The 144,179-nt window shown below is 44.4% G+C and overlaps 1 protein-coding gene and 2 long non-coding RNA genes across 4 annotated transcripts; 2 read left to right on the forward strand and 1 right to left on the reverse strand.

Moving 5' to 3' along the window:
• Positions 1-1,088: 1,088 nt before the first annotated feature.
• Positions 1,089-7,514, reverse strand: LOC103547582 (uncharacterized). The gene is made up of 3 exons (XR_011526472.1): positions 6,902-7,514; positions 4,482-4,774; positions 1,089-3,127 (listed from the first exon to the last, which is right to left on the reverse strand). It is a non-coding gene; the product is annotated as an uncharacterized lncRNA (long non-coding RNA).
• Positions 7,305-111,147, forward strand: TGFA (transforming growth factor alpha). 2 transcript variants are annotated; one of them, XM_008514835.2, is made up of 6 exons: positions 7,305-7,914; positions 42,035-42,088; positions 90,248-90,365; positions 102,270-102,419; positions 105,182-105,291; positions 107,334-111,147. In XM_008514835.2, the coding sequence occupies exons 1-6, from the start codon at positions 7,875-7,877 to the stop codon at positions 107,339-107,341; spliced, it is 480 nt and encodes a 159-aa protein (XP_008513057.1). In that variant the 5' UTR covers positions 7,305-7,874; the 3' UTR covers positions 107,342-111,147. The 2 variants fall into 2 exon arrangements, with proteins under 2 accessions (XP_008513057.1, XP_008513056.1); XM_008514834.2 differs by having other exon boundaries at positions 7,681-7,914; positions 90,245-90,365.
• LOC139075732 (uncharacterized) lies at positions 74,499-76,813 on the forward strand. The gene is made up of 2 exons (XR_011526473.1): positions 74,499-74,637; positions 75,905-76,813. It is a non-coding gene; the product is annotated as an uncharacterized lncRNA (long non-coding RNA).
• Positions 111,148-144,179: the final 33,032 nt, after the last annotated feature.

The following is a 144,179-nucleotide window of genomic DNA, read 5'->3' on the forward strand; positions in this document are numbered from 1 at the left end:
AAGAGTAATTTAGGAAAAAAACTTTTTTATGTCTAAGTGATTGCATGTTTAAATTGTCCTTTTGTTGTTTAGTTCTAACCTAATTTATTATAGTTAACAACCAAAGCTTAAAAAGTTTTTTATTCTTGGAATTTACTAAGGTTTCATTTGAAAGACAGCATATGATCTAAGGATATTCGAAAGGAACGTATTTATATTTGTAGAATAGAAAATCTTGATTTGCATATATTAAATTAATTATATTAAATAAATTATTCAAATTCATCATACCTTTACTTAATGTTTATCCTTTTGAGGTGCCACAGACACTCAGGTTTCACAAAGTGTATCCATTATGTATTGCTGCATAACAAACCACCCCAAAATTTAGTGCTTTAAAACAAAGACATTATTTCTCACAATTCTGCGAGTTGGCTGGGTTCACTCTTACAGGCAAATTCAGCTGGTGGCTGGGATCAGGGCTGGCTTCAGCAGTGGTGAGCTATCTCTGCTCCATGAACCCTGTCATCTTCTACTAGACTAGATCGGGCTTCTGCCTATGATGTTAGAAACATTCTAAGAGCGTAAGCCCTAATGCACAAAGTTTTTTAAGTCTCTGCTTGTATCACCCTTTTTGCTGAAGTCCCATTGAACTAAGCAAGACACACAGCCAAACCCAGACTCAATGTGGGAGGGGACTACCCAAGGGCATGAGGTCAGGAAGTCTTCGTTGGGGGCCATTAATATGACAATCTACCACACAAAGGGATTATAATTTGTCCTCATAGCTCTCCTTATATTTGTAGTAGTTTTGACCAAAATAATCCTGTTTATAAATTAATTTTTTGCAACAAATTTTAGTTTTCTCGTAATTACATTACCTCCCCAGATTTCTTTTGGTTTGCATTTACAGGGCAATTGTTTTTGCTTCTTATGTCACTGTTACGTGCATTTCTTAAAAGCTTCTAGTTGGATTTTGTATTTTAAAAGGGGAGTCAAAACTATTCATGTTTAATGGGAACCCAGAAGCATTTGTTCTTACTTCTACCATCTGATCATATATACACTTTCTGGCTTTCACATTTCTTGGACTTTTCCTCATTCTTCTTGCTAACTCAGTCTCTCTCTCTCTCCCCCCTCCCTTTTTTCCTCTAAAAATTTGGATGTTATATGTTCTATTTTTATTCTTTTACTAGCTATCTTTAAATTTTTAAAATTAATTTATGTGTCTATCAAAGAAAAGAATTTTACAGTAGGTATGAATGCTCTTCAATGAAAGATGACAAAATAAGCACATTTTTGCTTTCCCTTCTCCTATGCCATCCTGTCCTCTCAGTTTCTACAACAATAATCTGGTCTTTAGATTTAGATTATTATGATAATTTAATCCCAATTCCTAATCCATTTATATGTGTTTTCTTTCAAGAATTATCTTCAATAGTTTTATTAAGGTTCCAACCATACCTTCAGCTTCACATATCAGACTACCTAAAAGTGGCTCAGACATTAAGGACATTTAATTACACCATATGGAAAGGAGGGTAAAGGGAGGCATATCCAGGGTTGGTTCAGCAGCTCTTAAAGTTCTATGCGGGCATCTCTCAGATTCTCTTGGCCTTCTCCTCATGGTCACAAGATGGATACCACACTCCAGATATTTCATCCTTAGACAATCATCTTAAAGGCAGGAAGAAAGGTCAGGCTACCTCACTGCCTGTCTTTATCAAGAAACAAATTCCTCCCCAAACCTAACAGGAGACTTTCTTTAACATTTCATTGGCCAGAACTTAGTCACACGCTCAGTCCTAAGCCAATCATCAACAACGGGCAAGGAATTTTCTTGCTTCATCCTTCGGGTCAGGGCATGTTGTCAATCACACAAAATTGGGATTCTCTTAGTAGGAAGGAAAGAAAAATGTTCATCCTATTGGCATCCAACAATGATGCCACAATATATTAAAAATCAGGAGTTAGGCTCAACATTAAGTTTTACTGCTTGTATCATTCACTGCCATTTCTTTTACATTATTGAGTTTATTTGCTTGGCTTGAATATTTTCTGTGGAGTCTTTATTTCATTTGGGGTGGTACATGAATGGTTTACTTTTTTACAGCTGCTTGTCCAAAATATCAGAATTTTGTGTAAGGAACAGAATTTTGCATCAAAATCACTTTCCCTCAAAATTCCACACATATTGCTTTGTTGTCTTTGGCATTTATGTGGCAAACATCAAGATGATATTTTTTCCGGGGCTGGCCCCGTGGCCGAGTGGTTAAGTTCGTGCGCTCCGCTGCAGGCGGCCCAGTGTTTCGTTGGTTCGAATCCTGGGCGCGGACATGGCACTGCTCGTCAGACCACGCTGAGGCAGCGTCCCACATGCCACAACTAGAAGAACCCACAACGAAGAATACACAACTATGTACCGGGGGGCTTTGGGGAGAAAAAGGAAAAAATAAAATCTTTAAAAAAAAAGACGATATTTTTTCCTTCAGAGGTAACCTGATTCTTCTGCTTGAGTGGCTTCACGAAGCAGCGAACACTTTTCCTGTCCATTGTTGAACCCCTCATGCCTAACCCAGTGCCTAGAACACAGGCTCGTCATAGATGTGTGGAATGAATGGATGACAGAAAACAACGAAGAGCCAGTTGTCGGTGGAGGATCCCAAAGGAGCAGTTCCGCCTTCATGTTGAAGACTTTCTTTGCCCTGCATGTTGTAACCACATAAAGCTAGCTGGGAGCCACGTGGCTGCCCTCATTGTTGCTCCTTGGCAATGTTCTCTCTGTGCCAGGCATCAAACATGAGCCCCTCAGTGGGATCCCTGCCCTGTGTGCGCCCCAATACCTGGACACTTCCTGGATGCTCCAAGAGGATGGAGATTTGCCCCTCCCGACTTTCCCATGATTAATGTTTGTCCGTAGCCTTGTCACAACCAACCTTGGGAGTGTTGCTGGGTTCTGGTGGGGGTCCCTCCTGAGAGAGGCCTTTCTATTCTGTGAGGTGAATTGAAGGCTGTCAAACCTTTCGCTCAAACTGGTCTCATCTGCATCAAGTCGTACAGAAATTCCTTGAAATGTCTGGTATGTGGGTGGAATCCTTTTTCAGTTTTGAAGAATGACAGATTTTCCCCTATCATTATTTTCCTTTGGCTGTGTCAATGGGAGTTTGGAAGAGAGACAGGATGGGAAGTTCAATGTGAGGATTTGAATGCCTGTCACAGAATAGAAGTCTGTCCTTGTACTTTTCCTAGTCTCTTTAGACAAAGTACCCTCCACCTTATAGCCCTATGTATGTATAGCCCTATGTATGTATGTATGTATAACTGCCCCCTTCTCATCACCAAGCCCTCCCGTTTGGAGATACAAGAACAGTTTCTCTTCTATCAGCTCCCTGCTCCCTTCCTGGGCTCCCTATTAAACATATTTTGGATATCCTGGCTTTGTTTTTCTCTGTCTCATATCTTATGTCTCATAATTTTTTTTCCTTTTCCTCTGAGCTTGGGGAGAATTTCTTTCATCTCCAAGTCTTAGAGACTCTGACCAGTCTTTGTAGCTGCTTAGATCACCAGTGGAACCATCAACCTTCAAACTTTTACTGGGCTTTACACCCACCCTGTGAACTCTCTCAGGAAGGAAGGAGTCAAGCTTAATACACAATATCAACATGCATTCCCAAGGCAGACCTGAGAGCTGGGGGATGGAAGATGTTAAGCAGACGGTCAGACCGTCTTTGGACAACACTGTCCGTGAAAATTACCCAGGTAGCTGAGGACAAAGAAAATGCCTCTATGGCTTCTTGCCCCACCCATTATGCTGGTGATGAAAACCATGAAAATGGATTCAGCATAAGGTTTCCTATTTTTCTTTGGCTAGAGATAAGGAATACACTAATAGCTGAGGCCTCAGCGGGGGCGGATCCTTGGACAATACCTTACTTTGGATTAAATTTCTTTTCCTAAATCCCTTAACACATTAAAATCTCCTCACTCTGCCTAAACACAGTTCTCCAGAGCCCTTTATAAAACCTCTCTCTCTTTCTCTCTCACACACAGATGACATCTGACCTTTGCCATCCTACTGTGCCAGGCACCCTTTACTATTTTCCCTCTGGGTCCCCGTCTGCCAGTGCCACTGAGGAAGGCCCTGCAGCCACCTGAAGTCAACTCTGGTCATTGCTCTCCAAGGCCTGCCTGCAGCAATTGAAACTCCTTCAATGCTGTGGCTCATGGCTGTGCTTCCTCCATAAGAGTGTCTGGGCCATTTAGTCACTAATATCTTGGGTAATTGCCGAGCTAAACAGTGAGCTCAGCTGGCCTGAATCATTCAGGGAAGACTCTGATGCTTGTGGCCCCACAATCCCTTCCACAAATGAATCAGGAAGGAGGGGGAGGCTGATTACAGTGAAGAAGGGGACTCTTTAAACATATGCTCTATAATGAGTACGTAGAAGAAAGGAAAGGGAAAACTGACAGAGGGATTTTACTAGCCTCTGAGTAGTACATACCTAGTTCTCTTGTTTGCACAGGGAGGAGAGGCTGTGATTCGCTTGTTACAGAAGCGATTATCTTTGAGTTCAAGGCCAGCTGAAGTAAGTGTGTGCAAAGGCAGCCCAGGCGTATTCCTAGAGGGGAGGCCACATATTCATCAGGCTCCACATCACACGGAAACAGGACCTTCAGTGGCCAAGTGAACTGGCTTCTGTGCCTGTAGCTGAAGGAATGCACCCACATCTCCACATGGCTTCCAGGGCCACAGCTGGAATTTCACTCAGATTGGAGAGCAATGTCTTGCATACTCCTAAAATGCAAAAACGTCACACCACCCTTTAGGAAAAATGATCCTTGCTCTAATTTGTATCTTTTTACTGTTTTTTTCCCCCCCTCATTCCTCTTACATCACAGGCTGAGAAACAAATTCATAGCCCTGGATTACCTGTGAAATGACCCCCCCATAGAAGGTGCATACGCACACATATGCATATGCATGGGCAAAGGAACTGATATGGAAATGATAAAATAAAGATGATGGTGGGAAATTGAGAGAAGGCAAAAGTATGTCGACAGAGTTTTTCTTTAAACAATAGCTATGTTCATTGATATCAAATACTATGCTAAGCATGCAAATAAGTTCTTGCATCTTGTCCATACATCAACCCAACGAGTACAGTATTATCCTTATTAAAAATGTGGAAACTGGGGCCGGCCCGGTGGCACAGTGGTTAAGTGCTCACGTTCTGCTTCAGCGGCCTGGGGTTCACTGGTTCAGATCCTGGGTGCAGACCTACACACTGCTTGTCAAGCCATGCTGTGGTAGGCGTCCCACAGATAAAGTAGAGGAGGATGGGCACGGATGTTAGCTCAGGGCCAGTCTTCCTCAGCAAAACAAGGAGGATTGGCAGCAGATGTTAGCTCAGGGCTCATCTTCCTCCAAAAAAAAAAAAATGTGGAAACTGAGGCAGCATAGCATGGAAGCCTTGGAACGAGCTCATTTGCTTTCAAAATCAGGCTCTGCCACTTGCTGGGGAAGTTACTAAATTCTGTTAGTCCATTTGTTTTCACATAAAAGGGGGAGGGACTCTACCTCAGGAGGCTGTTGTGAGGATTAAATGAGATATATAAGATGCTAAAGGCAGAGTGTTAACATTTTAGGAGATTCATTTCCTCCTAGTTCTATAAATAAATGTTCAAAAATTAGTTCAGTCCAGTCACAAAAAATTGTAGATTTCTTTAAAAAAAAAACCCAACCCCGATTATCTGACTTGAATGATTTGGAAGGTTTATAAAACCATAGATATAGGCTAGCTCTTGAAAATGTTGAGGGAGAATTAACGGTTTCCAAGCACTAGAGTGTACTTTGATTTGGGTATTCTTTAGTTTACAAGATATCAGATTAGCCTTGATTAGAAAGATTTCACAGTTCCGAAGGGGACAAACTCATTTGCTTGATTCTGCTGTTTCTTCCCTCCACCCACAACTCTGTGTGTAGGAGTGGGGCAAAGAGGGAACTGCTGAGCCTGACTCCCACCAGCTTGGATGGCCAGCCCTCAGCCACAGTGAACTCGGTATGTGTGTCCCAGCAGGAAACACAGTGACAGGTCCATTCTCCAGTCCTAGTTGGGGGTCCTGGAGAAGAGGAGAAGGACTTGGAGAGCTCCTGATTTCTTCTCTCAGGTAGCCAAGGCAGACTAGTCTAGGAAGGAGACAGAAAGCCGCCCGAACAGGTCAAGACCAGTCTGAAGGAGGCAGACACAGGTGCTGAAGGGAGCGAGGGACAATTTACTAAGAGAGTGTGTGTACCCTGTACATGCATGCATGTGGACACAGGAAAAGAGCTATCCCCCTCCCCCTTACCATGAAACTCTCACCGTGGATCATTAAGGGTTGAAAGACCAGCAAAGTATCCTCTGACAAATGTACTGAAATGAATGGTTTCTCAAGGTAACTTTACACTGTTTTCAAAATCCCTTTCTACTCTGATGTTTCCTGCTCAAATGTTGAGGCCAATGGTCTGGTGCTTCCTTTTTGAAAGTAGGCCCCTCAGCTCATATGAAACTAACTTAAAAGTCAACCCTGAGAGTCTGAGCCTTGGGCCAAGCAAACGGCAAGTGATTCCCTCACTGTCATCCCCCACCTTCCGGAAGAGAGTGGGTCTACCCTGAGCAGCTAGCCCGGAGGGGTCAGGAGAAGAGAGTTCGTCCCTGAGCTCGAGGCATCTGAAAACTACTACTGGTTACTGCCTCTCGGGGGCATACTGTCCCCTAAGTACAGCTCCCAGGGAACCTATGGTTCTTCCATTCTCTGGCCAGACCGTCTTCCTTCCACTTCCCCGACCTCCAGCACCAGGGCCCAGCTCAAGGCCACAAATCCTGAAAGGGCCAGCCAGGTGGCTCCAGCCCATACAACCCCCTCTCGCGGCGCACGCTACCCGGTTCTTGGCCTCCGCTTGTAGCAGGGTGGACGGGGTGGACTGGGCATAGTGGTGGCTAACCAGGCGCCCCACAGACAGGAGACTCATCTTCATTACCAGCCACAGTCAAGATGTTTGTACGAAGGCCCGCTGATCTTAACAATGTGCCCGCCTGGGAACGTGGGGTGGCTGTGCTCGGGCGGCTGGCGTCCCTAGAATCGAGCGTTCTTCGCTGGGATGGGGGCGCAGGTGGGAAACCCGGTTTAACAAATTCTTCGCTTGATTCTGGGGAGCATGTTCGTGGCTCCAAATCTTGGCAGGCGGCGGCCGAAACTCGCAGGTCCCGTTCCGGGCCGCGGCCCCAGTCCCTTGGTGGGGAGAGCCCTCTGCAGCGGCGGTCGGAGCAGGTGACGGGCCGTCCGGGCGGCTCCGCTCCCCTTCCTGGAGCCTAGAAGCAGCCGCTGCGCCCCGTCTGCTCGCCCTCCGTGGTCGGCGCCGACCTGGGAGCGGGGGCCCGTGGCCACACTGCGTTGCTCGTCTGCGGGAGGCGTCTGAAGTCGGCGCTTCCTGCCTTTTCCCCGGCCTGGGCTCCCCGCTCGCGCGGCGGGTACAGAGATTCCCGGGTCGCCCCGCCCCGCCCCGCCGCCCGCGCCCTGCTCGGTGCGCGCAGCGTCCCCGCCCCCAGCCCCAAACCCCCACCCCCAGTGCCCTTAGGGGGGCACCCCCATTGGGGCGGGAGGGTGGTCCGCCGTGCCCCGGTCCCCGAGTGGCGGAGAGGTGACGGTAACCGCCTTCCCATTTCCGCCCGGTCTGCAGCGCGGCAGGGTGAGTGCCAGCGCAGAGGGCTCGGTCCTCGCTCCGCCCGCCCGCGCCGGGGGCTGGCCTTGCCTCAGCCGGCGCCTTTTTCCCCCCGCACCGCGGCGCCGCTTCGCCACTCGGGCACCGCAGGTAGGGCAGGAGGCGGGAGCGCCTGCCGCCCGCCGCCCGTAAGATGGTCCCCTCGGCTGGACAGCTCGCCCTGTTCGCGCTGGGTACGTACGCCGCCTGCTGCACGCCGGCGCCCCCTGCCCTCCGCCGCACCCCGCTTTCCCTGTCCTTCATGTCTCGTCCCCGGGCTTTTCTGCGCCCGCCTAGGAGGCTGGAGGGAGGCTAATACTTTAGGGGTTGGAAGTTGGGAGGCGAGGGGCGTCACTGGGGCTTACTAGGGGTTTGGGGAACCCGCTCCAAAGAGGGGGACCGTCGAGCGCCCAGGCTTGCCCGGGAAGTGGCCGCCTGGGCCGTGCGTGAGAAAGCCCGCCGGGGAAGGGGAAGCGGTGTGTGAACTTTAATCCGCCGCGGCTGTGTGTGTCTGTTCGTACACTTGCCCACACCTACCTGTTCACCTGGCTGCCTCCAAGCCGGTCTTCACCGGCGTTGGTGACGTGTAGACTCTGGGGGTGACCGGCGACCCACCCTCCGGCAGGACCCTGCCTGCTTCCCTTTCCTACCCCCTGCCCACCCCTGCCCACTTCTGCCCACCAGCGATGGACAGAGGGTCACGGTCAGCAGCGGCACCCTCAATCTTCTAACTTGCAGAGCTCTTGAGCTTTGGGGTAGGTTTTGGGTTTTTGTGCGGATTAATTGTTCTTTTAATTAACTTCCCCGGGAGACGTGGTTGAAGTGTCAGCCGAGGGCAGGAGTGAAACCCTAGACGGAGCGTTGCCAATTTCCTTTGAGTTTGTTCTGGGGAGGGAACAAGGGATGGGGGAAGGGAGGAGCAGACGGGTCTGCGGAGCCCGTGAGCTGCTCGGCGGTGGCGTCCGCAGGCCGGCGTGTAAGTGGCGAGGGGCGCAGCGCCGCGCGCCCTGGCCGCCTCTTGCCCTTCGCGGTCGGGTCGCTCCAGTGTTGAGATAGCAAATTAACAGCCCAGGTGCCCTGGTTATTGCTGCCGCTCCCGTGAAAGGAATTGTTCTGCCGATATCCCCTGAGTTTAACCCTGAAAAGCAAGTTGCTCGCTACAGGGTCGTGTATTAGAGTGCGAGGAAAGCTATGGAGCCCCTCCCCCGAAAAGCTCAGAGCCGCAGCCTCACCCGGTTTTGCACAGGGTTTCACGAGGCGCACGGACCCGCCTGTAATCCTGCTGATGAAACGCTCGTAAAGAACCGCGGCCCGAAGGGAGGCATCCACGGAGGGAAACACCGAGCAGGGATGGAACCGGATGCGCCAACAGTACCCTATTGAAACTCACCAACAGGTGGCACGATTATGGGCCGCTTTCCCTCCCTCCCCTTTTGCAAGATTTGATTTTTTTTTTTGTATTGACGGTTCTGATTTCAGATTTTTTTAAAGCAATGAAACATTACCAATACAGTAGCAGCTTCCTGTGTGCGGTTCCCTGTTGTAATGTGTTTTGCAAACATTAGTCGTAGTAATAATGAATGCTAATACTGTTGGAGCGCTTACTCTGTGCCAGGCACTGTTCTAAGTGCTTGACGTGTATTAACTCACTTAATTTTCACACCAACCTGGTGAAGAAGGTATCATCCCCATTTTATAACGGAGGAAAGTGAAGCGCGCAGGGCCCACCGTTAGTAAGTAGTTGGGCCAGGATTATTAAAGTGCGGAAGGAATGTGGATATGAAAAGTCGCCTAACTGGGGTCACTCTAGTCCCATCTCCCAGGTTTGGGATTTTTCCTTGAGACTAGATTCTGTGAAATACCCTGCAACTTGCTGTTAAATTGGGTTTTCTGTTGGACTCCTAGGATCTCAAGGTGGCCTGAGGTTATTCAGTGAAAATTAAAGGCAGGAAATAATGAAGGTAAGCAAATTTGAGGAAGCATTGGAAAGTTGCTCCCCATCATAGCATACTTGCCCATGAAGACTGCATTCATTCATCGTGTAGTTTTTCTCTCACCTAAGAGTTCAGCTTGATCTTTGTTTCCTTCCTTAAGAAAAAGATGTATTGGGGCCGGCTGGTGGCGCAGCAGTTAAGTTCGCAGGCTGGGCTTTGGTGGCCCAGGGTTCGCTGCTTCGGATCCCGGGTGCGGACATGGCACTGCTTGGCAAGCCATGCTGTGGTAGGCGTCCCACATATAAAGTAGAGGAAGATGGGCATGGATGTTAGCTCAGGGCCAGTCTTCCTCAGCAAAAAGAGGGAGGATTGGCAGCAGTTAGCGCAGGGCTAATCTTCCTCAAAAAAAAAAAAAAAAAAGATGTACGAACTTCAAAAGATTGGTCAATATGTAAAAGCTGGCTCCTACAATTCCAAAGTGTGAGCAGTTGAAACAAGTAGAGGAAAAACAAGACTGGAGTAATTTACACCCTGAGGAGTCCTTTTCACTTATATATCTTTAAAAAAAAAAAAAAGCCATTAGTTCTGTGCCTTGACTAGAACTTCTGCCTCCCACCTCATTTTCCATAGATTACTAAATAGTACTTGTCAGTGCCACAGGCAGCTTTCATTTGCACATTTCCTCCAGAGCTGCTTTCCTCTTTGATTTTTCTTAAATTAGCTAAAGGCAGTTCCAGGCAAATCAGCCAGTGTTCCATTGCTAATCAAGATCTAGAAAACTGGGATGTCTCCCCTTCTTCCCCACGCTGGTGGGGACAGTCTGAGAAGGAACCAGCTGTTAGGAGTCTCAGTCAACACTCCTGATTGCTTGGAACCTGAACGTTGATTGATGTTTTGGCGGAGAGGATGTGTAGGCTGTTGCTTAAATGGCAACATTGGAAAAGTAATCCAGGTTCCTGTGGTGGCTGCCCTCCCATGTAAGGTTTCCATCACTGGCAGCGCAAACCTCACAGGGGCTTGGCACCTCCAGTCCCATATCCTCCTCTGTGTCCAGGGAGCAAGATGTGTAATCTTGGGCAAGTTACATAGCTTCTCTGTGTTTTTGTGGGGGGTTTTTTTTGTCTGTAAAATGGTGATATTAATAGGGTTGTTGAATATGTTTAATAAATGCAGAATGGTGCCAGGCACATAGTAAGAGCTTAATCGATCTTAGCGCCATCATCATCATCATCATTGTTCCTTTGAACCTCATAGAATTCCAGATATCATTCACTGCAGGTTATGTTGATTCCGTATCTGGAAGAGTTTCCCTTATCTCCCAGCTCCCACCCTTCCTAAGCCAGAAAAATACCATCCCACCTGAAAACCTACCTCATTATTTTGGTGAATATCCTTTGGCAGGTGACAAATTCAAGCGAGTTTAGGGGTTCTTTTGGACATCGTGAATTCTTTCATTTTGATGCAGAACATTTGTATTTCCTCCTTAAAGTTCATTGGTCAGTTGTTCATTAAAGTCAGCACTCAGTTCCAGTTTTCTCATTGTAAAGTGGGAATAATAAAACTGTACCCACCTCACAGTTTCTTATGAGAATCAAATGAGATGGTAAATATGGAAACTATTTAAAAACAGTAAAAGTAAAGGACTACACACAAAATGAAATTGATTTCATAGTACAGAAATGAGTTTTAAAATCCAGAAGTAAACATTGTTATGACAGCTCCCAGAAGTAGAATGGATGTAGATCTACCGAAGGACGTCTTAGGATGCGAAGTGTCATCAGGGGTGGGTAGAGATGAAACAGCTCAGCTTCCCTGTGGATTCAGGACTGAGGGACCAGTAGGGGGCATGAAGTAAGATGTTTTTTTTCTCCATTACATGTAAATAATGTCTTTCAGAGTAGACAGTGGAGGTTGGCCCAGGACACATGTTTTCCTTATTGGGCAGCCATAATTAGGGAAAATTCACTTAGAACAAGGGCTGTAAAGGTGAATATGGAAGCTTTAGAGTTACCAGTATTTGCTTTTCCAAAATTTGGTTTCCTCAGGATAAAGTAATCTTTCTGTAAATACTCAATGTACCCTGGAAAGGAGACCTTTCTTATAGGAGTAAATGATGCTTCATGTTGCTGTGGTAACACATGAAAAATAGCCGCCTTTTCCATTAGCCCTACTACCTCTAAGGACCTTTTGAAAGTGTGTTTGAACATGGTGCTATTCTTTGGGCTGCCCACTAAAAGGAAGCGGCAATGGGAAGTGGGGATTGGGTCAACCAAAGTGGGACTAGCCTGACACACTGAATTGGGCATCTTGTGCTTGGTTTCACACTCAAAACCTCTGTACTGTCTTCCACAGCGGTGCCCTTAAATCAGAACCACGTGGAAGGCTTGGTAAAGCAGATAGCAGGGCAGGAGGTGGGAGAGCACGTGTCTGAGGAGTTCCCAGGTGTGGCTTATGCCCCAAAGGGGTGGGACCCTTTGAGCACCACTGCTCTATAGTCAGTTGCTGTTAGGGAAACTTTGGGCTTAACCAATTGCATTTTATCCTAAGTCCGTTCTGACGTTTATAAATGCCACTGTGGTTTTATGGGCCATTATTAAAGGCCTGTCTTGCGGACCAGGGCTGAGTTAAAACTCTTGCTGAGATCTCTTAATTGTCCTAAGTGTTCTAGTACTTTATCCATGGAAAATGTAATGGTCCCATGTTGTGACACTTACGCTGACCAATGCTAATCATGTCATATTTTCTCTTTTTGGATCACCAAAATTTGACGTTGTTTGGCTGCCATTTCAAATAGTTTTAATCACTTCATTTTAAAGTATGAACTTAATTCTATGCTAAAGGCTAATATGCTTCAGATTGCATCTGGATAGAAGATTGGGGTACTTTCATGGTGACTATTGGTTTGGTTTTTGCTTTTTTTTTTTTTCTTGTGAAATCGCAAGTATAAAAATCTTTCATAGAATCAGGAAAGCTATAAATCCAGACTACCAGAACCAACTCTTAGGAGCTGTTCATTTCAAGTACAAGGCACATTCCCTTTAGACCAGCTCTGAAATCTGGGTAAATTCTTTCAAAGCATTATGAATCGTTGTATTGAACATGACTTAAATAGTTGTTACCTGGGCTTAGAAAATGTTGGAAATTTATTGAAATGGAATTTTATGTATTTACTAGTACATTTTTGTTTTTTCTTAAGTCAGAGGAAACAATTTTGTTTCATATGGAGTCTGTCCCCTGTCAAGTTAATTCTATGTTCACTACTTTTGCCTTTAATTTTTTCTTGTCCCGTTACTTTGAAAAGCTTCCGGTTTTCCCCCACCTTACAGTTTCTGCTTCTCAAGTGTCGTAGGTGGTTAGGGCTTCCTCAAGAAGGGATGTACATGTAACTTGTGTAACAAGCTCGTATAACTTGGTGGAACTCCAGACTGCTACTGCCTTGCCTTTTTTGGTTTTCATCTTTGACAGTGTTAACTTTTCTGGCTGGGAACCTCAGCAACCGAGTCCCGGCCCCTCCATGGCTTGCCTTGCATTAATGTTGGCTGGTGCTCACCCTCTCTTCCTTCCTAGTTTGAGGGCTCCCTGAGGGCAGAGACCTTTGGTTTTCGTCTCTGCCTTTGGCACCTCTGAGGACAGGCCAAGTCTCAGAGGAAACCAATAAGCCCTTGATGACCCCTTAGGGTGCCGAGCGCTGGATACTCCAAGTGTAGACTCAGTTGGCAAACACTTGGCCATGTGGTTAACATTAATCCTGAAAAATTCTGTAGTATGATAATAAAGGGTGCTTGCATGTAAATTCTTGCAACACCAATGCAACTAGTCTTCAGAATTCTTTTATTGTTGTTTTTAAAAAATAGTTTATGATTTAATGTTTTAATGATTGCAAAAACATTTTTCCTCTATAGCACTTGGAAAATTCAGGAAAGCATAAGAGAAAAAGTATTTTAATGACCTGTAATTCCACCACCCAAAGATAACCATGATTAACAATTTGTTGTAGAGTCTGATGGATGAATGTATAGGTAGATATTCTGTAAAAGCCTGTGTGAATTCCCATGAGCTTACCCTGTTTAACTTACTTCTTTTTGTAATGTAATTTTTCATAATAGAAATTTTTTATGTCATTTAACATTCATCTGTAACATCATTCTTAGTGGCTGGAAAATAATCCCTTGCATATATTTACTATAATTTAACTAATTTTGAAACCCTTTGGGCATATATGTTCTTCTTATTTCTCACTGTTATGAATAATCTGCACGTTGTTCTTGAGAATTTAAATTGATATGTTTTTGGAAGTCAGTGTGGCAATAGTTATCAATTTTAAGTGGCATAGGGGCTGGCCCGGTGGCCAAGTGGTTAAGTTCACGAGGCCCAGGGTTTTGCCAGTTTGGGTCTGGGTGCCGACATGGCACTGCTCATCAGGGCATGCTGAGGCAGCATCCCACGTGCCACAACTAGAAGCACCTACAACTGAAATACACAACTGTGTACTGGGGGGCTTTGGGGAGAAAAAGGAAAAATAAAATCTTTAAAAAAAAATTTAAGTGGCATAATTTGAGTCATCAATTCTACATAAATACTTGCCTAAATGTGCAAAGAAAAATATAAAAGATGGTGATTATTGACTTGTTTATAATAGTAACAAGTTGCTAGTACCACAACTGTTATAATTATTTAAAGAGATTCCTTAAATAACTTACTTTTATATATCGATACAATGATTTACTACGTATCTATTTAAAAGAATAAAGGTTTTCATGATATATTAAATTTTTGAACACAGGTTCTAGAACCATATGTATAGTCCAGTGCCCTGGTTTGAATTGGTCAATTTTTTATAGTAAGCATATATTAAATTTAAAATGTCTAAAGTCAAGGAAGATAAATGATACAACAGACATTCTTGTACACAGATGTTTGGCACATCTTTGATCACTCAGGATAAAGTCCTAGTAATTGGCCTTTTTTCCCACCAGCAGTGTGCGAATGCCGGTTCTCTTGAATCTTCCATGACACCTGAAGTTAGTTTTAACATTTGCTGAGTTGATTGGAGAAAAAGAACTCAGCTCAAATTTTGTATTTAGTATTTCTTAGGGTGAGTAAACTTGTTAACCATTTGTCATCTCGTTATTTGCATCTTAACCTTTTCAAATTTTTTTCTTATTGATCATCCTTTTCTTACAGCTTTATAACAACATCTTATATATAAAGAATATTAATACTTGACAAGTATGTCCCCCACTTATTGTTTGTCTTTTACTGTTTTATAAATGGTATTTTTGGTATACCGAAGGTTTTTATTTTTATGTAGCAGAAGCTATCAGTCTTTCTCCCTAAGCTTCCTACTTTTGCTTGTATATTTAGAAAAACTTTCCCTATCCTAAGATAAGGCAAATATTTACCCATTTTTTAATTCTAATTCTGTAGTGGTTCCATATATTGTATTGAACTATTCTATCTATAATTTATTCTGGCTTGTGATGTGAGGTATAATTCATATTTCATTTTTTTAAAACAGCCTACCAGTTAGTAGACTGAACTGCCATTTGTGGAATAATCTATCCTTCCCTTTGTGGTTTGAAATTCTATTTTTATCATATGCTAAATTCTTTTAAGTACTTGACTGTGGAATTTCAGTTTGGTCCTATTATTTTGTATTTTTGCCCTTATGGTGAACTTCTTCCTTCATGTATTCTACAAATATTTATTGAGCACCTATTCTGTGCTGTGACCCCTTCTAGATTATAGGGAATCCGCCAAGAATGAACCCAAGTGCTGTTCTCATGGAGCTTGTATTCCAGCGGGTGAGACCTTTCCCCTATTCTCTATTCTAATTGCTTATCGCTGGTTTTTTAAAAACTTAAAAATATATGTTAACTTTAGTAGTCTTTCAGTTGATTCTCTTAGGGTCACAGGTAGATTATCATGTAATCTTGAATAGCGATAACTTCACCTCCTTCAGTTTAATATTTTGATCTATTACTTTTTCTAATCTTATAGTGCTGGTTAGAACTTTAAGAACAGCCTTTTTTAAAGGCAGTAGATATCCTTGTGTTTTTCTTGACTTACGCATGATGTTTGTAGCATTTAACAGTTAAGTATGAGGCTTTTTGGTTATGTATATATATGTGAATATGTATTTAGATATGTATATATACATGTAAACTTTATCATGTTAATAAAATGTATTTCTCTTCATAACTTACTAAAAGATTTGGCATTTTGCTTTATTTTTTAAAGCAAGATAAATAACATGTGTTGTTTTTTGGCTTTTTTCCCAATGTTTTGAGGACATTTATTGACTCAGTTATGTTATAGCCATCCACAGATTCCTGGAATCAATCCTTATTGGGCTTGTGGTATGTTCTCTGTATATACTGCTAGATCTGACTCATCCTGAAGTGTTTGGGGTCTTGTTTTCTTTTTTTAGTTTTGATATCAGCATTATATCAGCTTTATAAAATAAATTTTAAAACATTCCATCTGTTTTTTCGCTCTGGAATAGTTGAAATATCATGAACCAACGGTTCTGTGAAGGCTTGAAAGAAATTGCTTCTGAGGCTTCTGGGCCTGCTCCCTTTTCAGTGGTCAGTTTAAGTTTTCTACTTCTTGAGTCATTTTTGGTGATTATTTATTTTCCTCACAATCTGTTCAATTCAGATTTCTAAATTTTTAGTATGGATTTGTAAATGATCTCCTTTTAATTAAAAATTTTTCTTTTACATCTGTGGCCTCAGTTAATGTGACTTTACCAAATATGAAACAAAGTAAGCACCCAGGCCCCCAAAATAGAATATATTTGTTTGTTTTTCTTGATAAGGATATTTTGAAAAAAAGAACCTTTTTTTTTTTTTAGTTAAATCAAATTTAAGTCAAAGCTTCACATTTGATAGTGTTCCCAGAAGCCAGGTAAATAACTAGTTTACCTGCATAACTGCATGTGCCAAAGTAACAAATATTACAGTAATATACAGTTACATATTATCATTATAATTATACAATGTTACAGTATCATAGTAACAAAGTAACAAATATTACTTTGTGATAGTAATGTTTCTGAGTTGGATGCTGCATGGCATTATCATTTCTAGCAGAAGCTGCTACAGTACCTTCCTGATGGTTCCTTACACTTTAAAAGTTTAAAAACCTCCAAATACACTATTTTGCCCATTAGATGCTACTGTAGTGTTTGAAGCAAGATGACCAATGCCTGAGTGGGAGATTTCTGTGGTTTGCTTGTTTGCTTTTTGGGTTTGTTTTTGTTTTTGTTTTTTTTTAAGATCAGTACTTCTAGGTAAAAATATTGGATTCTTACAAAGAGACCGTGTCTTCCTCTTGGATTCTTTAGTGCCTTTAAGTTTGAATGAGGTCAGCAAACAATTCTCCTGGGCACTTAGAAGACAGATGTACCTTTACTGCTCTTTCGTCATCTCTGGCCAGGTCTGAGGCACTCTCTATGTAATTACTGTACTTCCAAGAGGTGCAGGAGATTAACTGGCTAAATGGTACACGTAATGTGGTGACACAAAAGCAGCCAGAGCTGATAAATGGGAGGTTTGCAATTACACACTCTGCTCCCCTCCCTCTGCCAGGCCTTGGCAACCAACAGGGAAAACACAAACTCAAGATACTTTTCTTGATTGAAAGAAACAGCATAAGACCTGTAACTTTTACTGTGAGTGGCTCTGAGGAGTTGGCGTATGGACTACGAAGGGACATAACCTGTTCACCTTGTCGCTGAGCTCAGCTGGAAACTCTGGGCTTGAGCACTTCTCACCTTGGGACAGTTTCTGGGTTATTATTTTTGCACTGGAGGAGCACATCATCTGGCCGGTTTGCATGCTGTGCACACTCCCTGCCAGCAAATTTAAACAATGACAGCTGTTTTTTGCACATAGCAGACCTTGGGTGTTATAATTAGGGTTTCAGGGGATGAATCATAGGTCCCTGAACTGGAATGAAAGCAAGCCTGGGGCCTGAGCAATTTTTACAGAGGTGAGGTAAACTCGTAGATCACATAGATGGGGAATCCTTCTGGATCTGGGCTGTCCCTAAACCTCATCAGCTACTCCCTTGCCCCCCAAAGAAAATGCCCCAAACACACAGCTTTAGTGCTGGCCACAGTGTAGGCCACCCTGTGGTTGCGACCTCCTCATGTAGGGCATTCAGGATACGTTCCTTCTCTGCTGGCCTCGGTTAAATCCTGCTCCTTCTTTGTCTAAAATGAAATAGAAAGCAGAATCTACAAACAAAAGAATCTACAAAACACCCCCAAATTCAACTCACCAGAGACATCCTCTGGTAAGGTTTAATTACCAGGTGCCTTACCAGATCTCTTTCTGTGAATGGATACAGATATTTGTATATTCACTTTTTTTCCTTCGAAAATGGCATTTGGTATTTTAAAATCTGCTTTTCACTTACAGTATATAGGGGAAATATTTCCATGGCAAAAATACAAATATATCTATCAACCTATTCTTTTTTTTAATGACTAACACATTCCATTGTCCAACTCTATCATTGTTTACCCATCCTTTATTGATAAACATGTAGGTGGTTTTACTTTTAAATATTGAAACCTGAAATGAAAATTTTTGCAGCTAAATCATTACCAGCATCTCGTAATTATCTTCTATGGGTAAATCCCCAGAAATGGATTACTAGGTCAAAAGGTACGTGTTTTTTAACCTCTTAATGTGTTTTGACAGTCTGACCTCCAGGAAAGCTATACCGATTTATACTTCTGTGACCTATGTGTGAGTACCTGTTTATCAGCAAACTTGCCTTTGATGATTAGTATCATTTTCTAGACTTGGCTAATCATGTTGGCAAAATGGTATCTCCTTGTTTCAATTTGCATTTCTTTGGTTAAAACCAACCTTTGGTACAATTGACTGCTTTCTCATGTTTGCATATTTGAACCCACTTTCTTGAGGGTTACACATTTCTGTCCTTAGCTCATGTCTTGGGTAGGTGAGTTATTTTCTTATTGATTTGTAAGCAAATTTTAAAAGATATTAAATATTTTCATCATTTTGTCATTTTGCCTTTTAAATTTATATGTGTTGTGTTTGGGTTTACAGAAGTATGGTTTTGTTTTTGTTTTTAACTTTTCAAGACTTAAAATCTGTTCACTATTCCTTTATGATATCTGCTTTGTCTCGTGGTACGAAAGGGATTTGCTATGACTCTTTCATCTCTCCTTTCCCTTTGTACTTTTATTTTGTTACTTTTTGAAGTTCAATTTCATTTCTTCGGGAATGTATTTTGGTGTAAGATGTGAGATAAGACTCTAACTGGCCTTTTTGTCAAATACTGATCCAGTTACCCTAACACCATTTGTTGAATAATTTATTCTCTACTCACTGATTTCAAATCCCACTTTTGTAACTCGATCCCTTCTCAGGAGTACGTGGGTCTGTTTGTGGCGTTTCTGCTCTGTTCCGTTAATCTGAGGCTCACCCTGTAATGAACCATTCTTTTGGGTTGGGAACGTGTCATTGCCCGGGGAAGTCGGAGCAGAAAATCTTGATAACTAGGAAGGTAGACAGTGTATTATAGGGGGTATTGCTCACTTCTCCCTTTCCTGACAAGACTTCTACTTCCCTCCCAGCTAGGGCGTGTTGGAGGAAGAAATGCATGTGGTGGTGGAGGCAAGGCACACTTACTGTGTTAGTGGGGAGGAGTACTTACCGTGTTTCAGTCACTGGGGAGAAAGGATGACTTACTCATTCCTCAGCATGGCTGAAGACTGATGGACCTTGGGTCTCACTGTCTTGAAAGGCTTGTTGAACCTGCCTGTGTACTCCTATTCTTTCTGGAAATTTGTGCTTTGCAGGAATTGGGGGTCACGAGGCAGGCCTACAATTCTCCATGTGACATTCTCGTTAACTGAGGCGGTATATTTCCATGTCCTCTTCTCAAATGGGAGTACTGAGGAGTAGGCTGTGGCATACCTGGAGCCCGAGACCAAACCTGGTGACACCTCCCTGGAACTGGGAACAATTAAAGAATCAAAAAGGAACCCAGCTGGCAAATCATAACATTGTTTTCTATATTAAAACAAACTCAGATGTATTAGTGAATAGAATGCAAGATTGAAATATCAAAATTAATTTTTAGGATGTAAGACTTTGGGTGAATTGTTATTTTTTTCCTTCAGTTGTTTCAGATTGTGCCCCCAGACTCCAGAGGAATGGGTATGAGTTCCTTCTCTTTGCCATTTCAGGAATTTTGATGGAAAAGTTTGAGAAAGTGCTGTCCCATGTGAATGACTAATTTTCAGATGTTTAAAGTAGAACAAAACAGTAACTAAAATGAATAACTTCATTGTTCTTCTGCTTACTTTGGATTTACTTTTCTTTTTCTAAGTTTTCCTAAGGTGAAGACTTAGATTATTAATCTTAGATCTTTCTTCTTTTCTAATATATTCATTCAATGCTATAAATTTCCCTCTAAGCACTGCTTTATATTTTTTGACTTCTCTTGAGATTTCTTCTTTGACCCACGTGTTATTTAGGAGTGTGTTTATTTATGTTATTGATTTCTAGTTTAACTCCTTTGTGGTCTGAGAGCAGACATTGTATGATTTCTGTTCTTTTGTATGTGTCAAGGTGTGTTTCATAGCCCAGAATGTGGTCCATCTTAGTGAATGTTTATATGAACTTGGGAAGAATGTGTATTCTGCTGTTGTTGGATGAAGTCGTCTCTAGATGTCAATTGTATCCAGTTGGTTGATGGTGCAGTTGAGTTCAACTGTGTCCTTACTGATTTGCTGCCTGCCGGATCTATCCATTTCTGAGAGAGGGATGTTGAAGTCTCCAACTATGATAGTGGATTCGTCTATTTCTCCTTGTGGTTCTGTTAATTTTTGCCTCACGTATTTTGATGTTCTTTTGTTAGGTGCATTCACATTAAGCATTGTTATGTAACTTCATCATTCTTTAATGATTCAGAAGCTCTTTCAGGGTCTCTCAATGTCTGAAGACCATCACTAGTACACTCTCATCCCCAAGTGGTACCTGTAGTTGATGCAAAAATTTTATTACTATCTGTGAATGAGAAGTTCCAATGAGTAGAGTTTTCTGCCTGACTTAGTTAAGCAAAAAATCTGCTCTATTTTAACTTTCCTTATGGAGAGATAAAAACATAAAAGGCATCACTCTGAGTTCCTCTATTAGGATCAAGAGAGTGATCTTTGATTGAGGCCATCATTTCATATAAGCTCTTATTTTGAATCCTCTGTAGGTTGTCGAAGGTTTCAGTGAATGGACTGGTTATGCCCCAGTGAACTGCTTGAAAGTTAGAGATTTACACTTAGGAAAACAACATCAACTCACTGTGTAATGTGAGCTTATTTTCTTGTGATGTGCCTTTTCCCTCTGTTATGGAAGAGAGGGAAAAATAAACAAAACAGTCCTTTCAACTAATTGGATTTTTTGGATTTCAGATAAAAGGGAGGACATTTTTCTTTTAACTGTAATAACAGAAGCATTTGGAGTATCTCAGCTGTCATCCCATGGAGAATATATCCAAATGATCAAACGGTAGTTGTGATTTTTGTGAACTGAGACTAATGTAACATTTGGTTCTTAATTCACCCAAGGTAGCTACTTTATTCACTGAATGCTATATTTTAGAGCCAAGGGGATGAATAACAAAAATAAAATCTATCAGCTCAAAGTGTGGGATGCCATTTGTGTGTTTAGGTTATTTATTTTGTACATGGTTTGTTCACTTTGGCAAACATTTAACTGTGTATCAGATTCTCTGCTGGGTTTGGTGATATTAACGCAGAGGGCAGTGACCTAGCCCTTGCCCCCAACCCCTGAATTCCTTGTAGATTGTAGCAGAAGCAGACACAGTTTTTCACAATATGACGAGATACACAGTGGGCACCTTGGGCTCAAGAGGAGGGTTCTTGGTATGACACGGCAAGGCTCTCTGAAGAGATAATGGCCATCACTTAGAGCAGTGTCTGGTACATGCTAATTTCTTTAAGTGCCTTAGGTGTTGCACAGGCTCCTTTAACCCATCTAGCAATCCTATGAGATATGGTGGTTATCCCCATTTTACAGATGAGGAAACTGAGGCACAAAAATGTTAAGTCACTTGCCCAGGCTCCCACAGGCAGCAAGTGGCAGAACAAGGATTTGAACCCAGGACCCTTGCTTGCTGGGCTAGCCATCCTGCTATTCTGCTTCTCCTTGTCCGTTACGGAAGGCTGTGGATGCTGAGGTGTCGAGAGTCATGCGTGAGAGTGCCCTTTTGTAGCTAACATGAGGCCAAATGTAATCAGACTTTCAGACAGCCACTCTCCTAAATATTTACCAAGTTGAGAGCAGTTGCCTTGCAGGTAATTGTCATGCTGGCTAAAAAGAAAGAAATTTTGCTACTTCCCAAGGCCATGAAATATCATAAAGAAGCAAGTGTGGTAGAGTTCTTTTTTTCCTCCTTCAGTCAAAAATTCAGATGTTCAGAAGACAGATAATCACAAGATGTGCTACTTAATATATTCTGTTGTGACCAGGAAACCTCTAATAATAAATTTGTTATTGGAGGCCTGCTGGCATTTCTACCATGGTTTTAAAAAGGCGTTTGTTTTAAAAGGTGATCTCTTGCATTTATGCAGGGATCCTCTCCCCCAGTGGGGTGACATACTTGAACATCACAGTGCATGTGAACTGTAACCTCTAAGGCCCCTGCTAGGGTGCTGGCTTCACTTCCTCCTCACCCCATTTCTACACCTCCCCAATTGACATTTCCCCAAATAATAGCGGAAGATGGCAGAGTCTGTAACACTTTTGCTTCAACACTTTTCTTCACAGTCCAACTAAAGATAGAATCTGTATGAGCACATTTGCTAATAGCTGGCTGACTTTCAGACTCTTCACCCCCAACTCTGGCAATGACATGTACCCACAAAAACACATGCATTTCCGTTGACTTGGTGGGACAGCAGATCAGAGCAAAAACATCATCTACTGTTTCACTGTATATAGGAATTTCCCTCATTCAGCTGGCAGCATTTTTTGATGGTCTTTGCACCTCTGAATAGATGGTTTAATATCTGGATCCCCAGGTGTTAGAGCAGGGCCACAGTGTGGACAGTCTACAGATGTTTATTAAAGGTGATTTTTGTTCCTTCAGTGAAGGTAGTGGAGTCCTATGCATTGGCAATCAGTATATTACTAACACACAAAACAGCCAGTGGGATGGACCTCTTTTGCTATGAGTGAGCTTCTGAAAAAAATGTGGGTTTTAAAAATCTAGATCTTATTTCAAGGACCTTATTTGATAATCCTTTTCTAGAACAATCTCGCCTTAATTTGTTTATAAATCCAAACCATTCCCATCTCTGGTTTGCTTAAAGTAGATTCCTTCCCCTAGGGCACCCCCCCCCCCCCCCCCCCCCCCGCCAAAAAAAAGTTGCCTATTTGGTAATTGTGTAAAAACCCATCCTGCTGGCCCAGGGAAGAGGAAAAGTTGATAGTTTAGTTTCCTGGCTCCCTAAAACATCTCCTGAGATTTTAAACACACAGATAGTAGCCCCTTATAAAAATTCTGTAGTTCTTGGAGCAGAGGGCCTGCTTGTATCTTCACAGCTTTCTCCCCACTGCGCTATATACTCCTTGGTCTTCATTTGCGTCACCTATCTCTTAGTGACCCGCCATCTGGCATTTCTTCCTCTGATTGAGGCTCTTTAGCTGTAACATTCAACAGGAGGAAAACGAAAAAGAAAGGTTTACTTTTGGAAGAGAGCAGTCCTTTTGGGTCAAAATCTCTTCATCTTTTCAGCTTGCACCTCAGAACTCAAGGAACCCAACTGCATGGAGCTGGTGAGTGATAACACGGAAAAGACGGGGGAGATAAGCCTTGCTGTTTCCCAGCAGTAAAGAAAATAACTGAGCTTAGTCGTTCTTACATGTGCTTCACCTGCTCATCAGGGAACAACACTTCCCGGCTGTTTTCTGTGCTCCTGTGGGAGGAACAGCCTGAAGCAGGAGAGGGTTCTGCTCCAGGGGGTGACCGTTCACAGGCCAACAATAGAGTGGGGCTGTCGGAGAGGCAGCTCCTGCAAGGCCACCGTGCGGATGGACAGTTTATTTGAGCTTCCAGCCTTGAGAAGTGAACAGCAGGGGTAGGTGTGGGTATTTTTTTTACCCCCAAAGATAGGATATGATGTGTGTCTTCCCTTGAATATGCTTCACTAAACAAGGCAGGTACCGACTGTCCTTGTAAATGGGGGAGACGGTCAGGCTGCAAGGTGAGTCCCCCTCCGTGTGCAAGGTCTTCATCCCTGAGGGCACCAGAGGCTGGTCCGGCTCCACCTAGAATGCCCTCTGGGGGCCTTGATGTCGTCTGACCTCCACTGTGAGCAGAGAAAAAGTGGGAGAATGGCCTCACTGTTTGGCCTTGAAAAGAACGTTATTAACTGGTGAAAAAGCATTTTTAGGCTCCCAACAAGATAATGAGAAAGCATTAAAGAAATCCGGATTGTTCTAAATTACCTTACTCTTGGCTGTTCTTGGCTTTCTCCACTTTAGCCTCTTTCATAAATGGTTCAGTCATTGTTTTCACCTGGGCTGTTTACCACCTGATGAGCTATTTTCAGAGGCTTCCCAGGCAGAAATTTTCTGAAAATCTAGGGCTTTGTTTATAGAAAAATCTTTTGCTTTGAGGAGGTGGATAAATCAGTATGAATAGCTATTGACATTCTTAGGTATTGCCTTTCTTACACTTGGGGAAAAAAAGAATCCAGTTTCATTTTGAATTTATATCAGTGGATGTCTCTGGATGACCTTTTGTTCCCTTGACAGTAATTGTGTGTGTGTGTTTCATCTAGGGGTTTCATTTCCTACTTCATGGGCTTTTTCTTTCACCTTTCCTCTTGCCCCTATTCTCAACTTCTGCAGTGCCTTGCATAATACCTAACATTTAATGGTTGACCAGTATGTTTTTATTGATGACAGATAATTTGCTGCTAGAGTCTCTCTTCACTTCTCTCTCCTTTTCCTTCCCCTTCCCACCCCTTGTTCCCAAAACATCATTGACATAGCAGCAGATATTTTTTGAGCAGAAGTGGGAAATAGTTCCATCATCTAGGCCAACTGTGATCACTGAGAAGTGGCTGTTTAGAAGGATTTAGGGGGGCCGGCCCAGTGATGCAGTGGTTAAGTTCCCATATTCTGCTTTGTGGCCCAGGGTTCGCTGGTTCGGATCCCAGGTGCAGACGTGGTACTGCTTGTCAAGCCATGCTGTGGCAGGCGCCCCACATATAAAGTAGAGGAAGATGGGCACGAATGTTAGCTCAGGGCCAGTCTTCCTCAGCAGAAAGAGGAGCATTGGCAGCAGATGTTAGCTCAGGGCTAATCTTCCTCAAAAAAAAAAACAACACACAAAACCTAGAGGGGTTAGAGGCTGCATCTGAGTTCAGTGGGAAACAGTGCTGTAATCAATTAGTAATGTCTGCTGTGGGCTCAGTATGGAGGTGATGATACATGTGCAGTGTATTTGCATTCTGGCTTGAGATGGTGGGACCTTTTTCTTAAGGCTGAGAAAAACACATGTGTTTCCAAGGAATTAGTTGAAGATGTTCCCACTTTTTCTGCCTACATTTCATGCTTTTTTTTTTTAATACAGTACTTCAGTTTTTAGAAGGTGTTCCATAAACCTGAAACCATAGCCATGTGCTATGGAGTCCTGTTAGGCACGATTAGCATCCCAGCAAGGCAGGGAACCTGTGGAACTGGTATGTCCTGTCATCATTCAGGACTCTGGGGTATTTGCCTCCCTTTGAGGTAAGAAGCGGAAAACCACAGCTAATGCTGGATCCTGGAGCTCTGCGTTCATGTTAAGTCTGCCAATCTTGGAGGCTTGTTGAGTTTGTAGCAGGAGTGTTCTGGCTGCCCTTAGCTAGAAGGAACACTGACTTCTACCTTTCTTAGAGGGAAGGACTCCTTTCCCAAGAGGATATGTGGCACGTCGTTGTGTTCCAACCACAGCAGCCATCTCAGCATCGTTATACTCGCTTCAGGGTGGGTGACTGTTTCTGTTTAATTCTCTCCCGCAGGCACTGTGGGGAGATAGGAAGCAAAGTCGAGAGCTGGGCTGTGCCCACACGGGGCATAAGAGGTCACTGAGGAGGCAGGACATTTAGAGTAGAGAAACTCAGAGCAGAGAATAGTCTCTGGGTCTGTCTGTTTGTAGCTTGCACAGGCTCTGGTCACAGGTCAGCGTGGGGCCCGTTCACTTTGCTCCTTGCGGGCCCTCCCTTTCTGGGCCTGGGATGCTCTAGTGCAGCCCACGGGCCGTAGCGGAGGGACACATGAGCGGGATTAGATTCTGCGCGTGCGTCCAGAAAGCCTTGGGTACAGCCATCAGCATCTGGAGACTAATTTATCCTGGATGTTGATCGAGTGTCACACAGGTAAGTGTGGGGTGACCCTGGACTGAGATCCCTAGGACCGGCCTGGGAAAGACCAGGGGCAGAAACTTCATTCCAGTTTGTAGCCTTCTGGAGGATCTCGGGGAGAGTGGGCAGACTTTGGAAGGGAACTGTTCGTGAAACTGTTCAGAGAACCAAGATAAGGTTGACTGGTGTGGTTTGGCTCTTGTGGGCGTTGAGCCTACTAATGGGTTTCTCTAGGCCTGTGTTCTTGTCTGTTTATTCATTTGTTTTTAATTTTTTGAGGGAGACGGGGGTCTTCCATCTGAGGTGGTCAGGAAAGGTTTTTGAAGACATTGATGTTTGAACTGGCCTTGAAGGTCAAACATGGCCTAGGAAGGTGAAGAGAAAGCAGGGACTGGTAGAATAGAGATGGGGTGAAGAGAGGAGGTCCCTGACAGAATGAGGCCAGAATGCACCTCCCACGTTCAGTGAGTCTTGTCTGCTGTGTTTCTGTTGTATTCTGCATCCAGCCACTTTTAACGTCCTCCCCTGCTCCCCCTCTCCTCTTTCGCCTGGACTTCTGCAGTAGTCTCATCCCCACTGCTCCAATTTCCAGTCTTGCCTCCTTAAGGCCTCTTCTGTTCTCAGTGCCCTGAGCAATCCTAACACACACATCAGATGCTGTGGCTCCTGCTCAGAACCTTGTAGTGGCTCCAGCTTGGAATAAAACTCAGACTCTAGCATTCCCCGTGTGAGACACCTGCCCTGGCATCTCTCCAGCCTCGTCTCCCACCACTGTCCTGCTCCAGCCACATCAGCCTTCTTGCTCTTCCCCAAACAGGCTAAGTTCACTCCCACCTCAGGACCTTTACACTTGCTCTTCCTTCAGCTTTGGATGCTCTTCCCCCAGATCTTTGCAGGACTGGTTCCCTCATTATATTCAGGTCTCCGTTAGATGTCACCAGTTCAGAAAGGACATCCATAATGACTCTGTTTACTCACACACACGCCCCTCCCCCCATGATGAAGAAAATGCTCCAGTGTCTGCATTAGTTCTTGGAGAACTGTCATCACAGGAAAGTTCTAAGGTGTTTTCTGATTCCAGGATGAAAGAACCTAGATTCCGGAGTTATTAGCAAGTGCTCCTGCACAAATAGGAGTTCAGGTGTTAACTTCTTTGGTTCACACTCCATGGACACCTCTGTGGAACTGTCTGGCAGGTTTGGCTTGGAAAGGAACTGAATTCATTCAGCAAGTATTGTTGACAGCTGTCTATGTGTCAGGCACTGTTCTGGGCACTGAGCATACAGTGAACCAAAAAACACCATCTCCCTTGCCCCTACTTGGTCCCAAGGAGACAGAAAATAAATAAATAAACATACAATAAAATGTCAGGTTGTGACAGTGCTGGGGATGGGGGGTGAGCCGCTTGTGTTGTTACCTTGCTCGTAGGTCCTCACAGAAGGATGATGTTGGACGATTAAAACACCACCACTGCTCTCTTGTTCCTTTTCTACCTGAATGTAAGAAAGGACAGGAAGAGGAGGTGGAAAAGTTCTCCATAACTGTAGCTTCATTTTGTTATGATAAAAGCTGTGCCTGACACCCACTTGGGAGCCCACTCTTGGATATAACTGGAGGGTCAAGAAGTCGGATTAGGGGCTGGCCCCGTGGCCGAGTGGTTAAGTTCGCGTGCTCCACTGCAGGCGGCCCAGTGTTTCGTTGGTTCAAATCCTGGGCGCGGACATGGCACTGTTCATCAAACCACACTGAGGCAGCGTCCCACATGCCACAACTAGAAGGACCCACAACGAAGAATATACAACTATGTACCGGGGGGCTTTGGGGAGAAAAAGGAAAAAATAAAATCTTTAAAAAAAAAACAAAAAAGAAGTTGGATTAAACTATCCTTCTAGCAACTCTTGTATTCTGCTCCCTCAGTCTCAGAGCAGATGACTGGCTGCAACAGATTGAAAACTGTATTAATAACTTGTCCTCTGGGACAGCATGTCTAGGATACGTCATCTGTTTTACATTATAAACCACAGAAGCAAGGCCAGTTGCCCTGAAAGCAGGATACTGGATTTCCTTGGTTGTTTCAAAATCTGCTCAGACTCCTGACTGTGCCTATCGCTCTCTCTATTGGAAGACCCCTCGCCCATTGTTCCTCCCCTTACTCCCCTCTGGTCCCCTCCCTTGCCTTATCCAGGGCCTATTTCCACAAGGAACCTGGCTCTCTTCTGCTTCCTCTCATCGGATATATTCCCAGTTTGAGAGTAAGGCTCTGAGTACACTGTGGCCCAGCCCAGTCTGATCAGCCACTGACCAAAGCTGGTCGTTGCTTCTCCCTGGGAGCTGTTGTCAATAATCGTTCATTGAACACAGCCCTGTAACACATTTCACAACATACGAGAACTGATTGTGCTGCTTCCCTCCCTGAGTTTTCAGCTGGCTAGAATTCACAGCGATGGCTGGGAAAGCAAGCTTTGTCGTCTGCCTGTGCACCCAGCCAAGCTGAGGGGGCAGCGATGAGGCCAAAAGCCATGGGGCTCCATGGAAGGTTGAGCAGTGTCTCCTTTGCATTTCCAGAAAAGTCCAACCCAAGCTGTTTATGCCAGCTTGGCCTTCCTAGGAGAAGGACTTTTACTTAAACTTAGGGAAGCAGTCTGACTGGACAGTTTAGGATGTGGAGTAAAGTAATTCAGCTTCATGGTGTTGTATTTGTCATCAGCTGTTTTTTTTTTTTTCAGTTGACTGTATTTTTTTTTTAAGAGCAGTTTCAGGTTTATAGAGAAATTGGATGGAAAGTACAGAGAATTCCCATATACTTCCTTACCCCATCCCACACAATTTCCCGTATTAACATCTTGCTTTAGTGTGGTACATTTGCTATAATTGATGAGCCAATATTGGTACATTATTATTAACTAAAGTTAATGTTTTTTAACTAAAGTTAAATGTAACCTAAAGTCACTAGTTTACGTTAGGGTTTCTCCTTTGTGTTATGCATTCTATAAGTTTTGACAAATGTACAATAACATGCATTATCACACAGAATAGTTTTACTGCCCTAAAAACCCCCTGTGCCTCCCCTATTCATCCCTCCCACCCTCTCTTCTCCCAAACCCCTGGTCTTGTCACTGTCTCCGTAGTTTTACCTTTCCCAGAATGTCATATAGTTGGAATTACACAGTCACAGTGTGCGGCCTTTTCTGATTGGCTTCTTCCACTTGGTAATATGCACTTAAGTTTCCTCCACGTCTTTTTGTGACTTGATAACTCACTTTTTATTGCTGCACAATATTCTGTTGTCTGGATGTACCACAATTTATCCATTCACCTACTAAAGGACATCTTGGTTATTTTCAAGTTTGGGCAGTTATGAGCAAAGCTGCTGTAAACATTTGGGTGCAGGTTTTTCTGTGGACATAAGTTTTCAACCATTTGGGTAAATACCAAGGAGCTTGATCGCTGGACCGTATGGTAAGACTGTTTAGTTTTGCAGGAAACCACCACACTGCCCTCCAAAGTGGCTGGGCCATTGCATCAGCTGGTTTTGGTTCCTACATCACTTTCAGATTTAGACGAGTCTGATTTTTCTAGGCCGTGCTTCAGAAATACATTCAATATTAATGACCTAGGACCCTTTTCCTACTGCACTCCTATCTGGGACTTAAACCTACAGGGCTGCCACCCACATTCTCCTCTCTACAGTCCTCCTATTCGTGCTAGAATTAAACCATCCTAGCAGAAAAATTCGTCTTTTTTCTGCTCCTCCTTCCCTTTTGCTTCTTATTTCCACCATTTTCCCCTAAAAAGTCAAAGAGGCAAATAGAGAAAGGGGCAGGAGACGGGTTGGTGGGGAGATCCCACTCCTCTTGTCCCATAAAAGAGCTACCTGGTCTTCCTCAGGTTTGTGACTTCCTTTAAAATGCTTTTTAGTACCACTGAAAGGTACATGATGCTCTCGACCCCGCAACTGTGGGCACAGGTGTGCCTTCTTCCTTACTGGCTTGTCTCTAGTCAGCAAATGAGACTCTTGCCCCACGATAAAGTGCTCTTGGGGCACTCACTGAGCAGCTTTTCCACATGTGGCCAGAAGAACACGCGCTGGCCAGAGGGAAATGCGTCAGAGGTCCTAAAATTGGGCAGTGGACCAAGAGACAGTCAAATCCATCACCACCCTGTCAGTTCCCTCTCTCTCGGGCTCCTGGGAGTCTCTTTGGAGCCTCACGACTATAAAACACCAGAGCAGATTTATTTGTGGCTTGTCAGTCTTGTTAACTTTATAGGTAGGATTGTATTGTGCAACCCGAATGCTTCAGGTTAGTATGGAGAGTCAGACAGATGAACATGAGGATAGAGGGAATCACTGAGAGGGGAAGCAAGGATCCAGTTAATGAGGGCGGGCGCCTCTCCACAGTCCCACTGTGAGCTTCCCAGAGACCGTATGCAAGCCTCCAATGAGTGGCCGGGTCCGTTCATGTGACGGCCAGCTTGTTCCCTTTCCCCTGAGTTTTGGTGCCTCGGCCCGTGGGCACTTGGAGGCTAAATGACCTGTGGTTGAAGGGACTCTCCCTGTTGGGGTCTAGAATTTCTCAACAGGGTACCCTATTAGCATCTTATGCAGGACAAAGTCCTGTGCGTTGCAGTAATTTAGCATCCCTGCTCTCACCCTCTATACACCCACAGTGGCCCCGAGTCATTGTGACCATCAAAAACTACCTCCACAGGTTTCCAGATGACCCCTAGGAGCACCACCAAATGTGAACCCCTGGGCTAGGGGTGTCCTGGTCAGGGTCTCCCAGTGAAAGGAGGTCAGTCTGAGCATCTCCTGCCCACTCCTCATCCTGGCCCTTTTCAGCGGCTGGTATCTGCACTCATCACCCAGGCCTTTTCTCACCAGTCTCTCCTCTTCCTCCTCCTGCCACTCACTTCCAGTGCCCAAGGAAAAGAACGTAGACATTTTCCTAGCCTGCAGTGTGATGTGGGTTGAGAAATGTGGGGTTATGAGAACCTCGGGGTGTTTTCCCCTGAACTCTTGAATATCTGTAGTTCCAGGGATTTGTGTCCTGTGTTTGAACCCTGCTTCTCAATCAGTGACCCTTATCTAGTCAAATGAGTTCTCTTAAGGGGTGTTCTGGGGCCTGTCCCAGGAACACAGGACACAGTGGAAGACTGACAGTGGTGATCAGCCTTGTGCAATGCTGTTGCCTCTGTCCACCCTGCAGGCTGGTGCTGCATTGATCTGAAGTTCTGCCAGGTATTTATCTTGGATATTTATCTTGGCCCAAACTCCAAGCCTCGCAATTTGCTGTCTGCAGGCTGGTTCCAGGGGTATCCTGAGCAGAGCGGTGGGAAGGGACGAGTTTGTCATCACCAAGCTATTCACATGGAGGAAATGGGGCAGAGTTCAAGGATTGCTTATTTTTTACTTCCTCCCCACTCATAGCCTACTTTCAAGCCCCTCGCTGTGAGTGGCGTGTACCTGTGGCCTTGACAGAGCTGAGGGATGGGCCTGGTTTGTCAGCGCTGTCGAGAGGCTAACTCTGCTGGTCTGAGGTCCTCACGAGCAGAGCCACTTCTGACTTGGGACCCAAAGGAAGGCAATTCTGGGGCCACCACAAGGCCAGGGGAAACTGAGCTGGGGCCGGTGGGCCTCCACAGAACGGAGGGTGGCTTATAACATCCCAGTGGACTCCCCCAGAACTGGCATGATTCCTGGATTTCCTGGCAGCCAGGTCTCTGCTTAGCTGGATCACAGTGCTGAGGGGCTGGGCCCTGCAGCTAGAGCTGTCACGTCTGCCACTTTATCCCAGCCTTGTCTCTAGCCCACTCCCCTACCCCTTCTTGCCTCTGGGACTCTGGGAAAGTCGAGTGTAGCTCTTCTCACAGACACCTCGATGCCTCAAATCAGTGTCACTCAGCTGGAACGAGGTTTCGGAGCGCCTCAGCTGGGCGCAGCTTCTTGCGACTTCAGAGCTCAGCTCTGGTAGAGCCTGTTGGTGATTCAGCAGCTGGGGAACTCCAGCTGGCCGGGAGGGCTCGGTGATACTCGCCTTCCTGCTGTGCAATCCCTGGATAGGGGCCCTCAGCCAGCCAGCACAGGAGCAGGCCCCGTGGAAGAGGAAGTGTGACTAGTCCCCAGCCCCTGCTCCAGGTCTTTGATAAGACTTTAACTCTGCCCGAGAGGTAACTGCTTCCTCCTAACAAAAAAGGGTGTGTTGTAAATCTGTGTGGATGGGAGTGGGCACAGGGCCTTCCTCGCTCAGTGGAGATGCTCAGTGCATCCTGGTTAACTGATTGTTTGATATTTTGTGCCTGTGTACTATTTGCTATCTCATAGGAAGGGGTCCTCTCAGACCACCAGATCGGTGGGCAGCGTTGTTCTGTAAGGCTTTGAAGTGGGTGGGGAGGGTGGAGAGGAAGATATCCGTGTAGCAGTGTGAGGCATTGCATCATGCCTGCCAGTCGTCAGAAGCAAAGGTCTCTCATGTCACCTCCTTTTACAGCTGGGTTGCTTCCCTGATGCCTGTGCCTATGGTGTCAGTCCTGGGCATTTATGAAGACCTCAACTCTAAAGAACTCAGAGCATCTTGCAAATATTCTCATTTGCCCCTTGAAGTGGGGAAAGAAAGACAGTCATCAGTTGTCCTAAATCAGAGATGGTGGAAGTGAGGTCTGGGGTAGGATGGGGAGACCAGCCCATGGGGGTGACTGGAGTGGACTCTTCACCTGACCTGGGTGCTGATGGTTGTCAGGAAGTGAAAGGAGAGAGCATCGCCTACTAGAGTGGTCAGGGGGGCATTGTGGAGGACTGGGGGTCCAGCTGCCTCCTCCTGGGGGTTCCTGTTTTCTTGTAAAGATTTCTGAAAAAGCTGACAAAATGAGTTAAGGGTATAAAAATAAAATGTTTCAGGGGTCATCTCATTGGGTAACCAAACAGCCCCGGATCAAGCTGGCATGCTGGTCCAGCAGGCCTAGTCCAGGTTCAGGAGAAAGATGGCCCTTCCCCGCCTCTGCCGTGGTCTTCTCCATATTCTAGTGAGGCTAGTTAACATCATTATTGAATTGGAAGACGCATTTCAACTCCCCACTCGCCTGAATGACGGTGCAGCCAGATGTTTATAATGGAGTTCAGCGTGACGATTTCTAAGAACTGGAAGGGTTATTTCTCATAGGAAGAGTGCGTGCAGGCATAGTGAGAGAAGGGACTTCCAGGCCTTTGCAGTCTCTGTAGCACCTAGACTGGTGTCTCCCACATCGTGCGTGCTCCGTGTTCACTGAATGAATGCCAGGTTTCGAGTGTTCTTTGTCTCCAGTGAAGTCAGAGTAAGAGCCAGGACTTAGAGCTGTAGCCGTGGGAGCCTAGGATGGACGTGAGGAAGGAATTCCCGAGGATCGGCTGCTCCTCTCATTGCCCCCCTGCACACTCTCAGTTCTCACCCCTCTAGTGCTGTTTTCAAGCTGGTGACCTCTTAGAGAAATTCAGCTCAACATACTCAGCATGAACACCCTAACCAGATGCGAAGCATTGCGCCAGGTGTAAGGGTCCAGATGAGTAAGGCCTGGTTCCTGACCGCAGTAGAGGCGGGGGAGGGGGGGCAGACAAGACTTGAAAACTTCTTAACTACGAGGCAGAATCAAATATGGACTGCTCTGAGGAAGAAATGATTCTTTCTGGCATTTGAGCGAGGCTTTAAGAGGCTAATTTGATTCCCATGGGTAGAGAAAGGGGCGCACCGACTTGAGTGATCAGCATAATATTAATGGTCACTCTCAATAAGCGTAGCTGCCGTTTGTTGCATATTTACTAAGTGGCACTCAGTATACCACATGCTCCTCACATGTCCCCTCATTTCATCTTTACAGCAACCCTGAGCAAGAGATGGTTATCTTTATCTCTTTTTATAGTGAAGGAAACCAAGACTCAGACAACTAAGCAAAGGTCACACAGCTGCAATGACTTGACTCAGGACCCGAGTGGCATGAGCCCAAGGCACCGAGCTGAGTGGCTGAGTGAGGGCAGGTTGCATGCAGGGAAAGGGGGACAGTGCCGGGCAGCTGGAGTCAGAGTGCCTGATGGGAGTGGGTGGGAGGAGCTAGATGGAAATGGGGTTTGCGACCAGGTTCTGCCCCCCTAACTCTCTGCCCAGGACTTCAGACTGGGTTCTGTGAGCGGGGGGGGGGGGGGGGAAGCCCATGGAGAGTTTAGAGGAAAGGAGGGCTGTGGTCCAGCAAGTGCTTCAAGAAGCTCACCCTGGCAGCTGGAGCAAAGGTGAAAAAGCTGTTGGCAGGAAAACTAGTTAGGCAACTATTGTGATAGCCCAGGAGAGGTTTGAGGCCTGAAGGGAGGCACTGGCAGTAGGGATGCAGGGGATGGATAAGATGGACAGCGTGGAGGCGGGACTGTGGGAGGGCTTGGCTTGGATACAGGGTAAAGGAGAGGGAAGGGTGGGCAATGGCCGGTGGTTCTTCAGCCCCACCTACAGCTGGGGAGGAGGAGGTGGAACCAGTCAGGGGATGAGATAAGTTTATTTTTAAAAATATGTGGTTTGAGGTACAGGCCTCTGGAGAGTGGTCAGGGTTCCATGGTGCTTGGGGTGTGGAAGCAGAAGAAGCGCCTGTGGGAACGTGGCGGGTGTGTGGTGCCTTTGGCAGCCCTCACTCATCTGCCTTTGCTGTGCTATGGAAGATTCCATTCTTCTCTGACTTTTATACTCCATTTCTTTTCACTTAATCCTTGCAGTATTCATGGGAGGAGGTGTATCTCCATTTATGGATGAGGACAGTGAGGCTCAGCAAGGTTAGATAACATAGCCAAGGTCTCACAGGTAAGGAGAGGCAGAGCTCGGGTTTGAATCCAGGCCTGATAGCAAGGCTCGTTTGTGCTCTGCCATGATAGACCTTGAGTCAGAATTAGAGAATGGGAGAGAGTTGCAGTGTAGGCACCCATCTCTTCATTTCTTCCACCTCTCTGATCCTAAAGGTTCATTCTGAATGCTTTGGTTTTTCCCATCCACAGATATATTGAGGTGGATGTGAAGAACACCCATGAGCGTTCAGGTCACACTGGCTTGTTTTTCATGACGTCATAATCATGAGGTATTGCCTTAGCCTCATCAAGTTGGACTTTGCTGCTTATGGCCACCCCAGAGGTCATTAGGAAGGTCAGCTGAGGGTGCTGAGTTCAGTCACCCAAGTGCACTCCCTCATGGATGGTGAGCTTGGAGTGTATTATCAAGCCAGTAAAAGTGTCTTGAGAATGTAGAAATGAAAAGTGTCCATCTGGATTTAGGATCTCTCCCATCTTCTGATATTTGATGTAAGTGCCATGCTAAATTGAAAGACAAAGTTGTCATAAACCGAACACAGTCATTGAGACAAATACATGCAGCCTTCATTTTGCCTGATCCATGTTCAAGGCAGGGATCCACTTATAAAATATTGGAATGAGGCCAGTGTGCCTTGATGGCATACTGTGTGCCAGATGGTTAAGGAAGATGGACAGCCCTGTATCTTCACAGATGCTTGCAATTTAGAGACTGGGCAGATCTTCTGGCCCAACCCCATCATTTAAAGATGAAGGACCCAAGATCAAGAGAGGTGCAGTGACTTGCTAAAGGTGACACCTTTCATAGGTGACACTAGTCTCTGGGCTCCCCATTAGCCTGCACTCCCCATATCACAGGACATATCTTGCTTATATCCAGGAGAGAAGAGGAGGAGGCCTTTTCTTTCTTTTTTTTTTTTTTTGAAAGATTGGCCCTGAGCTAACATCTGTTGCCAATCTTTTTTTTCTTCTTCTTCCCAAAGCCCCCATTACATGGTTGTACATTCTAGTTGTAGGTCCTTCCAGCTCTGCTATGTGGGACACCACCTCAGCATGGCTCGATGAGTGGTGATAGATCCACAAGCCCAGGATCCAAACCAGGGAAACCCTGGGACACCAAAGCAGATTGTACAAACTTAACTACTCGGCCATGGGGCTGGCCCCAGGAGGTCTTTTCTAACATGTCTGTGTTCTTTGGCTGTACTTCACAGGGTAACCAGAAGCGAAGTGGGGCCAATGGGCCATGTAGCATGAGCTTGCAACATCTGACACTTAGAAGCTGGGTGACCTTGGGCAGGTTACTTAATCTCCTGTACCTCCACTTTCTTACCTCTAAAATGGGAGCATAGTAGTCCCTGCTTCCTAGGACTTGCTTGGAGTATTGAATGAGATGATGCTGGGCACATGGTACGTGTTCAAGCAAATGTTGTTGCTGTTATTATTAATAACACCATCAGCCACAATAATCTGTGACTGAGCAATGTGAAGAGGTAGCTCTGGGGACCAATCAGGCTCTAGTGGTCTTCCCTCCAGCACCCCACCCCTGGCATAGAAATGTCTTCCTGGCTAACTTGTCCCATGTCACAACTGTGTTTAGGCACAGGGTCGGGACCTCACTTGCGTGGGTTTGTAACTAAAAGCTGGCCCCTCCCTGCACAGTCGGTCTCTTTGCTCTGTGCCTCAGGACCTGCCACCTGAAACACAACACTAACCTTTTCAAATAATTTCTTGATAAGACTCTCTCCTTAGGTAGCAGAGTCCAACCTGGGTTTTGAAAGCAGTGTTCCAGATGCTGGGATGGTGGAAGAAAGAGCCCTCTGTCCCATGAGCCTGGCTGGCCATGGTGATTCATTCCCATGTCACATATTTCTAAACTCTCCTTGCCATCCTCAGAGTTTTCCTAATCCCGTCTGGCCAGTTCCTCCACAAATTTCCCTGCAGCTTTGCCTGACATCCTCTGAAGCGAGCGTCACTGAAGTCTCTGTAAGCAGGGACAAATGTGAACTTTCACCTCTTGGAGAGAAACCATGGCCTCTTGGAGGGCCGGCCTCACTGGGTGATGGGGGGTGCCGTGTGGCTGCTTTCTGCCATGGCATGTATGGATATTCCTGCAGGGGGCAGGTTCCTGGTGCCACCAGCTTCCCTCCTTGCCCCTACCTACAGTGTGGTCCCTTTTTCTTTCTTCCTAATCAGCTGTTACCCTGAAGCCAGCATCTTCACCTGGCTATCAAAACCTTTTGCTTTTAAAAATACGTACTGATAAAGTCATGCAATATTTCAATTTTTGCTATGTAGTCAAAATCCTGCCATGTTTGCAGATAAAATTTAAATCTCAGGATATAATTCATAAGGGAAGAGGCCTTAGAACCTGTACCCAGCAGGCCCTGGGTTCTGTGTGACCCATTTACAGATATTTTTGTGCCCACAAGGATGCCCATGGATGTCCCTTGTGCACCTCATGATTCTCACCCTCTAGGTACCACTCACCACTTCCTGAGCTCCTGGTTCTGTCCCTCATGACGCCCAGCCCCAAGCATGGTAGAAGAGTAAGGGGGGATCCTGGCTGCCCCCGGAGCAGCCACAGTCCCTGTCCCTCTCTCTGGCCTGACTCCTGCCCCTCCCACCTGCATTACTTTACCTATAGGACCTTGCTCACCACCTCCTCTAAATCCAGGACATCCTTCATCCGAAAGGTTCTGCTGCCCCCTCCCTCTCCCCTCCCCACATCTCTCTGACACCAGAACTTCACCTTTGCCCCTTCCCTCCGGGAGCCTGGTTTAGGGGGTCGAAAAATGGATGAGATGGGGAGCTCCTGATTTTTTAGGGGGAACAACTGATCCGAACAGCGGAGTGAGCAAATACTGGCTGTCACAGATGCCAGAGAGCACACGGTCAACTCTGCTGGGATGACCGGGGGGCCTGAGGATGCTTCTTCCAGGTCCAAACACTAGAGCTGAGTGTCCACAAAGAAGGCAGTCACCAGGCTGATGGGTGGGAGAGGATGGAGGGTGTCCATGTTGAAGGCACAGCCTGGGACCCAATCCCATGCGTGAACGAGGAGCTGCACTGAGGGGCTGGAGGTGGGGGGGTGCCCTGCTCTATGGCCCAGGGCAGATGGGTGCCTGGCACCTTGCAACAGCATTTCCCATTGGCACACCAGTGGACGGGGGGTCATGATGGCTCCCTTCTGTGAACTCATGAGATAGATAGGTAGTCTCTCTTCTGACATTCTTTCTGATGGAAACTTTCATCTGCCTGCCAAACAGCTGAATTATAAGCACTGCAACCCTCGTCCTTCCTGAGGGCAGGCTTGGGTTCCCACTCCATCGCGGGGGCAGGGGCTGGGGGCCGGGGTCAGCCGTTCATAAGGCTTTTCTTCCATTGTGTGTGGTTTTCCCCTCACCGCCACCCTTTTTCTTTTCTTTTTTCCTTTTGAAGTCCACAATCCAGGGATTCCCCTCTTTGGATCTATTTAAACAGAAACGGGATGCTGGCAGGAGCAGCCTAAAAGGGATTCCTGCCCCAGCAGGAGGCTGGCTGGGTGGCCCTGTGGCAGCTGAGGTCCAGCTTTGAAACTCAGGCGAGAGGAACCTATGGCTGCGGCCAGCACACCTCCGTCTGCACGGTGTCTTGTCTCCCTGGAGCCAGTGTGTGTGGCGGCTGTCCCTGCGGCTGTGCTGTCCCCACACAGGTGTTCCAGGGGAGGATTTCCTGTGTTTCCGATGAGGCTCAGAGCCTGCCAAGGCCACGTGTTTCTGGAAGGCATTCACACAGCCAGCTTTTCCAAGACAGCCATGGGCTGGCAGCCTGGGCACCTGGGCTCACACAGATCGGCCATCTGGGAGTCTGGACGTTCACCCCGTACCCCTCAGCAGACCTTGCTCAGAGTGGGGAGAGTTGGAGGCAGTGGGAAGGTCAGCGCCTCTGCTAGGCCTGCTGAGTCTGTTGTTCAGACTCGTTTGGGGGTTGTAACTGGTGAAGACACACCTACTGGTGTTTCACGACAGGCTGTGGGCAGAAGGACTGTTGCGTGGTGTGGTAGTTAAACCCTGTCTTGGTCATAGGATTTGGGCAGACTTGAGCCTGAATTTGGCTGCAAGAGATCGGGCAGGTTTCTTAACCTCTCTAAGTCTCGATTTCCTCGCCTGTAAAACCAGGTGTTTCCACAGGCTGGCCCAGAAGGCAGGGAGACTGGAAAGTGCCTGTATCATGGGTTCTCATGAGGACTAAATAACGTAAGACACGTAAAACCCTAGTGCTGGGCCCGGGACTGGTACATGCCCAATAAGTGGTATCCCACCTGCTGAGAAGTGAAAGAGGCCTGACCCCTGACCTTTTGGTCTGGAACCCTCTGGGGAGCTCACCACGTCTGAAGGGAAAGCAGACACCTCACCACTCACCCCAGGGCCTCAACTGAAGTTGTGCCTGAGTCAAGATTGCAGAGAGGAGCCCAGGGCCTTAAGACGTGTTTCCCATGGGAATGTGAAGATTAAGGAAGGAACTGTTCTTCTGGTCTTGCTCAAATTATGAATAAAAACCTAGTGTCTTTCATCTGCGGAATATGGTGGTTCTGCAAATTCTAATTGGTTCCCATAACACCTTTGTGGGTTTGGCAGTTGAAAGCTTACAGATGAGGAACACAGGGGACGAAGTAACTTGCCCCAAGGCTGGGAGAGCGGCCCCTCTGCACGCCCTGGAGAGTTGGTGATCAGCTCTGCTCTGTCCCGGCTGCAGTTGATCAGTATTTGTGTTCTTGTCTTAGTTTTGCTTAAGCAGAGGTCGACATGGAGCCCAGGAACTGTACGGACCATGCTTTCGCTGACTGACAGGATATGGGGCCGAGGAAGGAGGTGGGAAGATAATTCACTCATTCAGGGACAGTTTGTGACAAGCCAGTGGAGCTTCTTCTCCAGAGGCATTTGAAACATCCCTGAGTGGTTCTTCATGGGACCACAGGTTCCTGGCTGACTTTGGCCCAGAGTGGTTTGTGGCAGTGCCAGCAAAGTCAGATTGCGACGAGTCCTCAGCTCACACTGTGGAACCACTAAGACTTTTCCTGGCTTTGGCAGCAATGCCTCACTTAGCACTTGGTGTGTGGATTACAGACTCAGCCTTTTACATACGTCCAGGGGAACTCAAGAGCTGTGCTTCCAGGATTCATGACTGTTGGGCAGCAAGAAACAGTCACATGGGGAGGACATGTGTGATTTTATTAATTTTCTCTCCTCGGCCCTCAACTCCAGCCCAAATATCTGATTCAGGACTCTGTCGCAGCATTTGGGAAATCACGCCATGCCTCCTGTAAAAGGAAGCAGGTGGAAGTGTTGGTGATCTTTCTCATTCCAAAGGCCTAAGGGAAAGTCATGAACATGGTTGCTTTATCTGTTCCAAAATATGTTTCTCCCCTGAGAGTCAAGGGCTTCTGTGTCTACACCCTGAGTGAAAGGGAAGAGGAGCCCCTGACACTGACCTGCACAGCAGGGGTTTGCACTGGTCCTGGGTGACGGAGGGGTAACAGCATAGAGCTCTGCTTGTTTTCTGTGCTGACTCGATCCATCTGCCTTCTGGGCTAACCCATAGGTGGCCCAGCCTCTTTGCATGGTCACCATGGCATCTTTTTGCATTTCAGTTTTAGGAAGTCATTCTAATTTAGTTCATGCTGATTGCATAACTCCTAAGAGGTTCCTTCTTCGTTGGAATTTTGCTGCTGTTTCCAGAAACCTCCGGTACTGTGCTGTGAGGGCACATGAGGTCATCTGCTGGCAGGGGAGGCTTCAGGGGCCATGAGACCTGTGTAGTTGCACAGAGTCTTATGCTCAGATGGACACCAAGCTTGGGGTTTAATACCATGCAGTTGTGGTCTTGAAATTCTTAATAGTTTTATCTCTGAGTTTATATCTTATACGTGAAGTCCATTGGGCCAATGGACTGTGCACTGTGCCTTGGCTCTCGTGGTCCTGCCTACCACCACCTCCCTGCCTCTCCTGGGTGGGTTCTTTACCCCTGGAAGGGCCTGGATACAAGAACGGTTGGGAGTAGATGCATGCACCCCTTGGTATCTCAGGGTAGGGCACGGTGGCAGCTGTCCCATCCCCAACTGGCAGTTCCGTGGCATGTTCAGAGAGTGGCTAGACAGGGCGAGCCTCTCCCCAACCCCTGATCCCAGTACCTAGTGCATCCTGGCACAGAGGTGGTAATACCCTTGGGGGTCACCTGTCCACCTTGGGTCGGAGCAGCTGGTCCCTGGGATGAAAAAATACCTGACTGGATTTCCCTGCCCCTAGCTGGGTCATGGCATGTGGTCCAGCTCTCGGCTGGAGGGGAACTTGGCAGTTGGTGGGTCACGTGTGCACTTGCTCACTGCCCCTGGGGCCCCCATGCACCTGTAAGGAGCTGTGCTCACCTTGCAATTATCCTCATATCCAAAAAGGAGCAGGGACATAAATAGCAAATAACACCATGACATGCCCAACAATGTGAAGGTACTTAATGCCTCACAACTATACACTTAAAAATGGTTAAAATAGGAGGAGCCAGCCCTGATGGCCCAGTGGTTAAAGTTTGGCTCTCACCACCCCTTCAGAGGCCCAGGTTCAGTTCCTGGCGCGGAACCACACCACTTGTCTGTCAGTAGCCATGCTGTGGCAGCAGCTCACACAGAAGAACTAGAAGGACCTACAACTGGAAGATACAACTATGTACTGGGGCTTTGGGGAGGGGGGAAAAAAGAGGAAAATTGGCAACAGATGTTAGCTCAGGGCAAATCTTTCCCAGCAAAAATAAATAAAATTATGCTCTTAAAAAAAATGGTTAAAATAGTCAACTCTATGTTCTGTACATTTTACCACCAAAAAAAATGTTGTAAGGTGTTTAAAAAAACCAAGAAACACCATGACAGGTGGAGGGACAGACTGTAGAAAGAAGGATAAAGCTTTATGTTTTAGTAACTCTCATACGCTCAGTTTTCCTGCCTTTTGAACAAGGGGTCCAGCATTTTCATTTTGCACCGAGCCCCCAAATTGTGTAGCCAGGCCTGCCTGTTGGCCACTTTGTAAAACTACCCAGTCTTTACCTCTTGAGGTGCCCTTCCCTCGGATCCTGAAAGTCGTTTGCTGAGCAGACTCTTACCTTTTCTCTCTTCTTCCCCCTCACAGGTGTTTTGTCGGCTGTGTGCCAGGCCCTGGAGAACACCACGTCCGCCCTGAGTGGTGAGTGTCGCCCCCTCGGTGTGGGATGGCGTGTGGAGGATGGGAAGGGAGCAGACTCTGCCTAGTTTGGGGAGCCTGAGCTCAAAGCTTCCTCCCTAGGCACATGCCTGCTGAGCTCACGTGCTGCTGTCCCCTGAGCCACCTCTGCCCTTTGTCCCAGGGGCCAAGGTCACGCTCCTGGGAAGTCTTGATGACAAGCCAGGGGAAGGCTGTTCCCCACCCATGTAGGACTCACTGGCTCCTGTCTCTCTGTTCAGACTATCAGTGTGGGCAAGGCTGCTGGAAAGCAGAGCCCGCAGGACCCACAGTTGGAACTGTCCCCATTTTTTTAGCTCACGTAATAATCCGTCTAAAGAAGAACCCACATTCCTGAACCGTCTTATCTGCTTCTGCCTGGTGATCTTTGTTTCGTTATTTTCTGGTTTATCTTTTGACATTCGTAGTGATATTTTCATTTCATTTTAAAGATCCTAGATCAACAGATGGAAGTTTGGGAAAAGGTAGGAGGCAAACCCCCCATGGTCAGAGTCCTACAGAAGCATCCACTGTTACATTTGTGCATTGCTTTTAGCCTTTGTCCGTGTGCGCTAATATTTTTATACAATTAGTCATGGTGAGGAAACTGTTTTGATTCCTGCTTTTTAAACTCAAGGTTTGAGGTTTTGCATTTTTCCATGTTGCTGGAATGTCTCAAAATTTATCTTTTTAAAATGTCATGCTATTCCATTAAAATGGATGTGTGTAATTTAAGCATTCCCCATTGGATATTTCTGTTGCTTCCTGTTTAATTATGATGCTACGTCTTCATGCCTAGAAGCTTTTTCCTTCTTTTGGATCCTTTCATTAGGATATATCTCCAGGAGCAAGAATAAATATATTATGACCCTTGGTATGAATTGCCAAATCACTTTCTAAGTAAATTGAGGTGATTTTTAAGCCAGCGATGCATGAGTGTGCCAGTTTCACTCTTCCCTCATTGACATGGAATATGCTCCCATCTGTTACTGCAGTGGCCCCCTGCTCTGTCTCCCCAGTTATTTCAAGGAGGTCCTGGGAAGGGAGTGGATGTTTTCTATGTATTTATAAATTCTCTAATCAACCGCACAGTGTCCCTGGTACTTTGCTCTTTTCCTCTTGCAGACATTTCCCTCCAAACACCGGAGGTGATGCTGCTACTCCCACCGGGTACCCTTCTGCGGCCCCACAGTCTCCCCTTAGAGCTGTCATCCTTGATGTACTTGAACCCTTAAGGTGTCCAAGCCACTTGGTGGTCCATGATGACATAAAAGAAAGTGACTCTCTTCCTCTGTGTCGCGCTTTGTTGGGGCCGGGGAAAGAAGGGTGTGTCCATCCCAAAGCAGTGATTCTAGTGTCCAGGGTCTACCGGGGTTTCCACGAAGCAATTCTTTCACTTTTTAATTACCTCCCACATCACAGAGGGCTCAGATGTGAACATATGGGGAGGGGGATAGCTTAGTGACTCCCCCACGCTGTTCTCAGAATTGACCCCCTTCCTAAGAGCCATTTACCCCCAAGTGCATCCTCATCCCCTCCTGGTCCTCACTGTAGAACCTGTAGGCGAAGATCCAGGTTCTCTCCTGAGTTACTTGCAAGTGACAGGTTGCAATGATGGCAAATGCTGACACCACAGTTCTTGAGGAGGGGATGTTCTGGTTATTTGACTCCCTCCTCCCCGTCTCCATCCATTCATACAAGAATCGCCTAGGGGATGTGCTACCTGAGTGTATTCCCTCTGGGGCCTCATGTGGCTCCTCCTAGGCCCATAGGGGTTTCCCAGTCTCTCCTGAGCAGGCATGGGAAGACCTGCTACTTTGATCCACAAAATGACTGTCCTTGCTGCAGTAGTGACCAACCTCTGTTCCATGTCTCCTTGCTGCACTTGCTTCTGGGAGAATGTCTCTGAGAGCAACAAGTGCCTAGGTTTGCTCTCCCTCATTATGATGCATGCTCAGAAAACAGTAGTTGAGCCCTGCTATGGTGCACATTACCCTGTAACTGGCTGAGTGCCACTCTGTGGCCCAATATAGTGAGTGACAGCAGGGACAATGCCACAACTTCTAGTGTCCAGGGGGCCTTGAGGGTCCAGGTTTGGTTGGTGGTCTGTGGAGAAGGGAGGTGGGCTGCCTGTCTGGCCTCTGTATTGTTCTTGGTTTAATGGGTTACTGAACTATGAGACGTATGCCCCAGAGAGGTGAATGGAATAGCTCTTTCCACATTTACTTACTCTCTGCCCTGCCCTATTGGACCCAGACATGAGTCTGGAGAGGGCTAGGCTAGGAGACAAGTCCAGATGGTGATGACCATGTCATAGCCACCCCTCCAAAGACCAGGGCTTTGCAACTGAATCAGACTTGTTTAAGTTTCTCTTCCTATAGGGTGACCTTCCTGTCTCCTAGAAGATTCCTCAGACCCTGGTAGGCCTTGACCACCCCCATCCTACCCCCAATCTTTCCTCCCTAGACATGGCTGAAATCCTGTGGTGGGTGCAGCTCAAACTGGGGACCACCCTCACCAGCCACACTCACTACCCCAGCATTGGAGCATGCATGTATTTAACTCTTGGGTAATATAAGTAAAACTATTTGCTGATATTTACTATAGGAATCTTCATACACAGCAGAAGAAAAGTAACAGTGAAATCAGTTCCCACATACCATCACCTATCTTTGACAATTAGCATCACTCTGCAATTTTTCTTTGATCTAATTCTCCCACCTTTTTGATTTTTCCCTTTGCTGGGATATTTTAAAGCAAAGCCTGTCTCACTTGTGCATATTACTTATGTCTAACAGATAGGGACTTTTAAAAACAAAACCGTAGTTTCATTACACTAACAAAAGCTACAGTATTTCTTTTTTTGTTAGACCCTTAAATATGGAGGGTAGACAATGCTGCATTCAATTTTATAGCACTTCAATTTATTTGCATTTCCTTTAATGCTCTTATATTTTGCTTTCTACTTATATTTCCTTTCAGGTGAACACTGTTTTTGTAAAATGTGCTCATTTATATAATGAGTGACTGACTTTTACATCGGAGTCCCTCCTAACCCCTTAAGCTCTGGATGTTGGTGGGCTCGTTTACTAAATCCCAGAACTATCCATTTAGATGTGACGATGGGTCATTTTAGAACAGAAGCTACAGGGCTTTACCCATGATGTAAATATGCAGAGCTCTTCACTCTGAGAGTCTACATAAGAAGGTTTGATTCACTCCTGAAGGATGGTTCTGGAACAAAGGACTGCAAGCATGCTCAGGATTAAGCACTAACATTTTTATGGAGCATCACGGAGAGAAAATTGCAAACTCCGTGTGCCAATCAAGGGTGGTATGTGAGCTTGAAGGATCATGGGCTGATCCCATCTGGCTTTCTTGTGCCTTTTGAAAAAAGTTCCATGTTCTTATTACTTGACAGTTCTCCTTGGGCTTTCTTGTTGAGATTTCATTGGTTTCTTCTAATCTTCCTCTTTCTTAGATCCCCAAATGTAGAGAGTAGATGATGCCATAGGCATAGGAAAGTGGCATTATTGTCATCAGTAAATACCTCTCAGACATCCACTTGGGTCCAGCTGGTCTCAGTTTTGCCAAGTCCCTGGGCAAGTTATTCCTCTGGTTCCTGTTTGGATCTTAGTTTCCTCATCTGTTGGACTTGAATCAGGAATAGCCTGTGAGATTTTTCACATGACCACTCTGATGGATTGGTAGAGACTACTTGGAAAGCTTTATTGAGAAGGATTATGAGGCTGCCTTCAGGCTGTTGGGAAATACAGCAGTGATCAATTGATGGCTGCCATGGACCCAAGGTAGGGAAGTGGTAGTGTGACTGCCATATATTTAATTCTCTTGGAACCAGATACTATGTTACATTTAGGTTCTAACATTCTAGTTGCTGGGATTATACAAAGAAGCTGTCCTCTGTCCTTGTCCTCAAAGAGCCCACCACACAGGTGAAAAGACAGCATGAGAATCCATAATGAGAGCCTTGTAGTGTCATAAGGCAACCTCAGCTGCCTGCTTAGTGTGTGATTTAGAAAATAATTGCTATGGGAGTGACATCAATAGTTTGGGGATTAGGACAAAAAAATTTTATCTGGTTGGTTGTCAATTTGTAAAGCATGCAGAGAAACATTAGCTGGTGGCGGGGTGAGGTTGGCAGCACTGACAGCTTAGAACATCTGTCACACCCTCCCAAGGAAGGAGTTATGACCTATCTTCAAAGGCACCTTGTAATGCCCCTTAAAAGAGACAGAATGCACCCAGTTAAGTTGTTAGGTGGCTCCTTGCTTAACCCTCCAAAATGTTGCACTGTTCCCAGGCCACCCATCTGGTTCTCATATTTTCATGAGACTCCCTCTAATGACGGAGGGTGTGGTGACTGCCTCGCTCAGGCACCTGGCAGCCAGGCTGCAGACTTCCCTCAGCTGTCTGCCTTGCACGATCTGGGTACTCAGCGTGGCTCTTTAAACCTCTGAACTTCTGCTCCTTCCTTTCGCCTGTGTCCAATGACAACCACCTGGCATGAAGCAGTATTTGATTTAGTGTCTGGGACACTTTTCAGAGGCGGTGATGAAAGAACATGGAAAATTCAGAGTGGTGTTATTCATGGGAAGGTCACCACAACCAGTGTGCTTGGGGACATGGTGGTCAGATTTTGGTGGGGACATTTTGAGGGTGAGTTTGGGCTGGGAGTGCACAGAGGAGGGCGAATCAGATGATAGGGAAAAGACTTTGAAGACGGTACTTGTTTGGAAAACAGGTAGAACGTGGGTCAGCCAGCAAGCAAGGGATCTGTTTATTGCTCATCTCACCTAACAAAAGCTTTTCAGAACTGCAAACTGCTTCCCCGTTCCATTGTCTGGAGTTTTCTCACGTGGAGCTGAAGTCATTCTAAAATTAGAAGGCTCACGTGTTCTACCCAGGTACATGGTTCACTGTTCCAAATATGTGTCTATAGCACAAGAGACTTGGCATGTCTTAGTTTGGGCATAAAAGCTCATACACCTGTCTTTGCTTGCTTTGGAGAATGCTTAGAGGAAAGCGGAGCCTCAGGAGAGAATGAGGGATTCTTTCCTTTCCTCTCTAGGATTGATTCTGGTCGTTCAGTTCCTGATTTCACCTACTTTTTGCAAAGGAAACTATGCTGGATCAGGAGGAAGGTTGCTCGAGGTGGTTGACAGACCATAGGGCGTGGATCAAGGGTCATAATTCTGACTACAGTAGCTGTGTGACTTTAGTAGATCTCTTAAATCTCCCTGAACATCAGCTCTGCCACCAATAAAATTAAGGAGTAGGATTAAGGCAGTATCTTTTCAGGGAGTCACAAAATCACTTTAGTGGTCACAACCAACAGTATTTTTTTAAATGAGATTAAGTAACTTAGAGAATTTCAGAGTTCATTATATGAAGGAAGGACAGATAATGTCTCACAATACTCTTGTTTTAGTTATTACTTGTTTCATATGTTAGCATTCTGCATCATTTTACTTGTATAAGCTGCACCCATATTGCATCCTCTGTAATTTCCAGATTTGCTTTCTTCAGTGTAAGAACTTAGACACTAGCAGAGTAAATGCCGTAAATTTTTCTAGACCTGTACATTGCCCCTCACCCACCCTAGTGTTTTATAGTTGTTCACTCCTAATTTGACAGTTCTTTTCATCCTCTCACCTTTATCAAGTCTTTTCAAAACATTCAACTTAGAATAGAAACAACAGCTCTTTCCTTATGCATAGACATTTCATTAGTGTACATAATAAGTAATTAAATTACATAAATACAGTAATGAGTATAACTGACATAAACAGGTTTGGGAACAAACACAAATGTCCTCTTGGTAAATATACCCCTTAACTGGTAAAAACAGAAATGGGCTGGTAAACTAGAGTGGCCACCCAACTGAGCCTTGCGTGCTGAGGCCATTGGTCTAGATGTTTCTGCAAAGGAATGGAGAGGATAGCGTTGGGCAATTCAGGGGTGTGGTCGGGCTCAGTTAAGAGAGCATCTACCATCTTTGAAGAAGGAGGGTAAGTGATACAACTCATGGGGGTTTTTAAAAATCCAAGCCTGTAGAAGCCTTCCTGTTCTCCCACTTTTTAGTTTCCAATGTTTATTTTGCACGCATTTGTTAAGTACTACCTTACACCAGGCATTGTGCTAGGCCCTGGAGATACACATGAGAATTAAACATGAGCCCTGCCATCTGAGAGCACAGGGTCAGGCAGACAATGTTGGTGATTTCTACACCTCAAAGTAACTCTAAACAGACAAAACTGTGATCTACCGAGATGGAATTCTTTGAAGAAAACGTTTGTTTCTACTACATTCAGACTTCCCATTTTTAATCATAGTGTTTAACTGTATACTTTTTATTCTCTTTGTTTAATTGTGTCTTGCTAAGTGTGGCCCTTGGTGCTGGGCTGGTTTTCCATCTGGTTGGTCACTCTCCTGGGCTGCGGTTATCTGGGAAGTTGGCAAAGAGGGCGCCTCTGCCAGCCACCTTGGGTTGCAAGAACAGAACTCGACGACCACACATCAGCCTCAGTAAAAGGGTGTTGATTTTAAGGAATCAGCCCTCTGAGAATCCATGGGAATGCTAAGCAGCCTGGCCCCAGGGAGTGCGGGAGCCAGGGTGACTGAGGCAGTTGGTGGCCATTTACTCTGTGCCTACCACGAAGGTAGTTCTCATGTAACTCCTTCCGTCTCTGTGCTTCTTAGCTCAGAGCTTCAAGAGAGAGAATCAGACTGTTTGTCTTCCCTGGTCAGGGGGTCACCCAGCAGCTGTGGCAGGGTTGGCGAGGGAGGCTGCAGGTAAGAAGGTACCAGAGAGCAGCGTAGCCTGTGCGCGGCGGAGTCCCTGGTTAGACCTGGAGGAGTGCAGATCAGCATTCCAAGTCACGGCTGATTTTTTGAATCGTTCATTCGATCAACAGATATTTCTTGAGCACTTACTATGTGCCAGGCCCTGATCACAATAGACAAAGGCTCTTTTCTCAAGGACCTTATTCTTCCCTAGGAAAGGTTGACATAATGCCATATTTTAAGTTAATCAGATCGGCCTGCTTTTGAGAATGTCCATGCTGAATGCTAGTGTGTGTGAAGTGAGACAGCTACATATATTGTAACGAATGCAGATGTTGGTTTTCTGGGAAATAACTTAGTATTAACGGGGATCTTAACTCCTTAGTATGAGTAAGCAAGAATCTTACAGTTGTCTGTGTCCTGTGACCCAGCAATTTCACTTTTAGGCATCTAATTTTACAAAAATAATCAGAGATGTTAGATTATTATCCATTATAGTGAAACAGAGCCAATTTAAATATCAGCAAGAGAGAAATGGAACAGGTAGACAGATGGGCTGCATTAATAGTCCTTTAAAATCATGTTGATGAAGACTATTTAATGATATCGGAAAATGCACATGATGTATAAATAGAAAAAGTAGTATAAAAAATTGAATGATATATCTCAATTTTACAAATTATACACACAGATACAAAAATAAAGGGCAAGCATCATATAGTATTAACGTTAATTAATTATCTCTGGCTAATGGGAATATAGATGATTTTAATTTCTTTCCTGCGTTCTTGTTTTTCCACCATGTCTGCAGTGAGTGTGTTTTAATACTATAATCAGAAATAAAAGAGGCTACCTTTTTAAAAAGAAAGGAAAGGCGGTGCTGCTGTCCTGCCAGCATGGGTTGAGTGCCAGTTGTCTCGGTCTTGCTGTCCAGTGACTGCAGCTGTCGCTGAGGCTCAGGCACTGCCGCTGTTACTGGAGTGTGGGGACCTGCCACACTGGCCTGCATGAGAGCTGCCCTCGTCCCTGCAGCTTGGTGCCTGCACCTCGCTCCCCTGCACAGCAGGCCCTCCAGGGACCTTGCTTTCTGGAGAGGTTGGCCCCAAGAGAACAATTGCCACTTCACTTCAGAGTTCTGGGGATGTTCATCCAGACTCTTCTTCAGTGATCATTTGGCTCCTACATCTTGATCCACTTTGCAGAAATTTTAAGTACGTGATACCTCTAGGTTTCAACAGAGAGCTTGTGTCTTTCTGGGCCCCCAGCTCTAGGTTCAGTCTCTAGAATGAGAAGACTCTGGAACTAGACAGGCTGAGTTCAAATTCCACCTCTGCCACTTACTAGCTGAGACCTTAGCAAATCACTTAACCTCTCTGTGCCTCATCTTCCTTACGTATAAAATGAGAATAATAATACTACCTCCTCATAGGGTCATTGTGAGGATTAAGAGGTTGTATGTAAAGCATCTGGAGCTGTGCTCACACGGGAGAAACTCTAAGTGTGAGCTGCTGCTGCTGCTCTTACTATGTTGTTGAGGATGCATATATCGTGAAGCAAGACCTGTATCTTTATGCTGGTTTTATCTCCCAGAGTTAAGTCCTAAGGCAGTGTTTTTCACACTTGAGTGTAGTTAAGAGTCATCCTACTGAGTGTGTTAAAATGCAGATTCCTGGGCCCCTGTCAGAATGTGACCCAGAAATCTGCACTTTTGGTCCTCAGCTGCGTTTTGCTGAGGCCCGACGGGAAGAAGCTGAGTGCTACCCGTCCTTATAGGCTGAGGTGCATTCTCCTGAAGGCAGTAGCACTTCCCCGTCCCTGGAGCTCTTGCTCATCCTCAGCTGGACAGTACTGGTTTCCGGGAGTCTGTGAGCTGTTTGTGTTCCAGGACTGACTTTCTCGCATTCACCCAGGAGCTTGGGAAGGAGAATAAAAAGCCTTGGAACTTGAGCCATCACCTTGCAGCCTTGCTGTGATGAAATGATGAACACGGTGGCTTTTGGGTAAAGCGTCAGCTTTGTATTCTGAGAGCCGGAGCCCAGACCTCCAGCTCCTGAGTTTGGGGAACAGCCTGGAGTGTCTGGGTATTTGCTAATGAAGGACCTGTAGCTATTTTAATCCAGCCAGGCTCAGGTGTCCTCCTGAGCAGGCTCAGCAACCATTTGATTTACAGATTCATTATGTATCTCTCTTAGTTTCCTACCTTGAAAGTTATAGCCCTACTCCCTTATCAGAATGTGTAATGGAAGATGATTTCACATATCTGGCCATTTTTTCACCAGGTTGCATTGGCTAAAAATATTTCTTAAATACCAAAACATGCTAGCACTAAACAAGGGGGAAACAGATAAGATGAAACAGACTGGAGGGCCTCAAAAAAATCCCACTTGCACGCTGGTGCCGTGTAGCCTCGGGTTCAGAAGGAGAATGCTTTTCTTCCTAGTTGTCTCGTAGCAGCCTGACTAGGAATCTCTTTCTCTGGGTCTTTTTTCAGTCTGACTTTTAGGGGCTTGGGATAAATGAGCGTGTCTCCTGCCTTATGCAGGGCTAAGAAGGCATTTTTGAGATCTTGAAACTGGGAGGTGTTAGGTCTTGCAGTGCAGCCTGTCACAAATGAATCTCCTGATGCCCTGAGGCATGATGCATGGAAATATAATCAGGAATCATGTAACAGTCTCTGGGAGCCCCTATAAAGTCCTGTGTCTAGCTGGCTTTCCACCTGATAACCTGTTAAATAAACACAGCCCACCACAGAGAAAGGCTCCAGAAACCTCGATACATACCTGACCGAATGATACCAGATTGTAGTTGTCACTGGAGGCAGTTGCCCAAGGATGTAACCCTAAGTCAGTACTTCCCATCCTTTTTCAGAATAAAGACTCAATTTGAACATGAAAAGTGTGTGATAGTTGCTGTGCCTTTAGTATTAAATTACAGTAAATTAGTTAATATGCAAAAGCTGCTATGAGAACTCAGTAACACTTTAAAATAAATTTGTATTTTATTGATCTCAGTAGAATTCGCACAGTAATAATATGAGCTAACAATTCTAGAACTCACACTGTATGCTGGCTACTGTTCTGTATCTCCTCACTCAATTCCTGCAAGTCTAAGAAGAAGGTGCTATTATTAGCCCCATTTTACAGTTGACAAACTGAGGCACAGAGAAGTTGAGTAATTTGCCCAAGATCGCATAGTTAGAAAGTGACAGAGCTGGGGTTTGAACCCAGGTAACTGCAGAGTTCTAAACGCTTCACCACTAAATACACTCAGAGACACACATATATCTCATTCAGACCACAGATATTGTTTGAGGGGAGATTTACAAACACTTTGCGTTAACTCTGTGATTCTCTTTTTTTCCCCTTCCCAAGACAGATTGGGTACTACTTTCTGGGTTTTTAAATCCTCCATTCCACTGAAAGTTAGATATACATCTTCAAGCAAAGGATGGGTGTGTATGTGTGTGTGCATGTATAAGCACGTGCGTGTGTGAGCATTCGTGTGTGTGCATGTATGTGTGTATGTCAGCTTTTATTTAGTTTTATGTTCTCCTTAACACAAAACTATGGAATCTTCCTTTACACATTTATTCCTCTATTCCGCAAAGACTGACTCAGTTCCTATGATGTGATGAATACCAGGGGAACAACCAAAACATCACTCCTGCCCTTGAAAATCTCACCATCTCGGGGCAGAACTGTCTAGCTAATAATCACACTCTTGTGTGGCATGTGTGCTGTCAGGTGGCTGCACAAGGTGCCATGGGAGGGGGAGAGAGAACCCAAACTTGTTCTTTGGGATGCATCAGGGAAGGCTTCTCAAAGGAAGTGACTTTTGAACTGAGTTTGGAGGCTGAGATGGAGGTAGGCAGGCAGACTTTGGGGAAGGTCATGAAGCACAGGGGGTTAAACCTATAGGACTCCAAGATCACAAAGTCCGTGTGGATGAAAACGTGGTCTTTCCACTCTTTCACTTTATTACATGCGGTGTCCCCGTTTGCTAGCTGCCTCGGGGGTATATCCAGTGGGGGTGGTTTCTAGGTTAGAAATTCTCACGTTATTCTTAGAGCATATGCTTTACTTGATTTCAGCTTCTCATTAGCAGGTGAGGGAATTAGGCTTTTTTCATCTATTTAAGTTTGGCTTGATGGAAAGGTGCCTAAAAATAAAAATCATTAGAATCTGATAGCAACAATGACTAGAGTCTAGAGCCAGATGGCCTGGGTTCAAATCTTAACTATGCCTCTTGGGGACTGTGACCTTGGGCAAGCTTCTTAACTACTCTGTGCCTCAGTTTCTCCATCTGTAAAGTGGAGATAACAGCAGAGCCAATCTCATACGGTCATTGTGAGGATTAAATGAGATGACGTATGTAAAGCGCTTGAACAGTGCCAGGTCATGGTAAGTTCTCTGTAAGTATTTGTTATATCAATAATCTTTTCATCTAGATTTGCAAAGATAGGGCATGAGAAAGCAATAACACATGTGTGAGCAATGGTATTGGAAACACCCAGGTGGCCTGAGCCAGTTGGTGGCAGGGATGTGATTAGAGTTTCAAGTCATAAGGGGCCATGGTGGGGGAAGACACATAACTTGTCTTTCAAGGACGTGCCCTTGAAACTCAAAGAAAGGGTCAGAGGAAGCCCCACTCTGCCTGTTGAGAAGTGGTGTTGTGGAACCTGCTACTAGATGGTGCCAAAAATTAAGCTTCATTTTAATATTATGGTACCCAAAGCAGAGGAAACCCAGTCTGCCCCTTCAGTGACAGTTACAGGAGATGTGATGTGTGCTCTATTCTGAGCAATGAGATTCAGGAGGAACATGGAGAAACCAGAGAGAACCACCATATGGAAAGGCTCAAGGCCAGAGAAACCGAGGCACCAGGGGCAGAAGAGGAAGATGAAGGAAAGTCTCAGCTCCCTGTGCCAGATGCCCGGCACGTGTCACAGGAGCACAGAGGCGAGAGCAGCACAGTCACTTGCTCCAGGACTTCATATCCTTGCTCACTACAAGGAGCCCTTCGACACTGTTGTTTAAAATAAAGTACGAGCGGGTTGCTCTCACTCCTGTGAAGGGTTCAGGGAGAGGTTGATGCTGTGGGGGCTATTTATAGCGATTTACATGAGAAAAGTTCACTCCTAATGTCTCTTTTATTCTAATGGTTTGACCCTCTAAGCGTGAGTACAGGTTCGAAGTATATACCAATGGGGAAATAATTAGGTAGTTAAACTGAGAGTGTACTAATTGAAGAGCTAGAGCTATTGGGATTAAATCGCTCTTAGGATTAACCATCCAGTGACAAAATGGAAGAAAATCATATCTTTTCAGAAAAAGAAAAAAGGGAAAGTTCTCTGGTACCCTTGAGAAAGAGGATATTATGCTGAAGGGATCTTTGGCCCAATTTAAGATGACTTTCTTTTTATTCTTATGATTGAATGTGAGGGCTTGCTGCAGGGGGCTGTGCTGGGCATCAGAGATGGACAAGGAACAACCTGTGCCCTCAGGGCCCTTTAAGTGGTGGGGGTGAGGACTAGAACTATAAACCATTACTTGACTTAAATGACTGCTCACCAGAGTTATAAATAAATCAGTGCCAGGAAGGGCCAGGTGCAGACTGTCCTCTGCCTGAGGGGACTGAAGAAGGTGCCCTAGAAAAGCGAATTTCTAATCTGTGTTCCACCACCATGGAAGGCCTTCCCAGCTTGGGAATCAGCGTCAGCAATGACAGGAGGCTTGAAAATGTGTGTTTGGAGCATCCTGAGTCAGTATCCAGGACCTCTCATCTGTGAACCATGGAAAAGGATACAGCCTCCAGACCAATTCTCAACAAGTTAAATTTAATATTTGTTGAGGATCCTGCAATACGGTGAAAAGTCTAGGCCCCCTGCTACCAGTGTTCACCTTGGTGTGTCTTGTGCCAATTATGGCCACAGTTGGCTTCTCTAGGAGGACGAAGGGCCTCTCTGATTTGGATACAGTGGAGGAGGCTCAGCCAGCCTGTTTTTACTCTGCTTGAGGGAAGAGCTCTGCTGAGCTGGCTTTGCTCCCTACTGGTCACATTTCAAGTTAAAATTACTGACCTTGGTAAAGAGTGTTGGTACTGCAGAAAGCTGTCCAAATAGCTACTCTTGTAAAGTGTCGTACTGGCTAATTAAGCCAAAGGAATTCTCCAAAGGTACATTTTGGCCATTAAAACTACAGGTTGACTGATTTTTTTAAACTTGACTTAAGTAGCATAACTTTGTGAGTAAATATAATCCCCCGAACCAGGATCTTGTTTGGGGAGAAAGCTTTGACAATGTCAGTACTTTTAAGTATCAGTGTATTTTTATTGGTGTTCGAAGACTTATATAATTGAAAGTCTGGCACATGGAGGATGCTCAGTTCATGTTAAGTGAGTGAGTGCCCAATGCTCAGGCCACTTGCATATGTGTCTTCCTCGAAAGGACTCTGTCTTTGGAAGCCTCTGGCAGCTGTCTAGAACTGCACTGTCCAATACACCAACTAAATCTGTCTATGGAGCACTAGATGTGTGGCTAGTCCAAAATGAGATGTGTTAAAAATATACAGTATACACCAGATTTTGAAGACTTAGTATATAAAACAGAAGAATGATCGATATCTTAATAAATATTTATATTGGTCATTCATTGAAATGACACTATTTTGACTGTATTGGGTTAAATAAAATATATTATTCAAATCAATTTCACCTTTTTTCCCCCTAAAGGCGACTCCTAGCCAATGTAAAATCACCTGTGTGGCTCACACTTACTTCTGCTGGACAGCACGGCGCTAGAACCTCGCAGCACACCTGTTGCCACGCCCATCACTTCCCTCCCTCCTGGGTCTCTCCCTAAATCCCAGCCTCTTGGGTCATCTCTCCTCAGTCTCATCCCAATGGTGTGCTCCAGCGCAACTGTCTAGTGCTTTCTTGTGCCTTTGTACCTGTGACAGTGTTCCGCTTAGGGAATGTTGACTTCTCCTCGAAGATCCAGGTCACATGTCTCCTTCTTCAGAAAGCTTCTCTGACCATCTTTGAGAAAAATTAATTTGCCCCTCTTATAATCCATCCCCTTGTCTTTGAAATATTTGTTTTGTCCCCCCTGCTGTCTCTTCTCTCACGGTAAGCTCCTTGAGGACGAGGGGACTGTGTCCTGGTCACCTCTATGTAAGATGCCCTTAGCTCACTGCCTGACACAATAGATGCACAGTAAAGGGGGATGAATTAATGAACCTAACTCTCTGTAGCTCACCAATTTCTATATCGAGAAAAGAAACACAGAAAGTTAACATAGTATTGGGCTTGCATCTAAAGTGGAGGCCATAGGCTGCTAGCATAAGAATCACCTAGAATGCTTGTAAAAATTGATTCCCAGGCTTCACTCCAGACTAACAGATTCATTCAGATGTTAGCTTATGCTACAGGAACAAAATTTCATTGCCTTAATAGCAAAAGTTTAATTCTCACTCAGTCCACAGTGGGCCGTTGAGTGACTCCCCAGGGAAGCTGATGGTTCAGGTTATACGCCATGTCAGCAAGTGGGATGTAAGGTCCAGTGCTGGCAGTGGAACACTCCCGCCCAGAAATGTCTCAGTTTTCAGTGCTCATATTTGGTTGCCTGACACAACTCATATTACCATCCCAAACTTCAAGAGTGGGGGAAGACCAAGCATCCTGTGGGCCTAGAAGTACACATATTGATACACAAGCCAAATGCACATCTCTCAGGTGGGGCCTGAGAATATACATTTTTAACTTCCTTGGTGATCCATGTTCATACTAAAGTTTGAGGACCGTTGGGTAGGACAGGAATTCTCAACCTTGGCTGTACATTAGAATTACCTGGGGAGTTTTAAAAACTGATGCCCTGGGGCCAGCCCCGTGGCCGAGTGGTTAAGTTCTCCTGCTCTGCTTCGGTGACCCAGTGTTTCGCTGGTTCAGATCCTGGGCGCGGACACAGCACCACTCATTAGGCCATGTTCAAGCAGCATCCCACAGGACACAACTAGAAGGACCCACAACTAAAAATATATATAACTATGTACTGGGGGTATTTGGGGGGGAAAAGCCGGAAAGAAACAAAAAGATTGGCAACAATTGTTAGCTCAGGTGCCAATCTATAAACAAACAAAAAACACTGATGCCCTGCCCCGCGAGGTCCTAATTCACAGGGGCCGGGATGAGGTCCAGTCATCAGTATGCATCTCCCCAGGGGATTCTGGTGCACGACCAGGGTAGAAAACCACAAGTGTAGGGAAAAGAGCAAGGGCCTTGAATCCTGACTGATACTGCCTGAGCCTTGGTTTGTGTATCTGTCAATGCCAGTGAAGATCAAACGAATGTGAAGGTATTTGTCAGCTGCGGCATTGAACAAATATTGGCTGTTATTATACACCAGTGGGGTGGCCTTTTGTATAAACTGGATTTGTGCGCTCCCCTTTGTATGCATGCCATTTATCTTCCTCTCCCACACAGAACCAGGGAGGAAGGAGAGCACCCTCCACACCTTTGCACCTGCCTCCTTTATAGTCAGTAAAGGGGTGGTCCCTTCTCCCTCACCTCTGCTTATCTTGGTGATGAAAGGGAGAAAAAAAGAGGACAAAAACCCCTTCCCTGGGGCCGGCCCGGTGGCGCAGCAGTTAAGCTTGCCAGTTTCGCTTTGGTGGCCCAGGGTTCGCTGGTTCGGATCCCGGGTGCGGACACGGCACTTCTTGGTAAACCATGCTGTGGTAGGCGTCCCACATATAAAGTAGAGGAAGATGGGCACGGATGTTAGCTCAGGGCCAGTCTTCCTCAGCAAAAAGAGGAGGATTGGCGGCAGTTAGCTCAGGGCTAATCTTCCTCAAAAAAAAAAAAACCACCTTCCCTGCCTCTATTGTCCTCTCCCTAGCCTCTTCCAGCACCCTTAGCCTAGGGCTGTGATTCTGCCATCGCCTTTCCCAGGTCCTGTTCCACTCACCCTCCCTTCCACCTGAGACCTGAGCCTTATACTTCTAATCCCCTACAGCCCTATCTCCAACCTCTTCCCGTAGCCCATTTCCCTCTGACACTCCAGTCCCATGCCAGGACAGACAGTGAGCCCCCGGCCCTGGGAGAGGTCCCTTCCTGCTTTCTGACAGGTTGAGCAGCGTAGGGAGTCCATATTCTCAGCAAATGTGTACCCAAGGCATTTTCCCATAGTGGTGTTGGCAATGGCAGATTCCACAGCACTCTGTTTAAGAGGAAAGTATATGACAGGTAAGACCGGCTCCTGTGAGCTGGTCCAGCACTCTCGCTCGCTCTTTGGAATATTTTATTTCAAGAGCTTTGATTTGCAAGCAAGCTCTTGAAATATAACCATTCTGTAAGCTAGAAATTGCCTCAGAAGTCAGTTTTTTTTGGTTATAAAAATACCACATCAACTTTCTTCCATTGACAGAGCTGTGAGTTAATGCTGAAATAAGCTGTTTTTAATTATTTTTCCTCTCGTATCTAACAATTTTTAAGGCAGAACAATGCAAGAGTACCTCGCAGGAAAGAAATGCAGTACAGTTTATGAAAATACAGATTTGTGTGTTTGATATAAAAGAGTCAAAAGAATCCCTTAGCCTGGACATCTGTGATATAGATCTTTCTGAATGATTCTTACTGGGAATGCTGATACAGCCGAGGTCCTTGGCAGTGGACGTTCTAAGTCAAGCATCAGATTATAGGCCCCCTAATCTTTCCAAAAGCTGTTGGCCACTTTCTTCCTTCCTACCCATCAGCCTGAGCCTTCTCTCCACTATTGGTTCTGAATAGAAGTTGGAAGGGCTAGAATGCAATGCATCCAAAGGAAAAGATGCTCAAGGAGCTCAGTTCCTCATCAGCAGGGACCACAGGTGCAGCTTTTCCTTGTCTCCAGTGCCTCCCACTTAGTAGGTGCAACAGGTGTTTTCATTGCTGTGCGTACCATGTTAGGGCTAGTATAGACATTGGAGATTCATTGAATTAAACATAAATGCTTAGCAATCTTAAAATGAGCCTCCTTAGGTAAGATCTCTGTGATGTACTTTCTTGCAAAGGAGAGAGTGGCATGTATTTGAGTTTCTGGATTAAACTGCAACCCAACGCGCTATCTCCACTATGATGCTATGTCAGCATCAGTTGCAAGAACAACAGCAGCAATTGCAACGTGTTCTCAGAGTAAGACCAAGCCTGCTCTTGCCCTTCGGGGCCCCCTCGCATGCAGCCCCCGCCTCCCTCTCCAGCGCAGCTCACCTCTGTCCTCCTCCTCTCTGCTCCATCTCTCTGGCCTCCTTTCATTTTCTCAGATGTGTTGGACCTTCTCTGTCTCAAGGCTTTTGTATTTGCTCTTCCTCCTGCCCGGGATTCTCTTTGCCCGGTTTTCCCGTGACTGGCTCATTTGTGTCCTTTGGGTCTCAGATCTGCTTCCCCTTCTCAGAGTGGTCTTCCTTGAATGGTGACCTCCCATAGCAGGGCTCCTTCACACCTCGGTTCATTTCCTGCATAGCACTCGCTGCTGTCTGTAATGACTTCATGTGTTTGTTTACTTATCATTTGCCTGCCTTCCCCCCAGCAGACCTAAGTTCCTGGAGGGCAGGGGTCTTGTCTGTCCAGTTCTTTCATGCATCTCCAGTGCCCAGCACAGCATTTGGCACATAGAAGACACTTGGTATGTGAGGGAAGGAAGAAAGGGAGGGAGGGAGACAGGAAGGAGTAAACCAATACTAAGTACCATACCCAGTGCTTTATATCACCGTTGCATCTTTATAACATTCACTGTTGATGCATGGGGAAACTGAGGTCCAGAGGGTTTCAGGGACTTGCCCAAGGTCAGAATCAGTAACAAAGAGCTGAGACTTGGTCTCAGTCTACCTGCCTGCACAAGTTCCTGCCAGAGTCAGGTCTGAGGTTATAGTTCAGTCTTCAGTTTGTGCCTTATCTGCACCTTCACAGATTTATTAGTAGGACATATTTTGTTTATTCCTGTGGCTCAAAACTTTTTGTCTGTGACCTTTTGTCCGGATCATTTCCCACTACTTTGTGCAAAAGGACTTGGTGGTAACAAAGAAGTGCTCCAGGAGAAGGATATTTTGGAGGGAGTTGTAGACATCTTGAGCATGAGGATTATAGATGATTCTTATTTGAGAAGTAATGCACATCTCAAAGTCTAGTTTTTGGAAAACAAAACAATAAAAATAACTATAGCAGCCCTTGGAAAGTGGGCCAGGCTCCAGACGACATTGGTAATGCTCCAGTAACAACACTTTTCCCCCAGTGGCAGGAGCTTCGGAGGTTAATACGTGTGGGTGCAGCGGCAGCTTTGCAGTGTCGCTGAGATCTCTGCGGCAGCCACACTTCTGAGACTAGAAGACTGACAAAGGATGCTCAGCAAATTGGTTCGAAAAGAGATAAATTACTGTTTTACAAAGTATATAATTATATACCTGGAAACACACACATTAACCACCAGAATGCCTATTAGAAATATTATGAGTATCCAGTAGAGTGCAGAGTATCCAGTAAGAAAAGAAACAATCAGTGGGTTTCCTATAAACTATAAATAACCGAATATACTGGGGAAGATCACCTTCAAAATAGTTATAAAACAGACTATAAACTATGTAGGAATAAACTTTAAAAGATGTATTAAGAATCTATTTGAAGAATACTGTAAAACTTTCCTTTTGAGGTAATTTATTTGGCTGAACAAAGAGACCTGCACCTCAATAGCAAAGCACAATGTTACAAAATTGTGAGTTCTTCCCATTATTTAGAAAATTAAGGCAGTTCTAGTTAGTCTTTCCACAAGATCAGAATGGGTCAAGGCACAAGAGAATGTTGATTTAAAAGGTTGAGGGATTAAAATATTGCTAAATAATACAAAGCTGCACTAATTAAAACATTGTGACATTGGCACAAGAATAGATACATTGTGGAAAGCTCCAGAAGAGAGCCAATTACAAGTAACAGGTTGACGTGATAAAAAGTAGCATTTCACATCTCTAGGGAAAGAGATGATGTCACAAATGTTTCTGGGGATGTATGCTAACCATTCAAAAAGAAAGATATGAAAACTTAATGACATCCTAAAATAAGTTCTAGCTGATTGGATCATTTTTCAAATGGAAGCATAAAATTTCTTGAAGAAAATATAGATAACTGTTTATATAACTTACAAAAAGGAATAATTGTAACATTCAAGAAAAAACCGGAAAGGAAAACAGACACATAAAATTTATAATTTTCTGAACGTTACAAAAATACACTGTAAAGAAAATCCGCAGGGAATATTTGCCAATATTTGAATCCTAAAGAGGATTCATGTCTTTAATAAAGTACTCTTAGAAACCAATAACAAAAATTTTCACACACCAGTAAGAGAACTTGCAAATTATTTGAATAGCTATGTCAAGATAACAACTAACTGTGGTCAATAAAAATAGAATAAGCCTTGCTGGTCATCAAAGAAATGCAAATTGATGCAAGATATCATTTTCATTGATCAAATTAGTGAAGATAAAAATAAGTGTTGTTGTACAAAGTAGATAAGGTTGGAGCTTTGTATCATTGGGTGTGTAAGTTGTTACAACTTTTATGAGAGCCATTTGGTAATATTCATCATAAGGTTTTAAAATACTCTGCTTACTCATTGACCCAGAAATACCACTTCTAAGAATTTATCCTAAGGAAATAAGCTTGGGTCAAGTCTTGATTTGTGTCAAGACTTAGCTATGATGATGTTCATTGCAGAAAGATATTTATCAGGAAAACTCCAAGCATTGAGATGGTGAGAGGTGCTGGGGAAGGTTTAGAATTGCTTTGGAACGGATGGACAGGGGCTGTGTCCATATTACTGGACACATGGAACATTTAGCACTCAGGTCACTGGCTGAGGGTCAAAGGAATTGTACATATAAATGGCAGTGATGCATTTGATGGTCTATCCTTTGGGGGTTGTTTTGTTTGTTTTCCATTTTGACGGAAGCTCTTCAAGTTTGTATCTTTCACATTACTGTGAATTGAAGGCCAAATTTACGGTTTTGCTCTTGAACATCTGCTTAGGTTTGGGTAGTACTAGTGGACATAATCATTTGCTTGAATTTCTAATTTGTGTTGGTCCTCAGATTATACTTGTACAAACAAAAAGTGGAGGTTTTTCTCTTCCTACTGCTCTACCCAGTTTTGCATTTTAGAAGGATCATCCAACTTGCAAATATTTTTCTGCAGACACAAACAGATGACTGGACAAACAGAAAAGAATGCTTTTTCTTTGATGTGGTAAGCTGAATAGTGGTCTCTCTAAAATGTCCACATCCTGAGCCCTGAACTTATAAATATGTTACCTTACATGGCAGAAGGGACTTTGCAGGTTGATTAAATTAAGAACCTTGAAATGAGATTATCCTGGATTATCTGGGTAGACCAATGTAATCAAAAGGACCCTAATGAGGCAGGAGGGTCAGAGTGGGAGATGAGGGTAGCAGAGACGGAGTGATGCTGCCGGAGCCAAAGACTAGTCCTGGCAAACTCTAGAAGCTGGAAAAAGCAAGAATCCTTTCTCCCTCTAGAGTCTGTGGAAGGAACCAGTCCTGATGACACCTTGATTTTAGCCCCATTAGACTCATTTCAGACTTCTGACCTCCAGAACTATAAAATGATTAATCTGTGTTGTTTTAAGTCACTAAGTTTGTGGTAATTTGTTATAGCAGCAGTAGAAACCCAATACATTTGGAAAAGGAGGAAAAATCAAACTTATACTTGAGCCATGGTGATACATCAGTTAATCCTGAGTGAGAAGTTCAGAGACCTGGATTCTGGACACAACCTTGGGAAGTCACCTCTCTAGATGTTTATCTTCATTGTTAAGGTTGTCTTCTTGCTCTAAAGTTCTGTTCTTCCTTAAGCATTTGTTTACCATCATTAGATACGTCATTGTTATGACATTGATAAGTATGGGTGAGGCTGGTGAGTAGATTTTAGTTTATTTGTTTTGGAAGCTGGCTATGCTATTGTTAGCATTTTCCTTTTCGGGGTGTATGCCTGAGTGTGTGCTATGTTCTCATATGGAGGATCTGGAATATGGCAGTGAGGCCCGTGGAGGCAAGAGAAGACATACGTAGAGGTTAGAAGCCATTAGAACTACAACAAATGGATGGCAAAGTGCACCTGAGATTGGGCATGCAAGCCTCACAGAGTCTCCCATGTGATCTGAGATCTTTCTAGAAGGATTTTTCTAGAAGATCCCTCCTACTCAGACCCCTAGTCCAAATTGCTGCAAAATTTTGCACATACAGAATGAGAGGTTTGAGGTTAAAATGTCACATCAAGGCACTGCAGTGGAACAGCCCAAGGGTCCACAGCCACTTGTGTAGCAGACCCCCAGGACCTGCCCAGAAGGGAGAGTGGGCTTTATCCAGTCTTCTCTCCTCATGTGCTGTCTGCTCTCTGGCCTTCAGAAGGCACACAGTAAATGTTGCTGAAGAAAAAAACTGTTGGAAACATTAACAGTGAGAGTTATCACTTGATACCACATGTATGCATGTGGAATAACTTGGTACGTGGGCATTTGGGCGTTTTATCGCATGCATTCTTTCCTCTACGATAAGCACAGAACCATAATCAATATCCATTACTGTTTGAATATATTAAAGATAAATATATACATGTAGTTTTCAAATTGTGTTTGTGCCTATAAGGAATCAGTGCTACATTTAAAAATGAGAATGAATTAATCTTATCACCACTGAGAACAAACTACTGTAGAATTTAGCATTCACACCAAAAGCACAGCTGTTTTTATCGGGGAATGACATGAAAGACACCTTTGTTTCTCGGAGCACATTTGAAGCACAATTGGTGATTGAGAAACATGCGAGGGGGTCATAGTTATAACTTGTTATCCTAACGTTTGGAAAGGTTGTGAAATGGAACTGGGGTTTTGTAGTTAAACCTGGGAATATGGAAAGCCCCTACTTTACGCAGATTCAGTTCCATCATCAAAAGGGATATCAAGGTGAACAAAATAGCCTATTACAGTGAAAAGGAAAAAACAAAATCCCAGACTTGGTTAGCCAGACAGTCTTGGATCCCTGCCATGGCTCTGATGCCAACCAACAGAACAACCTTGGGCAAGTCACTTAACCTCTTGAGTCTGTTTCCTTGCCTTTTACATGGGGAAAATAACACATGCCTGCTTGTCTGGTAGTGGTAAGAAATAGGGGTGGTGGCTGACACATGCAGCCACTCCTCCATACCTGCCTCCAAAGGACGTACAATCCTATTGAGAAGATGCCAGGACCATGCTCCACTGTCCATGATCCAAGACAGAGCTCATTCATTCCTGCTCTAGAATCCTCTCCCCTCGGCCCCACCTTGGCCAGGTGTTGAGAAGGAAGTGCCGCATGCGGGTACCTGTCCAGGCCATGGTAGGCTGTGGAAGGCTCCAGTCAGCATGAGATGAGCTCTGTTGCTCTTCTTCTCCTTCTGCACCACTTTTTGTGTTGAGTCCCAAGGTTTTGTCTACAGTCTCATTTCCTTTCCTTTGTCCTTCTTGACGCCTTCATTTTTCTCTCCCAAGTACTACCATAAGTTGGAGTGTGGGTTCTAATTCACCCAGGTATAAGGTCCTATGAAGGTATGGGATGACTTGCTCGTGGTTTTTCTCTTCCACAGCAAGTTTTCTCTTCTGTAGTAAGATTTCCCACACAGGTAAAAAGCTCAGTTAATATTTGGTGAAAAAAATTGTAGAATCGAAGCTCTCACCTACAAGATGCTGGAGATATACCTTTGTGCAGCTCATGTCCTGGACTTTGTGCTCACCTTATCCATGCCATGTGGACTGGTGCCCTGGGAGTGCCCAAGGGATGAGGGTAGGAAACTGACAGAGCCATGGTGTCATGGTGTCTTCTACATGGCAGGAAGCTGTATGTGAGCCTTTTCTCAAGGGGTCAGAGAAGAGCAAAGAGGAGCCTTTCACTCATCAGAGTAGAACTCTTCCAGGAAGGAAAATGGTACCAACAGTCATGTGCTCAAGACCTTGTTATGCCAGTGTCTCCAGACTGGCTGGGGACAGGGTGAGACAGAGACTTTTCACAGTGTCCACTTGTGTTCCTTTTGAATTTTCAAGAAGATAAAGGGAATGAATGCTTTTAAAAACCACATTTCATACAGGCCAGTTCACAAGGAGACTCATGGAAGCACAAGCAGGCTTTGGTGGAGCCACCTAGAATAGAGCAGGTCTCCTTTGCACATGCATGGTAGAGTGACTTCTGCATCATGTCAAGCTGGAAAGTTTGGTTTGGGTCTTGGAGGGTCATTGGTCCCCTGTATGCTACTGTACTGAAAGCCACTGGTCCTGGCCAACCTCCTGACACCTCATTGGTGGCTGCCTCAATGTGGGTTTGTCCTGGAGGGCTCCATTCCAATGCCATTCCTGACACTGCATACCTGGAGCCTGAATCCTGAGACAGACACCATCCAGCAACTCAGGTTCTTATCCTCAGCTCCATTTGCAGACAACTTGCCTAGTTTCTGGTGGGGCCGTGGGAGCTAACAGTATCTTCTTTAGAAGTTAAATTAAAGGTGGGTGGGTGGGTATGCGAACTCCATGCTGCCCCTGGGCTTGGAATACTGAATACTGACCGTTTTTTCCTCTGTCAGTTCCCACTGAATATGGTCATGTAAAACCTGATATGATTGGGGAAACCTGAGCCAGGAATCACTTATATTTTCCTCAATCTGTTTTATGAATGGCTTGAATTGAAAGGAAAGGCACTAAATGGTACACAGACATGTCTACACTTTGCTGTAGGCCTGCTCCAGAACCAGATAAACGTGTCAAGTGCGGGAAGCACCGTAAGCTAGACTTGGCTTTGGGGCTGACATCCTGCCTAGGTGGCTGGAACGTTAGGGAGATGCCTTTTCATAGCTCACCTATGAGTTTAAAGCAAAATAAGGCAGGAAGTCAGAGAGAGACCAATTCATACCCTCTTGATTATTTACTCAACATGATGCTGAAAGACATTTGTGTTTTTTGGAAGTTCTATCCCCTGGCAGTGAAATAAAACCTCCTTTCTGGGCTAGAAAGATTGATGTCCAACTACATTAAAGGAGTGTGTGAGTAAAAGGAAACTCTGTATTCTGCAAGTGAACACAAGAACTTCCACTGTGCTTATGTAACCGTGGTGCAAAGAGCATTATCAGACCCGAAGTTTGCAATGCAAAAATAAAATTGTTCTAAGAAGACTGAAACACAGAAATATTACCACTTACCATGGTTTCAAAACTGTTAGATGAGGAGGGTTGTTGTTTATTAGTCGTAAGATTAGAAAGAAGATAGGAGAATGAAAGGGTTATCTTTGAACTGCACTGAAGGGTGATTCAACCTTGTTTTTGTGTTTCTCCTCTGAAGTACACCAATTATTGACGCCCTATGGGAAAGGCACGTCAAATCAGGGCTTATATGTTCAGTTTCTTCTCAATGAATTTTGCTTGTTTGCAAAGCTTTCTATGGTTCCATTTATAGTCCAGGAAGTAATTTCTTAATTTTTTTCTTTTAATCTATTTTAATTAATTCTTAATTCTTTTAGTCTACACTAGACCAGTGTTCTCAAACTCCGCTGCATATTAGAATCACCTGGGGAGTCTTAAAAAAAATCCCGTCGTCCCAGCTGCACCCCAGAACACTTAAATTGTAATCTCTGGGGGTGGACTCAGGCATGGTACTTTTCCAAGGTGATTCTGACTGCGGCCAAGATTGAGAAGCACAGTACCAGAGCAGCACCTGTCAAACAAGATGTGTACATAGCCCTCCGGGGAAGTGTGTGTGGGGGTGGAGGGGGGTTCTGGTTAAAATGCAGGTTCTTTATCAGCAGCTCTGGGATGGGGCCTGATGTCCTCCATTTCTAACAAGCTCCTGGGCAGTGCCAACGCTGCTGGTCTGTAGACCACACTTTGAGTAGCAGGATCCTAGACTGGAGAAGAGAATTTAGAGCTAGACGCTCGATTGTAGACATAGGGATTATAAAATGCCATGCAGGTTCTCACTTATCCCTCCCTTGTAAACATACAGCAAAGCCACCAGAGTCCATTGTCTTCCTTTTCCTGTAAAGTTTTTTCTCTTTTATTATTTGCAAACCCTAAAGGAAAAGCCCCTCTTTCTCAGACATTGCCTGATGGTTTTCTTGACCTTGAGAAAATCAGTCATCCCCAAGTTGGAGACTGGGGTCCTTCATCCTTGAGTGGGTGGCCGGGTGCCGCAGTCTAAAGGGTGGCGACCTGTGTTCTCTGCTCTGGCGGCTCACCCGGTTGTGGGAACATTCCCCAGGCAGCTCAGGGAACCCTGGTCTCATGCTTCGTCTGGTAGGGAAGAGAGATTTTAGTAAACACTGCGTGGGAAGAGGAATGAAATGGGCAGAGAATAAGGTTAAGGAATGGGTGTGTGAAACGCCAGGTTGAGCGAGGCCAGGGTGCCTGGGAGCAGCATTCCAACACCCACCTCTCTAACAGCTGGTGGGAGAAGGCGCTCACCTGCCCAGGGAGGCAAGTGGTGCAGAGTACATGTGCCCAGGAGGGCTGACAGGGCCCTGGCCACACTGGCATAGCTCTGGGTGCACAGCCTGTCTGTACCTCACTCTGGGGCCTGGATGTAGAATGAACCAGCAGCTCCTGCCAGTGCCTCCCATTCTGGGCACTCCAGGACAGGTCTCCGTGCCCCGTCCTGTCTTCTAGGCCAGGAAAGATCGTCTTACTCTGTGCCCTTCATGCCCTCTCAACTCCTAGAAAGGTCTGAGTCAAGGCCAAGACTCCTAAGTTAATTTACCTTGATTCTTTGACCATCCTTTGGACCAAGGCCGTTTTACGACTGGGTTGGACTTTCTCAACAAGGCCCTCTCTGTAGAATGGGTGGATTCTGTAGAACTGCTACCCAAGACTGACCTATGAAACAGACGTATGTTAAGTGGCTCAAACTCCATTTTCCTGTGTTGCTGCTCTCTAGTCAAGAATATGGTGGTTCCTGCTGTCCAACTGCATCAGATCTGATCTGCCCCCTCGTCCCCCTCCACCGCCACCCATGCCTCTGGACCTTTCCACACACACTCAGCATTGGGGAACTGACTCTACGTTTGCTGTGCCTTTCAGGATCCCATGTTCAAGCTCACCTTCTCCAAGAAGCTTTCTCAGATTAAATTAGCTGCATTTAAACAATCATCCCTTTATTCTTTGCTCATTCAGCACCTAAGCATACCATTCATAATAGACATTATGTTTTAATTTCTATGAGATTCCATCCTCCTCAAAGGGCTCTCCCATCCACCATCTCGCTTTTGATAGAATCCTAATTTTAATATGAAAGGAACTTTGGCAATATGGGGGCAACTCATTTTACAGAGGAGTAAACTGAGACCCAGGCAAGGGAGCAGTTTGGCCAAAGTCATCAAGTGTGGGTATCCTTGCCACCGCTAGGACCCAGGCTGCCAACTCAGTGTTTGGTGTTGCCATCCTTCCAGCCCTGGAACATCCCTGCAGCCTCCAGTGCACACTCTTGCAGCAGGCCAGCGTGGCAGGAGGCCTTTGCATATCCTATCAGGGATGGTTAACACTAAGCCGAGGGCGTTACAGAGAAATAATAAATCCAGCAATGATTGTCATGTGAAGGAGTTCCATGGAACTTTACTGCAGGATACACAAAGGAGATCTGAATAAATGAAAAAGCATAGCATGTTTGTGACTAGGAAAACTTTAATATTTAAATGGGCCAGTTACCTCTAAATTAATTTATAATGTCATCTCCAAAAGATTTGGATATGGGGGAGACAACTTGTAAATGATTCTAAAGTTCATCTGGAAAAAAATAAAGATGAGAATATCTGTTTTTTAAAAAATGAGGGAGAATGACAAATTTGTACTACCAGATATTAAACCATATTACAAGGTTACAGTAAATAAAATGGTTTGGTACTGGTCTAGAAATAGACGGAACCTCAATGGAACTAAATAGAAAGACCACAAAATAAGTATTTAGTGTATGATAAAGATAACATTTCAAATCAATAGGGAAATGATGAACTATTCAATAAATGGTGTTGGGAAAATTGGCTGGCTATTTGGAAAATAATAAAGAACACACTAAACACTAAGATAAATTATAGATGGTTTAGAATTAAATGTAAACAATAAAATAGAAGGAAATGTATGTAAATATTTATATAATCTTAAGGAAGAGAAGGCCTCTAATCATAATGCTGAGGTGACTTTTGCATAAACAAAATGAAGACACAAATAACAAATTATTTACTATATATATATATATAAAACATGATACAGAGATCATTATTTTAGAGTTCTTACAAATAAACAGGAAAGAACATATCAGTAGAAAAATGGGCAAAAGTTATAAATAGCTAATTAACCAAAGTTGAAATACAAATGCTAGTAATCATAGGAAAAAACATTTGACATAAGTAATCAAGAAAATGCAAATTAATGAGATTCCCATATACCTCCATGAATTGGCAAAGAGGAAAATGAAAGATAATATCCAGTGTTGGGAAGGATAAAAGAAACATTTATCTCCTCCTTAGGGGAGTGTAAATTGTTACAAATGTCCTGGAATGCAGTTTGACAATCTGTCTTAGAAGTCTCAGAAATGAGCATTCGTTTGTCACACTAATTCTGCTCCCAGGAAAATAATCATAAATGTTCATGAACAGACATCTATGTAGAAGGATGTTCAGTTCTATATTATTCACAAGAGTGAGATTGGGAAGCTGTCACAATGTCCAACAAGAGGAGACTGGTTAACGAAATCTGTCAGTGGAAAACTTCAACCGTTGAAGATTGCCTTGTACTGTAGTTCTTACTGAGTTGGGGAAATGTTCCTGATTGTATCACTTTATTTCCTGATGGGGAGTGAGTCGGGGCACAGAATAAAGACAAAGGTTACACTCCAAAGTGCTAACAGGTTATCTAGGAGTGATGGGCTTACAAGTGACTTAGGTTTATCTTTCTTTGTGGTTTTCTGTTCTCCCAAGTTTATGCCTGGAACATGTGTTGCTTTTGCAATTTCAAAGTTATTAAAACAAGAAAAAAAGAGAGAGAAGGTGCAGTTGTAAGAACCTGGGTGGGATTTACTCAGATGTCTTTGAGAGACTGCTTAGGAGCTTGTGACTGGGGTCTGGCAACACTGAGAGAACACCCTAGAGGGACCCAAACAAGGACCAAAGGAGGTGAAATGTCCTGCCCTTGTTTCCTGGGTCCTTCTTCCCATAAGGACTGGGGTGGAATAGATCTGAATGTTCATTGTTTCACCATGTTGGTCTAGAGAGGGCATTTTTGCTATGTTGTCTGGAGGAAAATATAGACTTTCTTCATTTTTAGGAAGTATCCCATAGATAGGTACATGCAGAAAAGATCCACTCCAATGGGAGTAGAAAGCAATGACTTCCTGACTTGGGAAGCTAGGAAAAATATATTCCATACACATGAATTAAGAGACTTACTATGTGAGCTTTTGCCTTTCACCTCCATCACCTTGACACCTGGGAGAGTAGAAGATCCTAAGAGTTCTCAGTTCCAGGAGGAGGCAATATGGTCATGAATTGTGACTTCCTCATGAAAGGACAGTGTTGAACCTGATGCAGCTAATTAGTAGGTATCTGGTTTTTCTTTCCATCCATCTGAGACATGATGGAGAATGGTCAACACAGACAGCCACCTAAGTGGAGTTGTTGCTTATATAAACATCATATATAACTATGACCATGGCCTATAAAGATTCCAGCAAGAGATGGACTGTAGCATGTAAAGACAGGAAAGTAAGTTTATGTTTGGCAAAAGAGCCACCCAGCTGATCAGTATGTCCTTAAAAGGAAATATGGGGGAAAGAAAGATAAAGATTCAAATAAAACTGTAAAGCTAGATACTATAGAGAGGGTGGCAGGTATAGTTTGAAAACTAAGAAGCACTCAGCCCTTTGAATTGATTCTCAGTTACAATATTGAATTTACTTTTAAATTTCATAAAACAATAAAGGAGGCTATAAAGTTATGTTTATCAATTTAGGAAGGGAGAGCTTGAGTTAAGAAAGAACAGTAATGATGCAGAACATAGCGTTACTATAAACAATGCTTAAAACCTCAGGTAGCTATAGATTTAGAGCTCACTTTAGGGGCAGTAAATGGACTAAAAATTTCAAATTTAATGCCCTGTGGCCTTATTAGGGAAATGTTTCTGAGAAGCTGAAATAAATGGATGAGTCCAGTGAATTGACTGGGTGATTCCAAGAGGCTGTGTGTTTCGAGACTTGGTGGGAAGGAACGTAATTGGAATAAGTCATTGGAAGAATATGCCTTGTTCTGGAGTACATCAGCTAGAGTTCTTTGGTTGCAGCAATCAATTCTGGCTAACTGGAACAAAAGCAACCTTGTTGGAAGGCTGTTGGAAGCCCACAAAACCAACGAGAAAGCTGGAGAATTGTACTTGGAAGTGAACAGTAACCGAGGTGGCTCCAGGGAGCCATGAATTGGAATCACAGAACCCATCTCAGAACAGGAACTGTGCTCAACATGCCGCAGTTGTAAGGCATGAACTCCACCTGTATTATCTCTTTGTCTTCTCAAGATTCAAATTCTAGGGGGAGAGGATATAAGGGAGGGTAGGGCATGTGATTGTGGCCATAAACCAGTGTAAACCCACAGTGGAAAAGGTAACTCCACAAAAGAAAATCTCGGTGCTGTTAGGAAGTGGAGAAATGTTTGCCTGGCAGCCCCAAGTTGTTGAGCACAAGCTCAACAGAGACATGGATGTTCGATTCAAGATATAACAGGAGGGAATATCAAAAGTGATATCATCATGGATCAAGTCTATGGATAGGTGGTTTATCCAAGTAATTAATACTGTTTGGGTCCTGATTACAAAGTAGTCATAAGGACAGAATGTGGTTTGACAGCAAACTCCAGATTGGTACGTTTTCTGGAAATCTCAGCATGGCACAAATTGGACACCTGAAAAATTCTTTACATACCTGTTGGTAGTGCGATTACTCAGAAGGGTGAGAAGACAACAGGGACACCTGCTTCTTTGAATGGAGTCTTGACCAGAAAGGATAACAGGTTGGTATCTGTATGTGTCATTTTAGTTTGTAACAGTGAAAGAAGGAAACATTAGGCATAGTTCAACTTCAGGAAAGCCAAGTCTACAAAAATTCAGAGAAAAACCGGATGTGATCCCCTGTGTAGGATTCGAAAAAGGAATATGGTGTGGGGAGGTTGGGAGGTTCATAATGGTTCCAAGCTTATAGTCAGAGAGTGCATGGGAAAGACAAGGAAAGCACATTTAAAGAAGCCCCAAGTTCATCTGCAGGGGGAGTTCTCTGGTGTACCGTTGAATAAGTTGTGCAGAAATCAAAGAAAGACATGTCCCAAGAGGTATGACAAAGAACAGTACGGAATGGCACTCTGTTGAGTGAACAACCAGGTTGATGCCTCCTGGGTGGCATGTGTTATGCTGGGTTCTGGCAGGTGTTTACGAGAATGTCAGGAAAACTGAAGGACAGAAGAAACTGAGGATTGCCCACGTGGCTACTGGCCACACACAAAAAGGGATTTTTAAAGTTATATTTGGGAACAGACAGGTAAGAAAGGAAGGAATAAGTCCATTCTTTGGTGCAGATAGAATAAGGTTAGTGCAGAACCAGGAAAAGACTACCACTGAGTATAATCTTGTTTTCATGTTTTCTGTCAAGGAGAAGGGTCTTCAAACTAGACAAGATAAAACAAACACAGTAAATAAGAAACAGAAGGGCAAATGAGGATCCTCGTAAAAGACCACTTAATGCCATAAATGAATTTATTTTCAAAGGTGCAGATGAATTATACCTTAGTATACTGAGGAAACTTGCCCTAAAAATTGTTCCATCCCTGTCGGTAATTTTTAAGAAATAGTAGTAAATGTGAAAACTGCTCAGAGGGTAGAAAAAGACTAACATGATTCTGACTTTAAATAAGTAAAAACACCTGAAGATTCTTTAGACTGTAGATGATAATACTTGGTGATACTCCAAGAAAACTCTAGACCAAATTATTTCAGGAGGTAGAAAATGAATACTTGGGTGCCTGAATGAATCCACCAAAAATGAGTCACAGCAGACTAACTTTATTTCTTTTTTAGTGTTATAGGACTGATGAGGGAAATACTGCCAGGGTAATGCTTTCGAGATAATACAATTTGATTTCAACAAGGCACATGACTAAATCAAAGTATTCAGTAGGACAGAGTGGAGAAATGTGGGTTGAAAGGGTAGCTGGTCAGTAAGATGGAATAATGACAGTAACCTCCTTAAATGAATAGATCCCCAGGCATACCCTACATGGGTTCATCTGTGAGCTTTTGGGAAGGACAGGAAGTTTTTAACGAGAGCATCCCCAGAAAATGTTTGCTGATGTGTTCATGTTGACCTGGGAGAGGACCTATAGGGTATGCCAACAGGATTTGTCTTCCTTTCCTGTTGAGAATTTTATGAGCAAATTGAAAAAAGACATATAAGGCAAATTTATCAAATTTAGAGGTGACACAAAGCCCAGAATGATAGCTTAAGTGTTGGATGATAGAATAAAAACTCAAAGGGGGGGAAAAAAGTATTGAGCTAGAACGATGGATCAAAGCCAAGCAACCAGATTAAATTGAACAGTGATACACTTAACAGTATTTAGGTTAAGAAGATTGAATTAATTAGGAAGGATATGAGGCCAAGTTTGACAGCAGTTTGTGTGGAGAAAAGCTAGAGGCTGTAGCTGACCACAAACTTATATAATGAAATAGCATGCCAGGACTGCTAGCAAAATTGACAGAGATTTAAGTTATGTTAGTGTAGAAATCAGGTCATGGGAGATGGACTTCATCTTGTACTCTGTTCCCATAGCCCAGAGCTTTAAAGTATGGGCTCTGGGGTTACACTGCCTGTTTTTGGATTTCCCTTCTGTGTTTTCCTAGTTCTATGCTTTTGGGCAAGGCCCTAAACCTCTCTAAACTATATTCCTCAGCTGTGAAATGGGTAGAATAATAGAACTATGTCACAGGGCTTTTATAAGAATTAACTTAGGTAGGACATGTAAAACTCTTAGCACAGAACCCAACATCTAAAGCATTTCGTAAATGTTCTTGTTATAGTTGTTATTGTGGTTGTCGTTACTCTGTAGTGGACTATTTTAAGAAAGACGCTAAAAAAATGACAGAATCTGTTGTGAGGTAAAAAGTTTACAGACTTTCTCACTTAAAGAGTATTTATAGGAACTTGGAGTGTATATTAGTTATTTATTGCCGTGTGACAAATTACCCCAAAATTTAGCAGCTTAAATCAATAAATGTTTATTTCACATAGGTTCTGAGAGCCAGGATTCAGAAGCAGCTTAGCTGAGAGGTTCTGGTTCAGGGTATCCTGTAGAGGTTGCCGTCAAGATGTCAACTGGGGCTGCACTGGCATCTGAAGGCTTGACTGGCGGCCAGATAACTTTTGGCTGGAGGCCTCAGTTTCTTGCCACATGGGCCTCTCCATTGAGTGTCCTGTTGACCTGGCAACTAGCTTCCCCCAGGAAGAGAGAAGGAGAGCAGGACAGAAGTTATAGTCCTTCTATGACCTAGCCTCTGCTGTCACATACCAGGCATATTCTGTCGCTCACAAAACCAACCCTTTAGACAGTGTGGAAGGGGACTTCACAAGGCCATGGCTACCGGGATATCAGCAGGTGGGGAACACTGGGAGCCATCTTGGAGGCTGGCTGCTACAGAGAGTTTATCACCACGAAGACTCAGAGATTTGATAGCGGACTGCAGATATACAGAAAGACTGTTGACTAGAAGAGGGAAACTGACTCTGTGTGGCTTCTAAGGACAGAATTCAAACCAATAGGCAGAGAGGTCTCAGGGAGGCATGTGCCAGCTTGGTTTAAGGAAGAACCTCCTTGCGAGAGGTTGCCCCAAATAGAATGAGCTGCCTTAGAGGGTAACGAGCCCCTGAGTACTAGAAGGGTCATGCACAGTCAGGGTGCTCCCTCTCAGGGACACCATATGGAAAGGCTCTGGGCTGGCTAGAAAGCTAGACTTGAGCACCTCCAACTCTGTGATATTTGGTTTCTAGGTTAGGGAAAAATTTTGTGAAATGGGGCCCTTTAGGGTTTCATTTCTATTATTTTACTTTTGATGGAAAAGAAGTGTTTCATCAAAATATAAGATCTTTGTTTCTGAACCAGTATGGCTTAGAGAAACTATTAAGAGGTAAAATGACCCTGGTGTTTCTGAAATCCCCTAACATTTCTTCTTTTAAGAGCAAAGTTCTGACATGGTTGGTTTATGCTTAGCCTGTGGGGTTTAAACCAAGAATTCCCAACTGTTTATGAGGCAAAGCCTTTAGATCATGGAAGGAGCCGGAACACTGGCACTGAGTTTTCTCTTTGGGAATCCCAGCAGACCTTTGAGAGAGGGATGAGGATGCAGCTCTGGGGGATATTGGCCAAGTAAGGCTCAGACATCCACTGGGGGAAACCAGGCTATTCTTTGAGCAGGCAAATGTACTTGCTGACACTTTGCTGGGGATTCCCATAGGGAGAACTGAGAATGCACTTATATTGGAAATAGCCTTCTGGAGAAACTTTCTAAATGGTGGTGAGGCACTGTGACATTGGTCACCCTGCATGTGTATAATGTGGAAAATGTCTGTGGGAAAATGAAGGGAGGCTTGAGCATACCACTTTTACTCCTGCTTTCTCCCATCTGCCCTTGGATGCTCATTAAAATGAGTGATCAGTGGAATATGAAACTATTTCTAAACTTATATCGGTACAGTTACACACCACATAACGACGTTTTGGTCAATGGACCGTACATATGATGGTGATCCCATAAGATTAATAGCATATAGCCTAGGTGTGTAGTAGGCTGTACCATCTAAGTGTGTGTAGGTACACTCTATGATGTTCACACAGTAACAAAATCACCTAACGATGCATTTCTCAGATCGTTTCTCTGTCATTGAGCAATATGACTGTACAAGAAACTCGGAAGAATTTCTGCCAGTGAATATGAGGATGGGACCCATCCTGCCCCAGTGAAGCCACCATCTCTCCAGAAGATGAAGGGATTGTCATTAGTAGAATTACACCAACAGCCCAACCTTGGAAGGCCAGGATATGGGGGTGATGGTGGGCCATGAGGCAATGGGCTGAGGAGGTCCATCTGGATCCTATCAACACCTCAGGAAAGGACACCAGTCAGGGCCACAGTGAGTGATGAACTTGGCCAGCTCTTATCCTGGCTTGGCATGGGTGCCTGGCAAATGAGGGAAGAAAAAAAACAACCTTCTGGCCCAAAGATAAAACCCTCTGCTGTACTTGTTCTGTCTCCTGCTTCTACCAAACAAATTCCTCAGATATTTAAAGCCAGTATATTTAAACTTTCCCTTTTCTATCTTTATCTGGGCCCAAAATATTGGACAGAGCCACACAGTCTCTGATGGAACCTACTTTAACTCCCCATCATACTCTACAAACTAGATCTTTGTCTGTAAAGATGATGATGCAAGAAATTACTGGCCACATGAAAAGATTCATTATACAAGAAGAATGTTCTTGAGGAATTTCAATGACTGTCTCTACTTCTAAGAAATGAGAGAGGATGGGTAATCTCTAATTTGTGTTTTCTAGACTGAAGCTGACATTGCATCTATGAAACCACAGCAGGGAACTATAAGTAAAACACAGCTGCAAGGAGACGAAAAAATATGGCAACCAATTGTGAATTCACAATGGACCAATGAGCAACAGACTGGATATTACAGTAAATCAAATCAGTGGAATTAACAACAACAAAAAAAGAATATCTGGGAAATATCTCCCAAAACTCAAAAGGATACAAAGATAAAATCAATGAGGGAAAAAAATGATGAGAATAAAGAAGTCTGGGAAACAGAACTAAATGATCCAATATTGAGATAACAATAATTCCAAAAGAAAAAAATAAAGCAAACTAAGGTCGGCATAATCATCAAAGAAATAATTAAAGAGAGCTTTCTTAAGCTGAAAAAGACTTGTCTTTAAGACTGAAGGCATTAGCTTTCCTTGTAACTTGACAAGTTTTCATGACAAACAAAAGTCTCATGAGCATCCAGGTGAAAATCAAAACAGATTACTAAAGGAATATGGTAAAGCCGCCTTCAGCCTTCTCATCCACTACAAGCCAGAAGTCAGTGACAGGAGAACTAGGGGTCTGCAGATTGTGACCCAAGTTGTCATTCATATGCAAAGCCGTGAACGTGGATGAGAGCACAGAAAGATATTCTCAGACACATAATACTTCATTATTTAGGCACACCCCACACGTGTCCTTCCTGGGAAAAATGTTCCAAGATCCTCTTCAGCTAGATAACAGCCGTATCAAGATAAAAAGTCCCCAAGTGGAGAAGAGGTGGTATAGGAAACCCAGTGATAATGTGTGTCCAAGTAACTGCTGTCAATTTAGTTATACTAATACAGGTGTCAAAATTAATTATTTTTATATGTAACTTCTATTTTAATGAGGATATGAAATCAGATTATAGTAACTGGTAACTTGAAACAAGAGGAAGGAGGAAGTAAGAGTGTGCTCAATTTCATATTTAATGGAACATCTGATTTCATTCTTAAAATGGATAATTAGAGAAAATAAGTTAAATTTTTTAAAAATTTAAAGATTACCATCAATAGATTAAAAAGAGAGTACATATATTCTAAATTAGTACAAAGGAAAAGAGATCAAAAAAGCACAGTCCCTTAGGCAAAGGACAAAAAAATGAAAACTACTAGAAATGATAAGCATTTGCAAAATGTTCTAGAGTAAAAGTTGTTTTATATGGAATGCAGTAGTAATACTAAAAGATGGATAAAAAGCCCCAATGATAATGAGATATTATCAAGATATTCTGGGTCGGGTGGTCATGTGTGTAGTTGTTTTTTCCACTGGTATTAAGATTTTACAGCTGGTGAGACTCAAGATATGGCCATTTCGAGAAATTGTAGGGTCCTCACCTTCTGCTTCAGGAAGACTAGAGTTATAGTAGTCACGATGCTATCCAGCCTTGGTGATTTCCCAGTAACTTCACATCAGCTGTGTCATTTCCGTCAAAACTGCTGGGCCCGGCTTGCTGTCGATTGTGGCAGCGCTTTGTATTTTGTTCTCAGACTTAGACTTGAAGCAGCCTTTGCTCCATAATATACGTTGCTCAGTTACAAATGCTGATCTCATAAGCAATTAGAGCAAGGACTGGTCACTCCTGGCCCCTAAAAGCCTATTAGCATCCCTGCAGAGGTTTGTGGAGTTGACTCGGCCCCTCTGGGCCGGAAAATGGACAGAGCATACCTTAAGCTGTGGAGCAAGGGTTTCAAAGTGGAGGCTTCCAATCAGGGCCAGATCAGCTTCAGATTCTAAGTGTAAGACATGTTGGTGTTTGGGGGAGGTTCCCAGAAGGGACGATGGGAGAATGGGAGAAAAGCAAATTATTTATTATGAGGATTTCTCCCTCATCAGAAGGTCTAATCAACCTCTAAAAGCTGTTCAGACTTCAGGCTTGCATTAGAATAACACTCCTGCTGTAGCAGATAAACCCCAAATGCTATTGATTTCTTGCTCATGTCAAAGTCTGTGCAGGTGATACTGGCCTTGCAGTCTTTTTTCCAAGTGGTTATTCAAGGATCCAGGCTCTTTCCGTCTTGTGGCTCCTCCCTCCTCCATGCCCTTGGAAGAGTTCTCTGCATTTAGCCAGCAGCTAGGGAAAGAAAAAGGGAGATGTCAGTGGGGAGGTTTTTATGGACCAAACCTGGGAGTGGTGCATATCCCTTCTGCTCACATCCATTGGCCATAACCTGGTCACAGGGTCACACTTACCTGCAAGGCAGGCTGGGAAGTGTAGTCTGTATGCCCAGGAGGGAAAGGAACGGGGGTTTAAAGGAACCTTCTTCTCATTCCCTGCCTACTTCGTAGAGTGGTTTCCCTGCTGTCCTCTTTAAATTAAAAAAGAAAATGACATGAGTGTAGTGATTGGAAATGGAGTGGATCACAGAGGCCTGTTCTTTCTGGGTTGTGTTGTTATTTATAGTGGGAGGGAGTGAGGTTTCTGTGCCTAGAGGCTACGCCTGAGGTCAGCTCTACTGAACATCTTCCATCTGAGCATCCCGTCATCTCTAAATATTTGTGTCTCGCTCCTCCTTATCCACTTTTAATGATAAAACACATGATAGTAGCATGATTTTTCTTATGCAGATTCAAATCTAGGTTCCTAAAGGCCAGTCTTCTATAAAACTATAGTTCTATCTGTGAATAAAACAATAAAAAATAAAAGTTGTTTAAACTATACTTATGTTTATAATAGTACTGGGTTTTAATTTTAGATCATGTGTCTTTTTAAACTCTAAAATGTTCATTTGATAAAATTTGGAAAATTATGAAAGAGAAAATGATCACCCATAACCCCACCATTCTCTTAACATCTCAACGTCTTTCCTCAGGAATATAATCTTGATTGAAGGGCTTTCATCTAAGGGCAACCAAAAATCATCAATATAAAACTCAGATGGGAAAAGAAGGGTTACGTTTTTAGGATGGGACAAAGTTCCAGCCGCCAATTCATATCAATGTTTTTAAGACTGTTGGGCTTTGCCTTAAATTTGCCTCTGGATACCTCTTTTTCCTCATTTAAAATGAGGAGTATCCTTCATCCACCCAAAATGCATCCGCAGACTATAAATGAAAAAGTTCTGAGGGTGTAGAATGTTCTAGAAAACAATCGTCCCAGTAGTGCTTACATGTACTGAGTGTGGAGTGTTTGAAGAATTATGGTTCAAAGACTCAACAAGAGGAAGCATTTTTTCCTAAGGGTAAATTGAGGGTTTCCTGCCACCCACTTTACCTAACAATTTTGATATTAATAAAGAGGAGAACAGAGACACATACAGACTGCAAAGCCAGGTAGCCCTGGGCTCCAACGGGGCTGTTCCTCCAACAAAGCCGAAACAGAATTCCCCATCCAGCAGGACTGGGCTCTCATTCCCAGAGCCGTTCCTGTTCTGGCGCAAAGCTGGCTGATGAAAGCCAAACATAGATATCCTTATTTACTTTGTAAATGGAAATTTGAAGTGAAGTATTTTCAAAATGCTGGTTGACACCCAAGAGGATCTAATTAAAATAAGGGGCTTTCTGGTTTAAAGATATGAAAGAAAGAAGTGAGCTGTCTCTTTGAAATCAAATTATTAAATAGTAAAAGAGAGAGGGGAGGTTTGGCTTTCAGTCTTCAAAGCAAAATCATGACCTACAATTTTCTTAATTGGGTTTTTCTTAAAATTACTAAGGCCGAGGTAGGGATAGAAGGATTGACCGGGGGCCTGGAGAAGGGATTTCTGAGAAGGCAGAGGATCTCAGTGGGGAGGGAATGACCTGTTTCTGGTGCGTTTCCTTTCTATTTCCATCTTATTTTAATCTAGAATGGATCTAGAATGCAGTTTGGGGGCTACTTGGGGCTTGTCGCACATGCTTCTCCCTTCCTCATGCCTTTTTGGGGAAGAGGTAGTGCTGCCTGGGAACTGGGTACAGGTAAGAGGCCACAGTGAAATCTGTGTGCGCAGGCTCTGGTTTTAGCCCACATGTCACATGATTTCACTGAGATTTTATTTTAGATCCTAAAGCCTCTTTGCTAATTAAAGCCATTTTGCCTGGGGAGTTTTAGCTTATTTAATTTTAAAATAGCCCTGAGAATTTCATGGTAATTCCTAATTTGTTTACTCTTCAAATGAAAAAGTTGTCTTAGCCGTGGAAAGTGCCCATAAGGATTTCTTAACCCTCAACTCATTCTCTCACACACACCCGCGCTCTCTCTCTCTCCCTCCCTCCGTCCCTCCCTCTGTCTCTGTCTCCCTCTCCCTCTCTTTCTCCCCCCCACACACACACCCTCACCCTCACAAGTAACAATGTGGTATATTAGAAAGAGCGAGAGTTTTAGAGGTAACCAACCATGAGTTCTGGCTTGGGCTCTGCCATTTACTAATTTAGCAACACTGAATAATCTTAACCTCCCTCCGCTTCACTTTCCTCATCTATGAGACTGGGATAGTAGTGGCTGCCTCACAGGATTTTTGTGAGGAGTAAATGGAATTCTCTGTATAAAATGCTGGGCATAGTGCATGCAGTTAGTAGACAATTTATTAATAGTAGGTACTATTAATAACAGCAGTCATCATCATCATCATCATAGACCACCCTCAGGAAATCCACAGTGGGATCAAAAACTCTAAGCCCAGGTGCTTTGGATGGGATATGAACCTAGCAAAGTATTTCTGTGTTCGTGTTAATTGATTCTCTTCTCCCTGCTGGAATAGAAAAGGGTACCAAAAGTGATGCAAATTCTGCCTTTGCCTTCGAAATAAGCACAAGCAGGATGAACCCCATTGGGGTCAAATACCACCAGTGACTTTCTCTTGAATGTGTATCTGTTTTCCTCTCTCTCTCCCTCCCTCCCTCCCTCCCTCCCTCTCTCTCTCTCTCTCTCACACACACACACATCCACACATCCACACCCACATGTGCTGTGTAATTAGTAACCCATATCTTTGTAGAAAAGTGAAAAATACATTGTCTGCTTCTTTAAGTTTTGTTCCATCACATCTGATGCCCCTTGGGTTTTTACCCAAAAAGAGTAATGACCAGAAGGAGTGAAATGAACTGAGATCTTCCCTTAGGTTCCCCCAGCATCTTGTTTAAAGCTTCAAAAGCAATTCGAGAGTCCATTTCAGCCCTGCTCTGAGCCAGAAGTTCCCGGTCTCTCGGATGTGAGCACCCTGTAGCCAGAGGTGGGGCCTCTGGGGGGACGTTCTTTGTGGGGCAGCTCAGTACCATCCTGTGAACCGGCCCCCACCCTACCTCCAGCTCCTCCTCAATTAACCATCGGCCGTGGATGTATAGAAATCTCTTTTGCATCTATTTATACTTTTCAGCCACTGCTCCTTGTGGAAATAATAAGTTCCATATGTATAGTTCCCCATTCCTCCCCCAAATAAAGTAATACTTCCTCTTGTTTTTCCTAAAAGTGCCCCCTTTCTGATACTAGAAACTGCTCAACAAGTGAAGTGTTCCCTTCCTCACTGCCACATGATTGACACATTTTGGTTATGTGCCCTCACAGCATATGCCCTTCTGGACTTGAATAGTGTCCTAATTTTCTACAGCTCTTTATTCTCTTAAAATCAGAGAGAACTGAGATAAAATTCCAATTCTAGTACTTTCTGGCTACATGTCCATTGGCAAGGCTATCGAAGCTTTAGTTTCATTTTCTTATTTGAAAAATAGAGATTAGTAATGCTTACCCCACAGAGTGGTTTGAGGTTTATTAAGATTGTACAGCATCCGTGCCCTTAAGTGGGGATAGGGGATAGGTGGGGTCTAAAGCGAGTTTAAGATCTGGGAAAGGTGGAGGTCGAAAAGGGTCACAATTAGCCCGTGTTGGAAAAGACTGCTGAAGACTTAGTAAATCTGTGTTCAGGGATCGTGTTAAGGAAAAATATGTATCTTTTAAGTATAAGAGTTACTCTTAGGAAATTGAGAATCTTGGGGTGGCGGATGGTGGTGATAAAAATTGCTCTACCCTCCCGCTCACCTCAAGTAGAACGGCAGGAGGAATCAAAGCACCCAAAGCACCGCTTAAACTCACTTTCTTCTTTTATTGCTTAACTAAAATGAACGCCCTCCTCTCTTAAGTGACGGTACTGTGAAGCTAAATTCAGCTTTCAAATTGTTTTATATCTGTTATTTTTTAAGTATTCAGTGTTCTTGGGTTTAATAGTGAATGAGATGCATGATTATACTTACCACACATAACGACCCCAAAACTGCAAAATCAAGTTCCCCTCGTTGGTCAGTAGCCCTTGAGAATAAGATGAATTTCCTACTCCTGATATAAATGTAACTGGGATCACTTTTCTATACTCTACTGACTTCCACTGCTTGTTTGAAAACTTCCCCCTTCCACCCACTCACACAGCCTCAGGAAATGCCCTCGGCGAGTATCTTCCTTGATGGGGCATTCCTCTGTGTGGTAAATGTCAGTAGCATTGCCACACATGATACTGACAATGCTCTTCCTCTCTGGGATCATTTAGAAAACTTCTAGGAACTCTTATTCTCGCTCACCAAATGCCCAGGGGACCAGGGCCCCTGCTCAGCAGTCTCTCTCTGGAGAGGTACCCGTGTACTGTGTTATCATTTTCTCTAAGCCCTGCCTCAGCATTTCCACCTCCCCTGGGTGTGAGCCTCTGGACCAGCCTTTCCTTCACATGCTGGCTAATTTTTCAGATTCATGCATTGCCCCATGTGAGCGTGGAGTTCCATCCCTGTAAAATGGGCCCACTGGTGGCCTGAAGTGAGCCTCGACCATCCCAGAACTGAGCCCAGAAGTGCTGTGACTCTAGCCTGGCCCCACCTGAGAGTGTCAGAGTGCAGACCTCAGATGTATACTCTCCCCTGGCTTCACCGGGGGCTGCTTGCTGACTCCCATCTTCCTTAAATTAATCTCCTGCCTTTTCTCCTAGACATTCCGGAAGCATTAGTTGGCTTTGCCATTGTAGTGTCTGGAGAGAAAATATTTAGTCCCAGGTCAAAAGCTTTGGCTGAAAGTTCCTACTAAAAAGCTAGGCCTCGTTATTAAATGGTCAGAAAGTTAGCCATGGTATTTGTGGAAGTAATGAAATGGCTATAAATGATGTAAGCTTTGCAACAGGCAAACGTGTTTGCAACGTCTGACATCTGGAGAAGAAAGTGAGGAGTCACGGCCTCAGCCAGCTCCCACCGACCAGCCCAGCGGAAAATCCAATTAGGGCTGCTTTTAAAGGCGGGAGTTTGTACTTGGTGGTGTGGACGCCGCTCCCTGGGGAGCAGGGCTGTCGGAAGGAGCTGTCCAGGTGACTGCCTCCCGGGCCCTTCTGAACTGGAGGGACCCCTCCTGTGAATTGAATCTGTGGTTTCCGTGCCCCTTGATTGCTATTCCAGACCCTCTTCCTGTGAGTGGAGCTGGGCTCCAGGCCCTATTAGTGGGTCTGTGGTCTCTGGGCAAAGCTTTCACAGCTTCCCCGGAGAACAGCGGTGTCTGCAAGATGTGCGTTTGGTTAACATGTTGAAGAGGCCTCTCATAAATTTCACAGCAGCGGGAACTGAGCGGCTTTGAAACTCCAGCTGCGCATGGGCTCGAGATGAAGTCTGTTCTGAAAACTGGGACAGTTGATTTTCCAATCAGCCTGGGTGCCTGCAGGAGGAGTGCAGGGTCCACAGCCCTGGGGAGCCAGGCAGCCCTCTCCTCTCCCCCCATGGACCTCCCGAGGGCCTGCTTTGGAGTGTCCTTGTCAGCCTTCACTGTCTTCCTTTTCTAAGTGGGTTTCTTTTTCCATTTTAATTCTCTAGGCCTTTCCTTCCTTCATTTGATAGTTCTTGAGTTTTCAGAAAGAAGAGAAAGAATAAAGAGGGGGAGAAGGAGAGACAGTGGAGAATAGTAGAAAAAGAATAGGGAGAAAGAGAGAGAGAAAAGTGGGGAGGGAAAGAGAGACTGAGATAGAGGCTGGAAAACTCATTCTCTGGGAAGATGCTGGGAATTTGGGGGTTCCTTGTAAAGCTCATTTTTGTAGAATAACTAGAAGCAGTTTTACCCCCCAACGAGAAGCTGGTGCTGTCAGCTACTGGGCAAACCCTCCACCTGTGGCGACCACCTGCCCTGCTGGATTCATGAGATGACGTAAGGATAGCACTTGGCACATGGCATGCACTCCGAAAGGAGTAACCCCTCTTCTCCCCTCCCCAACCTGCCCCAGAGTCTCTTTCCTCTTGACCCTTGGTTAAGCTTCTGGGATCAATAGGAACATGAGTAGGAATGGTCCTGTCTGTCTGGACTGACCATACTGTGGTATTGGGGATTTTCTTTGCTGATTCCAGTGGTTTCTGAGGCAAACACCTTAAGAAACCCCAAAACAAGAACAGTTACTGCCCCTCTCATTGTGGCATGCTTTGGACTTTGCACAGGGCTTTTAGGTGCTTTAGCCCACAAGGCTGCACGGGTCCTCTAGGGGCAAACGACCCAATGCCTCCCTTCATTCTATGCCTGGCTCACCCTGAGGTTGCACAGGCAGAGCAGAGGGCCAGAATGTGCCTCACCCTTGCGACTGTTGTTGGTCCCCTTCTCCCTGTCCATTTCTCAAGTGCAAACCACATTCCCCATCACTTACCTTACACACATTGACCTTCTTAGGGTTAGGGGCCAGGACTGTACCCTGTGCAGAGTCTTGAACTAAATGATGGCTTTTAAGATGGGTTATTATGTCAGGGGGGAAAACACATGAACAGAATAGAAACAATCAGCTTACATAAGCCTGTGTGTGTGATGTGCAGTGTGTAGTTAAGTAGTTCTAAGTGGTGGATTAAAGATGGGTTTTATTCTCTAAGATGTTTTTTTGTACATTGGCATTTTCAAAAGGTTTCTATAGTGCTGTATCATCTTTTGTCATTAGGAAAAAGGTTTTTAAAAATAAACTGTCCTCTGGCGATCATGATCATTGACTCACACTGAGCTCCCTTGGTCCCCTGAGTGCCTTGGGTTGAGTCACACAGGTGGGATTGTGGAGGGCCAGGAGCCCGAGTGCTCAGCGTCAGGCTCCCGGTTCTCACCCTGGTCTCTGACTCTGACTGCAGAGAGCAAAGCCAGCGCTCATTACTGCTGTCATGTGACCATAGCATTGAGTTTCCTCATTGCCTGGGCTCTTTGGTTTTTACTGAGCCATGGGAAGTGAAGGACAGAGACATTTAACATGGGTGGTGCTTCCGCATTGTCTTTGGGAGGTCAGAGGGTGCTGTCCACCATAACACATGAAGTGCCCATCGAAAGCACCGCAGGAGGAGAGAAGTTGCTCCCTGACCACAGACTCGGGCAAAGCTGAACCTGTCCTGCGTGTGCAGAAAGGGTGCGTTTCTATCCAATGAACTGTGTGCATCTTTGCTTGGACAGCTAGGAGGCACAGAGCTAGCTTTGCCACTAAGCTTCACAGGTGCATGTGACTCTGATGCGTGTCTGCCTATGTTAACCGCATACCTGACTTCTTTGCTTCTTTTGACCTCTACCCTTACTTGTCTTTGTCCTTATCTCCTTCCCTTTCTCACTGCCTGTCTCTGTCTCTCTCTTTCTCCCTCTCTCTCCCCTCCTTCCCCTTCTCTGCCTGCCTCTCTCCATCTCTCTATCTCTGTCTCTCCCTCTGTGTGTCTCTCTGTCTCCCTCCCTCCTTCTTTCCCTTCCTGTCTATGTGTGTGTGTCTCCTCTGTCTCCCTCCCCCTTCCTCTCTTTCTCTCTCACACACACACACATGCACCCCTTTCTCATTTGCATCCCCCTTTTATGGTACTTATTTTTATAAAGCCTCCTCACGTCATTTATCAGAAGTGGCAAAATATCCATAAATACAGGTCACATGAGACCATGGCTTCGAGTCTGTGCCTCACCCCTCATTTTGGAGAATAGTGTTCCCAAAAGACAGATCCAGAGTCTTTCTTTGAGTCTTTTTCTATTGACCGGACACTTCGCCTCAGAGAACCTCAGCAGATTTCAGGCCTCGGTGTCACAGGAGCTGGAAGAGCTAGAAGGATCGGCTCCAAAAGGATCCCTTCAGGGCCCCGTCATTCCACGTTTCTGAGAGGCCTTTTGTCTCTCACCTTTGTTTCCTGTCCTCAGACCTCAGTGTGCATCAGAATCACCTGCAGGCAAACGGTGCTGTACGTCAATTCTACCCCACTAAACCTGACTTTTAAAAAATCACCTGGAGAGCTTGTCACACAGATTCCTGGGCCCCACCCCAAAGATCCTAATTCACTGGGTCTGTGGTGGGGCCCATGACCTCGGCTTTCCAGCAAGCTCCCAGGGCTGTGAAGCTGCTGGTCCATAGACCATACTTTGAGGAGCCTGGCTCCGTGCCCTGATGAGGGACTCCCTCCAGCCCCTAGTGGTTGTCTAAATGGCCTTTTGTGGAGCTTATCAAAAGCCTTTTTCAATGTCTAAATCAAATTAGATCCACTAGTCTCCGCCCCTTCATCTCTCCATATTCACTCCTTGACTACTTTAGTGAGCACGGAGAAGCCGGTTATGTGAACCGCGGCAGACCCTTGCAGTCTCAACTTAACTCCCCAGTGTCCACTGTCGGTGAGTGACCAAGCCATTCACCAACCAGTCACGTCTGGGACTCGCAGGTAACTGCAATCAGCCAAGACACTTGGACGCCACGTCCTGGAGGCTGCTGCTGGACAGGGACGTGCTGCAGCCAGGAGCAAGGCTGCCTGGCAGCCCTGAGTCAACATCTGCTGCTGGCTTTGGGTGTCTCTGCTCATCCTCACCTGTGAAAATAACTATAATTAGGGGCTGAAGGGGACACCTGGACTTTCAGTCCACACACTACCCTGAATTTATGGAGGGAAGGGGAGATTATGTACCATAGTGGTGGTATCACATGTGAGGATTTGTTAGCGTCTTGGGATGGTCAGGGATGGTGATAGAAGAGCTAACAGCTGAGCGGTTTGTTCCAGACAATTTGTTGAGTACAGTACTTAACAAGCTTTGCCTCAGAGCCAGCCGTGGAGCAAGTGGACTCGCCATCTTATGCAGAAGGAGGAAGGCTAGGACATCTCAAGGCTTCATCCAGGTGGCAGAGGCAGGATTCAAACCCGAGTCTCTGCATCCAGAGCCTGTGCTCGTAACCATCAACCGCTCTCTCGCCTTCCACAGCAAGGATTCTGTTGTATTTTTAGCCTCTGCTTTTTCCACTGGAATTATGAGATTTCCAAAATTAGGATACTTTTAGAAGCAATTCATGAATAGAGAGCAGGCAGGGTGAGTTTAATATTTAGTGGTGGTCTAAAACTCCATAATATGAAATAGTCTGCCTTTTCTCAAAGAGCAAGAGCTCCAAGAACATATTTTTTCCCAAAAAAATAAGTGGGAAAAACCCACTCCCCAAACACCCAAAACACAACATAAGAGGACCTTTTGAAAGCAGCGATGGAAACTGTATACATCATGCCATCTTGGGAAAGGCTCAAGTGTCATTTGGACGAAACAACATGATTGGAATCTAATAAAATAAATCCAGCTGGTGCCTTTTGTGCTGGTCAGGTGGTGTGTTCCTCCTGCAGTGCTCCTGCCTGCCTATTTTTATTCCTGTGTGAGAGCCAAGGAAGGAAAACCCTGAGGTGCTTGGTGACACCTGAGCTCTTGAGAGTTAGAGTGTGAGGAGGACGCATCCCTGCCCCGGACTCTGCTGCCTTCCCCTCCCTGTCATGGCTTTCCCAGTATGGCCTGTGCTGCTCCCAGATGGACTTCTGTGCCCTAAGTCATCTTCCTGGCATGATCACGCCTCAGCCCACCACCCCAGAGAAACCCTGCTACCATTTTCATGTATATCCTTCCCAGACTTCTTCACTTCTACATTTCTGTTTAAGCAATACAGGAGAGGAAAAAAATTCCTCTACCCTCTAGGCCCTTCTGGCTGGGGTATGAATTAAATTGACATAAGACAGAATAACAGGAGAAAATCAAACAAAGCTTTATGACATGATTACACGGGAGAAACCCAGGAAAACTGGGCAACTAACTCTCTAAAATGGCTGAGGTCACCTTAAATATCATCTTCAGTGAAAGACAAAGGAGGATGTTGGGGTGGGGGGAGTCAGTTACGGTAGATTACTGAAAAAGCACAGTAAACCAGGTAAGGTTATTGTGCAGATTTAAGTCCTTGCCTTCTGCATTGATAAGAGTTTCTAGAGATAAGGTCATCCCCCTCTTCCTGGTACAGAGAGGGAGATATCTTTACAAATGGAGATTTCCCTTACAAATGTAAATGCCTCTTACAAAGGGTAACTTCTACTTGATTTTCAGAGCTTCTTCCATGTCTGCAGTTCTTTAAAAGTAACCAGCCTAAAATAATCCTCGTGCCAAAAAGACACATTTTGAGGTGGCCAATTCTGATCCCCCACAGTAGAATCGTGCTTTACAGACCATATTGGAAACGCACCTGTTTCACTTACAGCAATAACATGGCATTGAACATCTTCTTGCAGCATTAGCTGTCCTTCCTCAGCATCAGTTTAATGGTTATACACTCATGTGTCACTTAATGACGGGGATACATTCTGACAAACATGTCATTAGGCGATTTTGTCACTGTGTGAACATCACAGAGTATATTGAAGGGGAACAAAATTTGCCACCCAAAAATCTCTCTTTAACATGAGGATTATTTTAGACTGATTATTTTTAAGAAGCAAAAGACTCAGAAAGCTTTCCCTGTTACCTCCCCCTTAACCGCCTAAAATAATTCAGATAGAAAAACCTGTCAGAGGAAGCGAGCTTTCACCTTAGCGTAACACAAAGTAGGTAGTAGACAGGGAGGAACTTAGAAAAGCCTGTTTGTTGAGCTCCCCTCTGTGTTCTTCTGTTTCTGTGTGGCCAAACACTTATTTTCCAACCATTTTCTCCTTTTCACCTACCTGTGAATTGCCTTCTTCCCTTCGAAGTCCCTGACTCTCCCTACCCCTAACATCTTCTTTCGTCTTTAGCTGAGGATGGTATTGAAGGTGAGGGCTTCAGCCGTTTTGGCAAGTTATTCAGTTTTCTGGACTTCTCCCATGTATACACGTTATTAAACTTTTGTTTGTTTTTCTCCTGTTAATCTGTCTCGGGTCAATTTGTTTCTTAGACCAGCCAAAAGAACCTGGGAAATGGAGGAAAATTCACAAACCCAGATGGTATATAGTCTACTACACACCTAGGCTATGTGGTACTAATCTTATGGGATCACTATCATATATGCAGTCTGCTCTTGCCTGAAATGTTACGTGGCACATGCCTGTATAGTACTCTTTTGTACCTTTCTTCTGGCTTCTTATCTTTAAAACAGATTTTTATGAAGGCTGTCTTAAAAATGCAATCACTGTCACTTTGCAAAAGTAAAATTAGGTCACTCGGGTAATAGGCTTTAAATAGTAAAACTGCTCTGGTATCTCTGAATTACAGTGAATCTTTTGGAGAGGTTGTTTTGTTTCCTACAAAGGTAAGAAAAGAAATAAAGCCCTGTTGGGAACCACACAATGCAGGAGTCTCTGGTTCTGGATTTAGAAAGCGAGTGAAAGCTGAGGAGGGGATGCCGGTGGGAAATCCCAGCCATCAGGGCTCAAACCTCCTTGACTGGTGGGGTAGGGGCCAGGGAGCATGTCGCGTGATTCCAAATTTGGATCTGAGCCAAATGTCTTTTCTCTCCCAAGCAGACCCACCTGTGGCCGCAGCTGTGGTGTCCCATTTTAATGACTGCCCGGATTCCCACAGTCAGTTCTGCTTCCATGGAACCTGCAGGTTTTTGGTGCAGGAGGACAAGCCAGCATGTGTGTAAGTGTCCCCTGGTGTCCCGGAATTCTGGGGCTGGGGGGTGGCCTAGCAACCAATTAAAAGAACATTTATCTCCACAAGGCGAGCCAGAGGCCCCTGAGACCCCACCCCTGGAGCTAGACTTGTTGGAGGATCAGAACAGCAGGCTGAGGAACACCTCCAAACCCAGCTGGTTAAAAATCCAAGCTCCTGAGCCCCATCCCAGAGCCGAGAAGGCAGAACCCCTGGGGATTGGAGCCTGGGGATCTGCATTTTTAACAAGTACCTCATGTGACTCCTGGGTTCAGCAAAGTCTGAAAATTTCTGGATTCAAGTTTAATTTATTACTTAGAATTTCTGGAGGGCAAGGAACTGGGTTGGATCCCTTTGAGTATGAGGTCTCTGCCCTCCAGCATCTTGACAGTACAGTTAATAAAATAAGTGGGAAGTGCACGCAAAGGGTTAGTGTGCATAAGTGGTAACAGAATAAAGAGCAACTTGGAAATGAAGATGCATGCTGGGACATGGTGGTTTCCACACCAGGCTGAGCATGAGCCCCTGGGGCTGCTTCTTAAAGTATAGCTGAGCCCCAACCCACCCCACTGAATCAGCATCTCCAGGAATGGGACACGGGAGTCACATTAGTTAACAGCCACCGGTGGTTGCCATGGTCAGCCAGACAGGGAAGAAAGGTACTGGAGGAAAGCTTCCTGGAGCAGGTGTTAGGGTTTAGTGGGGAGAGCAGAATGGTTACTCCAGGCCTGGGGTGTCAGGGGACCTGCTGTCACAAGTCAGTATGGCTACAGCAGGAAGGAGACAAGAATGGAGACAAATTGGAGACGAGAGCCTGTGGGAAGTGAGCCTTTATTCTCCAGGCAGTAGGAGCCATGTCAGTTTTGGAAAGGGATGTTTTAAGAAAATTAATCTGTCCCTAGTAGAATACTATTAGGTGGCTCTCTATATACAACCTTGGCACTATTGACGTGGAGGGCTGGATAATCCTTTGTTGTGGGGCCGTCCTGTGCATTGAAGGATGTTAGCAGCATCCTTGGCCTCTACCTACTAGGTGCCAGTCGTACCACCACCCCAAAGAGTTGTGACAATGAAAAATGTCTCTAGACATTGCCAAGTGTCCCCCGTGGGGGGGGCAAAATCACCCTCTGCCCCCATTAAGAACCGTGCATCTATATGAAGTTGCCATTTTTATAGTTCAAAAATGGTTGAAAGCAATTTCATATGGTCCAACCTAATAGCACCAGTCAATAATACTAAATGTTCATAAAGGCTAGCATTTTTTGAGCTTTTGTTTCATGCCAGGCACTGTTCCAAGCACGCCCCATGTGACTCATGTCACCCTCATAATGACCCTGTGAGATAGGTATGGAGAGGCTGTGCCCAGGTCACGTGGCAGAGCTTACATTCAAACCCAGGTGTCTGGCTCCTGAAGCTGAGTTCTTAACCATGATGCTTAAGGGTGTCATATGCATCAGCCCGAGAGAGATCGGGGACCAGGAGAGCCTGTCACAGTAAGCAGTGCTGGGTGGGGCTTTCTTCTTCATGAGGTGCAGCTGCGTGAGACTGGGCAGGGCCCTCAGGGTGCCCTGAGCCTCACCTGGAGAGGCACACACATCTGCAGAGCGAACAGCCCTCCCCATCCCTAAATACGAAGCACAGTGATGATGATAGTCACAGTCATTATTCATGATTATCATTCTTACTAAAACACACCAAGGGCTCCCCGGGGGGCTGATGGGCTTGTTTCTGTTAGTAACCAGGTCATTGCGGAAAAACACCAGCCCTGAAGGAAGTGCTGCCTCTCCCTTCCTGGTATCTGGACACTCCCAGGGCAGCAGGCAGAAGGCATTCTCCCCTCCAGCAGTGCCCAGTGCTGGGGCCTCAGGTGGCGCCCCCTGTGCGCGTTGGGAGATCTCTTTGGAGAGAGAGGGCAAGTCTTTGCCGAGTTCTGATCAAAAGTGTGTCAGAAGCTCAGTTTTTCCTCCTCAGGTGCCTTCCCCACCAGATCGGGTGCTGGTGTAAACTTTGTGAGAGCTGGCAGCCTCGAGCCTGGGTCAGCAGATGACCCAAAGCAATCACCTTATCTGTGGCCGGACCCCCGTCAGCTGGGGGAAGCCTTCTGAAGGTGAGGGGTGGGCGGCTGCTCGCCTGTTCTCCCCAGTGTGGGTCCCAAGCCCTGCTCCTGGCTCAGGGAGATAATTATCCATCACATTTACACACCATTTTGTTTTGGTAATCAGGATGACTGGCTGTCTCATCCCCTATTTACATAAATATTACTATTAATAATAACAGTAAGCTCTCTATAAAAGTTGTGGCTATGTGCCAGGCACAGCTCCCAGCGCTCCACATACAGCGGCCCATGGAGTCCTCACAGCTCCCCTCTTGCTCTTATTGTATAAATGAGGAAACTGAGGCTCAGAGAAGTTAAGCAACTTGCCCAGAGTCCCAGAGCTAGTAAATGCAGAGCTGGGCTTCAATCCAATCAATTCCAACCCCAAAACCCATGCTCTCAGCTACTGCCCCGGAGGGCACTCCGCCTCAGCCTGGAAAAGCTCACTTCAAATCACTACGCTCTTTTGTTTCCAGGAAAAGTGTTGGCATCTTCTCCCTGCAGGTAAATCTTCCTCCAGAGAAAGGTCAGGGTCGTTCCCAAGCTCAGTGCCCTGACCACAGACTCTGAAACACTTCTTCCTGTGAGCTGAGTACAGGGCCTGCAGAAACAGCCAAGACACCCTGACAGTTTGGAAATCTGACCATCTGTGGGGATGCAAGGCCCTGCAGGAAATTACCACCTCTTTACCTCAGTTTCCCCACTGGATCTTAGCAGCCCAGGGGCAGTTTTCAGCCCACAGAAGTGTTTTATTTCATGGTAGATGATGATCCACGTTGTTCTTTGGTGGTTTTAACTATCTGTCAGCATTTTGGAAGTCCGGTTTCTCATCTCTAGGCAGACGCCCAACTACTCTTGAACAGGGCTTGCCCCCCGCAGTTCTCCGGTTTCCACCTATCCCCACTGCTCCCGAACACTGAAGCGAATGCTGGTCCCCATCATCCTGCTGCCTCCTTGGTTCTGCACACACTTGCCCACTTTGCTCACGTCTGCCACTGCATGAGCCTTTAAGCTTAGTGAGGACAGGGCTATGCCTTATACCTTTTGTATTTACAGCACCTAGAAGAATGTCTTGATTAATTCCCTCTACACCAGAAACTATGAGTCCCTGCAGAGAAAGCAGAACATTCTGTCCCCATTCTTAAGAACCGCCCAGCTTTGGGGAGCTGACACACACATTCTGGCCAATAAAACTGTCACACCTTAAAGTAAGACCATGTCTGTCATGGCCTTGTAAAGAAAACCCACAGTGACCCGAGATTACAGTCTCAAAAGGGGGAGCTATTTCTAAAGTACTATCATTCTTATGGTTTGCTTTCCATAAGAAGAATAGTCTAGGTTTCCAGAGAACATAAAATGACATCTCACTAAAATATGAAGTCAAGAAAAAAGTTAAATAACTAGTCAGAGATAGCCAAAGATAGCAGAAACTATCCTTAAACGTGTGCCTCAGATGAACCCTAGATTGATTTTTTTTTAAAGATTTATTTTTCCTTTTTCTCTCCAAAGCCCCCCGGTACATAGTTGTGTATTTTTAGTTGTGGGTCCTTCTAGTTGTGGCATGTGGGATGCCGCCTCAGCATGGCTTGATAGGTGCCATGTCCGCACCCGGAATCCGAACCAGCGAAACCCTGGGCCGCCAAAGCAGAGCGCACGAACTTAACCACTCAGCCATGGGGCCGGCCCCCTAGATTGATTTTTATGTCTCCCTTAAATAAATCCCCGGTACCCAACTGCATCAGAAAACAAATGGGAAAAGAATTTCCCGACAGTAAAACATAGAAATGCAAGGTTAGGACTCACGCCATTTTTGCCCTGAGGCAGATTCCACAAACTGTTGGTCTGCTGCCTGCAGAAGCCTTCAAACAAAGGAAAACAGTTGAAGAAAGCCACCCAGGTGACAAGTTTTAAAGGCTCCAGTGCTGGCAGCCATTGGCAACTGGTTTGAAGTTTCTCACCTGTGCAAAATGCTCCTTCGTGACTGAACTCTCTGACTTCACTTTCCCACAGCAAAGTGTGAAAATAAATGGCTGTCAGCCAAGGAACACATGCCACATGGCCCTGGCCACAGTGCACTCCAGTGAGATCTGAGCAGAGTCAAACACCCAGGAAGATGTGACCACCGTTAGTGCATGAGCAGGCTGCCCATGTAACCAAGAGCACACCTCCCAAGAGATCAGGGTTGGGAGTGGTTTTCTTATTGGTGCTGGAGCCACTTTATGTAGATCTTCTATCATCGCAACAGCCAGAAGGTGGCGGGGTGCAGGGCTTAAGAAGTCATGACGTCACTCCATCCACATGTCCAGAGGATGTGCATGTCCTCATTCTCTACCCCCACCAGAAGCTGATACTGAGGGTCACACACCAGCAGGATAACGCAGAGTCAAAGGCGTGGATTTGGAGGTCAGACCTGAGTCGCTCATACAAGTAGCTTAGCCCCATTGAGCCTCATTTTGTGCATACAACGGAGATATCAGTACTTCATAGGATTGTAACGAGAATCTAGTGACCGTAATGTAGGTAGAGCTGTTGCTGTTCAAGATGAGAGTCCTAGACACGCAGGGCTGTTTAAATGAATTCATTTAATTAATTACAATTTAGTTTCTAGTCACACTAGCCATATTTCAATACCTCTACGAAGCTAGTGGTTACTGTATTAGTTAGCACAGACATAGGCTATTTCCATCATCACAGAGAGTTCTGTTAGACAGCACTAGAGAACATTCGAGCCCAGTTCCCGTAAGAGCATCTGCCATCAGCACAATCACCATGGTGATCAGCCCATCGTTATCACCACCCACCGTAGCTGAAGGATATAGTGAGGTCCTGCTGAAAGGAGCAGATGACGGTCTGGTGGGCCACAGACCCTGGGGCTGTCCCATGAGGCCCTTGGGTCAGGGCTGCAAAGGAAGCCCTTAATCCTCCCAGCCCACCCCTCCCCAGCCCCTGGAGCAGAGAAGTTATAGGACGTGGGAAATCCACTTCTTAAGAGGCCAACAATGGGGAAACCCAGTACAAGTATCCTTGGGCTCAGAGTCCCCACCCCCACCCCAACCCTGGGACATTTCTCCATGTTAAAGGCAAGTTAGTGTCAACGTAATTCTAAAACCATGGTCCTTGGCCCTTGGTCAACTTGGTCCTTGGCCCCCATATTAAAGACTTAGGATCTATGCCAAAAGACTTGGCTAAAAATCAGAGCACTAGCCTCCTGCCAGAGAGTACATCATTGTTTATGAAGACATCTCTCAAGAGCCTCAATAATGCTCACTTCCTTTTATTTACCTTTTTTAGCACTTATACAGCCCTTCCCTTTGTGTCAGCCACTGTTTATTGCACTTCACAGGATGTTAACTCATTTAGCGCTCTTCAGGACTCTGAGGTCAGTTTTATTACCATCACATTTTAAAGATGCAGAATCGATGGCACAGAGAGGTTAAGTAACTTGCACAGGCAGTAAGTGGGGAATGAGAGTTGAACCCATGACACTTTGGCTCCAAGTCTGTGCCACGTTATGCCCACTTTTGGGACTCTGTCCTGAGGAAGTAACCTCAAATGCAAACAAAGATGTGTACGCAAAGAGAATCACCTGGCATTATTCATGATGTCAAAAAGTGGATACATCCTAAATGGGAAAGGGTTTGGTGAAGGAAACTGCGTACATAATTTACTGTACAACCATTTTAAATGATTTTTGCACAGTTCTAATGACAGTAAAATAGTGAAGAGATGTTAAATAAGAAATCGATACAAAATTGTAAAAAATATCTCTGAACTATGTAAAAAACTACATAGAAATAGTGCGGAAGGAAACGTCAGTTGGACTGCTGTGGGGGGTGGGGTGAGGGGCGTGCAATGATGTGAGCTTTCTTTTCTTTTTCTTTCTGCTTTATTCTAACTTATGTACTTTCCAATTTGCTTAGAAACATTCCTTTTTCAGTTGGGGAAAACTTTCCTTCCAAAAAAGAATTTTAAGGGCCGGCCCAGTGGCACAGAGGTTAAGTTGACACATTCTGCTTCGACGGCCCGGGGTTCCCTCGTTCAGATCCCAGGTGCGGACCTATGTACCGCTTGTCAAGCCATGCTGGGGCAGGCGTCCCACATAAAATAGAGGAAGATGGGCACAGATGTTAGCTCAGGGCCAGTCTTCCTCAGCAAGAAAGAGGAGGATTGGCAGCAGACTTTAGCTCAGGCCTAATCTTCCTCAAAAAAAAAAAATTTTAAGAGCCGGCTCTACATGCATTCTCGTATTCCTTTAAAACTTTGAAAAGGGCACTGTGAGCCAGGAGCAGGAAGAATTTGGGGGAAAACTGAAGATCTTGAAGCCCTGGGCAGAGGAGAAAGTAAGGCACACACAGATCATTTAATTCTCCTTAAAATGGAGAGGCCTACAACCACAAAGTTTGCTCCTAAGAAATGCGCGAAAGTGACCTGCAGACTTACTCGGTAACAAAAATGAAGGCCTCGGGGACCCCTGGCTGGAGCATGGGCCTGTCTCCAGCCACAGTGGCTCCTTTTGCAGCTCAGGCAGCCTCCTTAACTCTCCTGTGCACTTTCTCTCTTGTGCACTTCTTTCTTTTTTGGGGGAAGCAACCTGAATGTGCTTCCAGAATCTCATTTTCAGCATTCTGAAGACAAAACAGCATTCCAGAACCTTGTGTTTGGCACATGGCAGTCAGCGTGTCACAAAACCCACTCAAGGCAGATGAAATTGAATGGTAAAATGATACAAGAAATGTTCGGTCTTACACACTTCCCATTCCCCTTTGTGATAAAAGAATGCCAATTTTGTTCACATTCCTTTCTTAAATAGGGGTGCAAGGTCTTTCATTTCTCCTGCACCTGATATGGGGGGAAGTGCATTTTACAGCCACCACACTGGGGAGATGCACAGAGAGAGAGAGGGGGAGAGGGGGAGAGCGGGGGAGGGGGAGGGAGGGAGAGGGAGGGAAAGAGAGAGGAAAAGGGGAAGTGGAGGTGGCGCTTGGTTCTGTGGACTTAAATGCTAGCTCTGCCTCAGTGCTTCTCAGGCCTGGCTGCACATTAGAATCACCTGGGTGCCCAGACCAATTGGACGAGCATTTCCACAAGGGGGGTGACCTTGGCTCTGGCATTTTCCAAAGCTTCCCAGATGCCTCTAATGTGCAGCCAGGTGGGACACAGTGCCTACCTGAGGCAAAGGAGAGGACAGCCGCTGAGTCAAGCTGCGACCAGATGAGGTGACTCTTGCCCTCCTTGTGTGACTTGTACCTAAAATAATCAGCATAATTAAGTCTAATATTAGTAGAAGATTGGGAAGTTAAAAAAAAAAAAGTATGTTACTAAATCTTTTCTTCGCGCCCCCCCTCCCTCCCGGCTCAGAAAAAGCAAGTAGAAAGCATCCCCATTATTACAAACGATTGGGGAGGAGAAAGGACCTTCCTCCACCTCAAAGCCAGAAAGTCTAAATTGTGGTTCCCAATTTTGGCTGCCCAGTGGAATCAGCTGGGAGCTTTAAAAATACTAATGCCCAGGCCTTACCCCCAGAGATCCTGATTTAGTTGGTCCAGGGTGTGGCCTGGACATCAGGATCTTTTCAAGCTCCCCAGGCAATTCCAATGGGCAGCCAGAGTCCTCTCACTAGTAAAACCTTCCTGGTGGCTCTTTGCTCTGGCTTCATCAGGATTGCCTTTGGCCTTTTCTTTAAAACACCCAGACCCTATTTTCAGAGTGATTTTGATCTGGGAGCTCCTGGGGGAAAATCAAGCATCTGGACCACAGGCTCTTTGGCCTCCCAGCTGCAGCTGGCTGCCTGGGGCTAAGATTCACTATCCTTGAGCTCACCTGGGCCATGACCTAGAGTCTCATGCATTAGGCAGCAATCCAGGTGCCGCCTCTGCCTCAGTGGGGAAGTCTTCATTCAGAAACACATTTGGCTCCCTAACTCAATGAGACCGAGATTTGAGTATCTGCAGCTGTGACACTAAGGTGACAGAGACATTCTAGATGGCATGAAGACCTTCCTAGTGGGCTAGGACCTCTGCCAGGGGTGGTTTTGAGGCAGGGCTGGTTGTGAAGGGCCCAGCACAAATAAATGAGGAATGTTCCTCTGGTAGGAAGAACATGGAAAGTCAGTAAAATGTGACCCAGCCCAGGGGGTTATCTTTCTTAGTTAAGGGGGCACTGTTTGGGGGCATCTTTGCAACTTGCCACACCCACAGCAAGGAGACCTCTTTATGGGGCAGTCAGCAGCCCATCTTTCTCTTTGCTATGAGGTTTGCGCATTTGTCAATAAATCGCTATCCCAGAGTCTCTTTCCAACCAATTTGCATCCCCCTAGAGAGGTAGTCTTCATGGTTGGGATGCTGGTTCTAAGCTCCAGAAGCGCCTGTTTCCTCATCCATAAAACTAGGTAAATAGCAGCCCTGACCTCACATGGAGTTGTGATTGTTGGGATTAAAGAGATTAACTCATGTCGTAATTAGCACCGGGCCGGCCACTCTCTTATTTCAGTGGGATTTCTTGGAGGCCTCCGGATTGACTTGTTAATTCTTAAGGTTTGAAGGACCAAGTGGTTGTCGAGGTATTAGAATCCTTCTCTCCCAGGGCCTGCAGGTTAGAGTAGGAACATGTTAAGCTGTGTGAAATTGCCTCGTGGGGTGCTCACCCTCTGTAGCCTGGACCTTTCACAAGTGGCTGTGCAGATCCTCGTCGCACTACCCTTCCTAGGAGGAGGCGGCACTAACTCCTGACTACAGAGAAGTCCCATTGGCTTAGCTACAACTCCTGGTTAGAAAAATACAATCCACCCCAAGGCCCGGGCTCCCCAGCTCCCCTCTGTTCAGTGGTTCACCAGAGTTCTTGTAGAGCTAGGTCTTGCCCACGGGAGCCTGGAGGCTGGCCGAAAGTGAGGCTGGCAGAAAGGCAGTCAGAGAGGCGGGCATGCTCCTAAGGGCTTCCAGAGGAGAAGGAGAGGCTAGATCCATGGGAAGAGCTATGGAAAATGGATGGATGGGCGACTGGGCGAATGAAGAAGTCTGTAAATCATGTCTTTTTGAGAATGTGCTCTTCGAGATAGAGTCTGAGGAGGAGAGTCAGGAATAATATTCCAGGCAGAGAAGGTAGCAAGAGTTGAGGTGGGTAAGTGGCAGGTAGTCACTCATTCATTAGGCAGGTGTGTCCTGAGTGCCAGGCACTAGTTTATTTGACACCCAGCTATGGCAGGGCGGGGTAGGGGAAGAGGGCACAGCTTGGGTTGGCTGGAACCTAGGCAACGGGAGATCAAGTGGAGGGGGTAGATTAGGGCCCTACAAAGAGGGGGGTGTCAGATACCAAATAGAGGAAGCTCACAACCCAGGTGGGAGCCATCTGGGTACAGAGTGAATAGTCCAGGATGGGCTGGACAAGGGACCCTTTGCAGGGTTTTCTTTAGACACTGACAGCTTAGATTTATGCATCACCTAAGCCTGCTGCTTATTACCTCTCAGCCTCTAGTCCTGCCCACAGTCAGCCTGCCCCAGTGGGAAGGGGCCAGGGCCTTTGTTTTATGCACAACCTACAGAGTGAGCTGTTTCTTGACTTTTACCTTCACATAATTTTGTTTGAACATGACCAAACCAAAACTAAAAACAAAACCTGCCCCCATCCCTAGCCCCTGTCTTCTCCCTCCCAGCCTAAGTCTGTGAGAGTCAGTGTTATTCAGAGTTCTGTGATGCAGATCTTTTTTTCAAGAACAGTCTTCTTGCCAGAAAGTCCCCATCTTTCGCTTTGTTCCTCCCCCATCCAGGGCCTGCCCTCTTCTCCTTGGGTCTGTAGAGAACCTATTGGGCATTTCCCATCCTAGTTGGCCCTCCTTGTTGACCCTCCAGCCTTGTTGAACCTAAATCCTCAAATCTTTTACCCTTTCAAAATTGGAGGCTAAACCAAAGCCAGATTTAATCAAGAGCTTAATCTGTGACATTCTTACCCCAATCCCTGTTCCGTATGCAGGAGAAGCAGCCCTGGTGAATGAGGGAGAACCCAGCCTCTGAGGCAGCAGGCCTGGGTACGAATTTCTCTCTCTTCCCTGGCAGGGTCGGCACAGGCAAATGGCTTGACTTTCTGTGCAAGGATTAAGTGAGAAAAAATATGTCAAATGTAAAAGAACCCTTAACAGAAAAGTAAGTGCCTGAATTCAAACTAAAACATACCTTTAAATAAGGTACATAACAACGGGGCTTTGGGTAAAGAGCACCAGTGAAAGCCTTTTCCAGTAAGCCGTGTTAAAGACAGAAGCTTGTGAGCTGTGGTCTCCCAGGCCGTGGCTTTAAGCAGCAATTTTTGCAGCACCTCCTATTTGCCGTAAATCTTAAACCTGTACAGTACCTGTTCTTTTAACATTAAAATGATTCGATTTTTGTTAACATTAAGCATACCCGATGCTTCAGGAAAATTTACTGTGTTTATCGTCTGGCTCCAAGTACGGTCCCAGCATCTGGGGTCTGGCAGCCTAGGAGCAAAGGTTTAGGGGAATCACAAATGTAATGCCCCTGAGACTGGCCCTGGCACAGTAGCAGGCACACCAGGACCCCTAATCTCCTTTCAATTTTAGGCCTTTTAATCTAAAAGTGAAGGTGACAACTGGCTACTGCATCAAAAGGTAGACTCTTTAAAAAACAAACAACTTTATCATCGTCATGTCTGGGAGGAAAAACAAAACAGAATCTTTCAATCCAGTGTGAGAGGTTTGGTGCAAGGCTGCTCCTTAGGGAAGTGCCCCGTGGGAAGGAAGCTTCCCCACGTGAGGGCAGTGGTGGTCAAACATTTTCATTACAATAAGAAAGTCACCCCAGATGAAGGGACCTGTGTGTAAGCTAAGTGGCTTCTGTTGAGAAGAATCATATGCTTGGAGGGAAAAAACACACCTGCATCAGAAAGTGACCATCACTTCCTTGTGGCTGGTACATGTCCTAAGGAATCATCACGGGAGAGCCACTTGTACCCCCTACACAATCCAGGTGGGGGGAATTTGGCATAGGCAAGAGCTAGGTGGAAGCAGCAGCAGCTTTCAGCACAGAAGAGGCTGTGACTGAAATGATGGATGCCTAAGAGCCTCTGAATAGTAACAATACTGCTAATATCACATTGTGTTGTTACCGCCCTTCACAGCCTACACGCACGCCTCGTGATCATGACCTCTCTCATGCCATTAGCTAATCCTCTAGTGGAGGGAGGCCAGGTGTGCTTGGAAATGAGCACCAGGGTTCCTGGGAGATGAGTGGCTTCTCAGGTCCTACAGCTACCAGATAGTGACCCTGGCCCCTACTTCAGTACGTGCCCCACATACTGGGCCACCCGGTAAATGCTCACAGAACTAATTAAACTTGACAAAGAAGATAAAAAAGCAAACCACTGCCTGTGTCTCCCTCTGGTTTAGTGTGTTTCTTTCTCTCATCATCGGAAATTCTGAATACACACATTTAGTTTAAAAATAACCTGGATTTTTATGATCTGCCGGAATGAACTTCGTGTCACAAACACGTTTGCTGCCTTCTTTATTCCCCAGGATTTGGCATAGTAATAATAATGATGAAGTGCTTCAGCAGCAACCTCCATCCTCAGATGATAAAGCCGATTAGTTACCCCTGGTTCTCTAAGCAAGCGGTGCATGTGCCAGGAAGTAGGAGCGATTTTGCTGACATCTTTGCCTCCAATAGCAAAGGCTGGAGGGGCCCCTTTGGACTTTTCTGAGGGCTTCAAGTCCCTCCACGCAGTCTTCCCTGGGGCCTGGGAGAATGAGACCTTCTTCCTGGAGAGCGTGCTGACATCCCTGTCTTCCCCAGCTGCCATTCTGGATATGTTGGTGCACGCTGTGAGCACGCAGACCTCCTGGCCGTGGTGGCCGCCAGTCAGAAGAAGCAGGCCATCACCGCCTTGGTGGTGGTCTCTGTCGTGGCCCTGGCTGTCCTCATCATCGCATGTGTGCTGATACAGTGAGTATCTGCTGCCTCTAAGATTGGGTCCCTGGCCCACCTGCCCTCGCAGGGACATCTACAGCATGCCCAGAGAAGAGGGCCACCTCAGCACAGTTTATCACTGTGATGTCTGATTGGTGTCAGCAAAGCCAAGAGGGACTTTGGTGACACCAAGCTGGGTGAAGGTCACGCACCCTGAGAGGGTCCCCAACAGTGGGTCGATTGTCTGCAGAGGCCAGTATAGAACCAAAGGCGTGCTCTCTTTCTCTCCAGTGTTGTGTTTGGAGCCCTCAGAGTTGTGCTGGGCACCTGCACGTGCTCCAGAGAGAACTAGAAACAGCTCCCGGCCTGCTTTGGGCAATAGCAGAAGAGCTTCCTCTCTGCAGAAGGCGCTTTGCAAATCCTAAAGCCACGTGGAAGGCCACTGTTGTTATTATGCTAGGCTGACGACAGCCCTTCCACTTTCTCCACCTCTCTGCACTCCTCATCCTCCAAAATGGAGGTTCCAGGAAGCCCTCCTGAGCCCTAGACTGATAGAGACCCTTCTCAGGTGTTTCTCACACCCTGCTTGCTTGCCCGTATCCCCTGACTGGACTGTTCTGCAAAGGGAGCCCCCGAGGGCTGTGTTCCCAGCATCCAGCCAGATTTATTACCTGGAAATATCTGGAGACATCTAAGTCACAGAGCAAGCCATCAGAGAATTTATACCTAACAATATGCACGAGGAATTCACAGAATAGCCAAAGGCTGCTGGTCAGCTCGGTGTAGATTAACTCAGGGCGGAGACCGAGTGGATGGGCCATTGCAATGGGCTGGAGGAGGCAGCTGCGTGTTAATGCAGGAAGGCAGACTTCAGCCTTCTGAGGTTGCCTAGGATTTGGACAGGTAAATAAGAGTCCCTGTCCTGTTTGTTTATTGGTTTGTTGCTGTTAAGGCATCTAAAGCACATGCTTCTGGTTCTGGTTGTTGACAGTAACCACAGCCTGCTCACATCCTTCTGGACCAAGCCAGCATTAGGTGGTGAGGGAGCTGGCCTTCCCTTCCTCCCCACACGGTCTCCATTCCACTCCCTCGGGTCTTGGAAAACACATTTGCAGGTAGTAAACAAGCAGCCCTGGTTCAGGCGGGGGCACAGCTCAGGCTCTGCCACTCATGAGGCCCCTCCCCGAGGGAGCAGGAGAAACCTAATGGACCTCTGGCTTCAGTTCTCACGGCTGGCTAGCTATGTGTGCTCCCTACTCCTGTTTCTGTGACCAGGAGGGTCGCAGAGCTTAGGAACAAGACTGGCTGCCTATGTGGACCTCCCCAGAAGGGCTTAAAAGCTAATTTTGCCAGATTGTCTGGAGACAGGAACAATCCAGAATGCCTGGACAGCCTCTCTCATTCCCAGGGAGGCAGCCAGTCCCACATCTCCTCTACCCTTCCCCAGCCCGTCCTTGCCAGAGACCAAGTTCAGAATCCCTGAGCCAGAGACTAACCCCTCACCTCCACCCATGCCTGGGAATGGGGCACTCCTGAGTTGCAGAGTTGGTTGGGACCAGCTCATCCCAAGCCAGAGGGAGTTAGAGGCCTTGATCTCACTGCCCTGGGACACTCCTGGCTGGGAAGTGATGAGGGTCAGCCCACCTGGCTAACTAACCACACGAGAGCAGTCTCTGATGGGTCTGGAATCAAGGCCTCTAGGTCCTAGGACGCTGCAACTCATGAGGGACTGGGGCCCAGACAGACTGCTCTGGTCATCTGTGACAGAAGCAGGTTGAGCAGGAATGTCAGGGCCCCTTCTCAGCTCTGCTGCCCCAAGATTCAGGGGCCCCAGTAACCTTTCCATGGCAGTGCTGAGAGAAGGGGGCTGGGGTGGGGATCATGAAATGCCACCAGGCACCAAGAGGGACGCACAGCAGCAGACTTGTTTCCTCATCTGTTTTCGGGCTCATGTGAGCCAGGAGACCCCTCCCGGCCCCAGTTGGCGGTTGCGTAGACTGTATATACGTCAAGGTTAGACTGAGCAGAAACAAAGTCCTCCGTGGTTTCCCAAGGGAGACAGTCATCAGTATCTCCGGGCAATTAATGTCTTACTCAGTGCTTTCTTCTCTGCCCTTCTTTTGGGTTCTCCGGTTCTTTTTTCATTCCTACTCTGCAAACTGTTCATTCCTGCCCACAGACAGGAGCAGGAGCATTCATAACCTTGCTGCTTCAGGACTCCGACTAACACAGGTTCCCCGAGAGGTTGCATTTGCCACAACTAGAGAATGCTAGTCCCCAGAGAAGGATTCAAAGCCGTCGGGATCCATGACTCCTTCTCTCGTTCTTTCCACGGGTCCCTTCAGCCCATCCATGTTCCCGGCTTTGCTGCTGGCAATACCCGATGGATGACACCCCTTCCATGCTCTCAGAGCCCTGCCTGCCTCAAGGGGCTGCTTTGTCCCAGTCCTAACAGCAGTTCTGAGGCTGTTACTACCTTTATGGAGTTCTCCAACTGCTCTTTACTGGAGAAAGCAGCTGGGAGGGTGGCCACTCCCCTCTGACAGCCATGGAAGCTGGAGCCAGGATGCCCTGTGAGCCCAGAGCAGAGCTGCACAAGTGGAACTGGTGCTTTTGGGTGGCCAAGAGGCGCTTTTGTTGTTGGCCAGCACCTGCCCCAAAGGCCACTGCCCTGCAAAGCCCTCAGCCCCCTGTCGCTCTGAAGGCCCCCATGAGAAGGCTGGTTTGGAGCCCAGAGCTGCCCAGCTGGGCACTCCTGCCAGGCTCCTGCCCAGACTGTGTTCTCTGTGTCTCTACAGCTGCTGCCAGGTCCGAAAACACTGTGAGTGGTGCCGGGCCCTCATCTGCCGGCACGAGAAGCCCAGTGCCCTCCTGAAGGGAAGGACTGCTTGCTGCCACTCCGAAACAGGTAAGGGGCTGCTTTCAGAAGGAGCCTTCTCTCCACTGGGAGACACTATTGGGTGGAGAAAACAACCACCTTCTCCAGGTCAGGGCAGAGATTCTTGGAGGATGAAGCAGGAAGAAAAGGAAGAGGGTATTTATCCTACCAAGTCAGGTTTAGTTTATTCTAAGGTGTTTCTTACTCAAAAGGGAGCTCTTTGATCAGTAATGATGACTGTGTGACCTTTGACAAGTTACTTAACCTCCCTGAGCTTCAGTTTTCTTATTAAAAAGATGATGTGCAAATTGAATGAGTACTGATATAAAGTACCTAGTATAGTGTATCACAAACTGTAGACATGCAACAGATGTTCATTCTCTTTCCCTTGAGAAAGACACTTCCCCTCCCTCATTGGTGAAATGAGGGATTTGGCCTATAGAAGGTCTCTAGGACTCATTAAACTCTTACATCCCCTGATGTTCATTAAGATTACCATTGTTTCATGAATATTTTCACCAACATCCGCAAAAAAAATTGGACATCTGTACATGGGAGCAAACCTGTATCTTAGGAGCCCTGGTCTGAGCATCATTGGCTCAGGGCTCATGGAGTCAAATAGCTCCTTTATCCAGACTAGCTCTACAGTCTCACATCAAAAAGTTTCTCTGGAATGTTATTTTGACCAATAGAGCCTATCATAAATTTAAAGTTCCTTTCCAGGAAGTAGTGGGTCAGGAGACAATCACCACAGGCTATCCCACCTGGGGGTGTCCTTCTCTGGTAAACAGTTGGCATTCCAGAAGCTCAAGGTTGCATGAAGAGGGTAGGAAGAAAGATGACTGGGAAGCTGGAATGCTGACGTATTCATTAAACCTGATGGTAACCTGACCTGGAGGGAACTGAAGGCCCAGGAGTGCTGCTTGTGTGTTCGTCATTTCTAGAACCATAGTAATTGTGCATGAGCAGTTCGTTTGATTTTGGAGGATGCTGATCCATTAATCCTCATAATGGCCTTAAGAGGAAGATGATTTGTGAGTGATGTGGGTAAACTAACTGCCAAAGGCCTGCTCGGGTCCCACATGAGTCCATGGGGAAGCTAGGGTAAGAACCAGGGCTTCTGAAGGCCCCACTCACATCTCTCTTCCACGACCTCAGGGGTACCATGCACTGAGCTAATGAAGGTAAATATTTTTATTTTATCTTTTAGCATCAATAGAAAAATTATTTAAACCTTTTAAAAGAATTTATAACAGATTTTGAACCATTTGTCTGCACCGCAGCAGAGTCATTTAGGGTAGAGGAATTTTCTTGTTCTTGTTACTTCTTCTTTACCCACATTTGAGAGGACATTAGCTTTGAGCCTGGGATGGGTCTGGCCTTCCAGAGACGGCCACTGAGGCTGAAGCCCCTCTCCATGAGATGACACGTACCTCCCCACCTCCAGAGGGAACAGGGCTAGAAGATGTCCAGGCCGAGCTGTGCTCAGGAACTCCTGGGTATTGGGTCCATGCTGCCTCATGGTACCAGCCACAGAGGATGCCCCCTGGGTACTGGGTCCATGCTGCTTCACGGTGCCAGCCACAGAGGATGCCCCATGGGTACTGGGTCCGTGCTGCTTCACCATGACAGCCACAGAGGATGCCCTCAGGGCCCACCCATTGGAAAGCAATGAATCCATTCTTGGATGGCCTGAGGAGAAGCCATTCTGTTGCCACAGCCCTGGACCAGCCCCTGAGCTGCCCACTAAGCCTCCCCTTATGGGAGAACTGTCCACAGGCTGGATTGAATCCCCTCCAATTGAATTAAGACCCTCACAACAGGGTACATGCCGCATTCTCTTCTGCCACAACTCATTCCACTTTCGGTCAGCCTTTCCTTTGGCGCCGCAAGCACACTTTCAGAAGCTGCTGCCCCTGGGGTTGAACCAGCAGAATTTGGACTCTGGCCTGACTGCCCAAGAGAAACCGGGTGACTTTGGCTGATGCATCTCCCAGTTTCTGTCCCAGGCCTGTTTTCCCAGCACGGCTGGGGTCTGGCCTGTAGACTTAACCTGTTTTTCCTCCTTCCAGTGGTCTGAGGAGCCCACAGGAGGAGTTGGGCCCAGTGGCCCTCGGCAGCCTGATGGAGAGAGGACTGCTTCAGGACGGCACAACGAGCGATGCCTGGGACGTGCCGCATGACTTCCTCCCAGCACCTGTGCAGCCTGTTTGTCTTTTGTGGGCCTTCCTTCAAAACTTTGTCAAGAACTCTGTCTGCTTGGGGTTATTCGGTGTGACCTGGAGAAGAAATCAGTGGACCATGATTTAAAGACTGGTCAAAAAAGAACTGCCAAGGTGTGGACTTCCTGTTTACCTAGATAAGGTGTGTGCCTCGTTGGCGTCTGAGTCCAGGCATGTGTAGTTGTCTTCTGCCAGTCAACACTGCTGGGCTGTGTTTCTTTTTAATAGGCCCATCTCCCCACAGCAGTATGCGCATGCGTCCTGCCCAGCACCGGAGATTCCTATAGTTACGTTTTTTTCTCATTGGCTTATTGGGGAAGGAGATAGAGAAAGATTACATCAAGACGCCAAGTGTAAGAGGAGCCGTGTCTGTCCTCTGTCCACGAGACCCTCAACCAGCCCGACGTCTTCCACAGACACATGATGTCAAGGACCTTCCTAAGCCGTCACCACGCTCGGAGATCATTTCTTATTTATTAGATGATGATGGTTTTATTTTTAATCTCGTAAGTCAATGTAAAAAGCATAAAACCCTTTCATACTTCTGCATTAACGATGTATGCCTCGCTGGCTGAAAAGTTACACGGATTAGAAATACCTGCCCTCTTTGGAACAGCTAAGGCTTGGGAAGAGCCACCCAGGGAGGTGCAGAGATGGAAGCAGAGGATGAATTGCTGATGGGAGCAAAAATCGGGGTTCAGAGGTCATGCCATTTAAGACATAAAGCAGATAAAAGCCCCTGGATACATTCCGATAGAAGAGTTAGCAAATCCGGCAGCGGATTTGTCACCTCTGTCGGGGGAGAGAGGACAAGAGTGCCTGTGTGTGCGTCTACATGGGATCAGCACAATCTTACTAGACTGCTCTGTGATTAAACTATTAACTTCCTAGAGAGCCCTCCAAGAGGATGTTTAGAAATAGAGCATTCCAGAGAGCCACGGCATTTGGGGCCACATCCATGAAAGGGGGACCAGCCGTTTCTTTTCCATGGTGTTGCTTGGTTGATTTGTTTATTTCCAAAAGGAGAAACTTAACTTTCCTATTTATTTTCAAGCATTAGGAGAAATATTCCAGTGATTTTTTTTTTCTTTTCCACTCAGGATGCTGGTTTTATTAACAAACACTCTAACAAGCCAACTCCACCTTGTGGGTCTCACTTTATCCTCAGAGAGAGGGAGCAATTGTTCTCCTGGGCATCTGGATCCGTTCTGACCCATTGGGCCAGCCTCTGGGAAGCACTGGTTGCCTCCAGCTGAACAGTGGGGAGCTCATCCCTAGGAATTTTCATTAAACTTTGGAAACAGAATAACAGTGAAATACTATATAAACCTCTTATGTGAGGGACCTCCATTCACTAACGTTTGAAAAATGAAAGCTCTCTACCTGTTAATTCTTCAGTGCATCTAGCTCCTCACGTTGTGAAAGGGACCTTTAAAATATGTCAAGTTGGCTTGAAATTTCTATCAGGTAATTTTGGCCTCCCCTAACCCTTCTTTCCCAGTCTATTTCAATGAATTTTCTCTTTATTTCTTACAGCTGAGACAATGATATGGCCTGAGTCTTCACTCTGGCACCTTTATTGAATGAGGCTCACCCCAAGCACCAAAAGCAGAAATGGTATCTGTTCTCCAGCTCCCGGGTTTTAGTTATAAAAGAAGATAGGTTTAAGTGTGCATTCCTTGGGCCAGACCTACAGCAGCAGCAAAGTGGGCTGAGGCTTGACTGCAGCATTTTGCTCAGAGACCAATGCAGTTGACGTTGGTGTATAGACACCCATTTACACTCACTTTTTTCATCAGACTCTCCTGAGAGTCTGAGATTCTGGTTTAGAGAGACTGTTGAAAGTGGAGTGGCCTCACTTGTTTTTAACTTGAGATCACATCTTTACGTTAGGACAATCTTTCCTCAGTCTTCTAGAGGCTATTTGAGGCCTGACTGCCTTTAAAGAGGATGAACTGATGTGAAAATATTTCGTGGGGCTTTCTCCACCCAGTGGATGGCAGGATCGGTGTCCAGTCTGGGCATCCGAGAGCCCATGCAGAGGTGTGAGAAGAGGAGGATGGAAGCAGAGGGAACCTTCTTGGTTCCCTGTGGGGACTTCAGATTTATTGTCTGTGAGTGCTCTGGTCCTCAGGTCCTCAAGTTACAGTTGCCGGTGCCCCCTTCCTTGTGCCTGTACAACCATGTAGTGACTGCTCTCGAATGCGTGCCTCCCTAAAGGGCCTCTCGAGTCAGTCCTCTGTAAACCAGCAGGTCTGAAAAGAGTCGGAAGCAGAGGCTGGGGTCAAGGCAGGCTTGGGTGGACCTTTGTCCATGTCCCAGGATATGACAGCCTTGCTTCTTTGGTGATTTCTCTTTTAGAAATCAAGTGGCCAACAAGCCTTGGATTCCTGTGCCATTTCATGGCATTGGTACTTCCTGGGTTAGCTGTAAAAATGTCCCCTTTTCAGGTTAAAGATGCATCTTCTCATGCATCTCTGCAGGTTCCCTGTGTTTCCTTGCTTTGTTAGAAAGCTAAGTGTTCATTACAATGGGGGAATCATTCACGAGACCTGACCTGGTGAGCAGTCGCACACCTGGGAGTGGAGAACTCAGCTGTTTCCAGTCTGTCTCAGAGACGTGAAAAGCTCCCATTTTAAAAAAATTAATAAATTTAAAAAGCGAGGGAGGGGGTGCTTCCAGATCTTTTATGGAGCCTGGATTCTCCCACTGCTCTATAGGCTGTGACTTCCTGAAGCATACCGGGAGGAGACATTTTCTTCTGGATGGAAAGATATATAGCCACCAATCCTGATCTGGAAGACATGTCTAGACACACAGGGAGCCAAGGAAGATGTGAGCTTGCCATTGTGTTCCAGCAGAGGAGGTGGGCAGAGTGTCCCCAGACTCTATTTTCCTACAGAAGGAGAAGGAAGTGGTCCTAGAGCTCCTTGGGAGACTGTTCTCTGCAGGTGGAGAAAAGCATCTGGCATCTTCACCCAGGGTTGCCAGGGCCAGGTTGTCTCAGTGCACGTGGGCCACTGGTTGCTTTTCCAGGCAATTTTGGCAGGAATGGATCAACGAGGCTCCAACACTACTCAGGAGATCCCAACCCCTTTGTAGGGTATGGGCTCTGATTTCTCCCAACCTGCTCAGCCAAGGAGGAGAGCACGATTCAAAAGCCCAGGAACAAAGGGGCATCACAGAAACACACAAACACATACATTTGTTCTTATGTTCTAATGTAAGACCTGTTCTCTCTACTCATTGATTTTATCAGGCTTTCTGAAAGATCTAGTGGTAAACACAACACAGAGAATGCTGAAAAGCAGCCCCTCTTCCAAGTGTAATAACTTACTGAAGTGTTCAACTTTTCATTATCTTTATTATAACAAACCTGATGCTTTTTTTTTAGAACTTGTTACTCTGACTTCTGTATATGTTGCACTGAAAAGGTTAATATTTAATGTTTTAATTTATTTTGTGTGGTAAGTTAATTTTGATTTCTGTAATGTGTTAATGTGATTAGCAGTTCTTTTCCTTAATATCTGAATTATACTTATTTAAAGAGTAGTGAGCAATATAAAATGCAGTTGCATTTTTCAGTAATGTGCATTGTTGTTCAGTTGTACTGTACCTTGTTTGGAAGGATGAAGGAATGAACTCTTTTTTGTTTTTTCCTAAATCAAGACTGGAGCTTTTCTTTCATGATTGGGATATTGCTGAAGCAAATTACGATTTTTCTCTGCAAATGTGAATGATGAGAAAAACTTAGATGCTCTTTTTCAAAATGTGGGAATCCTAAAATTAACCACAGTTTATCCCTGTCTACTTGAAGAAACCAAATTCTCTGAAGTTCTTCTCAGTATATAAGTATTTCATCTACTATTTGTCCAACAATATGCTAACTAATGTGAAGGAAAATATAAAATACACAATCCCTGCCCCAAAGGAATTGGATCTGGCTGGGAAGGCTGACATGCAGAAAATAATTCTGAACTAGTTCTAGACAAAATACAAATAAACCGTGCAATTGGAAGGTAGAGATCATGTGTTAATAGCTGTGGTTCTCAAAGTGTGCAGCATCAACATCACCTGGGAACCTAGGAATGCAAATTATCAGGCCCCACCCCAGACCTATTAAACTCTAGAGGTGCCCCATGCCCTCTCCAGCTTCCAGGTGATTCTAATACATGCTGAAGTTTGAGAACCACTGTGCTCTAGGACTCAGCGAAGAGCCAGTTAGCGCGGGGCTACACTTTTTAGGAAAAGCTCTATAGAGGCTTTGCAGAAGAAGTGCAACTTAACACAACTTACTCTTAGTGTTCAAAGTTAACAGCCATCAGAAAGTACAGTCTTGAATAAAGGCCTGCATTTATTTGGATCTTCTCTGCTCAGCCCAGTTGAAGGGAAAAACAGGCCTGTCTGTCTCCTGCCACACCCCCACCCACACCCCACTCACTCACCCACCCCCGTTTCCCACTGCCCCGTTTCTACTGTAAGGAATTGTTCTAAAACTGTCAACCCTGTTCTCCCAAGCCTCGCTGCACTTCTCACCTGTGTGTGGACCTCACATGTTTGACAGACATGAGGAGCTCATAGAGAAGCAGCGGAGAGTGAAACAGTTGCTGAATGGCATGAGATCTTGGTCCCCAAGTTCAGCTTTTTGTAGCGGTGTTTGAGCGTATGGAGCCTGTTGTCCAGGCCCCAGAGGACTTGGGATCAGCCTAACTTGCAGGAAGATGGAAACCCAGGCAACAGCTTGTCCAAAATCCGTGGACTGGCGTTTGTCCCTCAATAGACCTTTACCCACTCCTTAGGAGAGGGAGGGAGAGACCTGCTACCCATACATGGTGTTCCCCCTTGTGACCCTACTCAGTCTTCAGGGACATGCCCAGGCCTTGTTTCTAACCCGTGGCATGCTCTGCTCGTCCTGCTCCTCCTCCTCCTCCCCAGTTTCCAAGCCCTCTTCCTGCCAAGATAGCCTGCCTGCCAGACCGGTGTCCGATGGCTGGCCCTGGTCCTAGTCAGGTGTGCTGGACTGTCCGGGGCCTTGGGGGTGGGCCCATCCCAGGAAAAGCACAGAGCTTCTCTCATTTACCCAGGTGACCTGCAGGTGCTAACTTGAATCCATGTTCTGGACTGTTTTGGCCTGGTCTTTTTGGATGCTCTTAGCCCAAACTTCAGACCCCTGTTTTGCCTGGTTTCTGTGTGCCCTGACTCCTGCCTGGCCCAGTTTTGCGGTGCTTGAGTGTGAATTAGCCTTGCCTCCACTCAGCTCAGAGCTCCTCGCCCAGGACCCGCCTAGAATTCTGGCACCAGCACTCTCCCCTGTCTCCTGAAACTCCCTCCTCCACATTTGCTCTTTGCAGGACTTGCTACTTCCAGCAGGCCCTGAGGTTTCTGCCATGGCCTTTCACCTCCAGAAATAGGGAGCGATGTGCCCATGGTCATACAGGCTGGGTCTAGCAATGCTTGTTCCACCAGGCTAGCATCTCTCACCCCAGATCAATTGAATTATAGAATCCTTGGGGGTGTTTTTTGAAAATCTCTCCCAGTGACTCTAATTCAGTCCCTAAGGCCCTCTGGGATACACCAAGCCCCAGGGAGCAGATGGCATAGGAGAGGTTTGATGCCTTGAGCTGAGAATACCCACCCTGGTACCCACGCAGGGCATCCCAGCCTGTTCCATGCTTAAGTATCCTTCACATCCAGCAGATGTTAGCCCCTGGGGAAACTTGGAGATGTGGGCCTCCTTGCCAGTGGGATCGTGTGACGCAGAGAAGCGAGAAAAACATCTCTGGGAACAGGGAGTGTAAGGAGTACCACACAGCTTGCGCCTGAGGTCATACACACGTGGGCAACGGCTTTTCAGGAGCCAAATTTTGCAACTGGGAATAAAAATATGGCGACATTTATGCTGAAACGGAGACGAAAGAGACAGGGAAGAAGGCGTCCTTCCAGGCGCGTCGGCTCCGGCGGAAGCTTCAAGCCCTGCTGTGCGGCTGCGCAGGCGCCCTAGGCTGAGAGCAAGCCTGCTGCCATGAAGTCTCCAGGCAAGGTCAAGTTCTGCGGGGGAGCCCGTCTCGGAGGTCAGACGGAGGGAGTCCAGAGCTGTGCAAGGGACAACTCCGCTACCTGGGGCGGGCTGTCCTGCACATCCCAGAGAGGGACTCCTCCGTCTGGAAATGTGACGTCCCAGAGGACTGTGCCGAGGAGCCGGCAACACTTAAACCCGATCCCACCAGAACAGAACGAGGAGCCACGCCCCTCCCCTGCAGCGTGACTCTCCCACCTGCCTTTGTAAAAGAGCCCCCCCAACCAGAACACAGGGGGTCTGTGCCCCTGTGGTGGTAGAAGGCCTGGAAGTGAAGACGGAGCTATTTCATCCCCACTCCCTCCCTGCTTGTCTCCACCGTAGTTATGCACCCAAGGCTCGCTCCCTTCCTCCCCAGCTCCGGCTCTCACCACACTTCACTGACGCCGCTTCCTCCCCTTGACCCTGCTGCCCTGGGGTGGTAATGGCTTCCCGCAGTTACCAGTTTAACTCTGCCAATCCCCCCACCACACACTTGCTCTTTAATTTCTGGAAATGCTTAACCAGAGACTAAAAATCCAAATGCCTCCAGGAGTGAAAGTGGTCATCTGAATTAGTGCAAGGGCTGGATGGAAGCGTCAATGCCCATGAAAATGTCTGAATCTGGGTGGGGGGGTGGACATTGCTATGAACTGCAGGGCGAAGACGCTTCTCAGTTCTAGCCGGTGGTGGAATCCAATACGGTGGCCAGATTTCCCATTTTTTCAAGAGGAGCAGGAAATCTGGATTTTTTCATAGAATATCTCCATTTCTAAATGTGGCTAAAATGTATAAACCATTCTGTGGCCCACGGAAGTCTGTCTGCCAGTCACCGTCCGTTTGCAGCCTCCACTCTCAAGCTGTCTGCTTGTCTCGGGTTCTGCCAGGCCGCTTCACGCCTCTCTGCTTTCACGGTCCTCTTTGCTGGGAATGGCTTTTTTCTGCTGCTTTGCCTGACAAACTTCTGTCCTTTCAAGAACAGGCTCACGCCTCACTTTCTCTCTGAAGCCTTCCAGGAGCCCCCAGGCAGAGCCTTCCCCATGCACCCAACAGCACTTTATGCAGGCTTCTTTAAAGGCACACATCTCATTGTGTCGCCACTGTCTGTTGACAACTCCTCCATCAGTTGTCCTGTGCCCGGGGGTCATCTTGCGCCCCAGGTCATGAGCTCCTCAAGGTCAAGAACCTCTGTCCTGTGTGTCATTGTAGCCCAAGCATTTAGCCCGATGCCTGAGGAATAGAGTGTAATGCAATAATATTTTGTTGACAAAATCAGATATGTTGGGTTTGGTTGGACCAAGGTATGTCTCTGGAGGCAGGGGACAAATGTCACATGGGATCGCTGGGTCCTGAGGGGCTGCGTTATTGGGACTCGGTGTTGGCTGCTGCAGTTGGACACCTCACAGGTCAAGTAGGTCTTTGTGACGCTCCCTGGTTTCCTATCTACTGTGAGGAGCTTTGCTTCTAGGCAAAAGCACATTACGCATTCTGACCAGTGCCTTACCAAGAAAGTTGTCACAGCCTAGGTGAATTTGACAGGAATGTTTATTCCTCTTTTTTTCCCCAGCTTTATTGAGATGTAATTGACATATAACATTGTGTAACTTTGAGGTATACAATGAGATGATTCGATATACATGTCTGTTCCAAAATGATTACAATACGGTTAGTTAAAATCTCCATCCCCTCACATTTTTGTGTGTAGTGAGAACAGTTAAGAACTAATCCCTTAGCAACTTTCAAGTATATAATACAATGTTGTTAACTAGAGCCACCATGCTGTACGTTAGATGCCCAGAACTTATTCATCTCATAACTGGAAGTTTGTCCCCTTTGACCAACATCTCCCCATTCCCCCACCACCCAGCTCCTGGCAACCACCACTCTACTCTGTTTCTCTGAGTTCAGCTTTTTCAGATTCCACACACAGGTGATATCATGCAGGGTTTGTCTCTGTCTGACTTATTTCACTTAGAATAATGCCCTGAGGGCCCATCCATGTTGTCACCAATGGCAGGATTTCCTTCTTTCTCATGGCTGAGTAGTATTCCATTGTATATATATGTATGCCACATCTTTATCCATTCATTTGAAAACGGACGCTTAGATTGCTACCATATCTTGCCTATTGTGAATAATGCAGCAATGCATAGGGAAGCGCAGATAATATCTCCTCTAGAACCTGATCTCGTTTGCTTTGGATATATACCCAGAAGCAGGATTGCTGGACCATATGTTAGTTCCGTTTTTACTGTTTTGAGGAACTGTTTCCATACTGTTTTCTGTAGTGGCTGCACCAATTTACATTCCCACCAACAGTGCACAAGGGTTTCCTTTACTCCACATCCTCACCAACTCCTGTTGTCTTTTGTCTTTTTTTTTTTTTTATAGATTGGCACCTGGGCTAACAACTGTTGCCAATCTTTTTCTTTTTTTCTTTTTTCTGCTTTATCTCCCCAAACCCACCCTGTACACAGTTGTATATCCTAGTTGCAGTTCCTTCCAGTTGTGGGATGTGGGACGCCGCCTCAACGTAGCCTGACGAGTGGTGCCATGTCCGCGCCCAGGCTCCGAACCCTGGGCCGCCGCAGCGCGCGAACTTAACCACTCGGCCACCGAGCCAGCCCCTGTCTTTTTGATAATAGCTGTTCTAACAGGTGTGAAGTGATACCTCGTTGTTGCTTTGATTTGCATTTCCCTGATGATTAGTGATGTTGAGCACCTTTTCAGGTACCCATTGGCCATTTGTATGTCTTCTTTGAAAGATATCTAATCAAGTCCTCTGCCCATTTTTAAATCAGGTTGGTTATTTTTTTGCTATTGAGTTGTGTGAGTTCCTTATACATTTTGGATATTAACCCCTTATCAGATGGATGGTTTTCAAATATTTTCTACAATTCCATAAGTTGTCTTTTCATTTTGTTGATTGTTTCTTTTGCTGTGCAAAACCTTTTAGTTTGATGTAGTACCACTTATTTATTTTTATTTTTGTTGCTTGTGCTTTTGGTGTCATAGCTACAAAATCATTGCCAAGACCAGTGTCAAGGAGCTTCTTTCCTATTTTCTTCCAGGAGTTTTCCAGTTTCAGATCTATGTTTATTTAAGCCTTTAATCCCTTTCAAGTTAATTTCTGTGAGTGTTATGAGTCCAGTTTTGTTCTTCTGCATGTGGTTACCCGGTTTTCCCAACACCGGTTGTTGACAAGACTATCATTCCTCCAGTGAATATTCTTGGCTCCCTTGTCAAATGTTAGTTGACCGTATATATGAGGGTTTATTTCTGGGCTCTCGATTCTGTTACCTTGCTCTATGTGTCTATTTTTATGTGGCAGGAAAGGTAACCCCTTTACTATTCTACCTTCTAGGTTAGTCCCTTACATTGGAGAATGTTCACTGTTTTCAGAGCTCAATGTATTTGCTTATTGATAGTCCACACCCCAGTAACCTTCCTTCAGGAAACCACTTTGCCCAGAACCGTGTGAGCAGCTTCTGACTGGAGATGAGAAGGCTACACATGGAGATGGATGAGAGGAAAAAGACAGGAGGGGCTTTCTCCTAAGCCTTAGTCTACATGATTTCTTTCTTGAGGTTGGTTCCTATGACTTCTAATATGTTCTCTCAGGAGGCCTCAGATCAAAAAGGATAATGATGTGAATTTCAATTGAAATAAAACATTTTTTAGTGTTGGAAATAGGCAATGCAGCAAGTACAGGAGCAATCTAGCAACTGACTTTGTAGCAAAATTATGTCCTTCCTCCATAATGCCGAACTTTAAAATTGGTCTCCTTTAAAATGTGAACTCCCCCAAAAGCGAGGTCTGAGATGAGAACTTGAAGACAGATCGTTTGTTTTGGAGGTGGTCCCAGGAAGTAGGAGTGAGGGCCCAAGAAGAGTGAGACAAAGAATGAGGAAAAGCCAGTGATAGGTGTCTTATTGAGCTGGTACCATTGTGTGAAATTGGGGCTCAATCCTACTGGGCACCCACTGAGGAACTATGTAGAATGTCACCTCCAAACTGAGCCTCTGGAGATCAGAAGGCTTGGGCATTTATCCATTGACTCCCATCGCCCACTGGTTGGGAGTTGCTGTAGGGTATTTAATTTCCACCCACCACCAACCCCCAATACACACACATACACACACACAAGCTGATCCTAGTGGCCTGCATGTGACACTGACAATGAGTAGTGGAATGATCTTCCAAAGCTGCAGCTGAAATTAGATGGTTTGAGGGCGTATGATGTGACAACAAAGCATCTACTACAGTTGTGAAATATTTTTAAGAAATTATAAGGGTCAACTTTTTCATGAAATTTGGATTTTTTTTTCCTTGTAACCAGAAGTTCTCTTGCAGATGGAGATAGTCTGTGCACCTCAGTTTCCTCCACCGTAAAATGGGGGTACGCTCAGAAGTGGTTGTGGAGATTAAATATGCAAACCTTGTAAAGCTTAGAACAGTGCCTGGCACACAGTGTGGGCTGTCATTTTCACCTCCTTCATCCTCTGCATTCTAATGGACTGCTGTCTTCAACTGGATCGGAAATACATTCCAAACACACTGTCACCTTCTTCTATTCACTTAAGGATCTGTAGACACAAATACCTCTCAATTGAGTATGTTTGGTAGATCTATACAGGGTTTCATTATGGTCACATCTAAGGCTCACCCCTTCAATATATGTTTAGGTACACACCAGGTTATTTCCATTCTGGGAAAGAAAGTACAGATGACATGACTCTAGTAAAGGCATATCGAAAACCCAATTGCAATGCTATGGTCTTTGAGTTGTGCTTGGAGAGGTCATAAACACTCTCAAAATCAGTCTGTGACTGGGGTGACTAGAGTGAGTATTTGAAACATTGACATCAGACGAAGGGTGTGTATCAGACATTGGAGGCAACTTTTTCTCACAAAGCCATGTACTTTGAAACAGAGCAAACCTTAAAGTTGATGCAAAAAATGTACAATTAGCATTTTTTAAAGACAATATACTAAAACGAGAAATTAATCATATGAATTTAACAAGCTACAACAATAACAAAAATAACAATATTTTTATTAAGAAAAGACTCATAAATAATTTTGGTCAGCAGACAGATAAATATAACTAAAAACCAACTACAATATAACAAAAAAAGGTTGCATATCAGGGGCCGGCCCCGTGGCCCAGTACTTAAGTTTGCACACTCCGCTTCGGCGGCGCAGGGTTTCCCTGGTTTGGATCCTGGGCGCGGACATGGCACCGCTCATCAGGCCATGCTGAGGTGGCGTCCCACATGCCACAACCAGAGGCACTCACAACTAGAATATACAACTATGTACGGGGGGGTTGGGGGGGGGCGGACTTTAGTGAGAAGAAGAAGAAGAAAAAGATTGCATATCAAAATTTATAGGCAGTAGCCAGTTGATACTCAGAAGTAAAGTCATCTTTATTATTTAATTAAATTAACCAAGGAACAAACAAAATAACTAAATGTTCAACTCAGTAATTTACAAAAGAACCAACATAATGCCTAAAGAAAGTAAAAGAAAGAAAATACTAAAAGCAGAAATAAATCAAAAATGGGAAAAGATTGAATTCAACAAATAAATTCAAGAGTGCTTTCTTTGAAAAACCTCAGGCAAATCCAAACAAGAAAAAAAAGAGGTAAAAAAACACCCAAAACTCCAAGTTAGAAATGATAAAGCGCTGAAATACAGATAGTGAATGCTTTTTTTATTTTCAAAGACTGCTAATCATTTATGCTAATGACTTTTAAACCTCAATGCAATGACCAATTTCTTGCTAAAAATATGTCACCAAAAGTGACCCTACAACAAGCAGAAAATTTAAATAGGCAGTTCCCTTTATCTAGGGAAAATTCTGAGAAATGTATCCAATATGATCCCCCTTTGCTTAGAAGACTTCAGGCCAAATTAGTTCACTGGTAGTTTTTCTTTCCTTTCCTCCTCCTTCCCTCCCCTCACTTCCCCATCCCTCAGACTTCATATAAAAGTTATATCCCTGGGGCCTGCCGAGTGATGTAGCAAAGTTCACACACTCTGCTTTGGCAACCTGGGGTTCATGGGTTCGTATCCCAGGCACAGACCTAGCAATGCTTATCAAGCCATGCTGAGGAGGCATCCCACATATAAAATAGAGGAAGATGGGCACAAGTGTTAGCTCAGGGCCAATCTTCCTCAGCAAAAAGAGGAGGATTGGCAGCGGATATTAGCTCAGGGCCAATCTTCCTCAAAAAAAAAGTTATATCCCATCACAAGAAAAAGAAAAAAACTAAAGACCCATATCTCATGAACAGATGCAAAAATCCTCTACAAAATACTAGCAGACTGAATCCAGTAACATGTAAAAAGAATTATAACCATGGCCTAGTGAGATTTTTCCCAGGAAGGCAAGGTTGTTTTAGCATCTGTAAATAAATTAATGTAATACATCATGTCAATAGAATAAAAAACAAAAACCACATGATCTTCTCAATAGATGCAGAAAAATGCATTTGACAAAATCCAACACACTTTCATTATAAAAAACATTAAACCAACTAAGAATGCAAGAACTCTTTCTCAACCTGATGAAGAGCATCCACAAACAACCCACATTTAACATTTCAGTTAATGGTGAAAGAGTGGGTGCTTTCTCCTGTTAGATCAGAAACAAAACAAATGCTCACCACTTCTATTCAACAGCGTACTGGAGGGTCTCACCAGGGCAGTTAAGCAAGAAAAAGAAATAAAAGGCAACCAGATAGGAAAGGATCTCTATTTGAAGATTATGCAATCTTGTATATAGAAAATCCTAAGGAATCCACTAAAAAATATATTAGAACTAATAAATGAGTTCAGCAAGGTTGCAGGATACAAGATTAATACTTAAAAAAAATAATTGTATCTCTATACATTTGCAATGAACAATCCAAAAATGAAATTAAGAAAACAATTCCATTCACAACAGCATCAAAAAGAATAAAATACTTAACAGGGCCAGCCCGGTGGCGTAGTGGTTAAATTCGTGCGGTCCGTGCCAGCAGCCCAGGGTTTGTGGGTTGGGATACCAGGTGCGGACCTAGCACCGCTCATCAGGCCATGCTGTGGCAGCATCCCACATAAAATAGAGGAATATTGGCACAGATGTTAGCTCAGGGCCAATCTTCCTCAAAAAAAAAAAAAATTGGCAAAGGATTTAAATAGACATCTCTCCAAAGATATAGAAATGACCAACATGCATATGAAAAGATGCGCAACATCATTAATCATCAGAGAAATGCAATCCAAACCACAAGAAGATACTACTTCATGTCACTAGAATGGTTAGAATGAAAAAGTCAGATAATAACAAGTGTTGACAAGGATATGGAGGAATTGCAACCCTCATACATTGCTGGTGGGAATGTAAAATGATGCATCCACTTTGAAACAGATTAAGCAGGCAAGCGCTTAATCATAGGGTTACAACATGACTCAGAAATTCTGCTCCTAGGCATAAACACAAGAGAAATGAAAATACATGTGCACACAAAAACTTGTACATGAATGTTCATAGCAGTATTACTTATAATAGCTAAAGAGTAGGAAAAAAATGTCCATCAACTGACGAATGAATTTTTTAAATGTGATTTATCCATACCTTGGGATATTATTTGGCAAAAAAAAAAAAAAAGGAATGAAGTACTGGTATGTTCTATGACATGAATTAATCTTGAAAACTTTATATCAAGTCAAAGGAGCCAGTCACAATAGACTACATATCGTATGATTCTATTTACACAAAATATCTAATATCTAAAATAGGCAAATCCACAGATTAGCTGTTGTCAGGGGTGAGGGAGAGGAGAGGAGAGGGTCTGCTGATGGGTACAGGGTTTCTTTTGGGGCGTTAAAAATGTTCTAAAATTAAGTAAAGTGATGGTTGCATACCTTTGTGGGTATTCTAAAAACTGGTGAATTGTTTACTTAAAAACAATGAATTTTATGATATATCAAATACATCTTAATAAAGCTATTACTAAAACAAAGAAGATAATTAAAAATTCCATTATGTAGAAAAGGAAAAATAATCAGTCGATGAAAAAAATCATTGAACTAAAGAAATGGTCTGAAATTTCAATTGTTTTTGTCTCAACACAAATATACACTTGCTGGTAATGCTGTTGCTCACTTCGATGAAACTAGGGTTCAAAACATTCATGACAAGTTAGGTGGTAACAATTCGATGATTTGTGAGTTTTTTTCTCGTAACTGATGAGAATACAGATTTAGATAATATCATATACCTAAATATACTTATTCATGGAATCCAATAAGTGGTATTGGGTTTGGTGTTTTGGTGGGGTTTTTTTTTAACATGAGCAAAGAATTTTGGGGCATGGGCCCATGTCAGACATTGGGGAATAAATTATTTTGCATTGAGAACATTCTTGAAAAGTTTCGTAATGTAGACAGGTCAAAATTAGTCAGCATAACTACAAACAGTGCATCTGTAATGTTGATGTTAACATAGGACTTCCATGGTGGCACCATTCAGCAAAGAAACAGAATTTAAATTCATTGTGTCATTCCCCAGGAATCTCTTTGTTGCTAAAACATTAAAAAGAGAACACATGATGAATGTAATAATTAACTCTGTATACTAGATTCCCCCCCATCCCCAGCTTGACCCAGACATTTCAATGCACAATGGATTGGCTGTGCAAAATGGCAGGCCACTGTACTACACAGAGGTTATGTGGCTAACCAGTGTCTTGATGCAAATACATTTTTTTTAAACTGTGAGGGAGAAAATTGCATTGTTCATGTCATCTGAGGAAAAGTCTCCACCTCAGCTCACCAATTAAAATTGGAGAAATTCTTGGTATTTTTATTTGTCAAGGCAATACCTCCAAAATGACTTTGAAGGACATTGACAAGTTGTTCCTCAAACATATGATTTGATTTTTTCATGCTAGATAAATTGTGTCTTTGGGAAACTTATTTGACAAGAAATAACCTGGCTCACTTTCCTACGCAAAAGTCAGTTTTCTAGTCATGAAAGTGGTGATCTGAAGTTCATTCTCAAATTGAGGAGGTAAAGATTGAATTCCATAAACGAGTCTCTGTCATTAGAGTTATGAAAATGAATTAACATTACTCAGTCGTCTTTCTCGATTAATTTTGCCAGTGTGGATAAAGAACTACAAAGAGTTTTTCAAATCTGGCGAAAACTAAACAAGAAGACCCTGGTGTACCAGAATTCTCCAAGTGCTGCTGTGATGGTTACTCTATTTAAAACAAAAAAACAAAAAAACATTGTGCAAACACTCTATCTGTTTAGGAATATCATACTTTTAAACAGATAGTTTTCATTTTGAAACTAAGTTGTGCCACCAGGAAAGGATTCAAGACTGAATTCTGCCTTCACATCATTAAAAGGAAAATGAGACCTACTTTTGAATTCTTGGTACGGGGGAATTAAAACCGAAATTCATGTTCTACAAAGAGGAATAAAATGGGAAATATTATTAATAATATTATTAATAATATGGGAAAACAAAAACATATAATTTAAAATTTTTCTTCTATTTAACTCTGTATTTCAAACATAATTGCCAATATCATGCATATTTCTATCACACCAGATGCTTCTCTTCATAGTTCAATAAAAACAAAGCTTGATAATACTTAAGGCTGGTTGTTTGTTCTACCAGTCTTGTTTCACTCAATTGTTTTCTTTTCCTCATTCCTGTGGGCATTTCAATCTCTTTTTTTCTATGCTTGTGTAGACATATACAAACATTTACACACATGCATAGATTTTTTTCACAAATAATGGATTGTACTATAAAGGTTACTATTCAAGTTGCTGCTTTTCATATAATAATACATCACAAACATCCCTCAAGATCAATAGACATCAGTCTAAATCATTCTTTCTAATAGTTATATAACATTTTATTATATGGATACACTACATTTTATTTAGCCACATGGCTATTTCTAGACATTCCATTTCTTCTCAGTTCTTTGCTTCCAAAAGCAATGTTATACATAAATTCTACATAAATCTCTATGTACTGGAATTTCATTTATTTAGGGTGGAGTCACACATAGGAATGGCTGGTCAAAAGGTATGTATGTGTCTGATTATAGGCATATTTGACTACCAGTAATAGAAACTCTACTAACAGAGGCTTAAACAAATAAGGATCTGTTTTTCTCACGTAACAAGGATCTGTAGGTGAGTAATAGCAGGTATTGGTTGAGGATCCCAAGCTCTTATATGTCTTTCTGCTCTGCTATCCTTAGCGTGTTGGCATTTTTTTCTCATGCTTGCCTCCTCCTGGTTACAAGATGACTGCCTCAACTCCAGGCATCAAGCAAGTTCACATTCAAGGTAAAGGGGAAAAGGCAGCAACATCCACATTTGTACCTTAAATCAGCAGAGCAAAGCCCTTCTCAAAGATCCTTCAGCAGTCTTTCCCTTACGTTTTGTTGACCAGAACTGAGTTATATGACCACTGCTAGTTGCAAGGGAGACTGGGAAATTGAATAGCTGAAAAACAACAGGATTGTCATGATGGCTTAAATCAATTACAATTTATCACTTTGCTTCCATAAACAAAATTAGGATTCTATTGGCAAGGAAGGTAAAAGCTGTGCTTATTGGATAGGCAATTAACAGTGTCTACCGTAGTGTACATTTCATTTTAATACATATTGCCAGCACAGTTTCCAAATAAATTGTAATAATTCACACTTCTCTCATAGGCAGAGTGCCCTCTTTCTGCATCCTTATCAGCCCTATATATAATAAACCTTTCTCATTTTCACTGATCTGTCATGTGAAAAAATATATCAATGATATTTTAATGTGCATTTTTCTGACAATTAATAAGATTGAGCCTCTTGTCACATGATAATTGGCCATTTAGATTCCTTCCTCTGAATTATTATTCGAATTCTTTATTCATTTTTAGTTGGCTTTTCTTTTCCTTAGAACTTGCAGAATCTTTTTCTGTGATATTAACTATTTTTCTGTCATTTGTATTACAAATAAGTATTTGTTGTCTTGTTATTTTATTTATGGTGTCTTTTGCCATGTTAAAAAATGCTAAGTATGTAATCAATTTTGTCTATTTTTTTCTTAATTGGATCTTGGGAAAGACTTCCTTTTTTCCTTCAGTGAATTGGAGTCATTCCAGAGCTCAGAAAGCTACTCATTTCAGTACCAAAGCAAATACGACTAGGTGTCCAAACAATAGAGAGAGAGAACTATAGCTCAGTCTCATTTATAAATGGATATTTTAAAATTCTAAATAAAATTTTAGATTTTTTAACTTGAAGTACATTTTACGAAAAAATATCACAACCATTGGGCATATCCCAGCACTGCAAGGATGAGGGACAGCTAAAACACATTAGAATACATCAAATGAGAAAAACCTTCCATTTGAGTCAATTTTCCTAAAGCATTTGATAAAATCCTATCTCCATCTCCAGCACAAAATATAAAATCAGTAGGAACATAGGCTACTTTTCCAACATTATTATCTCTTTCAAACCAGTAGCCACCATCACTCTTAACAGTGAAACACTAAATTATTCATTTTTAAATCATGAACTTTTCACCATTGTCATGATTACTTAGCATTATTTGGAAAGATCTGACCAATACAATAGATATGAAACAGAAATTAGAAATATAAACATAAACAAAGAGGAAATACTATGGTGATTTAATTTTACACTTAGAGAACGCTAGCAAAGCAACTGAAAACTCTATCACAATTAAAGACTTCAGTTTATTGAGTAAATGTAATAAAAACTTTTCAAAAATTGGCATCATTTCAGCTCTCAGGTTGTGTCGTTTACTCAGGAAGCTCTCCTTCACCCCTCCTGGCCAACAAGTCTTGTTTTGTTGGTTTGTAAAGTGCTCTCATGTTGTCTTACTCCATTCCTTCGGGGCTCTTATCCCAGACTGTGGCTATACATCCATTAGTGTGACTGTCTGATTCACGTTGGTCTCCCCCACAACGCAATAAGATCCATGAGTGCGAGATGTGCCTGTCTTTGCACACCATCAGCATCCCAGAGCCTAGCACAGAACCTAGCACAGAATAGGTATTCAGTAAAGATTTGCTCAGTGAGATCCTATGGGGAACTCATCCCGACAAGAGAAAGAGACAAAATATCTGGAAGTGAACTTACTGAGAAATACGCAAAGTGTGTATGAAGAAACTATTACATTTTAGTCAAAGATGTTTTCTAAATGAAGAGACACATCATGTTCCTGATTTGAAAAAAATTAATATTGTGAAGTTTTCATTTCTTCCAAATGTATAATAGACGTGATGCAATTCTAATCAAAATCCCAATGGGAATTTTTAATAAGAAAACTTAACTAAATTTTATATGGTAAAACCGGCAAAGAAAATATAGAAAAGTAAGAGTAAGGATAGAAGCAAGCTTATAATAGACCTTAGGACTTATTATAAAACTGTGATAAATAAAACAATATACGCATAAGAATAGCAGAAGCAAGGCAGTGGGTTAGAGATATATGTATATATACCTGTATATACACACACATGTGTGCGTATGATATATACATATATTACTTTAATAATGGTAAAGAGGAATAAAATAAGGAAGAACTATAAATTGGTAAAGAAGTATAAAAACCTATTGAGACACAAAGGATTGTTCAATAAAAGGAGTTTAAAAACTGGCTATGATTTAGAAAAGAAAATCACTTTAGAACCTCACTTTATCTACCAAAAACCATAGTAAATTAGACGGATTAAAAAGTAAGATATAAAAAATTCAAATCATGGGGAAAAAATAAGAAAATAAAAGTGAGCATTTACCAAACCTTGTGGAAGGGGAGACTTTCCTAACTTGGAAGTGACTGAAAATATCACAGAGGAAAAGATGACTTTACTACATACAAAAATGTAATCTTCTATATGTAAAAATGAAAAGACAAAGAACAGAAACATAATTGCTGCAGATTTGACAGAAGGATAATATCTTTCTTATATAAGGAACGCCTATAAATTGACTGAAATGTGTGAAGACTGGAGGAGACAAATGGACAGAGACTGTGACAACTCAATTAATCAAAGAAATTACTAATAAACAAACATACAAGGCAAGTCCAACCCTACTGATAATCAAAGAAATACATGCGAAAACTAAGTCCTGTTTGTCCCCTACAAAATTAGCAAAGGTTAAAAATAAGACTAGAGGCCAGTGCTGGTGAGGGTGTGATGAGAACGGCCTTTCTCCTACATCCACAGCCGGACTACAAATGGGGAAATCAATTGATTATCTATATCAAGAGAGTTAAATATGGGTTTTTTTAATCTCATAATTCCATACAGTCAAAAGCTAATTCCCAAAAAGTTAAAAAAGCTTTTCTTCAGAAAGTTATTCAACACATTGCTATTTTTAAACCGAGTAAAAATCAAAAATACCTTCATTGTCCAAAATTGTGTGTCTAAGTAAATTGTGTCTTATCACTCAATGGATTATAATACAAACATTTAAACTAATGTTTATAAAGACTGTTTAGTGACATTAAAAATATTTATGGCTTAATGTAAGGAAAAAGGTAAAGTGCAAAATTGCATGCACAGTATGACAATTATGACAAAACAAGTAAATTCTGTAATTTAAATAAAAGCACAGACCAAACAATAGTGATGCCTAGACTCTACTCTTGATGAGAAGTTATAAATAATTTTCACTATCATTTTCTATATTTTATTAAGATTTATAATGTAAAAATAAACACAAAAATATAACTGATATTTGAAGGATTGTGTTTAACAATTGGTCCAATATAGTTTTTAATTTTACAGTTAATTCCTATGAACATGTTTTCATGGTCAAGAACACAGGCTTCTGATTAAGTCCTGGCTCCACCACTGTGGACTCTGGGCAGGTTACTTAACTTCTCTAGGCCTCAGTTTCCTCATTAAAAGGAGGATATTAATTGTACCTAACCCGGGGAGGCTTTGTGAGGCTTAAACAGTTAATGCATAAAAGTTCTTAGCCCAAAGATTGGCACAAAGCAAATTCTTCAATAAATAGCTATTGTATTAGTTATTACTAGCAATACAAACAATCTGCATTGCATGTCTGTTTGTCTTGTTGGTTTCACCCTCATTGATCTCTGGGAATCGTGTTACATACACCCAAAGCAAGATCTCACTCAACACAGGTGTGTTGTGAACCATCTTTGAAGCCGGTTCCCACTATCATGTCACGTGTCTGTTAAGGGAACACAGTAGAGATGAGGGGAGCCAAGTGTTCGCAGGGGAGCTGGGCCAGCCAGGTTTCATCATGCCAGCTGCCTGGGAAATGCATTCAGACCTGTGCCCAGCGACTCAGCAGTCATTGCACAAGGCACAGGGAACACGCCCTCGGGGAGAACCACGTAGTCACAAAGCAGGTATAGTGTGTCTGCCAGGGCCCCCCACCCCTAAACCAGAGGGCAGTGAGAGGTGACAGACACAAAGATGCGAGTCAGAGGCCATGTGACAACTTCGTTCCTAAGGGACTCCTCCAGCCCCCCTCACTCACACCCCTTCCAGCGGGCCCCTGGGGCACCTGCCCTGGAGGGGACAGCTAGAGGACCTCGCAGCACTGACTGACTAACCATCAGAAATTGCTGCTCAGTGAACACTTTGAGTCACCCTTTCAGGACTGGATATGGGTTTGCCTGGATCCTTTCTTCCACTCCTACCCCTGCTGCCTGAGAGTAACATTAGCAGGAGGCAAGTAGAGAAGCTTCCTACCCACTCCCAGAGCCCCTAAGGAGCCCAGGAGCATGTGTGGCTTACGCGTACTAGAAAGGGCTCAGGACTGACTTAGTTAAACTTTCTCAAAGGAATCACACTCGGGGCACAACTTAAGCTTGATTTAGTTCCACTTAAAGATCTGCAGTGGCTGGCTTGGCCTTGGTCCTCTCCCTAGATTTCTCTCTCTGCTGATTTTTATCCTTTCCTATCACCCCCACCCCACTCCCAAGTGTGGGAGGCAGGCATTCCACCGCTGTAGCATGACAGTGACATTTCAGCCTAAGATACATGGAGCGAACAGAACAACCAGCCAAGATTCAGGAAGGAGTTTTCTTCTGACAGAATTAGAATGTTGAAGGTTCCATGAGACACAGGCCTAGCCCTGGACTTAGATATCACCAATCATAAGTAAGTTTGCAAAGAGCTTCTAATGATAGGGAGAAACACTCAGTCTAAAGTCAGGAAAGAAGACTGTAAGAGAAAAAAAAAAAACTATAAGGGAAAAGATTTAAAATTTGCTTTTTCTGAATAGCAGGATTGTGATTTTTCATTTTCTTCTGCATGCTTTTTGGCATTTTCTATAGCGTGCTTTTTAACCTCATTTTCATGTTTCTCAGCTAGACCTGAATTTAGCATGTGTCCCTCAACGTGCCAAGCTCCTGTCACCGTCTCCCTGCATGTTCACCCACCCACCCTGTGCTCCTAACCCCAAATGCCTCTGTCCCCAGGTTCTGCTTCCAGATGTGCATCCTTATAGTGCACACGGTCAGCAAACAAAGGGATGTATCAGAAAAAAATTTTTTTGAATAAGATTTCAGGCTTCTCTTGAGAAATCAGCAGACTTACCATACTGCTCCAGGATTCCCGTGAGGCAACGTCACTTGGTGCTGTCTATAACCGTCCGCTTTAGACAGGTACTCTTTCCACCACCACATTCCCCATGCGGCTTATTGTCTCCCCAACCTGGAGGCTGAGTGTTAGGTGGTTTATTTTTCAAAAGAACACTATTTTTCTTTTTTCATTCCCATAGAACAATGAAAGGTAAACCAAGAGGTCCATCTGCACCAAGAAAAATTAAAGAGAGCCCCTTTCTTCACGAAGTAAAGAATATTCCCACATGTTTAATAAGCTCACACAGGCCTGTTTCATTCATTTATATCACTTGCCTAACCTCTGACTTAGACAACGTGCCTTTCTTTCCAGCCTGGATTCTCATGATTTCTGGATGTGCTGGGCACTCTCTGGCATAAGAGGAGAGTAGAAGAGAGGCTCTCTGGCCGTGTTCTAGCTCCTGATCCCCCACTTCTCCATCAGGCCAGGCTGCGGATTTGGTATTCAGTAATACACTCTGCAGTCTGCAGGCTTGACCTTGGGGAAATGAGAGAAACAAATGATGCCTACTGTGACCCCAGGACTGCAAGCCAGGAAACAGTTATCCCCCCTCACTGGGCTGCATCCCACCTGCATAATACTTTGGACTGCAAGTAACTGAAGACCCAACTCAAAGTGACCTAAATGGTAAGTTTGCTATGGGAGTCTGGGGGTGGGCCATTTCCAGAGTTGGCTAATTCACAGGCTTGATGACACCATAAGGGACCCGAAGGCTTTCCACCTTTCTGCTCTGCCATCCTCAGCATGTTGGCAACATCTCCCCTCACATGTTGGCTGCTGCAACTTCAGGGATCACAGGCGTGCCTGACAGCATCTGTGAAGAAGGGGGCTTTTCTTCCCATACATCCCTTTCCATAAGGAAAGAAAATCTTTACCAGAAGCCTTCCCCCCAGCCTCCCAGCAGACTTCCCCTCAGGTCCTGTTGGCCTAAGCTAATCGCAGGAAGAGGAATTACCATGGTTTGTTGGAACCAATCAGGATTCCCCGTCTGTGGCTGCAGTCAGAAGCAGTTTCCCCAAGCACAGGAGAAGGTGAGCAGACAGCCCCAGTGCAGCAAGAAAGCCTGGGGGATGACTGCTGGATGGATGACTCATACTCCCCGCATTATCTCCCAACACCTCAAGTTCATCTGCCCCTGGAACCCCACCCCAGAAAGCCCCCCAACTCCTTTGAACCAAGAGGGCTAATTACCCGGATGTCTTCTTTGTGATTAATAACTCACAGTCTTGTGGCATTTCTTGAATGTGTTTGACAAGTCAGTTCTCACAGAATGGCAGATGAATGAATGAATGAATAGTTATATTATTAAGTGGACTGAGGGGGTGTGACTGGAGGAAGCCAGTGCCTTCATTCAGGAAAGGGAGAACGGACTTAGACAAAAACAGGGATTATAAGGATGAAAAAATGGATCACATTTTAGAGAGAGTTGGTAAGATCTAGTCACTGGTGGAATGCAGGGTGGCGAGGTGTCGGAGGCGTTGATGCTGCCTCCGTTTTCTAGGTTGAACTCTGTAATTCTATTCATAGGAGAGAGAAGTCAGGGGCTTCCGGGGCCTTGACAGTACCTTCCTCTTACTGCATTGCTGTCTAGTGCTTTGGGTACACGAGGATACTTTCTGGAGAACAGGAAAAAAAAGCCCAGTAATGAGATTGGAGTCAAGATTGTTGCAATGGGGCAGAGACAGAAAGCGCATGCGAGGAGGGCCGATATCTGGGTTATATCCGATCACCGGAAACTCCCCGAATGCAAAACACTTGCTCAGGTCCCGAGGAGGGAGGGGACTTCTCAGCTGCTGGGCTGGGCTGCTGTCATTAACTCTGGTGCCAGAGTTGACGTCTAGGCAGAGGACATAGCTCCCTAAATGAGCCCCGCAAAGCACTGAGGTCACATGCTGCTGGGAAGGAGTGAGGGAGAGCTCCAAACACTGCAGCAGAAAGTGGGATGGAAAGAGCCCCAAACCTTTAACTAAATGAAATCAGATTGACCTGACCACTGTATTTTACGTTTCTCTAGCATAAAAAAAGGAACGCAGAGGTACTTGGAAGATCATGCTCCAGGATTTGAAATGTAGGAAGAATAACACCAAAATTATCTCCAAATGAGTTAAAATGTCTCTAAGAATGGAAACGTAGACTAGAACTGGCACTTATGGTCAGAAAGACCTTCCTTACACTGAATAAAACCCACCTTCAGGAATTCAGGTTGATCCACACTCCCAGCAGAAAGACGGCACATCAGCCACCCTTCTCGAAAGACTCACCATCCAGAAATGAAAGGCTTTCCCCTTCCCACTGCCCCTTCAGTCTTCTGTTCTCTGGCCTAAACAATCTTTATTCATTTTGCTTTTCTAAACTCACTTCTTTAATTTGCTCACTTCTGAAGCTTGTTAGCTGTTTCTCTTCTGTGGCACCCCCAAATTGTTCCAACAAGGAGTCGGGAGCCCAGCCATGCTGAATGCAGTGAGGAAATTGCCACACGTTTTCCTGCCATTCTGGATTCCTTTTCTCTGAAAAGCAGCCAAAGGATATAAGCAGACATATCACAGAAGAAGAAATATAGTTGGCCAATAACATATGCCCAACTTCACTAATAAAGGTATGCAAATCAAAATAACAACATAGCATTTTTCACCTAGCAGATAAGCAACGATAAAAATGGCTCTTAACATTCAGTGTTTTAATGAGGGATTTTTCAAATTCTGTTGGCAGGAATATAATTTGGAATAAACTTTACGGGGGAAGGGAATAATTTGACAGTTGTATATAATTTTTAAGACATAATCACTATCGTGTCTATTCCACTTTTGTGAATTTACCCTTCAGAAATGTTAGCACAAATGTGCAAAGATATATGAAAAGAGCTGTAGTAATGTGTGTAGTCAGAAAAAACTGGAAGCAATCTAAACAATCCAGTAATAAAGACTGGTTAAATAAATAATGGTACAGACATACAATGGAATTCTTTGCAGCCATTAACAAGAATGATGTAGATTGTAATCTACAGAGTTGGTTGATGTCTGGGATATTTTGTTAAATGAAAACAAACAAATTTCCAAATTATGAGTAAAGTGTGGGTCCATTTTTAATGATCTGGGTGTGTATGCACGCAGAGCGGTAGAGACACACGTATGTGTACACATAGAAAAAACTCGATGAAAGAGTGGTTCTGAAGGTGAGGCCCCAGGACCAGTAGCATCAGCTTCACTAGGGAATTTATTAGAAATACAAGTTCTCGGGCCCCACCCCAGACCAGCTGAATCCGAATGTCTAGGGGTGAGGCCCAGCAATCTGGTTTACAATCCCTCCAGGTGATTCTGATGCACGTTAAAATTTGAAAATCACTGTTCTAGAAAGAACAGGTATCTGAAGGTGAAGAGAGAAGACACGTAGCTTACGGGGAAATTTCTGCTTGTTTATCCATTTCTGCACTGTCGGAAAAAACTTTAATTATATTAATGAGCAATGCTTCTCAAAGTCACGTACACATCTTATTAGGTTGTGGTCACTTTTCAGTTGAATTGACTTCGGTGCTCTGCTTGAGGAAAAGTAAACATTCAGACGTGTGAAGTCAAAACATAGGGAGATACTTACGTTACTGAACCGTTTCTGACATCCCCAAAGTAAAGGAAAATGAACGCATGCAGCAGGAATTGAACTTGGCTCTGCTGTGTGAGCTGAGGAAAGGGAACTCAGACTCTCAGTCTTGGTTGCCTCATCTGTAACTGAGGATGACAACAGCTACCTTGTCCGCTCGCAGGCCACAGGAACAGATGACATACGCAAGGCATGTTACTGATGGTCATATTTTGGTGCCAAGGTTTCTCAGCACATCAAAGTGCCCTCGACAACTTAATCAACTCACTCCACTTTTCAGAAATCTCATCAATACATAAAATTGTCCCAGAATGATCCTCCCATTACAAGCGACTCTGCCAGAGAGCCATGTGTCAAGGCCCAGATTGCTTTCCCTACTGAAACCTGTGAAACTTTGATGAGCCAGTGAACAAGTGCAAATGATTTCTTTGCACCCACTCCCAAGCCCTCCCGCCCATCCGCTCAAGCCTGCTTTGTGTAGTGTGTCTCTTTTATGGTCTGTGAAAGGCCTTCTTCTTGTCTCTCTCACCTCCCTGTCCTCAGACAACAAAGCAGGCTTTTCTGTTTGCACAAAGTGCTTGTTGCTTTCTGGATCCATGAGAAAACGTGGAGCAGAAGAACAATAATGTGCTACTTCTTTCTGCTCCAATAAAAGGGAGTTATGAAACAGAAGCCTGGGGCCAGAGCAGGCTCGCTGTCGTGTGTTTTGACAAAGAAATCATTTCTGTAAGCAGTCCCCGGGCAGATGGCGGTAAATGAGTCTGTGCGGCACAGATCGTGTGATCTGGAGGCTCCCTCACTGTCGATGGGACCCCGGTCTCTGCACCCAGCTAAGTGCCAGAGTAGCAGGCAGGACCCTGGTCTTCCATTCAGAAGGTCTGACCACCGGCACCCACCACCCGGGAAGAGGGGTGCAGAGGGCTGCTGCTGGGGGATTGGAGGCCCCCGGGGCTGGCCGCAGCTCCCAGCCTTGTCTGCCAGCCTTTCAAGGGTCTCCATCTGGCTACACGGAAGCTGTTGAGACAAATATAGGTGGATTCTCAGTTTTCCCCACTGCGATACTGATTTGATAAGTCTAGGGAGGAGTCCAAGAATTGGCCTTTTTTCTTTTTTTCTTTTTAACCTCTCTGGATGATTCTGATGAGCAGACAAATTTAGAAATCTGTTTTAGCGCCATCTAAAATGTTTCCTCACCTGTGAAACCCTGACTCCCCCAGGCAGCCCTGGTCTCGCCACCCGCCGGGGCCTTCTCCCCATTCTTCACACGGACCCTCGAAGGGAGCCCATACTGATATGAAACCAACTACTCCCTTTACACATCTCTCTCATCCCCCAAAGGTGAGTAGGGGTCGGGTCAGCTGGGAATAACTCCAAGCTTTGCCACTTACCAGCCCATGTCCCTGAGAAGCTGACTTAAGCATTTGAGCCTCAATTTCCTCAGCTGAAAAATGAATTACTGCATAAAGTAGCTGGATTGAAAAGGACGAGGGGATGGGAAAGCAGTGGCAGTGTAAAGCATCAACAAAGCCTCTCATTGTTATTCACAGGCCGTGGTTCACAGCTCTCTTCCCATTGGTGGTCCTCAAACTAACTCCTGGCCTTTTAGAGATGCTGCAATGACCAGCATCCTTAGTTCGTATCTGACCATTCCTTTGTGTATATGGAGGGGAGAGGGGCAACGAGACCCAGCAGGCAGGACCTTGGGTGTGGATGTACCCCAGGAACTCTGCTTTGAGCAGTGTCTCTACCCCCCACAAGAGTTCCTTTAGGGAAACTGTTCCTATGCTGAAATAAAACCAGGCTGGGGTGGGTGTAGGGGAGCACCGTGTGTGGAAGGATTGATCTTCTGTGTGCCAGGAACTATAGCTGTCGTTGGGGACATGAGGAAATAATGATAAAAGGCAAGACAGGTTCACCTAATTTCCAAAAGGAAAATATCTCCCTTTTACCAGGGCTTGCTTCCTCTCAATCCATCACTGACCTTTGCCATAAAATGTTCCCCAGAAAACTGGGACTCCTCAAGGTGGCTCTAAAAGCCTCTTCAACAGTATTAAAATGTAACCCTTGTGTCCGATGTGTGTGCCATTCCCACCTCCCAACTTCCTCCCCATAACACCACTATGGAGCCTGAAATTCTAGAACATGACAAAGGGCATAATTCAAGTCTGCAAACCACTGACCGAGTCCCTGCTCCAACCTTCCTCTTCTCTCCTCTCCCCCTCTCCTTTCCATTTTTCTTCCCTCCACTCTGATCCCCACACCTCTCCCCTTCTTTCCCCGAAACAGCACTGTACTGAGGGCAGGTGTCCTTAGATTGTAGTCCTGGCTTTGTAATCAACCAGTGATGTGACCTCAGGTCAGTTATTTAAGGATTCTGGACCTCACTGTCCCCATCTGTAAAATGAAGACATCAGAATAGACATTGTCTGTCATTTCCTCTAACCTCTAATCAATCTCTTCTCCAGTATGGACATCCATAGTACCCTTTGGTCTTAAAGTCTGAGTGTGACTTGACCATGCCTACCTACCTTCTCAGGACAGACAGGGGAGATCATGCCAAGGTATCTGCATCTTCCTTGTAGGTGAAAATGCGGTGGTGGGGGGAGAAATAGCTTGAAAAAATTTCAAGGTCAGAACCCTCAACGTTGGAGTGAGCTGAGAGTGAAGTTTTCTGAAATTTCTAACTATAATTGTGAATTTTTCGACTCCTTTCCATTCCATCAGTATTTGCTTTATGTACTTTGACACTCTTTTATTAGGTGCATATGTGTTTAGAATTGGTATGTCTTCTTAAAGAATTGGCCTCTTTATTATTATGTAATATGCCTCTTTATAATTGGTAGTAGTCCTTGTTCTGAAGTCTCCTTTGTCTGATACTAACAAAGCCACTCTACTTTTTTAAAATTACTGCTTAAATGGTATATCTCTTTCCATTTTTTACTTTTAAGCTATTTATGTCTTTATATTTAAAGTAATTTTTTGTGGACAATATGGTCAGTCCTACTTTTCTTTCCACTCTGACAATCTTTGCCTTTTATTTGGACTGTTTAGACTTTTGCATTAAGATAATTATAAATATGGTTGGATTTAAATCTACTACCTGATCATTTGTCCCATCTGTTCTTTGTTCTTTTTTTTCTCTTTTCCTGCCTTCTTTTGGATTAATAGGTATTTTTTTATAATTCAATTTTATCTTACTACTAGTTTAATAGTTATACCCCTTTGTTTTACTTTTTAGTGATTACTTTACAGTTTACAACCTATAATCTACCATCAAATATTTTTAAGCCAATTCACATATGGTAGTATAACCTTACAACAGTATACTTCCATTCCTCCTGCCCATCCTTTGTGCTATTTTTGTCTAATATTTTACTTCTAAAATGTTATAAACCCTCAAGCAGGGTTCCTTCCCCTCCCATAGCAGAAGATGTCTTTTACTCCACCTCCAGCCCAGTGGTAGTAGCTCTTTGCCTAAACCAGGGGATGGGACAGTTTCATTCCTCCCCGCACCCCCTGCCCCAGAAGCATGGAGCTTTTGCTTCATATGAAAGAAGAATCTGGGAAGCAAGTGGGGTTCCATGTCTGTGCAACAGGGAGGGGAGGGCTTTCTCAGGTCTCCTACACCACTCCAAGTTTTCTCTATGAGCACAGGGTGGAAGCTTAAACAAAAGAGCTGGCAAGTAAGTTTGGGCTCCCCTGGGATCTGGGGTTTCCAGGAATTCTAAAATGTCGTACTAGAGCCACACTTGGCTCTTAAGAATTCATTAAAATTTCAGCTGTTTTCTTCTTACCTGTTCTTTTGACAGCTCCTTCTTTCCTCCATACTCTACCAAAGGTGAAACGGTGCATCTGTCCTGTCTCTCCTCAGAAGAACTTCTCACTCCTTGGAATTCAGTTAACCTGATTGATTTGAGACCTCAGTTCTCTATTGGGCTCAAAAACATTTAATGACCTTTTTTGAATCTTTATCCAACTGTTTCTCATTACTAATGTGTGCACAACAAGCTCTTGTGGCTTTTTATCTTCTAAAAAGAAGTGGAATTTTTGTGATATTTCTTCATTGAAATAGAATTTAGGAATTACCATAAGCTGAAACATGTGAGACACAGCTCTACTTCCATCCAAAAGTATAGAATACCTCTCATACTGAGTAATCTAATACTTTCTTCTAACACTTCTTGCTTCAAATCTTAAGCAATGTTTTTCTAAGCATCATTCAAGAATTTTCAACATCCTTATTCTGACAGATGTATGTGTCTTAGTTTTTTGCCATATTGTTTACTGTGCATTTCAGCCAAGAAGTCAGGAAGTGTTTCTTCAATAGCGTATGACTTTTTGTCTCTTGCTATTACGTAAGAAACCTCAAAAGAAACTCTAAACATGTATTATTAAGTTTAATAAAATTTCTTAACAAACAGGACTGATTTTTCATGACTTTAAACATTGCTGAAAAACTGTAGAGACCTTCCTTTATGTTCTGGGTGCTTCGTGTTTAAATACGTTGTTAAATGTGATGGTTTTATATAACCATTAGCTATTATCTCAAAGCATGCTATAAATTTAGAGGGAGGGTCATCTTAAAGTTTGTACGTGTAAATCTGTATTTCAAATAGTCTTCTTTACCAACTTTACCCTTTTTTACCAATTTCTCATCAGATCTGACTGGCTTGCCATTGTTTTTGCTTTGTAACACAGCTGGCTGGTACAGCTCATTCTGAGAGTAGAAGTGTTCCCCTACTATTTTTTTTTTCCTGTTTGCTTATATTTAAATTTTAATATTATTCTTCAACTTCTCACTTCTTTTTAAGCCACTCATCCACTTTGTGAGGGTTATTTTAAAATCCATAAATCTATTCATATTGATTTCAATTTTTCTCAATATGCTACAAATGAACAAGCAAAAGTCTGAGGATGTCACTGTCAGCCTTCTTTGTGGTTGTAATCCCCATTCTACCCTCAAGACACCTCAGGTACAAGCATGAAGATGCTTTTTGTTAGTGCCGTGGAATCAATTCCAACTTCTAGTGACCCTGTGTACAGCAGAGTGTCTGCTGCTATTCACAGAGTTTTCACAGCCAATCTTTTTGGCAGTAAGTGGCCAAGTCTTTCTTCCTGGTCTGTCTTAGTCTAGAAGCTCCACTGAAACCTGTCCGCCATGGGTGACCCTGCTGGGATTTGAAATTCTGGTGGCATAGCTTTCAGCAAAGGTGATGGTTTCCATTAAATATGAGTATACTTAAGTTCTTATTTCTTGGATTAGAAAATAAATACAGGAGAGTGACATCAGCATTATGGTGGAGTGAGTTGTTCCCTTTGTCTCTCCCCACTAAGTTACAATTAAACAGACATTCATTAAACAACAGAGAATTCCCTACACAGCACAACAGGATGCCTGAGGGATGCACGCAGCCATACATCTGAAGATGGGTGGACTGGATCCCCTGGAAGTAGTGGAACTAGGGGAATGGAACCCCCACTCCCTAGTGGCAGTGATCCAGGTCACAAGTCCTCCAACAGTGACTGTAAGACGAGGTGGGGCAGCCCGGCCTGGATCAAACACTTTTGGAGTGGTAGCCTTGCCCACTTGAGCACACATCATGCTGTGGCATCCCTACCCATGGGAATGCTCCCCACCAAGCAGCAGCTCAGCCTCTGTGAAGGAGCCCCACCCACCAAGCACAGCAGCTCAGCCAGTCCCCCACCAACCATAGCAGCCCTGCACACTAGAGAGTGACCTGCCAGTGGAGCACAGAGGCCTACCTGCATATGCATGCATGACCCACCAAGCAGCTGCAGCCAGGCCAGGCAAACACAGAGCAGCCGTACCAACACAACTTCCAGCAGATGGGGTGGCATCAGAAAACACACATCCTGCCCCTAGCAGTAGCAGGTGGAATCTGCAACCTGATACAACCACAAATGCACCAGCAAAGGATCAATTCATCAAACACCATGAAGAACTACAGTAACACTTCAGAGCATAAGGAAAATGACAAGTCTCCAGAAATAAATCCTGAAGTCACAGAAATTTACAATCTCAATGACAAAGAATTCAAAATAGTTGTCATAAGGAAACTCAACGAGTTACAAGAAAACTCAGAAAGACAGTTCAATGAGCTCAGGAATGAAATTAATGAGCAGAAGGAACACTTCACCAAAAAGATTGAAACTCTAAAAAAAAATCCAAACAGAAATTCTAGAGATAAAGAACACAATTAATGAGATTAAAAAATAATCTAGAATCCATAAAAAGTAGAGCTGATATTATGGAGGACTAGATTAGTGAATTAGAGGATAAAAATGCTTCAGGTGGTGGAGGAGAGAAAACTAAGATTTTTTTAAATGAAGAAATTCTTCAAGAAATTTCTGACACAATTAGGAAAAGCAACATAAGGATTATAGGTATTTCAGAGGGAGAAAGGAGTGGAGAGCTTGTTCAAGGAAATAGCTGAGAATTTCCCAAACCTGAGCAAAGAACAGGACTTACAACTACATGAAGCCAACAGAACTCCTCATTACATCAATGCAAAAAGACCTTCTCCAAGGCATATAATATTAAAAGTGGCAAAAATCATTGACAAAGAAAAAATATTAAGGGCATCAAGGCAGAAGAAAATAAGCTCCAAAAGAACCCTTATCAGGCTTTCAGCAGACTTCTCAGCAGAAACCTTACAGGCTAGGAGATAATGGAATGATATATTCAAAATACTGAAAGATAAAAATTTTCACCCAAGAATACTCTGTCTAGCAAAATTATCCTTCAGATGTGATGGAGAAATAAAAACTTTCTCAGATAAACAAAGCTGAGGGAGTTCATCACCACGAGGCCAGCCTTACAGGCAATGTTGAAAGGAGCCTTCCCATCTGAAACTAAAAAGCAAAGGACTACAAAACCTTGAGCAAGGAGATAAATAGACAGATAGAATCAGGAAATTTCAGCACTATATCAGAATAGGTTAGTAAACATTTAATTATAACATAAAAATTAAAGGGAAGGAAAGCATCAAAAATAACTATAAACACTTCAATTTAGTCACAAACTCACAACACAAAAAAGAATAATTTGTAACAACAATAACCCAGAAGGGGAAGAGAAAAGGGATGGAACTTGCTTAGACTAATGGAGATAAGAAACTATCAGAAAATGGACTATCTCATCTATGAGATCTTTTAAAGAAACCTCATGGTAAGCACAAAACAAAAATCAGAGCAGAACCACATAAATCATAAATAAAGAGAAAACTGAGAAAACCATCACAGAAAACCACTAAACTGAAATGGCAGTCAGAAATACAAGAAATACAATGTACTTCTTCTATATAAGAAATATAGAACAACAAGAAAACAAGTGATAAAGTGGCAATATTAAGCCCTCATATATCAATAATCACTTTAAATGTAAATGGATTGACTTCTCCAATCAAAAGACACAGAGTGGCTGGATGTATTAAAAATAAGACCCAATAATGTGCTGCCTCCAGGAAACACATCTCAGCTCTAATGATAGGCATAGACTCAGAGTGAATGGACAAAAGACAATACCCCAAGCAAATGGTAAGCAAAAGAAAGCAGGTGTTGCCATACTTACATCAGACAAAGCAGACTTCAAGATAAAAAAGACAATGAGAGACAAGGAGGGGCAGTGTATAATGGTAAAAGGGACATTTCACAAAGAGGAAATAACACTTATGAATGTGTATGCACCTAACACAGGAGCACCAAAGTATATAAAGCAACTATTAACAGACCTAAAGGAGAAATTGACAGGAACACAATAATAGTAGAGGACCTAAACACCCCACTTAAATCAGTGGATAGATCATCCAGACAGAAAGTCAACAGGGAAACAGTGGCCTTAAATGAAATACTAGACCAGATGGACTTCAAAGATATATATATAACATTCCAGCCAAAAATAGCAGAATACACATTCTTCTCAAGTGAACATGGAACATTATCAAAGATAGACCATACGTCTTTGATATGGGAAACAAGGCAAGCAGCAATAAATTTAAGGAGATTAAATTGGTATCAAGCATCTTTTCCAACCTTAATGCTATGAAACTGGAAATCACCTACAAGAAAAAAGCTGGGAAGGTCACAAATATGTGGAGACTAAACAACATGCTACTGAACAACCACTGGATCAATGAAGAAATCAAAGGAGAAGTCAAAAAATACCTGTAGGAAAATGAAAATGAAAACATGACATACCAGCTTTTATGGGATGCAACAAAAGCAGTCCTAAGAGGGAAATTTATAGCAATACAGGCCCACCTCATCAAACAAGAAAAATCTCAAATAAGTAGTCTTAAACTATACCTAACAGAACTAGAAAAAAAAGAACAAACAAAGCCCAAAGTCAGCAGAAGAAAGGAAGTAATAAAAACTAGAGGAGAAATAAATGAAATAAACTAAAAAAACAGTAGGAAGGATCAATGAAACTAAAACCTGGTTCTTTGAGAAGGTAAACAAAATTGACAAACCCTTAGCCAGACTTACTAAGAAAAAAGAGAGAAAGCTCAAATAAATAAAATTAAAAATGAAAGAGGATAAATTACAATGGATGCCACAGAAATATAAAGGATTACAAGAGAATACTATGAAGAACCATATGCCAACAAATTGGATAACCTAGAAGAAATGGATAAATTCTTAGACTCATACAACCTTGCAAAACTGAACCAAGAAGAAATAGAGAATCTGAATAGACCAATCACAAGTAAAGAGATTGAAACAGTAATCAAAAACTTCCCAAAAAACAAAAGTCCGGGAGGCCAGGCCCATGGCCAAGTGGTTAAGTTTGCACGCTCCACTTCAGCAACCCAGGGTTTCGCTGGTTCAGATCCTGGGCATGGACCTAGCACCTCTCATCGGGCCATGCGGAGGCAGCATCCCACATAGTAGAACTAGAAGGACCTACAACTTGAATATACAACCATGTACTGGGGCACTTTGGGGAGAAGAAGGAAAAAAAAAAGATTGACAACAGATGTTAGTGTGGGTGCCAATCTTTTTAAAAAAAAAAAAGTCCAGGACCAGATGGCTTCTCTGGAGAATTCTACCAAACTTTCAAAGAAGAATTAATATCTATCCTTCTCAAATTATTCCAAAAAATTGAAGAAGACAGAATACTTCTTAAGTCATTCCATGAGGCCAACATTACCCTGATATACCAAAACCAGACAAGGACAACACAAAGAAGGAAAATTACAGGCCAATAGTGCTGGTGAACACAGATGCAAAAATGCTCAGCAAAATATTGGCAAATAGAATACAGCAATACATTAAAAGGATTATACACCATGATCAAGTGAAATTTATACTAGGGACACAGGAAGGGTTAAACATCCACATATCAATCAATTTGATACACCATGTTAACAAAACGAAGAATAAAAATCACATGATCATCTCAATAGATGCAGAGAAAGCATTTGACAGGATCCAGCATCCATTTATGATAAAATTCTCAATAAAATGGGTATAGAAAGAAAATACCTCAACATAATAAAGGCCATATATGATAAACCCACAGGCAACATCATTATTAATGGTGAAAAACTGAAAGCCATCAACCCGAGAACAGAAACAAGACAAGGTGTTACCACCCAAGAGGGGGTCATCTGCTCACCACAAGACATGCCAATAGTCAGGAGGCAATGTGGTAGGAGAGAAAGGACTTTCTTACAGCTTGCTAGCAAGAGGGAAGATGGCCGACTCATGTCCAAAAGAATCATCTCCCAGAACAAAGACCACAGGCCAGTTATATGTGGGGCCAGTCTCCAGGGAGGTGGCTGGTCTCTGGGCGGGGCAGACATCCAGTCCCAGTTCCTGATAGTCCTTTGTTTTACTGGATATCCATCAGAGAATGGAGCAAAGCCCTATACCCTGATCTTTCAGTTGTCGCTGATGATGGCTATCAGCACAGGCTCTCTGCCTGGGGGTCATCACATTCCTAAGGAACTCAAAAGAAAAAAGTTATCATCTTAAAGCAAGCTGGGAGGGGCCACAAAATCTACAGAGCATGCCTGGGCTAGTTAGTTAGAGGTCATTTAACGCTACAATATGGTTTCTTTTCTACAATATGGCTTCCCTTATGTCAACCTTGTGTTGAGTCGGTATCAGAGGGTGCCCACTCTCACCACTCCTATTCAATGTAGTACTGGAGGTTTTGGCCAGAGCAATTAGGCAAGAAAAAGAAATAAAAGGTATCCAAATTTGTAATGGAAGAAGTATAACTCTCACTGTTTGCAGACAACATGATTCTATATATAGAAAACCTTAAAGAATACACCAGAAAACTATTAGAACTAATCAATAACTACAGCAAAGTTTCAGGGTACAAAGTCAACTTACAAAAATCAGCTGCATTTCTATACACTAATAATGAACTAGTAGAAAGAGAAGTCAAGAATACAATCCCATTTAAAATTGCAACAAAAAGAATAAGATATCTAGGAATAAACTTAACCAAGGAGGTGAAAGACCTATACACTGAAAACTATAAGATATTATTGAAAGAAACCAAAGATGACATAAATAAATGGAAAAATATTCCATGCTCCTGGATTGAAAGAATAAACATAGCTGAAATGCCCATTTACCTAAAGCAGTCTACAGATTCAATGCAATCCCAATCAGAAACCCAACGACAATCTTCATCGAAATTGAACAAAGAATCTTAAAATTTAGGTGGAACAATGAAAGACCCTGAACAGCCAAAGCAATCCTGAGAGAAAGAACAAAGCTGGAGGCATCACAACCCCTGACTTCAAAATATACTACAAAGTTATAATAATAAAAAGAGCATGATACTAGCACAAAAACAGACACATAGATCAATGGAAAAGATTGAAAGCCCAGAAATAAAACCACACATCTATGGACAGCTAATCTTTGACAAGGGAGCCAAGAACATACAATGGAGAAAGGAAAGTCTCTTCAAAAAATGGCATTTGGGAAAACTGGACAACCACATCCAAAAGAATGAAAGAAGGGCAGTATCTTACATGATACACAAAAATTAACTCAAAATGGATTAAAGACTTGAATCTAAGACCTGAAACCATAAAACTCCTAGAAGAAAATATAGACAGTACACTCTTTTTGACATGCGTCTTAGTAGCAGCTTTTCAAATACAAGGTCAACACAAGCAAGGGAAACGAAAGAAATACTAAACAAATGATTCCTCTTTTGAGGAGCATTTTCCCATTATGTATTCATAATAATGTTAATTTCAATGAATGAATGATGTTCAAAAAATAAACAAATAAACAAGTGGGACTACATCAGACTGAAAATCTTCTGCAAGGTTTAAGGAAACTATGAACAAAAGACAACCCACAAACAAGGAGAAAATATTTGCAAATCAT

This window comes from Equus przewalskii, chromosome 14 (assembly GCF_037783145.1).
Source record: "Equus przewalskii isolate Varuska chromosome 14, EquPr2, whole genome shotgun sequence".
Classification (NCBI taxonomy): Eukaryota; Metazoa; Chordata; class Mammalia; order Perissodactyla; family Equidae; genus Equus; species Equus przewalskii.

What these genes read in the sequence shown, in the direction of transcription:
- TGFA (XM_008514834.2), top strand. Translation starts at nt 7,875, where the DNA reads ATGGTCCCCTCGGCTGGACAGCTCGCCCTGTTCGCGCTGG. An exon ending in CACCACGTCCGCCCTGAGTG is followed by an intron (nt 42,089 to 90,244) that starts GTGAGTGTCGCC and finishes TTCTCTCCCAAG; the next exon opens with CAGACCCACCTGTGGCCGCA. An exon ending in GAGGACAAGCCAGCATGTGT is followed by an intron (nt 90,366 to 102,269) that starts GTAAGTGTCCCC and finishes TGTCTTCCCCAG; the next exon opens with CTGCCATTCTGGATATGTTG.